This window comes from Chelonoidis abingdonii, chromosome 7, assembly GCF_003597395.2.
Source record: "Chelonoidis abingdonii isolate Lonesome George chromosome 7, CheloAbing_2.0, whole genome shotgun sequence".
Taxonomy (NCBI): domain Eukaryota; kingdom Metazoa; phylum Chordata; order Testudines; family Testudinidae; genus Chelonoidis; species Chelonoidis abingdonii.
This window is the reverse complement of record NC_133775.1, coordinates 104276900-104420366: the sequence shown is the minus strand read 5'-3', so window position 1 is coordinate 104420366 and position 143467 is coordinate 104276900. Positions and strand designations below refer to the sequence as shown.

Below are 143467 nucleotides of genomic sequence, written 5' to 3'. Positions count from 1 at the left end.
GCTAGGCAGGCCACTTGTCTGGCTGGAAGCTGTTTGGGGTGGTTTGTCCCCTGTCCAGTATCTGTATCATGCCGCACTCTTTCAAAATGGCATCCCACTGTGGCATAGCTTTGTGCGCACCAAGCGTGCAAGGGTTCCTGTGGGGGTGAGCCCAAGCCATTCGCAGAAGTACCAGAATGAATGTCTGATCTTCTGGGAGTGCGTGAGGGGCCACCCTACGTGTGGCCTAGCCTGAATCTCTGGTTACAGTTCCCCTCCCACAATTCTGTCATCTTTTAATGCCATTGAAATTAATCTCCAAGGTTTAGGATTATAAATAGTATTTAGCACTAACACAGGAATGTGTTATATATTTTTGTGCTATTTAAGCATTAATGAATGAATCCTCATAGCCCCATCATAACTGATGGATTGAGAAACAAGCAGATTATATGACGTGGCCAATGCAACTACAGGATTCCATACTATAGTGATAGGAATAATAGATGCTATTTATCCCCATATACAATTATCTATCTATCTACCTACCTACCTATCGGTCTCACTGAAGTTGCCTGGATGAAGCAGGAGTCCTAAAGGACCATAAAACCAGTAGTGTTTGTTTTCATCTCAAGCAAAGTGAAACAGGGAAGAGAATGTGTTGTGTTTTTAAATAACATTCCAGCTGTTCTGCCTCTACTTGAAGAGTTGATCCAAGGTTGTGATAACATATCAAAGCAGTTCCACTTCTAGTTCATATATAGTTACAAAGATTTAATGCAGATGGTTTGAAATTACAGTGAAACCCATCTGATTCCACCCTTGATCTTGCCAATTTTATAAGGCAAAACAGTGTCTCTTCCACTTTGGTCTCTGTGGAACTGGCTTCACAGCAGCTATGAGAGTATGTGTTTACAGTGAGGAATGGATAATTCTAAAGAGTTTTGGACAAAACCCATCAGATTTCAGCCTAATTCTCCCTTCTCCATCTTATTCTTTTTTTCCCCAATGCACAATCCTGCTGCCAGAGACGCAATGTGTTTGGTTTTCAGTTTAAAACCTTGGAACCTCCCGAGATGCACAGTCTAAAAAAAGAAAGAAAAACATTCCATTGTCAAGTGGCGCTTGATACTGAAAATCAGCCCCTTAGCAGGAGATGCCTGTGGGACCTAACCAAGAGACTTGGGAAAGTCCCCAGTATATTTTCATATAAGCTCAGATACCTGGGATTGTAGGAGTATCAACGAGATGGGCTAATGAGGAAATAACTCCCACCTTCCATTATATTTAGATTTCATAGTCAATGTTGCCCAGTTTGCACAATTTGGAAAATATATGCAAAGAACATCCCTTCTTTCATTACACTTTTCCTTTGGATGGGTGTATTGAAACAATGGATGATGATATGACAAAATTGTCCCACTTGCCCCTGTAGAGCTCTAAAGCTTACACATATGGAATGTGAACCTGAAAAGACTCCCATGACTAACTTTACCCACACAAATAGTCCTGTTGGCTCAAGCGGACTGTTCATGTGCATAAAGTTACTCCTGGGAATATTGTTTGCAGAATCAAGGCCTTAGTTTGGACCAGGGGTCTCAAACTCCGGCCCGAGAGACTCCCCACTGCGGCAATGTCCTCTGTAGGCGCCACCCTCCATAGCTCCCATTGGCTGGGGGAGAGGGACAGAGATATCATAATTAGTTGCCGGGCAGAGTCAGCCATGCACCATCACATTTTTCCACAATGACTATAAACAAGTCAAAATACCGAACACAACTGTCCGATGCACCCCTTGCTGCAATCCTGAAGGTTTCAACTGCTCAGTCACAGAGGCCAAACATCAACAAACTGACAGAACTGAAGCATTGCCAGGAGTCTGGCAAACACTAAAAACTCTCTGGCAGATGAAGAATTATATAACGTTGTATGACAGTTTTATTATTTCTAAGAAATTCAAAATCAAAAATACAATATAAACGTTTTCTTTTCTGAACACCATCTTCAGTGACATTATGGGCCTGCTGGGAGGATTTGAGGATTTGAGGCCCTCAGGCAAATTAAATTGAGACTCCTTGTTTGGACAGTCCATTAGCCAGATTACTCCCTAAATCTGCTGTGTGTCTCCCCCTGCTGATACCAACAATAATTGACACTTTTTCTTTCTTTGTCTTTTGCACTTCTCAAACTTATACCATCAAATGGGAGGAGACAAACAAGAATTCTCTCTAGTCATTCAAAATGCCTAATTCTGTATATGAAATTTGATTCATTACTTATTAACGAAGTATAAAAAATTATCAAATTATCCATGTACACATCTACACACATTCAGGCAGAGAGTTCATTAATGAGCAGAAGAAGAGGAAAAAACAGATAAAATAAGGATGAGCGATACAAGAGATTATAGTAGAGGCAGAGCTATGTGAAAAGAGCCTCATGTACAGGAAAATTGGTCCCATTCATTGTTTCCACACAGTAGAGTTCCATGAGTGCTGTAGGAAGCTTCTCCTTCCATTCCCTAAGAGAAGGAACTCAGATTTTTCCAGCAGCCAAAGAAAATCTGTTTTTAAAGAGCTGTTTCTGTTAATCTGATTTTCAGAGGCAGTGAGGGATGGGTGAGCCCACATACAGGCCCAGGAGGCATAATTTAACTGAGTATGAAATGAGCGAGAGGAGAGTGCATAGAATTGCAGGTGTCCAGCATTGCTGCATTATTTCATCTAAGGGATGCTGAGCATCTTGCTGTCAAAAGGCCAGATTCAACCCTTGGGTTCCGCCAATGCAAGCCAGCAGAACCTGGCCTGTGGGTCCCCACAGCAGGAAGTCCAGGGACACAGCGCCACAAACCAAAAGATGCCCTGGTAGAGTCTCTGACCAGTTCTGAAAGCTGCTTCCCCCTAACAGGACCCGGCTACTTGCCATGCCACAGAGGTGAATGCTCTCTCTGGAGTCAGTGGAGCTGAACCCACTTGTGCCAGTGGTGAATTTGGCCCAGGACATTTAAAGCATATTTTATTTTGTTCCCATTTATAACTCTCAAGCTGTGGGGAGGGTGGACCAGCCTCTGCGTGGCCCCCATGGAGAGAAGGCTGTACATGTAGATGCCCAGCGCACTGTTCTAGCTGAGCTACAGAACAGACTCATCCCTCTACCTCTAGACACTGGAGGCACAAACCTGCCTGTAACCATGCAGGTACATACATGGGGAAGTGAAGTAGAGACCACAGAGTCAGCACATGAGCTGGGGCGTGCCCTGGGGCAGACAGATAGGGATTCAGAGCTTCAAGGAGGCAAGACTCAGGCCCTCCTGCTCCAAAAGCCCAGGCCTGTACCATTTGAGCTAAAGGAAAATCCCATTTCCTAGCTGCAAGGCTTAGTTCTGACAGCACTCGAGCAGGTCTGATCATATCCCAGCCGGGAGATGCACAGTAATATACTCTGTGTGCATTGTCCTCCTTTGGCACGTGGCGCAGAAATATCCGGGAAATGCAACATGGTACTTTCCCTGAAACCCAGGGGATGGTCCTAAGGAAAAGGGAGGTGGGTCACCCTAAATTCAGCAAGCACATATGCTGCCACCCACAGCCAGTGCAAGATGGCGTCTTTGTTCCTGTGGAAGCAGCACTAACAACTCCCTGCAGCATGTGGAGTCAGGCCTGTGAAAGAAGGAGTTGTATGGCACTGCGTGTACCCAGTAGCATATCTGACTACCTGGGATACATTGTCAGAATCTGCACCAGAGTATCTAGAGCCAGATTTTCAGCTGGTGCAAACTGGTATAACTCAATTAACATCAGTGGAGCTATACTGATTTGCACTAGCTGAGGATCTGGCCCTTGCTTTTAACTTACTCATCTGTGCATTGGGTGAATTCCACCATCTCTTTACAGGGCCACCTGCCTGTGTCCAAGAGCATGACAGAAGCAAGAATCTGCCTTTTCCAGCTTCTTTCTCTCCACATGGCAGGCCTGCAGTTATCCATAGAAAAGGATATGGTTGGGTACAGGCAGGGGCAGCTCTAGACATTTCACCGCCCCAAGCACGGCGGCACACCGCAGAGGGCGCTCTGCCGGTCGCCGGTCCCGCGGCTCCGGTGGACCACCGGAGCCACCTGCTGACCTCCTGGCGACCGGCAGAGTGCCCCCCGTGGCGTGCCGCCCCAAGCACACGCTTGGCGTGCTGGGGCCCAAGCCACCCTGGGTACAGGCTGGGCAGAGGCCAGGAGATGTCACGCTGAGGAGGCTCATTGCTAGGGCCCCACACTGCTTTGCTGTGGCTTGAGGGAGGTAAGTAGTCTGAAGAGCTCTCTGTGCATGCAATAGTCTGTGATTCATGTAGACTGCTCCCAGCTGTGACAGATTGGGCTGCCCAGGGAACACAACCTTTAACAGCACATTCCAAGTCAAACCCGGAACTTTGCTTTATACTTAGAGATGATTATTAATATTTTTTACCTCTGTGCCCTAGCAGTCCTGGGCATGGGAGAGCTGTAGGAATCCCAAGCTGTATTGTCAGGAGCTGTAGTAGATAAGTTAACCAGCATTCTTTGGACTGGGCTAGATCCCTGCTGTAATGCTAATGTGTATATATATCATCTGAGACATCTCATAATGAGACATAAACAGGGACAAAGCCACCTGCTGGCCGACTGGGAGATCAGGGCCTGAACTTGCATTAATAAGTCATTTATCCCTTTTTTTAAAAAGCATTCTGGTCAGATGATTCAACTTTCATTCAAAAATCAATCAGTTCAAAGCCAGCCATTTATCAGGGACCCCTGGTGACTGGCATGGAGGTGAAACACAAATCCAAGTGGCATCCAGCTGAGCATGCTATAATATACCAGATTAAATAGAGCCTAAGGCTTCCAAGCTGGAATCATGCACCCTCTCTCAACAGGCTAGATGGGCTTGTCCTTGGCAAGATCAACATCACCAAAGGTGCAATAGTAGATGTGAGGGGAGAGAGGTTTTCTTTTCTGGAATTTACCACTCAAGGTATGCATTTGCTGTGTTTCTTACAGATTCCTGGTTCCTCCTGCTCCTTCGTTACTCGCACACATCCATCCCTGGTGTCTGATGAATTCAGCCCAATGTCTTTAAAATACCCGTCTTGAAAATCAGAACTGTAATGTTGTAGATCATCTAGCTTAATCTATCTATGTTACTTATATGGCCCTCCTTACCACAGTATTTGAGCATGTCATGGTCTTCAATGCATTTATATTTAGTAGGGAACTGGAGCATAGAGAGACTGAGTGATTTACTCAGGGACATGCAAGAAGTCAATAGCAAAGCAGGGAATTGAACACAGGTCTCCAAGTCCTAGTGCTCTAACCATTGGACAATCCTTCCTTTAAACAGGGCCAAGTTACTGATTGGGACCTTTAAATGCTACCACAATACAAATTAATAATAACAAAAAATGAATATTCCCAAATTGGGATGTTGTTTTGTATGTGGAAAAAGTAATAGGGAATAAATACTCTAATTTGTTCTACTCCAAGATATGCTACATAGGCTTGGAAAGAGATTTTTATTGATAAATGTTGGTAAATATCAGTTTCACCATACACACATAAACTGACAAAAATATTTATATTCATGATAGAAATTTACAGATCGACAAAATAAGAAAAATGCTGCTTGAGAACTTATTAAAGTTTGCTTTAAGGATATTTACTTTGTATATGTTAACACGTGATGTTGACAGGTTGTGTTTTAAAGTTAGAAAGCTTTAACTTTTGGAATCGCAACACCTATTATCATTAAATAACTATTGTCTGACAGACCCTCTCATAATTTCCAACAACTGAAAATTTAAAGTGATAAAAACATTTTTTTAAATCCTTAAAACCCATACTTTCACACAACTGAGAACATGTAAATTGATAAAACTAGAAAAAAAGCTTAAAAATAAACATTGATATCTGTTTAAAATATGAAAAATAAAAATTGAATTCTGGCATGCCTATATATCCATTACTATTACAGCGGCACAACAGGGCAAGTCACTCTGCCCTGGCAAATCATTCATTTTTCGCTGTTATTTTGCATAGTTGTTCCATAGACAGGTTTCCTGCCTCTAAAGCTTCTAGTCCATTAATGGCATCAGGCATCAGATAAAGAAGGCAGGAGGAGAGCAACAAAACAACATGCAGCAGAGGGGTTAAGCTAAACACACATCTTGCAACGCCACAGTATTTGTGCTTGTTTGTTTGAAGTTAACCCAATGGGACACAGCGGGAATGATCAGGGCAAGGCCTGAGTGGTAATAACAGCATTAGAAAAGGATTGCTTTCAGCTGTGTTTTACAAACCCATCTGGAAGGAACTCCAAGAAGTCACTCTGTGACCCACCACGACCCTCAGAGAGGACTTGTTAGTACTGCTTTCCAGACCCACTTCTATGCTCAGTCAAATCTGGGCTCTGCATGGGACTTTTCTCTGAACACATCACTGTCCTCCTCAGTCAAGTCTGGATGATACCCCTGGATTCTCTGAGGACACGGTGTGGAATTTCCGTGCATCTTAAACCCATGCATAGGCCTGAAAAATAACAGCTCCATGATAGCACAGAGCCAGAGCTATCGCTCCACCAACTCCCTTCTTCAGATTCCTCGTTCTACTGGATTAGGAGTCTATAGCCTGGAGGAAAGCAATGAAGGCAGAACAGCCACACTGTGTGGTTAAAAGGAAAAACAGACTGTGCACCATCAGGGGAATCCTAGTCTTTACATGACAGCATACAGCCACTTTTCTTCTGCTGGTCTCTGCAGATTGCTGCTGGCTCGCACAGTGGAGAGGAAAACAACAACTGGGGAAACTGCCCCTGTCCAACAGACACAGGTGCCTCCCTTTTCTACATCCACAGCAACTGATAATCTCTAAGATGAAGGCTTCTTGTTACATTGCCACCTGATGGAGGACTTTGATATCATACATCAGGGATCAGCAACCTTTGGCATGTGGCCCATCAGGGAAAGCCGCTGGCTTGCCAGGATGGTTTGTTTAACTGCAGCATTTGCTGGTTTGGCCGATTGCGGCTCCCACAGGCCATGGTTCACTGCTCCAGGTCAATGCGGGCTGCGGGAAGTGGCGCAGGCCAAGGGACGTGCTGGCCGCCACTTCTCCGCAGCCCCCATTGGCCTGGAGCAGTGAACCGCGACCCGCTGGAGCTGCGATCGGCCCAGGGCCGGCTCTAGGCATTTCGCTGCCCCAAGCACTGCAGGCAGGCTGCGTTCAGCGGCTTGCCTGCAGGAGGTCCACTGGTCCCGCGGCTTCGGCGGACCTCCCGCAGCCGTGCCTGCAGGAGGTCCAGAAGCCGCGGGACCAGCAGACCCTGCCTGCCGCCCCCATGGCGCTGGCAGAACACCCCCCACGGCTTGCTGCCCCAAGCATGCGCTTGCCGCCCCAAGCACGTGCTTGGCGTGCTGGGGCCTGGAGCTGCCCCTGGATTGGCCAGACCTGCGGATGCTGCAGGTAAACACACCGTCCTGGCCCGCCAGCAGATTTCCCTGCCAGGTTGCGTGCCAAAGGTTGCCAATCCCTCTCATACATCTAGCCTCCAGTTACTGTAGTAACCCAACAGCAAGAAGTGAATGTACCTGATGACGTGTTCCCGGGCACTATATTGATTCATTGGACTAACTACATGCAGCAAAGCAGCGTTTACAGACGTCATCCATACACTCTCCTGCATTTCTATAGCTCCCTCCACATGAGGATCTCAAAGCACTTGTGCAAATATGAATGGTCACAATACCCTTGTCATATAGGTAAATACCATCACCCTTTTTTAAGGATGGGAGGACTGAGATGCAGACAGGTGAAGTGACTGTGCCAAGGTTATACAATGTGTAAGCAGAGTCAGGATGAGCTGTACCCTGACATCTGGTGGTGAATTATGGGAAGTGTGGAAAGAATGTCCGGAATGTGAAATCTCAAATATTTGCATAGGCACGCCTACCCCATCCAGACTGCGAGCTGTGGGACTGCTTTGTGACAGAAATGACTCAACCTTCAGTTGGGTGGTATTGCTAGACAAGGGACATGGGTTCCAAAACCCTGTGAAAAGAAGAGAGGTTGGGACAGGTATTTGTGCCTGGTGGTGCAGTCTCCTTGTGGAGCTAGAAGCACCAGTTGCACCCCCTTCTCTCTCCACTGTGGAAATATCAGAGTTGATTTTTTTTTTCCCTTAAGACTCTAGATACAGGTTGCTGACTGAACTCACTTTGGGCTAATGGTGCACTAAGCACTGGGCTCCCCTACTATGTGCTGAAATCATGAGCTGGGAGCACTGAGTGCTGTGGCTAACTAGTGGGGGACCTTAAGCTATACTGGCGAACAGAGTAGCTGGTGGAGTGGGATGACATTTTGCGGGGATGGCTGGAGCGGACCATGGGACAGCTGGTGGAGTGGAGCGGCTGCAGAGTGGAGTAGCTGTGAACGGGTGGAGCAGCCCACAGAGCGAGTGGAGCCGAGCAGTTTGCAGGACAACTGGAGCAGCTCACGAGGCAGCTGGTGGAGCGAAGCAGTTTTATGAGGACGGCCAGAGGAGCAAAGTGGAGCGGCTGGTAAGGCGGAGCAGTTCAATGGAGAAAGGGAAGCAGAACCACAGAGAGGCAGGGCAGTTGGCCCTGGACCACGTAGGTGCCCTTTCACCCGGGCTGGGGGAGGGACCTCTACTGATAGACTCTTGAATTCTGGGTGGCATTGACCAGAGATTTTGGGTTGTTGGACTTTGGAGTGATTGGACTTAAGACCCTAAGGGAAAAGGACATTGCCAAATGTACTTGGGGTGGTTATGTGTTGTGTTATAACTCTGTTGTGGTTGTTTCTCCAATGGGATGCCGCATTGATTCCTTCCTTTATTAAAAAATTTTTGCTACACTCAGATTCCGTGCTTGCGAGTGGGGAAGTATTGCCTCCTAGAGGCGCCCAGGAGGGTGTGGTACGTAAGTGTCCCAGGTCACTGGGTGGGGGCTCGAGCCGGTTATGCATGGTGTTATTGAAATGGAACCCCTGGATACTGAACCCGGCCCTTGTTGCTGCCAACTCAGAGGGGCAGAAGGGTTACAAATGGGTAAGTGACAAAGCCAGGTATAGAATTCAGATTTCCTGACTCCCACCCTAGCGTTTTAACTATCCACTCAGGCTTTAATAAAACTTAGTCATGGTTTCTTAAAGCAAGGAAGCCCATGAATGCCTGCTAGGGTTAAGCAATGGCTCCTGGCACAGCTGTGTTTCTGCTTAGCTGATTGCACAACACCATGCTGAGATGGTGTTTTCATTCATTGATGCTGCGCAGCATGGAGTCAAGCTGCCTCAGCTTGGTGGGGGGCGAGGCTCCTCGTCTTTCCAGAGCACCATCATGAGAACAAAGTACACAGGAGATAGCATGAAAAATCAGTCTCTGCAGTAGCAGAGATTCTTTGGGCAAGCTGATGGTGTCTAGTTCTCCCAGATACCAGGAGAGCATGGGGTGAGACCCACAGGATGGGGGCAAGGGAGAGCGAAGGTCCACTCAATCTTTTCCTCCACATTCAGAGACCAAATCATCCTACTCCCCAACCCCCAAAGAGCTGCTCTTGTCTGGACACCATCCAGCCCCCTCCTTCACTCTCACTGGTGTCTGGCTAATCTAGTACACAGCAATAGAGCTCTTCTCTCTGTTGTAGGATGGCCCTTTATTTCCTGTCCAGAGACTGGGACTGCTTTTGAACTTAAATAATTAAGGGCCAGATTTCCAGCAATCTTTGTTGTCTGCACAAAGAATATTTAGGGGCACATCCCTCCCCATCTACGCATGCAGGATCCTGCTTTGCATGTAAAGAATCCTGCATTTGGCACACAAATGCTGTGGGTTTTACACACAAACAGTTGTACCCACAAGTACTGCAGTTGCAGTTCAAAGTGGTCAGAGCAAAATTTGGATCCTGAAACTTAAGAAAAAGACATGTCTGGTGTGAATAGGAATTAGGGTTTGATTCTGTTTCCTGTTTACGACATTGATTATATAAAGTTGGTAAGAAAATATTATAGATTTGATTTTTATAACTGATTTTTAAATTGAATGTGATAAACTGGACTTTTTCTTTAATAGGTGGTAGGACACCAAAACAAAAATGGATGGTCAGTGTCTCTGGCGCTGAATAGCTCTGTCATAATAACTCTCCCCCTGCTGTCACAGAGCAGAGACAATTACAGTAATCATGTGGCCTTGTCCCCTTTCTTTCAACTTCCTGATGTATTATTGCATCTCACTGCTTTACAGCAGGCGAAAAGGCAAAGATAAAGGCTGCTGCTGAAATAAAATTTTCTAATTTAATGTTCGGTAGAAAGGGCAGGAAAAAACCCAATACTGTTTTGGCTGCAGCTTCACATCTCCCTCTTCCTCCTCATATTGGAGAATGCAAAATTCTCACATTACTTGAGCTGTACATCCTGATTTGACAACATGTACTTATTTTTAAGAGTGACAATATCCCACAGCACCACTGAGTATATGCAGGCTTTGACTGAAGCACAAATCTCATAGGGTCTGGTTCTGCCCTCCATACTTATGTTCGGTAGCACCTTACTCTGCAGGTGTATCTGTGCCTGCTCTGGGTCCAGTGGGAACTTATATTCCACACACTCACATTTAGTATTGTTTAATTGTGATTATTAGCATCAGTTTTATAAAATAAGGAGGGTACAGCATGGAGCCACAATGGAAAACCAAGTTTATGTGGAGCTTCTCTCCAGTATAGCATTTGACTAGGGTGTGAGACAAGCAGAGCTGAGCAAAACATTTGCAACAAGTAATTTCTGAAAGGGATTTTAACCTCTTCTGTTTGCGAGTGGCTGTGAGCAGATGGTGTATGCCATGATGCCTGCAAAATCTTGACAATATTTAGGGTGCTAATGTGCAGAGACCACCACCTGGCATGCTGACAAATATTGTCTCATTGTTTACTTGTATTCCCCTGTCTGTCCCTGTATCTGTCAGTCTCTTGATTTATAAAGATTATAAATCGCTTGTGGCAGGAACCAGCTTTTTGTTCTGTTTCTACAACTCCTCACACAATGGGGTCCTGTTCTATGATTAGTGTCCTGAGGCACCAGGGGAATGCAAATAATAAATAACTCCTCTGATAAAATTATTATCTGAATGTATTCAATTAAAATAGTTCAGAATTTTTTACTCTATGGCCGAGTCATGAATTCGAATTATTTGGTGTCTTTCTGAAAGTCCCAGGTCCTGATATCAGGCAATTACATGAAAATGCCAATTTTTATTTTTTTTCCTTCTTTTTTTAACCAAAGTTTCTAGCCCTTGTGGTTGTGGAGCAAACTTGAAAAGATGACTCTTAAAGGGTTAAAAACCAGCAGGCAAATAAAACTAACTCAGCATGTTTTGTTTGACTCTCAGGACTTTGCGGGTACTGGGACTTGTTTTTGAAAGCTTGGTGCCAGCGATCCTATAGTGGGGAGTGATTTGGGGGATGGAAAGTGCACTGAAAAGGAAATCTCTTGTCCAGTAAGCATATTTCAAGGGGAAAGGCCTTTTTCTCCCCGGATTTACACCACCCTGCAATCCATGCTTTCAACACGACTCTAGGCGTCGTGAGATCAGGCAAAATCTGGCCCTCAGCGAACAGGACCCTGGAGCCAGCCAGGGCTTTGGGACACACACCTTAAACTAGGGCAAGTTTGCAAAATCAAGTCTGCGGCCCGGGAAGGCGCTTTCCAGCAACCTAATTGATGGACGCGCCAGCCCAACCCTCAGGTGTAAGGCTGGGGGGCCCGGGGGTGTCGGCCAGGCTTGGGGGGCGGCACCGGGGGGCAGGATGCCACGCCCCCTTCGGTAACACGGCCGGCCCCGCTGTCCTGCTCCGGGGCAGCCCTGCCTGCAATTGGGCGACGCGTGACCGCACAGCTCTGCTCCGCGTTGGTGCAGCCGTGCACTCGCCGGGAAAGCGGGTCGGCGATAGAGCCGGAGCGCCTTGGGCCGTTGTTCGCTGTGCACCGTTTGCGGAAACGGGAAGCGGTGGAGCCCGCCCACCCGACGTAAGGGGGGAATGAAGGCCGTTGTTGTCGTGGGGTCAGGACCCCGCTGATGGTGGGAAGAAGGTGGTTTCTGCGCCCGTTGGGGTGGGGGGTGTGCAGGGGCAGGTGGGGAAGTGAAGGTGGGGCCAAGATTGGGAAGCGAATGAAAGGCGGGTGGCCAATTGGGGGGGAATCAGGGGGGGCAGATGGGGCAATGAAGGGTTTCCGGGACCAGGGTGGGAATCAAGGGAGGGGCAATGGGGGGGCAATGAAAGGTTTCCGGGGACCAGTGGGAATCAAGGGGGCAGAATGGGGGCAATGAAGGTTCCGGGACCAGGTGGGGGAATCAAGGGGTGGGGCCAGATGGGTGGAAGGGGTTCCGGGGACCAGGTGGGGGGAATCAAGGGGGTGGGGCCAGATGGGGTGGGGGCAATGAAGGGGTTCCGGGGACCAGGTGGGGGGAATTAAGGGGTCAGGGGCTGTTCAGGGGGCAGCTGTGGCAGGGCAGGAGCATGCAAGACTTTAGGCGTGGCGGTGGAAGGTATGCCAGGAGCCAGCTGTGCAAAGTGTGGGGGAGGTGGATGTTTTCTATCCCTGTGGTTTCTGTTGGTGATCACTTTCCTTTCCCCAACTGGAAATAAGAAGTGCACCCTACACAGCTGGCAGAGGGCCTCGCTGGACTCAGGGTTGCGTCTCCCACTCCCAGCTTCTGTTAGGGCCATAGGGTTAATTACCCAGAGAAGCCTCTGAGAATTGTTGCTGAAGTTAGGGGAAGTGAAAGTAACTGATTCAGCTCAGCTTAAAGAAGATCCCTTGCCTGGAGTTCACTGCACTGCAGTAAACTTAAACATGTCTCTTTAGAAACCCATAGAGAGGACAGTGCACAGAGAGTTTGCAAATCACAGGGCCCATTCGTAGTTTCTGGGCACTTGTGCTGTAGCAGAGTTCTGGCAATAAACCCTCTAACCAACTGGCCTGCTTATGTGTGGCCAAAATAATGTGTGGAAAGAGGGTCAGGGTAGGTGCTGGAGAGTGTCAGATGTCCAGAGTATGTGGGCGGTGGAAAAGGGGGCTGGATGTTTATTTCATTCTGACCTCTCTTTGAGATCCAGGAGCGTGCTGTGTGTGTGAATAGGAATGGCTGGCCAGAGTCAGGAGCAGAGTCTGAGGGAAGAGCTGACCTGTGCCATCTGCTATGAGCTTTTCAGTGACCCTGTTATGCTGGAATGCATGCACCATTTCTGCAGGGCATGCATCCAAGGCTACTGGGGCAGGTGCCCCCGTGTGGCTTCCTGCCCCCAGTGCAGAAGGGAGTTCTCCAGCCGCACCTTTCGCCCCCACTATCTGGTATCGGGGGTGGTGGAGAAGGTGCGGAAGTGCAGCTCAGAGGACCACAAGAGAAAAATGCAGGTGAGTGGCTGTTGACATGCTTATTTAGAAGGCAAAAGTCATAGTAAAATCTGAGGCAGAGACACATGCCTTAGCGTAGAACAGATATCCGACATGTCTCTTACCCACCCACTTCTCTGAAGTAGGCTCATTCAACTGTGAAACCACCTGGGCAGAGCACAGTGAAGACACTCTCTACTTCTCTCACTGACTGGTTCCCTATTCCTCTCTCTAGCGTCTGGCGAGTTGCATCTGTAGTTTAGCTTTTGTGCTGTTGCTTCTCTTGCATTGCTCACTTGTTGCTGCCTTGTGACATTGATCACACGTTATTGTTTGTAACATGTAGGGGCCCCGATCCAGGATTAGGGATCCATTGTTAGGTGCTGTACAAACAAGTGATAAGACTCCTTGCCCCAGAGAGTTCAAAACAAACATTAAACCCCATGCAAATTTATATCCCCAGCTCTTATGTATGCTAAGTCTGGAGTTTCTCCAACCCACTAGTTTCAAACGTGTGTAAAAAGTCAGCTTAGTTCATGACCATACACCTCAGGTTGGTTGGTTGATTGTTTTTGCCTTATGGGGAGTCTTGGATTTGAACAGCTGCTACTTGCCCTTCTAGAATCAGTGCCATACATGTAGGCTGATCCACTATAAATCCATAGTATGCCCACGTCTTGAATATCGCATGTAGATGTGGTCACCCCATCTCACAAAGATGCATTGGAATTGGAAAAGGTTCAAAAAAGGGCAATAAAAATGATTAGGGTATGGAACGGCTTCCATATCAGGAGAAATTAATAAAACAGATTTTTCAGCCTGAAAAATTGATGACTAAGTGGGGAGATGATAGAGGTCTATAAAATCATGACTGATGTGGAGAAAGTAAATAAAGAAGTGTTATTTACTCCTTCTCATAATACAAGAACTGAGGGTCACCAAATGAAATTAATAGGCAGCAGGTTTAAAACAAACAAAAGGAAGTATTTTTTTCATATAACGCACAGTCAGCTTGTAGAACTCCTTGCCAGAGGATGTTGTGAAGGCCAAGACTATAACAGGGTTCAAAAAAGATCTAGATAAGTTCATGGAGGATAGGTCCATCAATGGCTATTAGCCAGGATGGGCAGGAATGGTGTCCCTAGCCTCTGTTGGCCAGAAGCTGAGAATGGGGGACGGGATGGATCACTTGATTGCATGTTGTGCTCATTCCCTCTGAAGCACCTGGCATTGGCCTCTGTCGGAAGACAGGATACTGGGCTAGATGGACCTTTGGTCTGACCCAGTATGGCCATTCTTATGTAAAACAGCAGAGTAGTGAAATGGTCTCCTTTTATTTTTCCTTCTTAGAAACATCTTGAAAATGCGCTGCAAGCTCGCCAGAGAGAGATGGAGAACATTGTGCAAATGAAGCACACAGCAGAGGAGGATATTTGCAGTCTGACGGTAATGCCAGTTCTCCCAGCTATACTCGTGTAGGCTCTGTGGCAATGCCTTTCACTTGGATAAGGGAAGACTGGGAGGTTACTGGTAGAGGTGGTACACGCCCAAGAGCCCCCTGTAATAATATACTGGCCCTATCCTTTACACTGCTGCTGCTACAAGCTTGCCTGCAGGATGAGTAAGGATCAGGCAGGATATAATCAGAGCTCTTCTATCTGGAGAAAAGAATAAAAATGGAATATTATCAAAAGCCGAGTTATCTGGGCCCTTGAACAACCTGACCAATAAGCAGGCTCACAGCAGATACCTACCATCACTGTCGTCTTATGCCAAGTATCTTTTTTAGACAATGGGCAAAAGATTAAAACTAGCAAAGTAAAAATGCTGCAGAGACAGCAAAGAATAGCTCCTCAGTCAAGGCAATGATCGATCTGCTGAGATGCCTTTGCAGAAGAGAAGATGAATAATTGTAATCGCAGCGCTTAAAGAGAGAGCCTAGGGTAATTACAGAGGAGTGTACAAAGCCAGGTAAAGGCTCCAGAACCTTAGTAAAATACATCAGAGCTTTTCCTCAGCAGTACTACATCTTGAGCCAATGGATCTGTCAGATTTCTCTAAGCCACGTGATAAACTTTATTCTGGGGCATACTTTTATAGTTGCGTATAATAGCTCATTGGGTGACAATTAACAGTGTCTGTGTGTCTGGCTCTTATGGTTTTAGTCAAGATTGCTGATTTTTATATCTATCTAGATATATCGAGATCTATCTAGATCTATTGTGTGTGTGTGTGTACACACACATGTGTTTTCAGAAGCCAAACGAGAATTACCTAGGGATCCTGAATGAAGTTTGTCATTCACAAACTAGAAAGATATTACCTACTTAACTTTCAGAGACTGTTTCCAGAAAAGAGGCATTAAGTCCTTGTTAACACAGGCAATTACTGGATTCTGATAAATTGGTGCACCAAAGCTTAGACAGGGTTCAGATTGCTCAGTGCATGATAAAAGATGACATCTGGGCTAGGTTGATGAGCAGTTGCTAGTTCTGGAGGGTTGCCAGACTGGGTTTTTTTGTTTTTTTTTAACTGAAAAAGCACTGATGTGACCACAAAATCAGTCAGATCACAGGTCTGTTTCCATGACAGAGCAGTTAGGTTAATAAACAAATGTAAATATTCCTGTCATTGTAGAGATAACATGGTGCCTATAATGCACTATAGTTCATCTTCACTCTTAGAACATTAGGAACCCAAATATCCTTTTCTGAGTTTTCTCAAAGTCAAGTTAAATGTTGTGATACAGGCTGACTCACCAAATTACTATAGATAAACCCCAAAGTAATAGTGGCTGCGATATAATTACACTTAACTTTTGGAAGAGAAAAGGTACCAAAAAATAGCACAGTGACACTAAACTTCAGAAGGGAAAAAATCTGAGGAAGCTGGCTAAGAAAGCCCTTCAGAAGTAAGGAAATTAAAATTCTTGGATTTAGTGTTGAGCCTACCAGAACAAAACTGCAAAGAGCATAAATGCACCAAAACTGAAAATGAAGCAGGAAGGCAAGAAATAAGTTAATATGGCTAAATGGCAGGGCTGAGCCAGTTATCTAGCCCAAACAGGTATCCTTCAGAAAATGGAAATCCATTCCTAGTGAAGCTAATAGAAGGGAGCATAAACCACAGCAGTTGATGATATGTAAGAAAGAAATTAGGAGGGTAAGATGGCACTGCAAGAACAAATGGCCAAAATTATAAGACCAAATAACAAATTCTTTAAGTGTAACAGAAGCAGGCAGTCAGCAGGAGAGTCAGTAGGTTTGTTAAATCAATTAAAGAGGATATGGGCAATGCAGAAACAGAACATTACTTCTTTCCAGCCGTCTTCACTACAGAGGATATTTGGGAGATACTGACTACCTGACAAGAGTAGGTATGAGGTGCTCTCAGAGACTGAGATGTCAAGAGAAGGTGCTGGAACCAATTGAGAAATTAAATGCAAAAGTCTCTAGGAATGGATGGTTGCACCCAAGAGCTCTAAAAGAATATGAGAATGAAATTGCTGAACTGCTAAGAAAACTCTTCAGTCTCTCATTAAAATCAGCTGCTATCCTGGAGGCTAGCAAGTGTATCTGTGTCTTAACTGCATTGATCTTACTCCCAGGGTGAGCTTGGGAGTTACTGTAAACTTCATTTTAATAGCAGGGAAATTATTGGTTGAGACAGTAAATAAAGATAGTTATAAAAATTTGATTTAATATAGTATGATGAGAATAACCCAAATACAGCTTCTAAAAAGGGATGTGTTTCAAGTCAGCTAGAATTTCTTGAGCTTGTCAATAAAATATGAGCCAAGGAGGGCTAATTGATACAAACTTTTGAAAGCCTATGACAAATTCCTTCCCAAAAAGCTAGCGAGAAAACGAAGTGGTTGTGGTTACATAGATTGTAAGCTCTCTGGTGCAGGAACCATCTATTTTGTGTGTTTGTGCAGTGCCTCGTGCAGTGGGAGCCTGGTTAGGGTGACCAGGTGTCCCGATTTTATAGGGACAGTCCTGCTATTTGGGGCTTTGTCTTATATAGGCACCTATCATCCCCTGTCTTGATTTTTCACACTTGCTGTCTGGTCACCCTAATCCTGGTTCGTGACTAGAGATCCTAGATGCTAGAACAATACAAATAATAATGGAGTGAGAGGAAAAGTACTGCTGTGAATAGAAACTGGCTAAGAATCAGACAGCAAAGGAGTAGGAACAAATGATCAATTTGCGTCATGGTGAAAGATGAGCAGTGGGGGTGCCTGAAGGGTCCAGGCTAGGACCAGTGCTGTTTTATATGTTAGCAGTTTGGAAAAGGGGGGTGAGCAGTGAGGTAGCAAAGCCTGTGCTTGACATAAAATTATGTAAATCAGAGGAGATGAAAGAGCTTCAAAGGAACCCAGGCAACCCATGTGAACAAGCCACATTATGGCAGATGATATTCAGTGTTGACAAATGCAAGTTAGCTGTAATTGCACAATGGAAGCAATAATTTGGATTCTGAATTAGCTGTAATTACTCGGGGGAAAAAGCTGCAGGGCTTATTATGGACCTCCCAATGAAAGCTGCCATTCAGTCTGCTGCAGCAGACAAACGAAATAATGGGGACAAGAATAATACTGACTATTGTGATGCTGTTATAAATCACCAGTGAGTTCTCATGTGGAATACTTCATTCAGTTCTGGTCACCTCATCTGAAAAGAGATACAGCAGAACTAGAAGGGCAGGGGAGTTCAGAGACTGGCAAGGAAAACAACTAGGGGCCAGGAGAGATTGAAAACGCAGAGCTGTTTAAAGGAGCTGGGGAATAGCGAGAGATACATACCAAATGCTATAGAGAAGGTAAATAGAATGCATCCATTTACCCCTTCTCATCAGACAAGAACAAGTGCATGTTTGGTGAAGCTCAAAGGTAGTATGTTTAAAACTGACAAAAAACAATAATGTCTTTCTTGACATGTAATTAACCTATAGAATTAATTGCGCACACATCTGTCTCTGAGTTAGCATTTCAAATGCAGAAGCCCAGAGCCACACTGGGGCTCAAGACCTCAGACTAGGGATAAAATTTTCAAAGCCTCCAAAGTGACTTATGAGGCCAGTTCACATTTTTCAAATTTAATTTTGGGACTTAGGCTCCTAAATCACTTATGCCCTCTTGGAAATTTTAACCTAGGTCTAGAATTTAAGACCTGTAAGTTGGCAGCAGGTTTAAAACAAACAGAAGGACATATTTTTTCACACAACGCACGGTCAACCTGTGGAACTCCTTGCCAGAGGATGTTTTGAAGGTCAAGACTATTACAGGGTTCAAAAACGATCTAGATAAGTTCATGGAGGATAGGTCCATCAATGGCTATTAGCCAGGATGGGCAGGGATAGTGTCCCTAGCCTCTGTTGGCCAGAAGCTGGGAATGGGCAATGGGATGGATCACTTGATGATGACCTGTTCTGTTCATTCCCTCTGGGGCACCTGACATTGGACACTATCGGAAGACAGGATACTGGGCTAGATGGACCTTTGGTCTGACCCAGTTCGGCTGTTCTTATTACTCCCAGATTGTTGTCAAAGCAATTCGGACAAGGTCATTGAGTTCAAAGAGGTAATTTGAAAAGTTTAGTTCAGTGACTTTTTACTTCTGACCTTAGTGGCGTCCACGTGGCCCCAAAGCAGGGTTCCAGCAGTGCCTCTAGCAGGGAAGGCTAGGGGAAGACTTCCCTTCTATCCTCTCTCTGTCTATATTACATTGCAAGAGTGTTTAATTAGAGAAATCAAAGGCAGCTGTGTTGTGCCCCTCCCCCCACCACCTACTGCTCGTTTTGAATCTTAATCCAAAGAGCCACTCAGTGTAGAATAAGGCCTGCTGTACGCCTAAAATGAAGGTCAACCTAGCAACATTGCTCAGGGCTATGAAAAAATTTGCACCCTGTGCAATCTAGTTAGGTCAACCTAACCCCTACTGTAGAAGCATCTAGGTTGATGGAATAATCCTTCCATTGATCTAGCTAGAGCCTCTCAAGGGGTGCATTAGCAGGAAAAACCTTCCATCACTGTAGCAGATGTCTACACTACAGTGATGTAGCTGCAGACGCTTGCAGTGTAGACATAGCCTAAATGTCTGCCTGCAGCTAAGCTGTGTGTCCTGCAAGCTAAAATCAGCTGGTGCAGAAAACAAATGCTAATTGGTGGTGCTGTAACAGTGTACTAAATTCCTTTGGAGAAAATGATCTACTTGTTAAATTCTGTAAAGGCAGGGCAGGGGCGGCACTGAGAATACCATCCTTATGGAAGCCACTTACCATTTAGGCTTCAGGCCTACTCTACCTGGACACATTCACTTTAATGCATCTTATCCTCCAGGGCCCAGTGTGCTGATTTCACAGGAGAGTCTGCAGCTTTAGTCGAGCTCTTCTGCGTCCCAAAATGTAAAAATAACAATCTCTACGGGTCTGAGCAAGTCACTGGCTGGGGGCTGCGGATTAGACCTCTGCCACGGAGCCGGCAAAACGCTCGGTAACGGCCTGGTGGTTGGTGTGCCATGACCAGTGCTTATCACACTGACCGTAATTGTCTCACTGTTACCTAGTGCCTGTTTGTATCCACCTGCTATATTTCATCATGTGCTTACATTGTAAGTGTGACGGGTTGCCCCCCTTTAAGGTGCCACCTGATGTACTGGGATACCCCTGAGCGTGCCTGTTCCGCCAGCCTGGGCCCCTTTATTCTGTCTTGTTGAGTCAGGCTCTTAACCCTCCTCTAGCTCGTATGCAGGCAGAGCTAACCCATCTGCAGAAAGACGCAGACACTGAGATCAGCTCTGGGAAGACTCAGCTTAAGAGACTTGCCCCAGGACTCAGGTGTCCACCTCCCTTGGAGTGCAGACCCAAAGGTATATTGTCTTGCACTGTGCAGAAAGATCTGCCCAGTGCGAACTCATAAAAATTCACCCTCTCCCTCAATGTAAAGAGAGAGATGTACAGCTTCTTGCACGACCCCCCCCATTATGAATTGCCCAAACTGGGTTATGTTATAAACCAGAAATAAAGACAGATTGTAAGTAATTATAGGGATAGGAAACAGAGCCAAGTGGATTACTGAGCAAATAAAACAAAAAATGCATATTAAGCTTAAGATCTTAAAGAGACTGGTTTCAAGAAGTAATTTCTCACCCTAAATGTTATTTTAGGCAAGTTGCAGAGTTTCTGTAGCTTAGAGTTCCAGTTATTTCTTCTTACCGTCTGGCCTCACCCCGGCCTTTCCCATCAGGTTAGTTCCTTTGTCCCTCCAGGTACTTTCAGCAGCTTTTCTTCTTGGGTAGGCAGTGTAGGAGAATCTACATCAGGGGTTCTCAGATTGGGGGTCACAAAGTCATTACATGGGGGAGTCGCAAGCTGTCAGCCTCCACCCCAAACCCCGCTTTGCCTCCAGCATTTATAACGGTGTTAAATGAAAAATACTTTTTTATATATGTATAAGGGGAGGTCGCACATAGAGGCTTGCTATGTACAGAAGTTTGAGAACCACTGGTCTAGATTAACCCCTTCCCCAGCCTTAAAAAAGAGTTATCTAAGACAGGAAACCTTTGTTTGATCCCCATCTGCCTACAATGGAAAAATACCAGCAGCGTCCAAGGTGGCATTTCGCATCAGGTGGCAAGACCACCTGACCTGGTAGTGTCACAGCTGCATCCAAGGATGCCTGTCAGGAAGGAGAGAGATTAGTATCTTCAGTGTTATCATTTCTTCCTAATGGCCGATCAAGGCTGTGATGGCCGGTTGTCTGGTGTCTCCCAAAGACACACACAATTGTTTTTGTTGCATAGTCAATATTCCTAACTTTAGATACAGAAATGATGCATGCATACAAATTGGATAATCACATTTAGTAAATCATAATCTTTCCACTGATACCTTACAAGACCCATCTTGCATAAAGTATATCTTAAGCCATATTCATATCATATATATTTATATTTATTTATATATATATATTTATATATTATATATTCATATATTTCTATGAAGAATATTGGGTATAACGTCACAGTAAGTACTTTAGGACAGGGACTGTGTTTGCTACTGCTTGATGGTGGTATACAGTTCTGTGACCGGGGCCGCTCTAGGCATTAACATTTAATATTAGAGATGTAAATAAAATAGCTGGATATGAACTTACTGAAACCGCATTTATCTCTTTTTGTTGTATTTTTAGTCTTGTTATTGGGAATGGCTAAAAACAGCAGTTGCTGGACCAAACAATCCATATAAAAGCAGGGGCATCCTTGAGCCACTCTGTCTAAGCAGGTGAAATTAGCCCCTTTGCTAATGCCTTTTGGATGCTGTTCCACTTTCACTGATCATCAAAGTCCATCCCCAAGTTGCCCAGAAGTGTATAACAGCCACAAAGAGAACTTGGACTCATGAGACGATTTCAGTCAGTAGCTGGTGTGTTACTGTTACCATAGAATCATGTTGCAAACGTTGTTCGTACAGGTAGCAAGCCTTGGCTGTGTGAGCAGAAGCTGTACATCAGTGGGATCACATCAGTATGATGCTCAGAAGTGGTTTTAATTAAATCTGGAGTGACAGACTTAGAGGGAAAAAATCATTAGAAAAGGAATTGACATGAGCCTTCCAGACTCTTCACTGTGTGCGTGTGTGCATATATATAAACCAGGTGTGTGTATCTGCTTAAAAGTATCCCAGTCATTGCTCCCTTGTAGATTAAAAGCCCTTCATTTTTATTTTATCTCTTGTCCTCTGCCTCATAGTTTTGGAGATTTCTAAAACCCTATAGGAACTTGACCTGCAACCCTTTTCACTGTGTCTTCTATGGCATTTGCCTCTGCTTAGAAAGCCTCTGGGGAGCTGAACTCTAAGATTCGGGCAGAATTTGAGCGGCTTCATCAAATACTGGAGGAAAAGGAGAGAGTTGTGTTAATGGAGCTGGCCAAAGAGGAGGAGCAGTTATTGTTGAGGCTGCGTGGGGACATCATGCAGCTGGAGGAGGGGATCTCAGAGCTGAGAGAGAACATTGAGCACATACAGGAAATCCTGAACAAGACAGAAGACTCATTACTGCTGGAGGTGAGATTGTTCGGCCAGCTCTTAACACGTTGAGGCTTGGGGAGGAGGGCGAAGGATGTTAGCAGGATACTGACACATGATGGGGAGAGCTCAAAATCTGAATCGGAAAGTTGGAGAGCAGCAGAAGAAACTATGTGCTATAGGACTGCCCAGGACTCTATGCTTACAAATCTGAAAGGGAAGCAGCAAGGCAGGGCAAGAGTTACAGTCCAAAATTGGGATCCACAGATCCTGGGTGGTCTAGAGCTCTTGCTGTGGTCCCTGCAAAGCTGTCTGGTCAAGGGGTGACCTCCTCCCTCTCTTTCCATCAGCTAAATGACATCATAGGAACATTAAAATACGTTTGAATGCTTCCCTAATTACTTTTCCATGTAAGCAGTTGCAGAGGTTGCCACAAGGATGTTTTGTGATTGTGGATGGGAGGGAAGGAGGTGGTTCATGAGACAAGTTCTCTACTAAGATGTGGTCTGTACTGGGGAGACATGTAGGGACCCTGGGGCTGGCAAAAGGAGCAGTGGTGCAGCACTGAGCATCATTGTGAGATGGAGCTGCCAAGGCTCATGTAAGAAATCATCATCCATCATTGCTCTTGGCAGCTGTGAATAGCTGGCATGCAAGGTGAGTGAGTGAGTGAGCGAGCCACTGCTGGGAAAGTGTGCTTCAATGGTCAAAAGCACACGTGGCATGTCCCCATGGGCAGCCATGCCCCCCACCCCTCCCCATTGTGTGTGGCAAGATCTCCAAGTTAGTAGATGGAAGGGGAAAGGGTAAATCCTTGGCACTGTTGTCTTTGCAGAAGCTCAGGTTGAAAACAGGCTGGCAGGTGCAGGAGAGGGTGTGAAGAGGTTGACTCCTTTACTGGGAGAGGGATGAGGAGCCCCAGATAATGAAGGCAGGCTCTGGTGACTTCAGGTAGCTAAAGGTGCACTCAGTGTATTTAATAATAAAGCACGTGCCTTTACCTACTTCAGGTTCCCAGAGCCAGCTGTGTCCTTTGGAGCCCATCTCAGTAATCATGTTTAATCTTTGAAAAAATCCTCTGAGTAGAAGGAAATCAGTCCCAGACAGGCGAGTGAAAGTATACAGGGGAAGGGGAGAGAGAGAGATTGTTTATGAGTGAGTGAACCCTCTCTTGAGACTGACTGTTAGAGAGACAGCTGCAATTTTGTGTCTCACTTCCACTCTTCTGGATCTTATTCTCAGTCCCTTGGACTGAGGCATCTTAGATGTGTTCAGAGTCGTCCTCCTCAGCCCCTAGCCCTCCAAAACAACCTTGGTTTATATACACAGTGTCCATCCCCTGTTGGGGTCCAGTTGGACAGGTGTGTTTATCTTCTCTGTGTTTGAATGTGGTGGCAGAAAAGAGGATAGTTTAATTTATTTGTGCAGCTGTACGAATTAAGGATGGTGATTGTTAATTTTCTCTGCCTTTCATTGCAGGTGGAGAGCATGGCTATCAGGTACGTGTCTGGAATTAAACAAGCTGTTTCCCTTTTCATGAAGCTTTTATCTCTCCTCCTTGGCTGGGGACAGTGGGAAGAGAGGTGTTATCTTTTTAGTTTTTAAAGCATTGCTAATTGTCTAGCAGGCCATTGGCATGGAGCCAGGCGAGGGGAGAAGGATCCGTCCCCCAGCAAGCACCAGATGCTCTCATGTAGAAGTGCTGGGCTTCTGGGTTAGGTTCAGTGGAAGCGTGGGCTATAATGGAAAAGGGAAAACGGAGTTGCAGGTCCATATCTGGGTGCGTACAATGAGCATGAATTACACATCAGGGAAGAGTGGAGAACTGTTACATCAAATGACGGTGTACAAGCTAAAGAGGAGGGCCGTGTGTGATGAATATGGAAATGTTGGTGATGTTTTTATTTTTATGCACGCCCCTGTTGTCTCTGTGTTTTCTGCTGCTGTACACTGACTGCAAAGGGAAGGGATGAGGTGTTGGACTCGGGTAGCCACTTGGCTGGAGACCAGAGTCATTAACAAACTGAATAGAGGCTACTTGTGTGAATGGAGGATCCGGAACAGACAATGGAGACATTCACACCCAAAGGCCAAGAGGAAGGATGATTTCCCCCCACTTTTCTGCCAAGAAGCAGAGCAAAGACCCCCAAGAGTGGGGCTGAGAATATGGTCAGTGGTGTGTAAGTCGTGCTCATTTTGCATACCTGCCGAATGGTGAACCAGTGCATGTTGCTCTGCTTTACCAGCCACAACACCATGTCCATCTCTGCTGAATTTGGCCCAAGGCTTCTGGGGCCTTACACCTTCCTTCTCCAGGGCATTTCAGCCAGTAGGGGAGCAGGGAGACAGAACAGCAGCCTGTCTCAACTTGGAGGTTACTGTGTATCTACCAATCACTCTGCCCTCAGAGTGACTTCCTGTTTGATCTCCTTGGCAGGATATAACCCACCCCCCTGACCTCTTGTTGTGTATCCTGCTCCGCTCCGCCCATTTGCTCTGGTCCCTTGCCTCCCGCAAAGACCTCACCTCTAAAACACCCCCAGTCCAAATCTTCTTTTCTAGTGGGCTTTTGCTAATGGCTTTGTAAAAACAACAAACTCCATGTCTGGACCCTGCCTCACTCTTGCCCCATCTTGCTCGCCCAGGCCCCCGGTGCGTGTGCGTGCACAGCCCTCCCTGGACATAGAGTGCCACAGAGAGCGGTACAGCGGCCCCCTGCAATACATTTTCTGGAGACAAATGCTACAGTCAATTCACCCTGGTGAGTGTAATACAGTGCAGGACCCTCGGGGTGGAAATGTCCGGGTGGGGAGGTGGCCAGAGGAGAGGCGCCTAGGGAGGGGAAGGCGCTTAGAATGAAAAACATGGAGCAAAGCCCTGGCAAATTCTAACTCTGTTATAGCTCCTGCTCCGCTGACATTTGACCCCGAATCAGCCCACCCTAACCTCATCCTCTCCAAAGACCTGACGGCAGTGACTGAGAGCGACAGGCGCCAACCTGTCTGCAGCAGCCCCAAGCGTTTCCAGCAGTGTGTGAATGTCCTGGGCTCCGAGACCTTTGACAGCGGGAGCCACTACTGGGAGGTCTGGGTGGGCAGCAAGACCAAGTGGGACCTGGGGGTGGCAGCAGAGTCCGTGGACAGGGCAGCTAAGGTCAAGCTGTGCCCTGAGAATGGTTACTGGGCACTTCGTCTGAGGAACGGGACGGAGTATTGGGCCACTGCCACCCCGTGGGTGCGCCTTGCCCCGAGGAGTTGTCTCCGGAAGGTGGGGGTCCTTCTGGACTGCAGAGAGGGGAAGGTGGCGTTCTACAACGCCGAAGACATGACCCACCTCTTCACCTTCCACCAGGCTGCTGCGCGCAGGTTCTGCCCCTTCTTCAGCACTTGCTTCAGCGACGGCAAGCTGAACGTGGAGCCCATGAGAATCTGCCACCTGACTCTGTAAGGGTGAGGTTGGGGGTGGGAGGGGTAGGAAGTCTCCCCGGAAGCCGTGCAGATACCAAAGAGACAACAGGTGGCCCTGGGAGCTGGTTTTGCTTTCTGATTTGGCTGTAATTGCTACTGCTTGGACTGTCCCTAGAATAGGAGTCGCCTGCTAGAACAGCTCAGTTGGCTCCCCCCTGCACTAGTGCTTGGCCATTTACTGTTTGAGCAAATGTAGCAAAGGTGCGTGGACTTTGATCAGTCTAACCTGTAAATCCCAAGCCTCTGGAGCAGAGTCAAGGAGAGTCTCTCTATTTGTGGATTTATCCTGTGGAGAGAGAAGTGACTGAACCTTAGTTCCCAGTATTTTGTCTTCTGTTCCCTGCCTTGGCACAGGGGCGAGGGGGTCCTGGACTCTCACCTCAGCAGCTCAGCTTGAGCCATAGCATACTGTGCACTGAGGTTTCTCCAGCCTTTCTCCAGCAAAGAGATGGTGCATCTCACTGCTTTAAGGGCCTCAGAGCAGCCTTGTGCAGCAACCAGTGACACTGAGCTGAACACAGCCTCTTCTCAGCAGCCGCCTTGGTACAGACTGTAAGAAGATTCTAAGGAAACTAGGCAACCTGAGTGAACAAGCAGGAACTGCACAGTGGAAGCAATGATTTGGATTCTGTATTAGTTGTAATCACTCAGGAAAAGGCCATGAGGCTCATTTGGGACTACTCAAACAGCTGGCTTCAAAGGGCTCCCTCCTTTCTGGGACTAGAACGAGCAGGTAGAAGTCAGGTGGTAAATTCTAGGGAGCTCCTGGTCAGTGGGTAGGCGCTTGTTGCATGGTGGGGATTGCATCTTCATGACACAGTGGACAGTGCTGGCTGTGAGTGGAACAAGCATGGGGACAGGGGATGGATCTTCAATGACTTACTGAGATTTTTCTTCTCTTTATGAATTTGATCTGTGAAGTGGACACTGCTTATTCTAGTGGCAAACATTTAGGTGCCAGCTTGTTGGGGTGTTACAAGCCCTGAGGAACCAATGGAGGGGAAGGAGAGCTGTAGCCTTACTGACCTTCTCTGCCCCCCCACCCCTTCTCTGCACAAACGGTGTGGCCTTTAACAACCATGCACTTCTCCCACTGGAGACAAGGTGGGGGGCTCAGTCCTCCCTTTCCTGCCTGTGAGGAGAGGACTGTCCCACCCAGTGCTGGAAGTGTAACCAGGCAGTCTCAGGGACTCTCTTGACAGCAGGGTAGAGAGTCTGGAACCTCCTGAATGCAAAACTCTTGGGAGGAGGAAGGCAATTCAGGGGCCAGGGGGCGTCTGCTATTGTTACACGTCGAACTCACCTTCCCATGTCATCCGTCTGAGCGGTGTGTGATTTGGTCTCGGATTGTTCGGCGCTACAGCCATTGTCTTTCCCTGCGCCCCTAGCGGAGAGGGGAGTCGAGCCGATGTGGAAGCACCTCTTGTGACCACTGCTGCTCTGAGTGGTTGCCTCCCCCTCACACGCCTCCTGGCAGAAGTCAAGTCTTCTCCAGTGCTGCTGGGGAGACTACTGAGGGAGGCAGTAAGCTCTGTTTAGATTGTAAGCTCTTTGGAGCAGGAGCAGTCTTTTTGTTCTCTGTGTGTACAGCCCCCAGCACCCGCAGCTCTCACGGAAGTCAGTCAGAGGTGAGACCGCAGCAGCTCCCAGGGGGCACTCAGCGCCTTGCAGTATTGAGCTTTATGGCTGCTGGCAGAGAGGTTTGGAGGTTTAGGGAGACAGAGCTGCCCTAGTGCCACAGTGTTGGTGCTGCAAGTCAGGCGCACTGGCAATGATGGGGTGGATGGGGAGGGGCTGGGGCTTGAGTAGCAGGAGTGCGGAAGATCAGACTTGGGCTACGTTGGCACAGATGGAGGAGGGACCCGAGGGCTGGAGTAGCAGGGGTGCTGGAGGTGAAGGTTGGCGTGCATTGGCAGAGCTGCGTGAGAACTTGCACTGTGCCGTGTGACCATCTGTTCAGTGCAGGGATCTTAAAATTCATGTAATCTTAAAATCTTCTGCTACACAATCCTCGGCAGGAATGTCTTCATTCTGCAGCCAGCACTTCTGATCCTCAGCCCGTGCTCCACTCTCACATCAGTGCTTGAGCAGTTGGTAAACTGGCCTTTTATCTAGTGCTGATGCTTGAAGAATTTCTTAATCCCAGCTGTGGAATCTCTTCACTTGAAGTTTGTTTCCTCAGAGGATACGAGGGAGGGGTTCCTGCTCCTGCTCCCTGCATGCCAGCAGAGGGCACTGTCCACTAAGTGAATGTAATGAACAGCTCCATGCTGACAGGCTATTATAGCTGCAGGTGATCATATACTGTACTCTTAGCTGCTGTGCTGCTATTAAAGCTTTTTAGGAAGACAGCTGCACGCTGCCTTAGTCTTACTGTTTTACCATCCATACACTCAAGCGATCCCGCCTCACCTGGCTGCAGCAGAAGAGGGGCGCGTGTAACTCGCCCTGTCTTTTTGTAGTTCTGGCACTAGCTTGTTCCCCTGTCAGCTGGGCTAGATGTGGATTGTGGGTGCTGGGAAAGAATGGAGGGTGGCCTTGAAGAAAAGGCTTGGATGGGGAATCTGAGGCCCCTATCACCAGTGTAGCATTTAGGTTAGGGAAGAACCCGTCCCAGCACTCCTTACACGCAAGATGACGATGCAGTGAGAGGATGCTGGGTAATGTGGTTGTCTGTGGTCTCGCTGGCTGGGACTCTTATGCTGCCTTTATTTTAAGAAAATTCCTTCTGCGGGGATTAGAACAGGGCACTCCGTTCCCCTTCCACTTACCCACTCCCCAGACGTGGAGATCTGAACCCTTTGCCAACTGCTGTCACTCTTTGTAGCCTCAGTGGTCACCTTCTGCTCCATTTGGCAAGTTGCTTGGAAACAAGATGCAACCGTGACTAGGTTGCAATCAGTGAGTGGAGAGAAGTGAGGTATTTTCCGTCAGAACTGTACTGGTGAAACTTAACCCAGGTTCTTCATGGCCTGCCTCCTTCCACCCTGCTCCCTTTCAGGGTACACACATGTTCTGGCTGTGCTGGGCAGCCTACACAGATGAAAGGGGGTTTTCCATCTGTGTAGGATCACCACCTCCCCGAAGGGCGGTAGCTGTGTTCACAGAAGCGTTCTTCCAGCAACAAGCTGCATCTACAGTGGAGGTTAGGGCAGCACACCGACATTGGTGTGGGTGTGGTTTTTCCATCTCTCTTTTTTTGACATAACTTTGTCAGCCTAACTTAAAAGTGTAGACCAAGCCTTAGACAATACAGCTTTACTTTGTGTCTCATCTTTTGTCCCAGCTGTGTCTCTAAACACACTATAGTGTTACCTAATAAACTGGGACAGGGGGAGAGAGAGGATCAGCATAGAGTTCATAGGCATCCTTGTCTTTCACCCCATATGCCAAGCAGTCCCTGCTTGACTGAGATCATCCTTCCTACACACTGCTCTATGGCTGCCTAGATCTTTTAGTTCCTAGTCCTATTGGCTTTAGAGTACCTGAATTTCATGCAGTTCTTTGGGGGAGAGGGGAATCCTGGTCTTCTCCCTCTAGAGCCTAGTTTCAAGTCCCATCTCCAGTCAGATGTGAGAACAAACTGGGTTTGCATTTCTGCCAGTGATGGGGTGTTCACCTCCATGCTAGCTTGACAGGCCACACCTGAGGGAGAATGAGACTTGAGAAGCAATCCTTAATTGAGGATGGAGCCCAGCTGAGCAGGAGCAGGTGAGACTGGTATGCAGCCAAGAAGATAGGACAGAAAAGGGCAGCAGTGCAGAAGCCTGTAGTCACTCTCTGAGCTTAGCAAGGGAAAGGAGGAACCCCAGGAGGACAGAAGCAGCCTGGGATTCTGGCCCTGAAGGAAGGGTTTTACCCAGAAGGTTGGTGGAGCAGAAGCCTGATTGGGGTGGAATAGGAAAAGGCTCAGGGAAATGGCAGCAAGGTTCGGGATAGTGCTGTCTGCTGATTTGAGAGTCTCTGAGCTGGAACCTGGAGTAGTGGGTGGGCCTTGGTTCCCCCACTGCCCACTGGGGAAGTGGTCTAGCTCTGAGGTAGAGGACAGCCAGGAACAATATCTGGACAGGCAGTCTGGTGAGACTTTACCCCAGAAAGGAAAACTAGTGACTTGGCTGGAGTGCCAAGCCGCAGGGAGCGAGCACTCTGACTCCTGAAGCTTGAGAAGGGTGTCAGCGTGAATGAGCCTAAAGGGGGCGTCAGACTGGGCAGAGCTGTTCCTCAGACGTAGCTTCGAGGAGATGCCCAGCGGTGAGTAGAGACCCCTCTAACACTGCCCACCACAAAACCGAGAGGGCCAGACTGGGCCCAACACTGACCATTCCAAGCAGAGCTCTGTGGGGAAGCTTTTGCAGCAACCACCCTCTCGCCAACACTGCACTTCTTAATATAATGATTTCCCATTACTTGGGTAAGAGTGAATACCATTCTGTCCTCATTATAGCACCTGTTGAGAGGCTCCTACCCACTGCTTTGTCAAGTTGTCCTGTTCTGTTAAAGGGCTAGAATCCCCGGCTCCTGCAGGAAAACTGCTCTACTTGTGGGGTCTCTTGCCTGGCCACCTTTGGAGATTCTTCATGGCAGCAAAAGAAATGCAGGTATTCACATTGTCCCCCTTCTTGCCTGTTGCCTGGCCTCCAGCAAGGACCTCCTGGAGTGGCTGCTGTTGCGGTACCTGTACTTCTGGCTTCGGAGGGCGACTCGTGCCTCTCTTGGGAGCAGGTTTGGAGTGATGCTAACCGGAAGATGGTTTTGGCCACCGGAGGGAGAGTTGCAGATATTCTTACTACTGCTGCTCTTGCGTTTGGGAAACTGGCTGCCGCCCTGGCTGGCTCACTATGTCTCGTCTGACAACAGCATTTCCAAAGAGGGCAGGAGTCTCTGATGTGAGTCTCGCAGCCAAGCTGGCAGATCCAGGCCAGGCTGGCAAGAGCGGTGTCTGAATTGGCAAGAGTGAGCAGGCCCGAGGGTCAAGGAGAGAGGAGAATTGTTGTTGTGGAGATGGAGAGTAGATGGGATTGTCATGGTTATCTCACCATAATCCCACTCTGAGCTCAGTGCAGAGGCCAGAGCCGATATAAGATCATATAGCCCCAGGTACTGGATGAAGAGCACAGATTCCTGATCCTCAGAAGCTTGGCTTACTGTAAAGCCCGAAGGCCCATTGAGAGCTATTTTTCAGTGTCGTACGCTCATGATTAAGGGCTGCGGCTAGCTGGGGCTGCCAAGGCTAATGGGTTGTTCAGGAAGCCAGGCTGGTATGGTATGACACCCCTGGTGTATCTAGCTCCTGGTACAAAGAGTGCCCTTCCCTTACCAGCTGCCTCTTCTGTTTCTCTTATTTGTTGAAAGATGGGGAAAGGTTCTTTGCCTGTCAGGGGCCACTTCCATCATGACACCAAGTATTGTGGATTTACCATGGGGATGGATTTCAAGAACAATGGGCCTTTTTGAGGCCTGGCCGCCTGGCACTAAAGGCTCAGCATTGGGAAGGGGCAGATATTACATGGGGTACACGGCTCTAGTGCGACTGTTTCTTTAAGGACTGGTCAGCTAGAAAGGCAGCTCTAACATAGGCTGAGATGGATGGGACCTAGAGGTAGTTACGAGTTGTACTCTAGGAAGGGGCCCACCGCTGCAGGCGAGTGCATTTAATGCGCTGCTGCCTTGTTTTCCCCCTTCCAAGAATCAAAGTGTCCCTCGTTAACAGCTGTGCTGAGCCACGGGCTGCACTCCCTCCCCCTCTGGCTACGTGCACTGCACTGATCCCAAGCACCATGCTCTGCCCTCCCCCTGACAGGCCTGGAACACAACTAGCCCCCTCATCGCCTGCTGGCCACAGATGAAATAAAAACAGCAGCAAAGAGTTGTTTGTTTGAAATCTCCCGCTGTGGGGGATAAATCCAGTTCCTGGGGATGTTTTGGCCATGTGGACTCTGGCGGGGTAGGAGAAAAGGTGAGGACAGTTTAATTGTAGCCGAGACTGGCCGACCATCCATACTGCACTGGCATTAAATCCCCCACGACTGGGACTCCAGTCAAAGTGACATAGCTCCATCCCTGCAGTGAGGTACTGGGAGCATGGCTCTGTCTGCTCGGTACACATCTGTAATAGTTGCACTATGAACCTCTCATCCGACTTGGTATTTGGTAACTGCAATCCACAGCTGTGCATCGCAGAGCACCTCCCAACACACAAGGACTTAGCTCAATATTAGTCTCCATTTTCAGCTGAGGGATCTGAGACATACAGGTTAAGGGGCAAGGGTACAGCCAGTCACTGGCTGAGGTAGATGTAGAGCCTGGGTGTAACGGGCTAGTGCTGGGGGAATGTTGGTGTGGCTGAGCTCAGTTGGGTGGCGGGGGGTGGCTGTTGCCATTAGCACAGCATGTCATGCGCTCTGCGTCCTCAGCCAGCGTTCCAATGACAACATGCGTGACACCGACTGCTTTAGCGCACGCGATCACTAGTTCTTGCCCTGCCTGAGTAACTGACTTTCTCTGAGAATAATCAGGATTCTCAGTGGGAGATGTCTGTGTGATACCCACCCATAACGTCACTGCTGGGATGAAGGCAGCCCTTGGTCGCGTCCTACGTTTGCTATCGCGGCAGCTAGCAATAATGGGCTGTAACTCCACCGAGGGGATTCTGATGCTGTCTCAAACCAGGAGAACTAGCAAAAATTGAGTCACCAGGAGCATAAACACTTAATTCTAAATGCATGTTGGTTTTAGACAGCACTCGGCAAGGGGAGCACAGTCCCTATGCCTTTCCCTCTCTGAGCCTTGCTCCACTACCTGCCTGCCTCTTTAAGATGCTGCTCTTGAAATGAGGTTGCAGCATTGGGTCATGCCTTGTCAGATCACATGAGGCTGGAGGGTGGGGGAGAAGAACCTCAGTCAAGTTCCCCCTACCCGCCCAAATTAACTGCTCTTTGTTATAACAATGATACTTGACAGCAGCTGCACGATGCTACAATATTGTGTTTTTTAAAGGGGTGGGTGTTTTTCCTTTGGAAAAAGGAAAAGCCAGGCAAAGGTTTCACGCTGTCCATGAGGCAGAGGCCAGGGAAACTGGGATGACAAGAGCAGGGTCTGGAAGGTGATCACCAGCTCTGCAGAGAGAGCCTGATTGCCCAGGAAGGTCTCCCTCTGAGTGGCAGCATGCCCCTGACCTATACCCTCTTCTGGGAGGAAGGGACCTGAAATGGCAACAGCCTGCAGTGGGGGCCAGGAGGGGAGGAAGCACATTGAAGACCCTGTGGAATCACTGTCAGGAAATGAGACACAGGCGGAGATACCACCCGAGCATTTGTAACTCTCCATGTAATGATGTGCCTGTCCCAGGTGATGCCATAGTTCAGGAGTATGGCCTCCTTTTCCGGGTGATAGTGTAATCCAGGGCATATCCTCCTGGCAGACAGGCAATGTGGGTGTACCAGGCAGACTCCCGCTGCAGGCCGAGTGCTCTGAAGTGCAGGTTTGTTGTGGTCTGCAGAGAGTGGCAGGTAAATTAAGCACATTCTTATAAGCATGTAAAATGCTCTTCTGTGTTCACTATAGCTTCATGTGCTCCTTCAAATCTGATCCAGCACTGCCTACAATCAGCACTCACTCCCTGCTGCAGGGCTTTATGAAAAATGCATTTTACTAATCAATTCTAACAGTGCAGAATAGGGATAACGCAGACACAACAAGAACAAGCAAATGATAAGACAATGAGCAAGGAGCAAAAAATGGTCCCATGCAGTTATGTGGAAGAACATCATCAAGTGGATGGTGAGAGAGCCTGAGAGGCGCTATGGGCAGTAAGAACAGATTTACCCGCATCTCATCAGGGATCTCACGCAAGCTTCTAGTATTGTTGCCCTCTGCTGAGCAGGAGCAGTTTTCCACTGGAGGAGGAATCAGCACAGTGGAGTTGGGGGATTCACTTAGCATAACTGGTTTATTTATAAATGGCATTGGGCAAACCACTTCAGAAATCTCAACCTCAGCACCAATGCCAGGACGCAACTCTGTGCCAAAAATAGACTCTAGGTTGAGGAGCGGGGTCTGGGGCTTGCCCTTGCCGGGGCACAGGGGTGGGGGCTGTTCCATATGGCTCCCGGAAGTCGTAGAATGGCCCCACTCCAGCTCCTATGGTCTCCAATAGCCCTCTCCGGTGCTCCAATGGGAACTGCAGGGGCGGTGCCTGGGGATGGGGCAGCATGCCTTCACGTAGGAGCTGGAGAAGGGATATGCTGCTTGAAGTAAGTGCCACTCAGAGCCTGCACCCCTGAGCCTCTCCCATGCTGCAACCCCCTGCCCCAGCCCTGATTCCCCCTCCTGCCCTCTGAACCCCTCAATCCTAGCCTGGCGCACCCTCCTGCACCCCAAACCTTTCATCCCCAGCCAGAGCCTGCACCCCTTCCTGCACCCCAACCCTCTGCCACAGCCCGGAGCCCTTTCTGCACTTCTGGCCCCATCCGCAACCAGAGCCCTTACCCCCTCCTGCATCCCAACCCCAATTTTGTGACCATTCATGACCCACCGCACAATTCCCAGATGTGGCCCTTGGGCCAAAAAGTTTGCCCACCCCTGCTCTAGGTAGAGAGAATTGAGCCTGAGAGTAAATATTATCGCTGCTTGCAACAGCTCGCTTGAAGAAGAAACCACATCACTAATAACAATACAACATGGCACTTTGTGGAAGACTATATGCTGCTTACTCACTAAGAAGAATGTATAAGGCTGTAGGTAACTCCAGCATGGTGTTCTGAAACAACTGCCAGGATCGTGCAGACCACCTCTCGTATTGCTCTAGAAGCTAGAGTCTCCAACTCCATTGCACTAAACCCAGTATGAAAACAGAGTGAAAGGCAGTCCCTGCTCCAAAGAGTTTATATTCTCTGTAGACAAGACAGACAATGGGGGGAAGGGGAAGTGGCTTGCAGAAGATCACACAGCAGAGGAGTGTCAAAGAACCCAGGTCCTCTGAGTCTCACTAAAGTATCTTAACTACTGGAAAACATGCCTGCCCGCCCCTCTAACTCCACCCCCCCTCCGCCCATCCTCCAAAGGAGTGTAACTGCATTTGGGTTATATACTCAGTTTCCCACCAGCTATCCCAGAGGCATCTGTTCCTTAGCATTTCACTTGTACGGTGTAATGTCATCACAGGTACCAATGGCAGACGAGGGAGTCTGCTGGGGCAGCAGGCTGACCTGAGGGCAACAACTTGCTGCACCAAACCCTTGGGTGTCCTTTCAGCCCCTACAAAGAAATGCAAGAGAGAATAACTTTGTGAAAAGGGGGAAATCACTCACTCCCAGAGAAACATTATGAAAATGAGACAAGCAGCAGTGTCAACCTAAGGCTGCAGCCAGTGGGACTTAGATGGAAAAATTGGACCTACCCCACATAAGGTAGTTTAAAAGATCACTGGAGTTTAGAAGGTGACAAAAGCAGGTTAAAGTCCCATTGCAGCCAAGGAGATGTCATCTAAGTCCATGAAGTGAGGTTGCATCCACACAGAGAAACACTGCAAAAAGAATCATCTGTAACACCCCCATCCAACATTCACAACCCTGTGTGCTGCAGGCCGTGTTGCTAAAAAGGACAAGTGCCCTGGCCCACCCAGTGGAAGGGTTTGCCACAGGGAGACAGGCCCTTAAGGAGAATGGGTCCAGCCCCTGCTGGGAGGTGCTTCATAGGCCTCTCCAGGTGGAGAAAATGAGCAATGTTGCATGACTGAGTCACAGGACCTGCCCATCAGGCCTCGGGGGTGTAAATAAAAGAAAGGAAGCCCAGGGAGTTGCTGGGCATGATTCAAAGGAGCAGGTCAGCTGCTTTGCTCATAGAAGCCCGCTGTAGCTTCGAGATAGAGGGCTGCGGGTACAGCCTGCTGCAGGGAGCAGGCGCTAGTGAGGAAGGTTGGAGCATGGAGGATAAATCTGCTAGAGGAAACTCTCAGCAGGCCAGGGCATCAGAATCCTGCACTAAGGGCAGTTAGGAAGGCTGGGTGGGAGTTCTTATTTCCTGGTGAACTTTGTTAATAAACCCATATCCCGGAGTGCTGCTGCTTGACCCTGATCATCAATTTCAAATTTATTGGGCAGTCTAAGGCATGAAAGCGGCAGCTAGCCCCAAGCCAGGCCAGGTTCTTAGATCAAACCAATGGGCTGCAGCTGGGGACTCTTTGTCAAGGCCTCCATTTCAAACAGGCCTCTGGCCTTTGTTTACTCTGTACATTATTTAAACCTTTATTTACGTTGGGCCATGTATGAGAGATGCTTAATCACTGACTGTGACATGAATGGGACAGGTCTCTGTTCCATATCTGCTTAGCGTTCTGAGAGACCTGCTGCTACGGAAACCCATTGCACCTGGGGACCCCCACGGGACTGAGAGATGTTTATGAACCATGTTTCTCATGTCACTAAACCTCATGTGCTAATTCATATTAATGAACCCTGGAGCACCACACCTCTTAATCCCTGGTACTGTAGGATGGAAGTACCTATTTCTTCTGCTGTGGAAAGCCCCAGCAGTTCTTTGGAGACAGCGTCTTGACGATCTGCAAAGCCACATCCATTATTTCTTAGGAAGAGGCCATTCTTTTTTGAAGCCCACTAACAATGTGGCCTCTTGTGCCAGCTGAGAGGGACTGCAGCCTACAACCCATGCCATCCTAGCTGAACCAAGGCTGTTGGTAAGAGCTCTGGGTGGGAGCCTCTTTGGATATTGACTCTGAGTGGACCGGACCATGGGAGAGAGGAAGGTGCCACCAAGTCTCATCTCTTGCTTTAGCTAAGTAGAAACATGATTACTTCATCACACTTGTTGGTTTTTTTGGGTATAGGAAGGGTAAGGCTTGAAAATAAAATCCTTTTGTTTCCCAAGAATACAACAATAGAAAGACTCCGTCAATCACCTAGAAACCCTGTGTTTGTGGTGGAAAATTCACCTCACTTCCCACCATTAGATGGCAGTGTGGGAAAGGCTGGGTGACAGACCCTTTTGGAGCACAGGGTGAGACATCCCCTATGTGACCAATTACAGGCTATTCCATCGGCTGTGTCATTGCTTTGGTGACAAACACACCCTTCCCCACCTGTGATTGCTGATTGAGTTCTGTGTTAGCTACCCCACAGCCTGGCATCCTCAGGGGAGCTGTGAATGGGTGAACTAGAAGCCAAGCTTCGTCATTTCTAGCCTAGTACTCCTCTCTTATCAGTTTGACAGCCAGTCCCTCAAAAGAGCAGTGCTGTATTTCCTCCTGGACCTGACTGTCAGAGCCATGTGATTCATCTGTTGCTCTCTGAAGCTAGCTGCCTCTTTGTCACTTGGTCCATGCCCGGGTGTCTGTCTTTGCTTCTCTTGGTTAAAAGAGGTGTTCCCAGAAAGTCTCCACGCAGACATTGATTTCCATAGCCATGAATTAAAAACGTTTTTCCTCTCATAGCCTTTCAGAGGGTGGGAGACCTAAGCTCATACTGTCAAATGTTCTATGAGAATCATCCCAGAGACTCAGGAAAACAATCTTCATGTTCGCTAGTGAAAACCAACACATTCTCTTTCTGTCCAGTTCCCACATCACCAAACCTTACTGCCCCCGCAATTGGCACCCTCACCGGCAGTCTGAATACGAGGTGGGCACAGACTCGCCATTCTAGATGGTCCCTCCCCATTAGGGCTGAATCATGTTAGCAGAGCAGGGAGGAGAAATGTGGACAGCTGCTGCTCACCCTGCGGCCTCTACTCCATCAATAGATACACAGACAGGGTCAGGCTCCAGAGCTTTCACCAGGATCTGATTCCCCTAAGAACTTTAAACATGTTTACAGACACTTTAAGAAAACTTTTCTCTGTCTCTGTCTCACCAATCCCCATTGTCCCTCTGGGGCTGGGGCTACCTACTTGGTTACTTATATGTAATGCATCTACCACAGTGGGCCCAGCTCCTTCACACAGTGTAATAGAGCTATACAGCAATGATCCATGTAACTGTTCCAGAAGGGACTGCCACAGAAATTTGCAGAGTTGCTCCAAAATAGGACATGGGCTGCTGCATAACTGGGGATGTTGCTGCTCTGGATTCTGATATAGACTTACAGATGGTATTTCTGGCATATGATGGGATCTAAAATTGTCCTGACAGGTAGACTGTTATTCCATAATAATTGTTGGCTAAATTAAACTAACAGATTTTTTTCCTACTTGGAAAGTTCCTGAACTGATGAATAGACATTGTGAACCATGAGCAGTGGATATTGGGGTATGAGAACTTGGCAGTTCTGAGCAGGTCAGAAAAGCTTTTTTATGGAAATTTCAGATGAAAATGCGTGAGTCTTTGCCAATTCTGACCTCTAAAGGGGGTTTGAAAGATGGATACTGAGGGTACAATGTGTGTGCGTGTGCAGACATTTTAGGGGTTTGAATCTCCAAAATTGTGTCTTATTGGGGGAGGGGGAGGGAATCTTTTAGCATACCTGTAGCTTCTTAGCTTTCCTTTGATGGCTTTGGGGAAAGGGCGTGGTGCATTTTTTCCACAGGTTTGGGGAGGCAATTAAACACACAATAGAATTCCATGCCATTTTGAAACTCAGAACACATGGTTCTCATTCCAGGCCTCTTTTGTGATGTCTGCAAAGTTGTATCAATCATAAATCTCTAAGGTATAGACCTGAGAGTTTTGTTGTTTTTTTGTTGGGGGGGGGGGGTTTACTATGGAAATATGCAATGTACGTGAGGACTGGTGTCCAGATTGCTGAGTCTTGAATGTAATTAGTAAGGGCTCTACAGTCATTGACATGTACAAGTTCCTATTTTATGGCATTTCTTTATGGCTGTTTTGCTTTGATTTTTTTTTAAATTTATTTTATTTTGCAGCTTTCTTTGGGAGAGGACTCCCCCCACCTCCACAGAGGCTATATTGGAGGTATTTTTGTATCCTCTGTAATATAAGAACCCTCTGGCTGTAGCTGGAGGGGAATGGTGAAAGAGAGTAGCCCCAATGTGTTAGACAGTCCACATAACCAAACTCTCCATTACATGAGTGAAGGGGAAGGTCCAATACTGTACAGTGCAGCACTCTACTTCAGTCACGGATACACACAGGGTGACAGACCACACACACACTCCAGCATGCAGCTCTTCAGGGTTTGTAAAAGGACTTGTAGTAGGCTCCTTATCCTCTCTGCAGGTCAGCCACTAGAGGATATCATCTCTCACTCATTCATACCGCCATCACAGGCTGTCAACACCTCTGAGATGGCAAGGAATCAGTGCTCCCTTGCCAGCTGACTGAGCATACCAGATGGCATGCCCTGGCAGCTCCTGCCATCTCTAAACGAGATGGCTGCATCCTATAACACAGCTGACTAGTGCAGAGAACTGTGACACACTCTACACTGGTGGCTGTGTCATCCCTAGCACCCACACTAAACCAGCATGCTTGTAAAGTCCCCTGGCACACTCTGCCCGCAGCTTAGAAATTCTTTGAAGGATTAGTTCTAGGTTTCCTAATGTGGTTAGCAAAGGAAAGGAGAGGAAACAAATCAACAAACAGCTGGAGGAGGAAATAGCATCCAGTAATCAGCACTCCTGGGCGCCAGGGATGGGCTTGTTGCAGATGGAGAAAGAGCTGCATTCAGTGACTCCCACCCACTTAGTGCCCATACGTGGTGTGCGATTGTGCGTGTGTGTTCCTTTGGGTGGGAGGGAGGTGTAGTGCACTGGTGTGTGAACATGTAGATTTGTGTCTGGGTGCAGACACGTACATAGATGCCTGTGTGAGGAAGTGTTCACTGTGTAAGCATCATGTGCCTCCATGTGTTCCTGTCTGTGTACGGAGGTGGCAATGGGCTTGTGTGTGCCCATGGGTATGTGTGCGTGGGCATAGCAGGTGTGCTCACTGGGGTACGTCTGCCTCTCTGTGAGCCTGGATACGACTCACAGCTCTCACTTTAAAAGTCTTGGTGCTCCCTGGTTGCAACCTCCAGCAAATGTCCCACAGCAGAGACACTAACATGGATCCCTCCAGCCCTGGCCAGCCCTTGAAGGAATGGATACAAAAATAGTGAAAACATCAGTGAGTCCCTCCTTTCCTTCCCTTCCCTGTCCCTCCCCTCCTGCATGACCCCCTTTCTATTCTGCCCATCACCCCCACCTTCCCTTCCCCTCGCCCATGACATGCTCTCCCTTCTGCCCATCACCCCCTGCCCCCCCTCCCCTTCCCTGCGACCCCCTCTCCCTTCTGTCCATCTACCCCACCCTGCCCCTCCCTTCTATAACCGCACCCTTCTCTGCCCCTCCCCTCTGCCCCCCTCTCCCTTCTGCCCATCAACCTCACCCTGTCCCTTCCTTCCCCTCCCCTCTGCCCATCTCCCTCATCCTCCCCCTCCCCTCTGACCCCCTGTCCGGTCTGCCCATCAACCCCACCCTGCCCCTCCCTTCTATAACCCGCACCCTTCTCTGCCCCTCCCCTCTGACCCCCTGTCCCGTCTGCCCATCACCTCTGACCTTCCCTTCCCTGCCCCTCCCCTGCCCTAGCACCCGCTCCCCTCCCTTCTGCCCATCACCCCCGCCCCGTGCACACGCCGCCCCGGCCGCTGGCGGAGCGGTGCAGTGGGAGTGCGCGGGGCTCGCTGGCAGGAGCAGAGGAAGGAAAAGGAAGCGGGGCCCGAGCCTTCCCTGCGCACGGGGCCAGCGTCTCCTGGGCGCTGCGAGCCGGCGGCTGCACAGCTCAGCGCGGGGCTCTGCGCCTGAACCCGCCGCCAGCGCGGACCTGCCCGGGCCAGGGGAGAGGGGACCCAGCTCCCGGCTCGCCTCCAGCCCCGGCCGTTTCCCGACGCCCCCCGGCACGGAGCGCTGGAAATGAAGAGAGTTTGCACTTTGTCCCTCTGGCTCTGGATCGGGATCGTCTCGGAGGCAGGTGAGGCGCCGGGGCAGCCCGGGGCGCGGGCGGGGACCTGAGGGCTGCGGGGCCGGAGGATGCTCTGGGCTCCGGGCTGGCCAGGGCGGACGAGCGGGTGCCGGCGCCGGGACTCCCCCCTGCCCAGCGCGCCCAGCACCCAGCGTCTCCCCGCACTTCTGCCCGGCGCGGGACTTGGCCCTGCCCTGGGGCGCTGCTGCCGGCTCGGGGCGCCCAGCTCCTCGCGTAAATGGGCATGAGCCGGGAGCCCTGCCCCCCCATCACCCCCCCAACGCCTCCTACCTCCCAACTCCCCATCACCCCACCCCAGCGCCTCCTAACCCCTCCCTATCCACCCCACCTCCATCGCTCTATCCCCCTCCCTATGACCCCATCACCCGCCAGCGCCTCCTACCCCGCTCCTATGACCCCTCCTCACCTCCACCCCAGCGCCTTTACCCCCAGTCCCATCACCCCCCCCGGCGCCCGCTACTCCCCTCTCCCCATCACCGCCTCCCATCACCTCCCCCCCGGCGCTTTCTACCCCGCTCCCCACACCCTCCCCACGGCGTCCGCTACCCCGCGCCCCCCATCACCCCCCTCCAGCGTCTGCTACTCCCCTGCCCCGATCCCCATCATCCCCCTGGCATCTGCTACACCAGGTCCCCTCCCGTTCCCCCCGGACCCCAGTCCCACTCCCCATTACCCTCCGGCATCTGTCCCTCTTCTCCCCATCACACCCCTGGAAGTCTGTTGACACCCCGATTGCTCCCCATATCCCCCTGGCTCTCTGTCCCCCCCACCCGCACCCCATCGCTCCCCCCATCACCCTCCGTGTTCTATCCTGCCTCAGACCATCCTCTTGTCTGGCCCCCCCACACCCCATCACCTCCTGGTATCTGCTACCCCCCGGCTCCCCATCACCTCGGGAGATCTGCCCCCCCCCCTCACGCAAGGGCGCCTTTTGCTTTTACCTGGTCCACCTTTGATAGCTGATACAAACCCAGTCAAAGAGGGACTGAGCCTCTCCCTCGGCCTGTCAGCAGAGGGCGCTCCTACATGAAGGCTGCCCCCCCACGCCAGGCTGCACCCAGCCATGGGTCAGCTGGGTGGGGTATGTCCCCCAGCCTGGAGCACTAGGAGCTGGAGGAACACATTGCACTGCCCCCCAGGCTGATGGACTGGGTGGGACCTGGTAGGCCGTTCCCATGGCTGACCCCTGGGGTCCTGCACTGCCCCCCCTTGTGGGATGCGGGTCTCTCACTTCACTGGTCTTTTCAAAAGTTATGCCCCATTCTACACGCCCCCCACCTCCGGCAGGCATGTGGCGAGCGCTATGGGGCAGTGGCTAATCTGTACCCCTCTCTGTGATCGGCATGGGAACATGGCATGCTGTCTCACGGGGGACAGCCCCAGTCCCATTTCCAAAGGAGTTTTCTATCCACCTTGAGCTCTGGGGCCAGGGAATTGGGAGGGAGGAGCAGTTTGATGGCTCATTTATTTACTTTTCCTAGTGTCATTCATTAATTAATGTCTGTGCTGTGCTCTGCTGAAGAAAAATGCTCTGTAAGCGCATTATGAGACCCCTTCCAGTGTGGCCTCCCCAGGGGGCCAGAGCTTGCCTCCCACAGACTGGGCACTAATTCGCTAGGCCGCAGGCTCGGTGGGCTGTGAATCACTTCTCTTTCCAACAGCACTCTGCGGGGGGGCAGCAGGGGTGGTTTGGGCAGAGAGTTGAGTCCCTCTCCGGTCCCATGGCCAGAGTACGAGGTCAGAGTGATACCCAACGTACCAAGAGGCCCAGAGCTGCACAGCCTCTCACTGTATCTTGGGTTGCTTGTCCCTGAGGATGCTCCCAGGCAGTGTGACTGGCCCTATGGGTGCATGGAGGAATGAAGCCCGGTGAGCTCACATAGCCAGAATGGAGTAGGGGCTGGAGTGATAGTGGTGAGCCCAGTGGGGGCATCCAGCAGCGAAATGCTATGGGCCACAGTAGCCATATCCGAGTGCTGGGCAAAGCCCACTCGATTGTTGGGTGTATCTAGGAACAAAACATGCTGGGCCTCTTCTGCCAGTATGGAGTGGTGCTGGACTAGCACTTCAGGGACCAAGCAGGTATCTGGAGCCAGACAGAGCAGGCTCTGGGCTGGCGGTGTCAGGATGGAGTGAGCCCTGGGTCGGGGCGGCCGGGATGGAGCAGGCTCTGGGCTTGTGGTGTCGGGATGGAGTGAGCCCTGGGACGGGGCTGCCGGGATGGAGCAGGCTCTGGGTCAACAGTGTCAGTATGGAGTGAACCCTGGGACAGGGCGGCTGGGATGGAGCAGGCTCTGGGCTGGCGGTGTCGGGATGGAGTGAGCCCTGGGACGGGGTGGCTGGGATGGAGCAGGCTCTGGGTCAACGGTATCAGGATGGAGTGAGCCCTGGGATGGGGCGACCGGGATGGAGCAGGCTCTGGGCTGGCGGTATCAGGATGGAGTGAGCCCTGGGATGGGGCGACCGGGATGGAGCAGGCTCTGGGCTGGTGATATCGGGATGGAGTGAGCCCTGGGACAGGGCGGGTGGAATGGAGCCAGCTCTGGGCTGGCGGTATTGAGATGGAGTGAGCCCTGGGACGGGGCGGCCGGGATGGAGCAGGCTCTGGGCTTGTGGTGTCGGGATGGAGTGAGCCCTGGGACGGGGCGGCCGGGATGGAGCAGGCTCTGGGCTGGCAGTGTCGGGATGGAGTGAGCCCTGGGACAGGGCAGCTGGGATGGAGCCAGCTCTGGGCTGGCGATGTCAAGATGGAGTGAGCCCTGGGACAGGGAGGCTGGGATGGAGTGAGTCCTGGGACATGGCAGCTGGGATGGAGCAGGCTCTGGGCTGGCAGTGTCAGGATGGAGTGAGCTCTGGGATGGGGCGGCGGGGATGGAGCAGGCTCTGAGCTGGTGGTTTCGGGATGGAGTGAGCTCTGGGACGGGGCGGCCGGGATGGAGCAGGCTCTGGGCTGGCGGTGTCGGGATGGAGTGAGCCCTGGGACAGGGTGGCTGGGATGGAGCAGGCTCTGGGCTGGCAGTGTCAGGATGGAGTGAGCTCTGGGATGGGGCGGCGGGGATGGAGCAGGCTCTGAGCTGGTGGTTTCGGGATGGAGTGAGCTCTGGGACGGGGCGGCCGGGATGGAGCAGGCTCTGGGCTGGCGGTGTCGGGATGGAGTGAGCCCTGGGACAGGGTGGCTGGGATGGAGCAGGCTCTGGGCTGGCGGTGTCGGGATGGAGTGAGCCCCTGGATGGGGTGGCTGGGATGGAGCAGGCTCTGGGCTGGCGGTGTCGAGATGGAGTGAGCCCTGGGACGGGGCGGCCGGGATGGAGCAGGCTCTGGGCTGGCGGTGTCGGGATGGAGTGAGCCCTGGGACAGGGCGGCCGGGATGGAGCAGGCTCTGGGCTGGCGGTGTCGAGATGGAGTGAGCCCTGGGACAGGGCGGCCGGGATGGAGAAGGCTGTGGGCTGGTGGTGTCAGGATGGAGTGAGACCTGGGACGGGGCGGCCGGGATGGAGAAGGCTGTGGGCTGGCGGTGTCGGGATGGAGTGAGACCTGGGACTGTGCGGCCAGGATGGAGAAGGCTGTGGGCTGGCGGTGTCGGGATGGAGTGAGCCCTGGGATGGGGCGGCCGGGATGGAGAAGGCTGTGGGCTGGCACTGTCATAGTGAAGTAGGTGCTGGGCCAGTGATTTTATTACACAAATTGCTACAGCTCAAATGTGCAGTGTAACATCAGAGTGAGACCACAAGGTAAATAATAGTGCAGGAAGCTTCAAAAGAGAGAGGATCAATTTCTGTTCATAAATAACCTTTTTTAATAACCTCAGTTTCATGATTCATCATTGCCACATTAGCGCTAATGTCAGGCCTATGGGTCTGACTTGCACTCCGAAATGAGGGGCAGGAAAGACGTATAGAAGAGAATGTGCCACACTAATGCAGAGAGCAGCCTATGGTGGGATGTGCTACCAGGAAAGCTTGTACTGGGCCTAATGTTGCTGGGTTAGAGCACATCAGGTTGATGCAGGGCCGGTGCAACCCATTAGGTGGTCGCCTAGGGTGCTAGCATTTCGGGGGCAGCGTTTCAGGTCCTTCGGCGGCGACCGCGGCGGCTGGATCTCCGGCCACCCTGGTCGTGGTCGGCATTTAGGCTGAGGGAGCTATGGCAAGGGGGTGTGGGAAGGGCCGCCTGCAGCAAGAAGGGAGAGGGGGGCGGCACGCATGGGAACTCCCTGCCCCAGCTTATCTCTGCTCTGCCTCCTCCCATGAGCACGCTGCCCTGCTCTGCTTCTCCCCCGCCCAGGCTTGTGGCGCTAAACAGCTGATTGGCGCCACAAGCCTGGGAGGTAGGAGAAGTGGAGCAGCAATGGCGTGCTCGGGGAGGAGGAGGAGCAGAGGTGAACTGGGGCGGGGAACTGCTGCACAGCTCCCCAGGCCAGGGGGGAGCTGCTGCATGTGGGGCGCTTCAGGGCTGAGCAGGGGGCGGAGAGCTGCCACAGGGCTCGGGGCGGGGTAGGGGGGCACAAGGTGGAAGTTTCGCCTAGGGCACAAAACATCCTTGCACCCTCCCTGGGTTGCTGGTACTGGGACATAGAACCTTTGGGCTGTTGCTGCTGGAATGGAGCTTCCCAGGTGCAATATGTCAGCAGACGTTTGTGGTGCTGCTGCTGGAGCTCCAGCCAAGCTCTTTTGGTGGCATCTTGTAAAGCATCTTATGGCTGTTCCTTAAGTTCTTTCCTCTTGTCCCAGTGCTGAGGGCTTTGATATGATGAGTTTCTGGCCCAATGAAGACCCATGTGATATGTGGCTTTGACTAACTGTTTATACAGAATTTTGAACCTAACAGGTGCTGTATAAGGGCTAAATATTATTGCCAAGAAGCAGGGAAATCTGCATATGAAACATGGGACTTTACCAAGGAACATACAGCTTATTTTTCAGTTCTACCTATGACCAAGGGTATCCTGGGGTGGAGCACAACAATGTGAAGTGTCCACAAACTCCTCACCACATTAGCCCCCGTTAGACAAATATCATCATCTTCCTAATTGTGGGCAAATGCAGAGGTTTCTCCTCCTAGACACTGGAGTGTACCCTGAAGAGGGCACACCACTCCCTTTGGACTTATGCAAGAGCTATTCTGTTCTATCCTGATTGATATCCCACACTCATGGCCAATTATCTGATTGACTGACATGATTTGGTAAATGCAGTAGGTATCTGGGATGGGGATATATGACAATCAGAGTTCATGGATTAGGATTTCTAGACCCTCTTTTTCACTGCAACATTCTCTTGGATCAGAAGCCAGGTTGAGTGTTAAAAGGCGGTTAAATCCAACACGAACCGATCTAAACTGCCACAGAAAAGAACATCAGGGTCAATGCAGCATATTTCCCTTTGGCAATGAATATTGCATGGCTGGAATTGCATAGGACTGTCGCTCCACTGTTCTGAGTGGGTCTGGCCAGTGTAATAAGCTCTATGGGAGTGGAACGTCTGAAAGCATGACCATCCTACTGACTTCTGCGGGGAAGGTCTACCTAGCCAGCCACTTGAGTCGTAGAAGAGGAGTTCCTGGACAGGACAGTCTGGCCAGCTTATTCAATTTTAGGGATTCTCTTCTTAAAATTGGATGTAAGCATCTGACCATCACACTGATGGCCAGGATACATGTGCAGGAATGGAGTTATTCACTTTGACCGAAGTCCCTGACCCAGATTCCAAGAGCACTCAGTCATCCCTTTGTCTGCATGCGATGGGAATACAGCTCTGATGGCTCCAGCCTTGGCATGAGTGTGACGGAGAGATGGTTGCACCACTAGCATCTTGTGCGTGAAGCAGCTACATCCAGACTTATTTATTGTTAGTAATAATACCAGCCATTTGTATAATGTCCTTCATGCAAAGAGCCAAGAACATGCGACCTAAGGTGCAACGTTTAGACACGGATTTATTAACTCTTCTTTAATTAACTACGTGGTGAGTGCCAGCAGTGCACTCAAGATGAAGGAAGGCAGGGAAGAAGGCTACAAAGGGAGCACTGAGGAGACCAGGCTAGGTGGAGCAGGGAAGTATGAGAGCAGTAGTAAAGGACATGAGGGTAGAGATGTGCCTTGGGTCTTGAAGATGATACCGAGATCACATCACCTCTCACTGCAGTGCAGCCCCCTGTAGAGGGGCAGGGGGCAGCCTTTATACCATGCACTCCAACACTACATAATTCATTTCAAAAGGGAAGAGCATTTCTGATGAGTTAACGGCATTACCTAGCTGGGATGTGCCCAGAATACCAGAGCAAACACCTGTGCTCCTGCAAAAACCGCCCCAAGATTTTTAATGCTTGTGGACCTTGATTTGTACATCTCATCTGAAGGCCACACTTCCTGCAGCAGGGTGCCCCCTACCGGCGTGGGACAATACCAGCTTATAGAGAAGAGCCATCTAGGGGGTCACCAGCACCGCTTAGGTTTTTCTTGGAGGTCTCCCAACCACATGCTGACCAAGCTTGGCTCCGCTTAGGATATGAGATCACAGCTCAGGGGGTTAGAATATCTCCCTGTTAGTTTTACATTTTCCACTTCTGACCTCCTTAGCATGGGAAGATACAGGTGTCCCTGTTTTAACAGAAGTGACAGGGGAGAAAGCTTGTGGTTTTACGGCTCCCGGCGGGAATTTCTTGCAGAAGAAGAGGGAGAATTGACTTCCATGGGAACCACAACAAGAGGTGATGTCCTAATGAAGTTGGCTGTTACACTGGAGCTAAGAGCCCAGTGCAGAAGGAACTTTACAGAGAGCATGGTGCAGGCTGTGGATGGGCATCAAGAAGGGGAATGCAGCCTTACCCAGCATCTGTTTAGCCAGAGGATGCTTTGCAGGGATCTGAGATAATGATCATGCTCAGAATGAATGTTCCTTTGCAAAGCCGCTTCTGGGTGAAGGACCCCTTGCAGACTTCTCCTAACCCTGAGATCACAGCTCTGCATGCAGGGGCTGAGGACAGAGCTTTTCTCCAAGGCCCATCCTGCTCTCTTTGTTCACTGTGGCTTGGGGAGTACAACCATTACAAGTGGAGTGTCCACTCCCCAGGCTTCTCACCCAGACACAGCCCAGAGGGGAAGCTTCCAAATGGGTGTTTTACGACAGTGGTTCTCAACCAGGGGTCAGGGCCCCCCTGGGGGGCTGTGAGCAGGTTTCAGGGGCTCCACCAAGCAAGGCTGGCATTAGACTTGCTGGGGCCCAGGGCAGAAAGCCGACGTCCCACTTCATGAGGCTGAAGCCTGGGGTGCTGAGCCCCAGGGCTGAAGCCTGAGCAACGTAGCTTCATGGTGCTCCCTGTGGTGTGGGGCCCTAGGCAGATGTCCTGCTTGCTACCCCTTAACGCTGGTACTGGCTTTTATATGCAGAAAAACAGTTGTGGCAGAAGTGGGCCATGGAGTTTTTATAGCATGTTGGGGGGTCCTCAGAAAGAAAAAGATTGAGAACCCTTGTTTTCCCTGCCATCCCTCTCTCAGTTGTTTAAGAGTTTGGGGTCTTTTCTGTGATCAGAGACTGCACCCATTGCTGTGGGACTCTATAGTCACAGCCCAATGACAGGAACCCTACGGCACATCCCCACTACTGGAGGAATCCTACGTTAAATCCCAGTGATAGGGAAACCCAACAAGAACCCATGGCTGAGGGAATCCTACGATCCCAATGTTGAGGGGGAAACCCTACAGAGTGAGCCAGCTGATGGGTACTCCTACAGCATGAGAAACCTGACAGTAACAACCCAATGATAAAGGAGTAGCACAGTTTGAGCTCACTTACTGGGGTGACCCTACATGGGGTGTCCACTATAATCAACAATAGGAATCTGTGGGCAGGGAGAACCTGACAGCCCAGGCCAGTAGATGTGAGGTTGCTCTTACATCTCGATGCTACTGAAGAGGAGCTTTCCGCACCTCATTTCATTTTGTCTCCGACTTTTTTGAGTGAGATTGTCAGAAGCTGCCTAGGAGAACTAGCTGCCCAACGCCCAGCTCCTAGGCCTCTTTCGAAAATGTCCACCGATGTCACCGGAGGGGTTGGAGGATCCAGTCCAAAGACTTGTTGTGATGGAAGCAGCACACAGGCCATGCAGAAGGTATCGACTGCAGCAGTTCCTTCACACCAGGGACGGTAGCATCTGTCATAGTGTTTAGCAGAAGACAACTGTACACATGAAGTTTGCAAGCTTCACAGCACTGTCTGCTCATTGGGACAAGAGCCTAAGTTTTCTCTGGGTTCTTATCTGGAATCATAATATCTCCTTTATGAGCAAAGAAATACAGCTGCAGCTGCACTGGCATCTAGCGACTGGTTAAATTAATCCCAGGGTTTTATTGCCTCTGGCTATCCCAGACCTTTGTTGCTTATTTCAAGTTGTTAATGTGGAGGGTTAGATTACTCCCAGGAGTGTGTTTCGTCAGTGGTCAGAACTGTTATGATGTTTTCAGCGTAAAGTGTTGTTGCTCATTTGCAGTGTCTCATTGTTAAAGCAACATAACGAGCCTTACTGGAAATGGGAATCCGAGAGATCAAGGGGGCTGGGAGGCAGGAACTCCTGAGATCGGAGCCTGGCTCCACCACGCATTTGCTCTGTGGCCTTGGGCAAGTCACTTAATGCTCAGGGCTAAATTCAGAGGTGACATATATGTGATATAGAAGTAGGTGAAATCCTGGCCCTGCTAATGTCCATGGCAAAACTCCCATTGACTTCAGTGGACTCATGATTTCATTCAGGGAGATGAAACTGAAGAAATCTATATGCTGAAGAACCTAAAGCAGCTGACTGTCCTTTCATGTACACCTTCTTACTCTCAGCTTGGCTGCTTTTCTTGCAGCACTCCTCTCCCCTGACCCCTGGGGGGTGACTTACCCCAGCTCAGACTCCTGTGTTCGTGCCTCGGCTTAGCAGGGCCAGTTCAGAAGTGATGTGTGAGGTAGGATGCAAGTCGCATGTGGATAAATGGACATGACTATAAGGGAGTCTAGAACGAATCCAAGTTGGTGTAACATACAGAAGAGAGCAATACGAGAAGGCCTGGATCAGACCCGACGTAGACACTTAAAATCACCTCTGATTCTGTCTCTTGCTCTGTTCCTCCTTCTGTGTTATGATAATAACAATACTGTTAATCTTCGTTCTCCTCTACCTCTGCATTGTGAACTAGTTGCCAATTTTGTGATGAAAATGTGCTGTCTGATTGATTGGTCAAAAGCCATAACCACCCATGGTGGTTGTTCATGAGAAGGACTAGACAGAAACGGTATCATAGACAAATCCAAGCCTCCTGGGCTTTATGCTGGAGCGTTAGTAGAGCAGTAACTGCAGGGGGTGGGTTTTGCCTTCCTATAGCAGCAACCCTCACGCTGGTGAGAACTCAGATCAGCTTCTGGAAAGACGTAGTCTGGTCCCGGTAGCTTGAAAATGGAATAGACTCAACTAATATCATGGGATTTATGTGCAATCTTAATGCAAACAAGAAGCGGCAGAGCTGCCTCTAAAGAGTTAAAGTAGCTAATGACTTGCACAGGTGTAGAAGACACTGTTCTGATTTCTAGCTGCGTAAATCCACAGCTTGCAGGTGCTGAAGGGTTAAATTTTTGCACGGTGAGATTCCAGTTCACTGAGTGAAGGTCATCTGGTGTGTTGGCATCAAGCTGCATTGGTGTCCAGCTCCCATGGCAGTGCTAAACCAAGCAACATAGTGCCTTGCATACAAACACACCATCCCTCACAGAGTTAAGCCAAGGAATGTGGCAGCAGGTCTGGGATGCCCATTACGTTTGGATTGGCCAGCATGGCTAACCTCCCAAGGGTTAAGTGAAGATGAGTGGTCCTGATGCCAGGCTTGGTGTCCAGGTTCTTGCTGGTGGAGGTCAGCAGAGGTTCATGGGAAAGGAAAAATTGGCAGCTGGGCCGGATGTCCTGCATTTCCCCTCTTCCTGCAGCAGCCTGAGCGATGTTCCTTATTTAGCTTTCCTGACGGACAGGAGGAATCTGATGGCGGAAACTGTCACTGCCTGATAACAGTTCAGGGACCTCTTTATGATGGGCAGCACACAGGGAATGGGCAGCTTTCATTCTATCCAGGATGGGCGAAGAGGGCAACTCGGGTTGCCCCCTTGCGCCATGTTTTCATTGGCTATTTTATAAACGCCGCCTCTGGGTGTGGGGGGGAGGGCATTTTCAGCCCCTCCCTTTGCACACGTGCTTGTTTGTGCCTGAACCACACCAGATTCTGTTTACAAGGCATTCAAGGGTGAGAAACAATGACGTCTTTCTGTGGAGCACCGATGCAGACGTCCAAGCTGGCTGATGGATAGGAGACTGTGGGCGGGGGAGAGGGGAGATCCTGGAGTAAAACCTCCTGGCTGAGATCCAGGGCTGGGCAGACCTTTGCAATTGCTAATGGTGATGATGTGACAGCAAGGCCAGTGATAACACTGATGTGGCTTGGTAACACAGAGTGTGTTTGCTGGGTGGAGAGAGAGGGGTGGAAGGGCAGGGCTGTGCACCAGGGAGCTATGAAACAACACACACACCTGCAGGTGTACTCTCTACGCTTCCCTCGCTCAGTGCACATACAAGCCTCTGCACCTAGACACAGATGTGCCTTATCTACACAAAGATCAGCCAGTCAAGCAGAGAACCATATCAAGGGGAACATCCACCATGTTCTCATCTCTTCCCCATCCTCTCCTGGTGAAAGATGCATCTCACTGGTTCAAAGACTAACAAAATATTCGTATTATATCCCCCTACAATGTATGTGCTCATGTGAATCATCCCATAAACATCAAAGTGCCACAAAGTAGGGTGAAAACATACCTTTTGCTTTTTATCCTGCATTTTGGGATAACATTAAGATCCTCTCGTACCATGGAGATATTTTCCTTTTTTCATCATAATTGATATATTACAAAGAGAAACAATGGGACGAGAGGTTTTTGTGAAGGGCAAACAGCAAGCAATATAAATGGCCTAATAACATTGACAAGATTAATGCTCTCAGTTCCACTATATTTATGTCAGTGGAAGATTCTGGCTTCACATTGGTCTAACTACAGTCAGAATCAGGACCAGCAGGTGATACAATAGGAAGCGGTCAAGTTATTTTCATACTGGTTTTGGATGCTTTCCTCAGCCACTAGGCCCTGAGGAGCCTTCCCATAGTCCACGTGGCTTTACCTTTTAGTAGGTTGGTCACACATACTTTCGTGGAGCTGGGCAAGGCAAGGCGTGGCCTGTTCTGCATTGCACAGTGGGATGGCCCAACAGTTTCCACAGAGTGGTATAATTTTGACAACTTTGATTTCATAAGCTGTGCAGTGGAGATAGAAGGCAGGGGACTAGTACTCTACTTGTAGTAGGTTTCAGAGTAGCCAGGGCCGGTGTAACCATTTAGGCAACCTAGGCGGTCGCCTAGGGTGCTGGGATTTGGGGGGCACCATTTTCTTCGGCAGCAACTGCAGCGGCCGGATCTTTGGCCGCCCCAGTTGCCACAGGCATTTAGGCAGAGGGAGCTTGGGCAGGGGAGCGCAGGGAGGGCCGCCTGCAGCAAGTGAGGGAGGAGGGGGCAGCATGCAGGGGAACTCCCCACCCCAGCTCACCCCTGCCCCGCCTCCTCCCTGAGCACGCCATGGCTGCTTCACTTCTCCCGCCTCCCAGGCTTCCGGCGCCAATCAACTTAGGCGCCACAAGCCTGAGAGGCAGAGAAGTGAAGCAGCCACGGTGTGCTCGGGGTGCTCGTGCTCGTGCGCAGAGCAGGGGTGAGCTGGGGAGGGGGGGGCGCCTCAGGGCAGAGGTTGGGGGTGGGGAGCTGCTGCAAGGGGGGAGCCTCAGGGCGCAGGAGGGAGGGGGTGCCTCGGGGAGGGCGTGGTGGGGGCACAAGGTGGAAGTTTTGCCTAGAGCGCGAAACATGCTTGCACCGGCCCTGAGAGTAGTAGCCGTGTTAGTCTGTATCCGCAAAAAGAACAGGAGTCCTTGTAGCACCTTAGAGACTAACATGTTTATTTGAGCAAACAATGTATTCTGTGTGAGCTGGGCAAATATTACAAAGCTATCTAGAGAGGCAAGGTGGGTGAGACAATATCTTTTATTGGAGCTACTTCTTTTGATGAGAGAGACAAGTTTTCGAGCTACACGGAGCTCTTCCTCTGGTCTGGGAAAGGTCCTAGGGGGCGTCACAGCTAAATACAAAAGCAAACCGATAGTTTAGCATAAGTAGTGCTAAGATCGAACGATCTGTTCAATCTTGTATTTAGCTGTGGCACTCTCAGTACCTTTCCCAGACCCGAGGAAGAACTCTGTGTGGCTCGAAGGCTTGTCTCTCTCACCAACAGAAGTTGATCCAATAGAAGATATTGCCTCCCCCACCTTGTCTCTTGAATATCCTGGGATTGATACTGCTATAACACTGCATAAATCTATCTAGGGCAGACTTCCAGTCATGCTTAACTTCATGTACTGGGTGGTCCTGTTGGCTTCAGTGGGGTTACTCTCATGTTATGTCTATGCTGCAATCAGGAGGTGTGACTGTAGTATGTGTAGACATGCCTGAGCTAGCTTTGATCTAGCTTTGATACTGCAGTCACACCTCCCAGTTGCAGTGTAGAAATATCACCAGTGCATCTAGTTAAGCATGTACAAAAGTCTCTGAAGGATCAGGGCCTAGGCTACAACCATACTGCACTCAATGCCATGGCCTTGGGTTACCTGACCATTTTCTGTGCACATATTCTTGGATAAATGAATTCACTTCAGCTAGGTTCAGATATTTTCTGTATTCACTTTCCAGGAACATTTGTGCATTCAGGTGTCGCTGACACGCAGGTTCATGTAAAGTGAATTTCAAAGTCACATGCATACTCATCCAGTAGGAACTAGAAACAATACCATGTGACTTCCCTTGCCAATTCCACCTAAACATCTGAAATGTCAGTGTTCAAGAATCGAGTCCTTGCGGAAGACTGTGATTATTCCATAGAACAATGTTTTGAAACCATCAGATCCATTCAAATAATAACACCTGGGAAACCACACATTTTGTGGATATTCTGAGAGCAGACAAATAAGCACAAAGCATTGAGTACATTTCTGGTTTCAAATTATTCACACACTGTTTATACTGTCACCTCCTCTAGAGAGGCAAGCCTGTGCTGCTCATTATAATTATGCATAGTCATATCTCCACTGGGATGGTTTAATTCCCACCTATATACATTTACACACCTCATGTGAACAATCCACGTGACCCAACCTTCCACATTCCAGCAGGGTAGTAGTGCCCATCTGATGTGTTGCTATTTACACTGGTCCACACCCTTTTTCTTGCTGATGGTCAAAAGCTTGCCTCACTTCCACTGTGGCAGCTAGCAGCTGCAGGAAGGGATGGGCATCTCATCCAGCAGATGGTACAATGACGAAGAGCAACTTAACCAAAATAACTGGTGGCCCAGGTCTCTGGAGACATGGACAGAAGAGAATAGGGCTTAGCAGTGTCCTGCAGAGTGAGCACTACATGAAAGAAGAAAGTCTTTAGTATCTGACCAAATCCTGAAGTCCTTCATCTTTACTCACGCTAAAGCTTTAATGATTTCAGTGAGAGTTTTGCCTAAGTAAAACTGGAGTAAGGACTTCAGGACTTGCCCTTGTTATTGGAATGATTTATTGCATAATGCATCCACAAGCATATGGTGTCTTTCACAAGAAGCTCAGGTCCTAAGTTAGCCAGAGAGTGCAGTTCAGATACATACACCAGATGCTAGGCCTCCAAACAGTGTCACTATCACTTCTTTTTTAAAGTTGATATGTGTTTATTTCACACGTGGATTAACACTGATAATAGTGATCTAATCAATGAATGACTTTGCTACTGGATGTCCTTCTGGAAGGCATGATACTCTTCTCCTGTGGACCCTGCAGGGCCTATGATAGATGCATGGAGTCATACTCTGAATCAGATGGCTTGTGAGAGGCATATCAAGAGATTCATAAGTCCCCAAAGGCCCTTGAAGGTCTGTCAAGTGTTCACTGGCCTTTGAAAGTTTGTACAAGACACATAGGCTCTACATGGGTCAAATGAGGTCTATCAAAGGCCTTTGAGCCCCCAGACAGCCTGTAGGAGGTACGTAGCTATAGCTTGGGCACCAGGATCTGTAAAAGGTTCCCAGCATATGAAATGTACATAGATACAATATGATCACCCAACGTAGAAGGTGCGCATACTACACTTTGAAGCCCCCACAAGAGTGTGGTTCTATTACTGTAAAAGAGGTTGGAAGTCAGGACTCCTGGGTTCTGTTCCTGGCTCTGCTACCAAGTCTATGACCTTTGTTACTTAGTCTTTCTGTGACGTCTGTAACATATTGACTTCAGGATGTATTGACCTGAAAAGTAAATGTTGGTCAAAGTGAAACTTAAATTAATAGTTTTCTTGAAGGACAATAAATCTCGATATTCACCAAAACAAGAAGTCAATATATGAATTGTAATTTACATTCACTGTTGTTCAAAACAGCCAGTCTGTAATTCCACATTACTGAATAAACTGACAATCGGGATTTTTTTCCCCATTTAAAAATAAGGTTATATAGGGGAAAGGAAGTCAGATGCACAGAAAAATCTATTATTCACTTACTGGAACACAGGTTATATTCAGCAGACTCGATCAGAGTGCATCATTTGCATTGTGCATATGTGCAAATTGTATATGTCCAAATTGCATATGTGATCTGATTGGTCAACATTCCCTTACACCTTAGTATTCATCTCTCAGAAGGTAAATAACAGAAACTTAACAATTCATCTTGAGAAAGTTCTCAGCCAATCATGAGGCAGGCGGTTTCTCTTGTGTGCACAGTAACACCTACCTCCCAGGAGTGCTAAGAGCTGCAGCTCCATTCGTGTTTGTGAAAAGCTCTGCAATCTTTGGATGGAAGGTGGTTATAGAAATGCAGTGGCATCATATTCATATAAAAGACGTATGGGAAGAAGAGGACCTGCCTACCCACAAACTTGCCCCAGCAAAAATGGATGTGTGGATAGATGTCTGATTTAGTTGTCTGTTAAGTACCATGCACATGCATGGTGGTGTATAATTAATAAGGAACCCAGAAAGTAGGCATGTAGAAGTCTCTTGTGGCCTTGGGAGTCAGTCAGAGGGCTCCTGGTGTGTAGAATACACAGGAAGGACCATGAGCATTATTCTAAACAGGCTGTAGAAGTCGATTTTTGTATCTGCTTTCGTTAGAGCCAGTTTTCCGGCAGAAGTGAAGGCTGAAGAGAATGAGCAGGGTCAGGTCGGGGGTTCAGAGCCTAAGATTTCTTTACAAGGGTAGCTCCTTGACTGGAATTCTTGTCCGGTGCTGGGGAGGGGTCATGTGACCTATTTCATTCATGGAAAATAGTCAGTCCTTTACCAATTCAGAAAACGGTCTCTCATGCCAGTCCTTTGTTTACACATGTGCACACACTCACACAGCCTGAATAGAAATTCTATGACCCAGTCTTATGGACTGACATGATCCACCCCAGGATCCACTGGCCTGACAGTTTGTCATGTTGGTCCCTCCATATTCAAGCCCAAGCAAGAGCAGGTTTCAACAAAGCAGGAACAGTTCCTCATGGTATCATCCAAATCTCCATAGAGGGAGAGACAACGCTGTCAGCTCCATTCTCCCCCCCCCCTCCGCCCCCAATCATTTTAGCATCAGGCCCATTAGGAGACTTGGCTTTCAATGAACATTGCAAAGTGATAGTGACTTGCAAATGGCTTGCTCCTGACTTTGCACTTCAATGGCATCAGGACAAGGTCTGTGCTCACAGAATTTGGCTTTTTACAATATTCACAGCCCCTCCTCACCCCCAGCTGCTTAGACAAATAAAGTATAATGCTGACTGAAGGCATTTAATCCTCAGCTCTCCGCCTCTGTAGCAATAACAAGAGCTGGGTGGCATTTCAAAGAATTATCAGTGGGAGAGGACTGGGAAAGGGGGAGCATCAGAAACTATTTTTTTATACACGGGGAAAAGTACAAGCTGCCTATAGTGTAGATAAGAGCCACTGGCTGGGTGGGAACTGCTGCTTAGTGGCTATTGCTGTGAATGGAAGGCAGAAGATTCCACGCAACCCTCACCTCTCAGTCAGCCTCACCGAAAGAAAACACTTTTTAACACAATAGTAGATAAAACACAATAATAAACATGGCCCTGTGTGAACTCTCGAGACCTGTGCAAGTGTAAAAAGATATGTCCGCAATCAGACCTACCAGATGGGAGCTGGAGCAGGCAATGTTCTTCTAGAACCAACTCATTGAAATGGGAGAATTGCAGTTCCTGCTTTCAGCCTCTGGATACCCTGTTAGTGAAATCACTCCCCTTGCCACCTCTCACCAGACCAACTTGCTTCTCCCTTCAGAGTGCAAGGCCAGGCCTGTGTCCCTGATGCTTACTGAGCTTTTCCATTGTATTGCAACCAAGGCCTTGCTGAGATCCCAGTGAAGGAGGTTTGCAGCGTCTCCTGTTCTCAACCACCACCCTGATACCTTGAAAAAAATATTTTTGAGCTGACTCTAGTGGAGGTGAGAGGTGATGGGCTGACAGCCCTGGGGTCAGAAATCCTCTTCTTATGCACAGACTAGGTACAGCACAGACTCCAATAGAGCAAGCTTACTCCAGCCCCAAAATGCATCTCAGCCCTGACCTGAAGGGAAGATCTCTATCATCTCCCCCAGAGAGGGTGCTTCTCTGTCCACATGCACTCAGCCCTTGCTCCCACTGCTGAGACTGCAAGGACACTCTTTGGGATGGTGATGAGATACAAATTAAGGCAGACAAATAAAACAGAGCTCAATGGTACATTCTAATACAAGCTTTTTATAAGCAATCAGAAATAACCTTTCTGTGACCCCAGAGAACCCTCGCTCTGCTCTGATGGCTACCTACTTCCCCCCAGACTCTGTACTCACCTCTCTCCACTACATTTAAGAATTCCTTCTGAGCTGGTTGCCTTTGTTCTGCGCCCCCTTCTGCATCTTTCATGCTTGTGATGCTCTGAGATGCACCCTGTGATAAATAGATCTAGCAGGTGTGAAATTTGCCACTTGTGAAGCCCCACACAAAGGCAGCTGTACTATCTTCAAATTGACCTTCTAACGCCAAAGTGGGTGGAGCAGGGAATTCTGCAGGAGAGGAAGGGCTTGCAAACATACAGGCGTGGTCAAAAGCAGGTGGAGAATTGTTTGCCCAAATCAGGTACTCTACTGAAAAATGTAAGACATCCAGAAATTCTATTTGGATTTGGAGTTTAGGGGTGAAATCCTAGCCCCATTGACATCAGTGGTTTTGCTGTTAACTTCAGTTGGGCCAGGATTTCACCTTAGATTTTTTTCTCCCCTCTCAGTTGTCAAGGCAATCTGCGTCTGATCTTAGAGGAGCAGTTTGTGATGTGGATACTTGTCCACTAGGAACTGAATTGCAACCAGACTTATGATTTCATTGAGGCCACTGCTCAGCCATCAGATGGTAATGACTCTCCGATTAGAAACAGGGAGGTAGAGGTGTAATGAGCCAGACCCCTTTATGTCTCTTCTGAGCTAGGAGGTCCCCAAGCCTTAATCACATCTTTGCAAAAGAAATCTATGGGCATCCATGGTGCTGACTCAGCATTCCTCTGCACCGGCGGCATCCTGCATGTGCACCCACAGCGGCCTTGCTCTTAGCAAGTATGTTTTATGACAATCTGCATTAGACAGGGCTGCTAGAGCCCAGCCTCTCACCTGACACTGGGGCTTGCAGCCCACCTGCACGCGGATAGCCCTGCAGATGATACTCCCACCTGCCCGACCCTGCTGTGGCTTTTGATGAGCAGGCACGAGGCTAGTGGTTCCTCTCTCTCTCCTCTCACTGCTCCCCTGACCAGGGCCGATGGGGGGAGCGGGGTAGGCAGGAAGAAAGCACTGCCCCCCACTGGGACTTCCCAGCCAGCCCTGCCTCTGTGCCTCCACTCACTGCCTCCAGTACTCCCCACCACCACCCCAATACTCCCCACTCACTACCCCCAGTGCCCCTCATTCTCCCATCCACTGCCCCAACACCCACCTAACTGCCCCAGACACCCCCTCACCCACCTGCTTCACAGGTACCCATCCACTGCCCTAGCACCCAGCCAGCTGCCCCAGGCACCCACCCACCCCACCCCAGCCTCCTCACCAGCTGTACTAACACCCAGCCAGTGGCTCCAGACACCCACTCACCCACTTCCATCCAGCTATCCCAGCCCTCCTTCTACCAACCCACTGCCCCATCTCTCCGTTCATTCCCCCCATTGCCCCAGACCTATCCAGCATCTCCAGATGCCCCTCCACCCACTCATCTAACTGCCCCAGCACTCACCCCAGGTACCCATCCACCCCCACACCCAGCTGCCTCAGGCACCACCATGTTACACTTAGCACCCACCCCAGGAACCTCTCTACCTACTAACCCAGCAATTCTAGACACCCCTCTACTCAACCAGCTGCCTCAGACACCCCACTTCCAAGTACCATCCTCCCACCCAACTGCCAAGGCACCATTTTATCCATCTGGCTGTCCTAGTGCCAACCCCAGGCACCCTGCCAACCACCTTCTACTTGGAGCTCGGGGTCCCAGTTGTGCGTATGGAGGGCTGTTCCCAGTGTTTGGGAGGGATTTGTGCCTTCTCTGCTCAGGGAAGGAAAGGGGAAATCAGTGAAATGTCACATATGGAGGGGCACAAAGCTTGGCCACTCCGATTGGCTGTGTTAGACTTTTGATGATTCAGGGAAGTTTAACAGCCTTTCTGAGAAATCGTTTTGAGCAAGCAGTGTGCGCAGTTGTATGCTTGTATCTATTTATTGTTTTGTCTTCAAAGGCTGTGATCAGGGTAAACCGAGCTTTGTCATATCCTCATGTATTTTTGCCACATGGTTATGCTGCAATTATCCAAGGTGACATAAGTAACCAGCTTGTTCTTACTGTGGTTTCCAAAGCATCTTAGCATGCTGTTTCTGTAGGCGATCTCTCAGCTATTAATTATGCTCCTTAAATGGAAGTTATTAGCATATGTAAACACTTCCTTTCTGTTGTTTGGTGGTGTGCTCCCTGGATCAAATTTCTTTGTAAGGGAACTAACCTTAAATATGAAAACAGCCATCAGCCGGTGTGAACAAATGAAGTAATTTGAAGATTTACAATGTTCTACAAACCTTTTGTAAACAAGTTAACAACCATGTTTTCAGTTTGTTTGTCTTCAAATAGCTCCTCAGTATGACAATGCAGTTCACGCTCGATGCTTGAGAGTAGGAATCCTGCTGTGGTAGCCAAATCTTTTCTTCTGAAAGGAATTAAAGGAGTTTAATATCTGCATGGAATTTATTGTTTGGATGTCAACAAAGATACCTGCACAGCTGTTAAACAGTATCCTCATCCTTACCTATAGCAGTGCTACTGCCACACTATCATTCAATCTATCACTCTCAGAGCCGATGATAATATCATGGCTTAATAAAATCATGCCTGGCTGGCTGTCACAGCTGTATACCAAGAGGAATAGAAATAATGTGTGTGATTCTGCAACCTTTATTATTCGCCTTGAAGTCAAGGGGTCTACTCGCAGGAGTAAATTAAAAGCTGCCAGTTTGGTCTCAAATATGGCTAATGGTTCTTACAACAGCATCTGTGTATTAAAGGTTCTTACTAATAGGGAATAGAAAAGATTGTTTACCTCATTTCAAGTAAACCAGGGCTCTTTTCCATACCGTATGTGGTAAGAGTTCCCTGCCATAGATCTGCATTAGCACATTAGACCAGTGGTCTAGATTTGGTCAATGCTGGATGCTTTGGAAGATGACAAGAAGCCAACTGTGCGAAGTTTTCCATGGGGGTTGGAATTCCTTTTTGATTCCTATAGTGCTGCATATCAGATTAGATAAATCCTTGGAGGATAGATCCATCAATGGCTATTAGCCCAGAGGGCTAAGCCTCTGGCTCCCAGATGCTGGGACTGGGAGACAGGAGATGGATCACTCGATAATTGTCCTGTTCTGTTCATTCCCCCTAAACTATCTGGAATTGGCCACTGTTGGAAGACAGGATACTGGACGAGATGGATCATTGGTCTGACCCAGTGTGGCCATTCTTATGTTCATACTCCCGGGATCTATCACTTGGTCCTGCTAATAGTACTTCTAATTCAAACTCAGGAGTCTCCATACCTCAAATGAGTGATTAGAGGCATTCCTGCTGCCAGTTTCATTTGTACATGGACCCGAGCCTCTTGTACCCGAGGTTTTCATCCACCTGATGCCACTCACAGTATTTATTGCTTTTTGCAGATTACTCTTGAGTGACTAATATTCCTGGCTCTGCTCACTTCCCACCCACATTTGAGTGGACAGAACAAGTCGTGCAGGGGTGTGTGTGTGTGTAAATCAGCACCTTGCCTTAGAATGTCTGATTTGACATGCATCTGCACACAATCCCCTATAGTTTGATTTACACAGATTAGATCTCGTGTTTTGAAAAACCTGCCCTTGAGATCCAAGTAGGTTAAAGGCTCCTATTGCTGTCAGCTTGTTCTTTGGAAAACTCTCCTTGCTTCTTGGCATTGTCACCACCTCCCTTAGCGCCTTCACATAAGGTGGTCTCTGTAACAAACCCCTTTACTCTGCCCTTTCTTACCTTTCCTTGTGAGCTACAAGGATTCTTCCTTCCTTGTTTGATTTTTTTCTCCCCTCCAGGGTCTCCTCTCTTATCTGCTTTCAAACTGTCCTCTCCATAAAAAGTTCTCTCATTCTATCTAATCTACTTATATGACTACCACTGCTAACCTATCTGAGCATCTCACAATCTTTTATCCTCCCACACCCCTGTGAAGTAGGGCATTGCTGTTATCCCCTCTAAAGGTGCCTTCCCCACTCTGAACTTTAGGATACAAATGTGGGGACCTGCATGGACACTTCTAAGCTTAATTACTAGCTTAGATCTGGTAACTTTGCCACCGTCCAGAAATTTCAGTGTTTGGAGCACTTCCTGTCCCCCCCAAAACTCTCCCCTCCCTGGGTAGGCTTGAGGGACTTCACCAATTCCCTGGTGAACACAGATCCAAACCTCTTGGATCTTAAAACAAGGAGAAATCAACCATCCCCCCTCCTTTCCCCCACCAATCCCTGGTGAGTCCAGATCCAATCCTCTTGGATCTTAAAACAAGGAAAAATCAATCAGGTTCTTAAAAAGAACGTTTTTAATTAAAGAAGAAAAGTAAAAATCATCTCTGTAAAATCAGGATGGAAAATACTTTACAGGGTAATCAAATTCGTATAGCCCAGAGGAACCCCCTCTAGCCTTAGGTTCAAAGTTACAGCAAACAGAGGTAAAATCCTCTCAGCAAAAAAAAGGACACTTACAAGTTGAGAAACCAAAAATAAAACTAATCCACCTTGCCTGGCTGTTACTTACAATTTTGAAACATGAAAGACAGATTCAGAAAGATTGGGAAAACCTGGGTGTACGCCTGCTCCCTCTTAGCCCCAACAGCGAACAATGAACAACACAAAAAGCACAGACAAAGACTTCCCTCCACCAAGATTTGAAAGTATCTTGTCCCCCTATTGGTCCTCTGGTCAGGTGTCAGCCAGGTTTACTGAGCTTCTTAACCCTTTACAGGTAAAAGAGACATTAACCCTTAACTATCTGTTTATGACATCCCCACTGGGGGCACTGAGGCCTGGAGACTAAATGACTTGTCCAGGGTTACCCAGACACAGCAGGGAATTGAACCAAGGTTTTCCAAGTCCAAGGCTATCACCCTAATTGCTGGTCCATCCTCTCCTCCGTTATCCCAGTCTTTCTGATCCCTTCTAAACACATTTGCACCCTTCCCAGATACCCACCCACTTCTTTACCGCTGCTGCTGCGTATCCCTGGTTGCATTCACCCCGGTGAAGTCACTGAGAGTTGTATTTCTGTAGCTAAGGGCAGAATGTGGCCCAGCCTGACCTCCTCAGTTCTGAAATATCCTATTCTTACCATGCTGAATCATGTCTGGTTTTCTCTTTAAATAGAATGCTAGTGAAAGGCACAGGTCTGTCCAGTCTTCTGTTTAGTCACAAAACAGAATCCTCATGGGCGAAGACCATGCAGGCTTCCCCAAAGCCAGCCCACTAGCGTGGCCCCAACTCACAGAACCATTTGCCTTCAGACTTGACCGGAGGGATCACCATTATGACTAGAGCCGAGTTCAACCTTCCTGGCCCATTCAAATCTTGGTCTCTGCTGAGGAGGCCAAGTAGTTCCAATTGTGATGGTGTCTTCTGGTGACACAGACACTTGTCTGCTAGGAGCTGGGCTTAGCTGACTGATAAGCTGTGTGAATTAGTTAATGGTCTATCTGATCTATTGGTCATGCCCAATATAGGCTGGATCACTATGGCTAACGAGCTGCAAGCAAAATATGCTGTTTGCCATTACCAATTCACTGAGCCGTCTGGGCCCCATGCTTTTTATAATTAATCAGAACTTACTGCTGTGTAAAAGGGTATCACTGCCAGGCTCCCAACAAAGTGGATTTTCACCTACGAAAGCTCATGCTCCAAAATGCCTGTTAGTCTATAAGGTGCCACAGGACTCTTTGCTGCTTTTACAGATCCAGACTAACATGGCTACCCCTCTGATAATTGCCAGGCTATGAGAGAGAAATGACAAGGGACAGGGAGGAAAACTGACAGGCCCTAAGATGCGGACGGGTAATTTTTAGTTGATTTGCAATGGTCTAACTATGCGACCATGGGGAGAAAACCTCTGCTCCATGCTACTAAGAAGTCCTTGAGCCTGTGTCTACAGCACAGCTCTGGAAGTCACTGCAGACAACTTGAAGCCTGTCAGATTTTGAGGAGCTCCTTTCTCGCCCTTTAAGAATGAATCTGGTGATCAAAGAAGGTCCAACTTCACTCATGTTTGAAGGTGCTTGTTCCTCCCCCATTTCCTCCCTCGTCTCCCCAGCTGAGTCCCACTGAAAGCCCGAGCTTTGCTCAGGCTGAGGAAGCAGTCCTGGGCATTTTAGTTTCTATGAGGAAATAAAGCACACAGATGGTTGGAGCATCCTATATCTCAAAGACAGGAAAAAGATTTGCCGGCTAGGAGTGGGAAGCCAACAATCCCAAAGCAATTCAGAGAATCAGGGACCAAACAAAGCGGCGTCAGGCCATCCCCTTGCCAACAAGAGAAGGGTGGGCCAGCAGCTATTGGCTGGCTGGCCTGAAGGGAAACGCGCGCTCTCAGATGTGCAGAGAGCATCCCTCCCCGACCAAGAGCAGCAAACATCCAGCTCCCCTGGGGACCGGAGAGGCTGCTGACAGCACAGATCTGAGAGGAGGTCTGCAGGGTGGCCTCGGCTGACCCACTGCGCTAGGCCGGACATGTGGCTACCTGACAGAGACTAACTTTGGCTCAGGACATCTCTTCTCTGGGAGGATGGAATAGAGAGCGAGTGGGGAAAGGGAGGGGGGTTGAGGGAGGGGAGAAGAAAGGCTGGGGGGAGACAGAAATGCAAACATGGCCTGACAGCCATAGCGTGGGGGTGGGGGAGGAAAAAGCCGGGTAAACCTGGCAGGAGAGTACAGGAAATCAGGCTGGAGCAAGCCAGGGGGATGGTGAGATAGAGCTTCCTGCAGTGGGAGCGGGAGAGAGACAGACAGATAAACACTCAGACAGTCAGTGACCAGAGGAACTGATGCTGTTCCCTGAGCAAAGTAAGGATGCTGGAAGACCTGGAGTTGACTGAACTTTGGCAGTTTACTATATAGGGTTCCCCTCCCTGAGCCCTGTCTCCTCTGTCCCGGAAACAAATCCAGGGCATCAAGGCCCTGCAGACATGGCAAGGCTGTGAAGGCAAGTCCAAACTCTAGAATACCTGGCAGCCTGCCAAGGGCACTGCATGATCAAGGGCAAGGTCCTGTAGGCCCTAATGCCTGGTGGTTCCCTGACACACACATGCCCCCAGATAGGCAGGAATCTTTAATAGGGCTGGAGCTAATAATGCAATGTTAGCCCCTAGCAGTTTCTTTCTGGGGACCCAGAAGCACCTACCCCTCCCCTCTCTGTGAGATAGGTAAGTACCATTCCCGTTTTCGCGTGAGGCACAGAGAGGCCTACGGTCTCAGAGCAAGTCCAGGCTTCAGCACAGGTCTTGCTGCATCCCTTCCTCCAAACAGCTGAGTCACAACGTAGAGCAGGGATTGGCACCCTTTCAGCAGTGCTGTGCCGAGTCTTCATTTATTCACTCTAATTTAAGGTTTCGCATGCCTGTAATACATTTTCACGTTTTTAGAAGGTCTCTTTCTATAAGTCTATAATATATAACTAAACTATTGTTGTATGTAAAGTAAACAAGGTTTTTAAAATGTTTAAGAAGCTTCATTTAAAATTAAATTAAATGCAGAGCCCCCCGGACCAATAGCCATGACCCCGGGCGGTGCGAGTGCCACTGAAAATCAGCTCGTGCGCTGCCTTCGGCACACATGCCATAGGTTGCCTACCCCGATGTAGTGTTCTAGCTGGTCAGAAAAACAGATCTATTTACATTCCTTCTCAAAAGCCCCCAAAAGCAGCCAAGAGCAACCTTGCCTCTCAAGACGGCCCAGATCACATACTCAGGATGCCCCTTCCGGCCTCGCTCTTGCATTCTGTGCCTTCCTGAGGAGTTCTGGACATCCCCAACCAACCTACTGGGAGCCTCTTTGGTTGGGTTCAGTTGCTGGCTCTGCCACAGCCCGACGTCCTATGCAACCCAGGACAATTCTCTAAGGGCCACATTTTCAAAAGGCGCCACTCTCTCGAGTGCCTCTAGTTTTGAGGTCTTAAGATGGGCAGCCAAAAGTGGAGGCACCCAAATTAGTGGAAAATTGTAATATGACTTTTTCCAAGTGTCATTTCACAACCTGGATTGCCTGCTCCTCCCCTATAGGCCTATACGCAGCCCCTCCATGCTATACCTCCCCCTGCCTGGTTCCGGTTGCAGCACTAGTACCAGATATTTAAAGGTATTCAGGCACGTAACTACCATTGAAAGCAATGGGATTATGCACTTAAATACCGTGTAAAATCTGAACCTAGGAGCTGAGAGGACCAGGTTCTTTTAGGCCACTCTTCTCCTCTAGCTGGGTTGGGATTGTTTCCTGTCTCTTATTTCAAAGGACAAGCCCCAATTTTAACAGGAGCTTTTTGCAAGGTTAAAATGGCCCCAAAAGATCTTCTGGGCTGAGGGCTGCTCCTGCCTCCATGATTCCATATGGTCTGTTCTTGCTGGTCCATTCCTTTTCCTCACATTGGCCTACACTCAGACAGATGCTCTGCTGCTGTAGGCTTGCAGTCCCATCAAGATTCCCTCCAGGCTCCTGTGTTTTCTCAGGGTCGTCTTCCGGCATCAACCAGCTTCCCCATTGGCACCACTGCCTTAATAACAATGCCCAGCTCTTACATTGCGCTTTTCATCAGCAGATCTCAAAGCACTTTGCAAAGAAGGTCAGTATCATTATCCCCATTTTGCAAATGGAGAAACTGAGGCACAGAGCGAGGACATGACCTGCCCATAGTCACCTCACATGCAAGTGGCAATGCTGCCAATAGTGTCTTTGCCTCCTGAGTCCTAGTTGAGTACTGTATCCATTAGACCATACATCTTTCTCCACAACCTCTGACAGCCATTATCGAGGTAGGTCCCTCCCTGCAGGCACATGCTGCGTGATGAATTTCTAGGATAGCCCCTCAGAGACATCAAGAATCATCCCTCCATCTCTTCAGTCCCCATGTTGGTACAGAGATGACTTATGGCCTCTCTGCCATAATTTCCTAGTCAGTAGAGCTAACACCTACCTCTCACAGACGTTCTGCAGTTTAATTAATTCACTAATGTATATATATGCAGTGCTTTGAGATTCCTGGATGAAAGGCATGATAAAGCATCATTTATTATAAGCAAGCCCAGAGGACGAGGATAGGAGGATGCTGACTTATGAGCTGAATTAACTCTGGGTAGGACAGGGCATGTCACCCTGTAATTAACGCCATGTGTAGCATGACAGAGAGAGGACATTAAGTAACTGCTAATTTATTTAGGAATGAGATTATGATTAATTCTGTAATGGGTATAACTGCGTGTGGAACAAAGACACTGGCCGCTTATAATGAAGGCATTGGTGGTCATGGACGAGACACCTATGACTGCGATTGGCCCTGCATCTGATAGTGAGAAAGCACTCGCTGAGCCCCTGTAGTTAACTCTTGGTGGGACAGGAACAAGATGCTGAGTGAAGAGCTGCAATTAATGTCCTATGGAGCAAAGACAGGACACTGACTGACTCACTGCAGTGATTATAGAGAACCTCAGAGTTACGGACCCCTCGAATGGAGATTGTCCTTAACTCTGAAATGTTTGTAACTCTGAACAAAGCACAATTCAGGCTCCAGATCCACCAGCTGTCAATCCAGGTTAGGTTTCAGCAGCAACTGAGCACCCTACTCAGCGCCTGCATGAGTTTGCAGGCAGTGAGCATGGTGGTGGAGGGGGGCAGAGAGAACAGGCAGCCCAGATGTGTCTTTAAGATGCAATATAGGCACAACACAGTATTTGCTGCTTTTTTGTTTGTCTTGTCTTGTCTTGTCTCTGCTGCTGTCGGATAGGTTACTCCCAGTTTCATATGGTGTCTGGTTGACCAGTCAGACTGTAACTCTGGTGTTCGGAACTTTGAGGTTCTACTGTAACTTCTTGTGGAACAGGGGAGAGCACGTTGGAATCAGCTCTAATTAGCCCCTTAAGAGAAGCACAAGAAAGGGACCCACTTCCTTGTCCCTCGTGTGAACACACTGCTTTTGGGCATTTTCCTCTTCTTCTTTATTATTTGTAAGGTGGTAGTGTCCTAGCCCCTCTCCTGCCTGCAGGGACCCTTTAAAAAGAAAGCGGATCAGAGCTATTCAAACCCAGCATTGAGCCATGACTCACCTTATCACTGCTCTTGTGCCTAACCTGGCACAGGCTGGTGGTAAGAGACTGTTCCATTCTCCCAGAGTGAATTCCACCCAGCCGTTGGGATTGGTCATCCCAGCTGACAGACTAAGAGAAATCACCTGGGGCCTCTTTGTGATAGTTTTATCCCAGCTGTGGCTATAACTGCGAGAGCAGATTTATTCATTTTTCGGCCTTCTGTGATATCTCACTCCTCCGCAAAGGAGCCTTCCTCATTCCTTCCTCATCCTGAATCCTGACGTGAGTGACCATGAGGGGGAGGAGGAGGTGACAGCTGTGCACTCAAATTCCCCCTATAGACCTGCCAGCTCCCAGGTTCATTATGTGACACCCACACTTTGTTTTTCACAGTGACTCTATAAAGTTGTCCTGGAGAAGAAAGGAAGAGTCACTCTTTTCTGGGAACTCAAGTCCTGGTAGGTGAGAAATGGGGCCAGTTTTGCCTGTGTCACATGCACTTCCTATGCTTATGCCTGTTGTCCTTGTGCAATTGTTGATGCCAGTGCAAAGTGGGTCTGAAATGCTACATGTTCAGAATGGTAATGATTTGCACCTGCTTTACACTGGTGTAAATTACTGCACAAGGTGCAAGACAATGGGGAATCAGGCTCCAGAAATATAGAGTTAAGTGGATTTAATGCTGGGGAAAGGTGCTAGTTCTGACATGCCCTCTCCACACCCTGTCTCCACACCCTGTCCAGTCCTTGGCCTTTCTGCTGATTACACCACGGAGGGTGTCAGTTGTTTTCATTGATAGTGACTCTTGTGCCCTGTCTCCTAGGAACTAGTCTAACAGAACTTGACCACCAACCCATTTCATCTGAGCCACCAAATAATCATCAAACAATACATACTGTTTCCTCCCATCTGGACTAAATAAGCTTTCATGATCCCACCCATCCTGTCTCTGCTACATATGTCTCATGTGGTTTGGATAGGTAGCAGGTGCCCCTCACCTGCTTCTCCCTGCCATGAAAAACAAAGCTGAGAAACAGAGAAGGATTCCTTCCTAGTATTTTCTTGGGACAGAACTCCTTTTACATCTGGGGTCCTTGCTGTCTGGAGAGTCAGTTTCGCTTTTCAAGGTGTCAGGAGTAGTTCGGAACAAGAAGATAAATTTCTAAGGTGCAAACACACAAAAGGCAGTTCTGTCATTTTTCCCAACTCCAGGGAACCCAGGAAGGGATGGAGTGAAGGGTCTTTCTCCTGGGGCTTGCAAACAGATTAAAAAACTAAAGTATCTCACAGCTTCAGATGTTATTCTTATCAGGGGCATCTCTAGCTTTTTTGCCGCCCCAAGCACAGCAGGCAGGCTGTCTTTGGTGGCTTGCCTGCAGGAGGTTCCTGGTCCCATGGCTTCGGCGTACCCGCCGCCAAATCCACAGGACTGGAGGACCTCCCACTGGTGCGCCGCCAAAGGCTGCCTGACTGCCATCCTTGAAAGGACCGGAAGGGCGCACCCCACAGCTTGCCACCCAGGCACATGCTTGAAGCGATGGTGCCTGGAGCCACCGTTGATTCTTATAAAAATGTTGGGGGAAAGAAACAGGAATTACCACTCCCCAACAAGTGGCATGGGAGCCTGCTAGGGCTCAACAGACTCTGCTCATGAACACAAAGGGAGATCGATAAGGGGGTAGTCTGGAGAAGTTCAGGGAGTGCAGACTGCCTCTGAAATGCAACAGCTCCCACCAGCCAGGAGTTCAGGCTCACAAATTCATGACACAAAAGCCAAAGGAAACTGAAGACACTTTAAAGGAGACACCATGTTGTGCTGTCCTGGTGGCTCTGTGGTACCACTGAAGAGAGACAATCTGGATTCCCAGCTCCAGTCTCTGATTGCAGGAGGCTAGGTTCATCGTAGATGTCATATGTTCATCCCCTAGGGCAGGGAGTGCTCCACTTTGTTCTGCACCTCAGATCAGCTTTGGAATGTTCTTGGTGGATTCTGAAGACTATGTCACCCAGTCCAATCCTCCTTGGCTTCAGAAGGCTCTCCAGGATGTAATACTAAGGCCACCCAGGTACACCAACATCTACAGTCAAGTTTCTCCCAATTTACATACTGTAACTGAGAGTGGAGTTAACTCTTAGAGTGCTTGAAATCTTCAAAGCTCTTTACAGACATTGAGTAGTGATTCCTCTCAGCGCCCACAAGGCAGGTCCGTGTTGGCATTTGCAGACAGGGAAGCCGAGGAGTTGAGTGACACGCACGTGACGACTCCGGGTCAGAGCTAGGCTTAGAACCCAAGGTATCCTCCTGACACATGGTGCCCTGCTCAGCCCACTAAACTGCACCATCTTGTATAAGACCCCATGGGAGAGGACTGAAAACTGGGGCAGGAGCCCTGCACCATGATGTGGGAACTGGTTGCCAGATGTTTGCCTGGTGGAGATGCCCTTCATAAACATAGTGGTCCAAAGCCTGAGGCCTTTCCTTGGTTGTTACAAACTCCCACTGACGGGCAGTTTTGCGTGAATCAGATGAGTGTGTGAGGATGTGTCCCTTTGCTGGGTGGGGGAGAAGGAGGCAAGTATGTTTCTTTTGAGCTTTGTCTGTGTAACAATTAAGTGTGTGCCAGGCCTGCGGCAGGGCTGGTGATGAGCCTCAAGTTCAGAGCTGTATCAGGGAAGTGAAGGACCATGCTGTCAGTGTGCCCCCAGCCATGGGGCAGGTGGGCGGAAGGGGAAGGGAAGTGGAAATCTATGGCCTTGTCCTGACATTTCTGGTGCTGACATCCCCCATCAGCAGTAACCTCTGCTGTTGTTGATGCAAGGAACTCACCCAAAAGGCCGTCTAGACATTCCTTTGGCTGCCAGCTTCTCGGCTAATATCTGGAATTGCTCAGAGCTCAACTTGAAGGCAAACAAGGCAGAGAGAGGGGATTGCGGAGGGAAATGTCAATTCCCTTGTTAGAACAAAATAGATTGATTTCATTCCTCTTGCTCAACCTGGTTCCCTGCTCCTCTCTCAGCAAGGAGCCGCTTGGATTTGAAACACACTCTCTCTTGCATAGGGTGACCAGACAGCAAGTGTGAAAAATCAGGACAGAGGGTGGGGGGTAATAGGCGTCTATATAAGAAGACCCAAAAATGGGACTGTGCCTATAAAATCGGGACATGTGGTCACCCTATTCTTTCAGCATTTGCTGGTCACCTTTACTAGTGCTGCCCTGCGTTGTCCCCTCCGAGGTCAGACGACCCTGTCAGCAGGGAGACAAGAAGGGCCAAATAGCCCAAAGCAGCACCCGCAGTGTAGACTAGCTGCAGCCCCAGTGATGAGCCAAGTGAGTTCCCAGTCCAAGGGCAGTTTAGAACATGGGCGGTGTGGAGGTAAGCCATGAAACAGGAAGATGGTCAAGGAAGGGAGAGAGGATGTGGCTGACAAGAGCGTGAAGAGGAGCTGAGAGGAAGACTATATGGGGACTCGGAGGGGGAGGGCCAGGGAGAAGGGAAGAGGAGATGTGGGGAGAGGAGAAGGGAAGAGAGTCTGTGGTGCTAGGATGGGGGTGGAAATAGAGAGCAATGGGTCTAGGGTTAATGACCTCTTTGCCAAATGCTTGCGGCTCCAACTCTGGAAATACTTACTGGGGCCACTGGCGATAAAACAAACAGCCCTTTAAAAGTCCATTTATTAAGCCGCTTTGCGGAGCGAGGGGATATCTCAGTCCTGGGGCCCTGCTGGGGCTGCACGATACTTAGGGGTGACTGCACCCGGTGTGTTTCAGTCCGGCATTGGACAGGAAAGGAAGTCAGCAAGAGGGACAGAGTGTGAACGAAATCCCTCTCCAGAGAGGAATTGTGTTAATCAACAGGTCGGACTCCTCTGAGAGGGAGGGAAAGGGAAACGGAGAAGTGCTGAAGTGGCTTGAAAGGGCTCAGAGAGGGTCCCAACAGGGCTTTCTGCTGGCCTGAGCAGGATGGGAGCTCACAGGTCTGAATGGCACTGACTGCAGCACACTCACATCGGCACCGCGAACAGCTCAGCTTTCCCTGGCCCAGGCAAAGGCTCTTACTCAGTGTCTGGCCGTGGCTGCAGAGCTCCCTCCACAGCACTTCAGGCCAACCCCCGAGTCCTAGCTGATGGTCCAGCTGCAATAGGAAAGGGCAGAGAATGAATTCGCACACACTGGGCCTAATTGTCCTTTCTCAGATGCTGGTGTAAATCAGGAGTAACTCCACTGAAGTCAGCCTGGTTGGTGTAAAACCATTTAAAGGAGAAGGGGATCAGGCTCCCTGGCTGTACCGTTTCCATGTGCTTCCAGCACCCACCTTGTCTTTGCTTTAATCTAATGCCATGGAATTATTACCTGGTTGGACAAAAGACTGAATGCTAGAGAAGTGCAGCAAGAGTTGGTTGGAGGCTCTAGCGTACACCATTGGTTGGCGACTGTTTTAGGGAGATTAGCCTTCCTTCCCTGGCAGTCCAACAATCAGACAAACTCGAAAGCTCCTCTCTCTCACCAATAGAAGTCGGCTCAATAAAAGATACCACCTCACCCACCTTGTGAGTCCAACAGTGGGACAGAAGGATCAGGTTGCAGAGAGGGCGGGTGGCAGGGAGGGCCAGCCATTCCATGTCAGAGACTAGCCCTTATTCCGAGAGAGCTCCACATTGGGCTAATGATTTCAGAGAGCAGAAGAGAGGGGTTTCAAGGAGATGAAGGGATCACAGGCAATAAATCCAGTAAGGATAAGGTCGTTGGGGTGCAGCCTGCCCCTTTAAGAGCCGTATGCTGAAAGATCAAGGATAGGAAAACTGATGGGAAACGCACTTTTCCCGAAATAGACAAGGTGTGAGTGGCTGTGGAATCCTGCTTCCTCTCTCTATGTCCCATCAATCCAGCTCTGTTTATTTTAATGTCCTGCTGCCAACTCACTTGGAAACCATCTTGAAAAAACAAAGATGGCTGGGGCTGCCGCATGCCTTTTTAATTACATTAATTCCTTCTCCACCAAAATGTGTGTGTGATTTTAGATATCGCCCCCTTTCACTGCATGCAGACGTGCACAAAGATTGCACGTCACAGTACATGTAAGAGTTGGGTTCCCTTGGGCTCCCCCCCGTGAGATGAAGTGGCTGAGTGATAACGTGTAGAGTCTCCTGGGGGATGAGGGAGCATTGTATTCGCATGAGACATCTCCCTCACAGTCTGGGATTTGCCAGAGACATGAACCATCTGTATGTCAGTCAGCTGAGGTTTAATAGCAAAACCCAGTGCCAAGATCAACTGTCAAGAGATTCAGGTTGTGTTGTGCGAGCACTGGGGAGAATTCCAGCACAGGGTGTATTACCTTGGGAAATTCCACCACATCAGTGCAGGCAAGAGATCCATGCAGAATGGGTCAGGGGGCGTTTGGTGAAGGAGCACGATGGGGCCGGGGGACGGCGTGGGGAGGAGCTCTCATTCAAACTGTAGAGTGTCAGATGCCTGCGCTGAAGTCTTGGAGGTCAGTACCCCCTCAGACACCACCGGTGACATGTATGCTCCTGCCCATGAATCCACCAAGTTACCCAAGCGACTTATTTAACTCCAGCCCCCATGATTCCCAGTTGCTGAATCACAGCTTGGGGCCTAAGGGTCACAGGTGCTTTTCTAGTTTAACACAAGAAGCTGTATCTAGAGGAATCAGAGAGCCTGGGAAACTCCCACTTGCTGTTACGAAAGGTTGGGAGCTGTGGGGAAGATGAAGGGGGCTGAGCGAGGTGGGATGGATTGATGGGAGGGCCGGCTCCAAGCTGGCTGGTCAGTCACACCGCTGTCCCCTGCTCAGTGCGATGAGCTCAGGCCATGGCGCACTCTGATGGAGCATTTGTTCCTTTTCCTGTTGTACTTGTGGACAGCCATGGACAGGATGCATCTGCAGGAATCCCAGAGCCCAAACCTGCACAGCTAGTACTTTTTCTTTCTTCCTCAGCCTTCCCTCCGCCCCCCAGTGCTGTTTTCTAACAGGTCATAAAGTTGCACATAAAGGGAGTGAGGGTTTTGTTTTTGTGACTGTGGGTGCTCCATTGGGTCGGAGGTGCTCTGCCTTGAGCTCCTGCAGGTACCCAGGCTGACTGCACCTCCCCCCTAGGGAAACAACCCAGAGCACCAATCTCAATCATCTGCTGCTAACATGCCTCACTTTTCCTAGGGAGGCAGCATGGGTGTGGGACTTGGAGGAGTCAGGAGCCCTTGGTTCTATTCCTGGCTCTGCCGCTCACCTGCTGTGCATCCTTGGGCAAGTCACTTCACCTCTGTGCCTCTGATGTTCCCTCCCACCCTTTGTCTGTCTTATCCATTTAGTTTGTGAGCATTCTGGGGCAGCGGCTTTCTCTCACAACGTTTATGTACAGTACCTGCTGTGACGGTGCCCCTATCGCAGCTTGAGCCCCTAGGCACTACCATAATATACATCATAATAATACATAGGGGTGGAGAGGGGTGAAAGTCATAGCAAGTCACAGCTGATTGTTAATGGCAGTGAGCCCCACAGCCCCCCCTGACTCCTGCTGGGGCTTCGGTGCTCAGCCTGAAAACCAGGCCCTTGCAGAGACAGAATTGTATTGCAGTTGAACCCTTCCTCAACATTTCCCCAGTAAAAACAGGGAGCTGGGACCTGCAAATCAGTTTCTGAATCTTTCCTAGCTAATTAATTATTAGGATTATTTAATTTCCTGTCAGTTAAACTCACTAGATCAGGGAACTGATTTATTTTCAGGCCACTGCTGACATCTCATTTCTTCAGATGCATGGAGTGAAAAATACAGATGTGTCATTATATAATCCATGCATATAATCCATGCATCTGAAGAAATGAGGTTTTTTACCCATGAAAGCTTATGTCCAAATAACTCTGTTAGTCTTTAAGGTGCCAGCGGACTCCTTGTTGTTTTTGTGGCGACAGACTAACACGGCTACCTCCTGATGCTGACATCTAGAGCTTCCAGCAGGTCAAGTGGATGAATGCAATCACCTTTCTGCTCTGAAGAACTGGGTTGATAATTTGCCCTGGTCACAAACAAACTGGGTGGAACCAGTTAAAAAATGCCTTTTATATTTTGCAGGGAATTTTTTTAAAAAATATTTTTTTTCAAACTTATTTGTTTTATTCTGTTTTGTGTTTTCAATGAAAAACTGTAACCAAAGCCCAAAGCATTTTTAGTTTTTGAAAACCATTTTCAGTAACAATTTTCAGTTTTGAAAACCTACAATTGAATATTTTTTTAGCAAAGCTCTGACCATTTCAGTTGCCGGTGTCTGGTTTTTCATCTTAAAAACTGGGGGGGAAAAATGTCCCAAATGAAAGATTTCTGTGAACATTTCTGTTGATATAAAAACTCCAACCAGATGTAGAAAGAAGTTTGGTGATCTCAGCCTAGATCTTAGTGGAGCTCTGCCTGGACCAGCAAGGAGTCCATGCAGGACCGGGGAGCATTGCATAGCTGCATGGGCACCCAGAACTGGACTAACAACAGGATTGTAAGTCTGGATTGATCTGCATTCTTGGAGCAGTGCTGGGACCAAAGGGAGGAGTATCAGAAGGGGTAAAGGTCTGGACTTGGTAGAGCTGGGGAGGGATGTTCAGGCGGTGCTTTGGGTCGAGCATGGGGTACATTGATGGAGGTGCATAGGAGAAGCTTAGGCTCTGACCATGCAAATACTTACCCATGTGCTTATCTTCGAGCATGTGAGTCATCCCATCAAGCAGGCATACACTGCATCTGGGAGGAACCCTCCCAGCCTGAGGGCAGGACCAACAGACCTGTCTCAGCGGGGCTCATGCTAGCACTCTGAAAATAGCTGTGTAGACACTGTGGCTCAGGCTGGAGCTTGGCCTGAGGGTGGGGTGGGTCAAAGTAATATCTACACAGCTGACACTGCTCACTTCCGGATGCCTATTGACTCCAATGGGACGCCTCCTGGGAGCGTATTGTTTGTAGGCTCAGATCCTCGCACCCGCGCCATACCTGGCGCACTGCAGAGCTGCTAGCCCACTGCATTCACTCTGAGAGGATGGGAAAATGCCCCCAAACAGACAAACAGGAGAAGCTTCTCGGAGGGTAAATAATAGCATCCTGTGTCTAATTGGTGCTGCTAGAGCTCCTGTGTTTATTTCATGGGTGGGCCACAATGTAATGGCACCTGCAGAGCTTGGTTTGTTTTCTCCATTCGTGTGCTAGGATCCATTCACTGGGCAGGTACTGCAAGGCAGTGAAAAGTCTCTGCCAGACAGACCGGGTGCTCCCTGACCATGTGGACAGCAGTGTCTGCACAAAGATAGACATGTCCAGCATAATAGGAAAGACAGATTTGCATTCAGACCAGGCTTGTAGCAGAGGAGCTGGATTTTTTTAAATAAATGTTGTTATATTTTTTAGGGATTTTATCACAAATGCTTTCATTTATTTTCACAACCATGGGGCACGTTTTTTGGTATGTTGTCCAGAGTCTCTTTCTATTGGTCTCTTTTCTTTTTTTTAACAAACAGTTGTTTTAAGTCTAGGGGTCATAGTGGACCACAAGCTAAATATGAGTCAACAGTGTGATACTGTTGCAAAAAAAGCAAACCTGATTCTGGGATGCATTAACAGGTGTGTTGTAAACAAGACACGAGAAGTCATTCTTCCACTCTACTCAGCACAGGTTAGGCCTCAACTGGAGTATTGTGTCCAGTTCTGAGCACCACATTTCAAGAAAGATGTGGAGAAATTGGAGAGGGTCCAGAGAAGAGCAACAAGAATGATTAAAGGTCTTGAGAACATGACCTATGAAGGATGGCTGAAAGAATTGGGTTTATTTAGTTTGGAAAAGAGAAGACTGAGAGGGGACATGATAGCAGTTTTCAGGTATCTAAAAGGGTGTCATCAGGAGGAGGGAGAAAACTTGTTCACCTTAGCCTCTAATGATAGAACAAGAAGCAATGGGCTTAAACTGCAGCAAAGGAGATTTAGGTTGGACATTAGAAAAAAGTTCCTAACTGTCAGGGTAGTTAAACACTGGAATAAATTGCCTAGGGAGGTTGTGGAATCTCCATCTCTGGAGATATTTAAGAGTAGGTTAGATAAATGTCTATCAGGGATGGTCTAGACAGTATTTGGTCCTGCCATGAGGGCAGGGGACTGGACTTGATGACCTCTTGAGGTCCCTTCCAGTCCTAGAGTCTATGAATCTATAAGTGATGGCCTCGGGTGGAAGAGACACATAACCCCTTCTGTCTATGCCTCTCTCTCCTTGTCTTCCACACTCACTCACTCTTTCCCTTTCTCAGTCTCTCCCTCACTCCCACACTGCCATCTTCTTTCACCCATGCATGGCCTTATCCTCTTTCACTCGCACCCTGTGCCAGAGTTTCACACTGCATAGGCAAGGCCCCCATGTTGGCACACTGCAGTTCTCTTGGGGCCTTTTGCTCATCATGTCTATCTCTGGCAGGTCCTTCACCCCCTACCACTGTCTCTTCAAATCCTTTATATCTTGTTCCCCTCCCAGGTATTTTTTTATAATGAATTATTTGCCGGGAGCTGACAATGTGCTCAGCACAACCCAGGGAACAAAAAGCAGGCAGTGCCTTCCTCAAAGAGCTTTCAGTCCAAATGAGGCAGACTTAGGGCAGGCCAGACCCACTGGGAAGCCTAGAGGAGTAGCTGACTAGATCCGCTTATTTCATTGTAAGTGATGAATGTTGTTGACTCATTGCTTACCGGTTTGTGGAAGAAGTGAGTCTCTTGGAAGGATCTGAATGAGTAGGGAGGGGACAGTGTGGACGTGTGTGTGTGTTTGTGTATGTGTGGGTGGGTGTGCTTAAAGGGCAGTGTGGACAAAGGCACAGATTCATTTAACTCAGATCACCTGATTCTGTACTATGAACAAGTGCCGTCATCTCATCACAGAGCCAACCCAGGAAAATCTGACCCCATCCTAGTCATCGCGTGTCACAGGAACAGGAAAAGAGTGATTGGGAGAACAGTCCATCTGTCAGAGCTAGAGCTGGGCGATTGCTAGCGCTAGCCCTGTTTCCATAGACACAGCCAGTCACGTGGCCACAGGCAGAATGACTTCTAGGCGGGAAGGAAGTGGAAAACAATTAAAAACCCAGGCTGTCTGCGCAGAGCTCCGTTACTGGAGGTCCATTCACACAAGGTGGATGTTACTCTGCACGTCTCACAGCTGACTGCGGGAGTCTGTCTCAGTCTTCATGCGGCCACTTCTCGTTTGCTTTTCCAGATTGGAGCTCAGCCCCAGAGGGAGCCAGTACTTTCACCAGATGCTTTCTTTCTTTAGTCTTTTCCATATCCTCAGTCACCTTCCTATCTAACGTAAAACCAAACTCACCAGCCCAGGAGCAAAACCTAGTTGCCCTCCCTCAGCCAGGATGTTAACACGATTGCCAACCCCAAGAGTTCAAAGATCAGTCTCATAACTTTTGAGGCCTGACTTGTGCTTTAAAAACCAGGAGGCTTTTAATAATACTTTATTTCATTCTTTTTCTTTGCCGCCTTTGCCTTTAGCGTGCACCTGGGTCACATTCTAAACTTTCTTTTGCAATCTTGAGAGCAAGAAGCCCTTTTTTTTTTTTTTAATGAAAGCCATGGGACTTTCCTAATCACATCCCTTCAGAAAAGCTGGGGCTTTAAGATAAGCATCAAATATCACAAGGCTCACAATAAAATCAGGAGAGTTGGCCACACTGGGTTAATTAAAATCTGTGGTTATTTACCTTCCGGTAACTGTGGTTCTTTAAGGTGATTTCTCAGTGTGGATCCCTCTTAGGCTGGACATGTGTATCAGATGCGTGGGTTGTGCCCTAGAAGAGGGATCCACACAAGAGTAGAAGAAGAAATTAATTATATTGTGTTCACCTGTTCAAACAATGACTCTCTCCACATAAGGGTGCATAATTCGTCTCATGGAATTCTACCCCCCCAGCCATGGAAATGGTTCTGCCTGAATCCCAAAAGGTACAACATCCTCCCAGACAGTCTCAGTCTTATCCAAGAGAGTGCATGGTTAGAAAAACATTCAGTGTAAGTGTGAAAAGATGCTGTTGCCTTTTGAGAGCCTTGTGTTGAAAGGTTTTCCCCACGCCATTTGTATGTATGCAAGAGCTCTGCGTTTTTAAATTGGGGGTCTGTAAGCAGATGGGATTCACACCAAACTTCAGACAAAACTACCGGTTTATTACTAAAAGGGATAATTCCAAAACAATAATTCATGTAATCACAGCCTCAACCAGCTCTTGAGGATGGGCTGTTCCTAGATTTCCTTCAACCCAGCCTTAATCCTCTCTCCAGACCTCATCTGCTCCTGTGTTTCCTTCCCTCAGGATCTGTACCAGACCCTTTGCTGGGGAACTGTTCCCTTATAGTTAGAGTCTAATGAACCTCACTTTCCCCAGTGAGTCCGGAGTAAATTAACTGGGGGCAACAGAATCACACTGCTCTGTTAAAGGGTTTTTCCCTCAGTGGGCCTGGTCACCCTCCTGCGTTTACTTAGACTGGGTGTAGAGACCAAACCAAACTGCCACACACCGGAGTGACCAGATTTATTGCATTTCCACATTGCTCCTCCTTCTCTTCTTTCTTTCCCCAGATCTGGTGAGAGGCTATTCTATGACCCCACCCACTCTCAGCATTACCGAGGAGGAACACACCATAAACTCCAAGGATACCCTGACTATTACCTGCAGGTAAGAGACAAATACAAATTGCTTTGAGTAGATTGCCTGTGCCAGCTCTTAAGTGCTCAAAGAAAAGTCCAACAGGAGGTCATCAGTGGATCCCCCAAGCTTCAGGACAGCTGGAAATGGGCAGTTTAACATGGCTTGTTAGAAGTCTATGGCAAATATTCCTTGCTGAAGAAGAATCCCCTGAGATGGTGGTAACCTCCATTGCTCCATTACATGTAGGACCAGCTGGAAGCAGCTAGTAGAAGAACAGGGAGCTGCTTGCATGGTTTTACAGGTTCCATCGTTGGCTCTAGAATAAGATGTTTTCTTTACCATCCTCCTCTTCCTTTTCCGTATGATAGCCTCTTTGGCACTACTCTCCCTGCTGTTCTGGCTAGTTTCTGGCTTCTCTCTGGAGCAAAGGGTGCCAGCCATTTGGCGGTTTTATGCTGTGGAGAAATTGAGACTGGGAGGAGAAAGCCGCTCTCATCGATGACTGTGACTGCGTCCAGAGTCCCTTCTTGTTTTCCAGCGAGCAAGGGCTTAAAGTCTTGCTTAGTCCTCACACACATGGGCAAGATGAGGCTGTTGGGGGTGGAAGGCTGCCGACAGGCTCTCAGGGAGGGATGGGTAATGTTATAAGAGGAGCTTGGCAATCAAAAGGAGAGTATGCCTTTGAGAAGACAGAGCTCTGCACTGACTGGACTGGGTGTTTTTCCGTTTATGCTGTACATACCACCCTGCAGCCCTTAAGGGAAAATAAAACTGAGGGGAGAGAGACTTTGCTGGTTCAAACTGGGTCTTGCTGATGAATCAGTAGTTTCACCCCAACAACTTAAAGTGATCGATGCCAGGATTTGAGAGCATGTCTCCAGTGGTGGCGTGCAGCCCACTGTGCCACTGAAAGCCCTCAGTAATATGGAGTACAGTGGCACGTCCACTCCAAACCCCTCTGGAAGTGCATCAGGCTTGTCCACTCATCTTGACTCATCTTTGTCTAGCCTTTTCTTGAATACCCCTCGTAATTGTGCACCATTGTTACCTGGCAAGTCATTTGTTATCCTGGTTCTGGGGAGCAAACAGAAGGCTAGAAAATACAGATGAAGTCAGTGGAATTCCTCATGGGTGCTGGGATCTGCCTGCCCAGTTCTCTTTGCAGTGTTGGTGCCACACTCTCCCATGGCTTCATTTGGACCTTGGTAGGTAAAGGAGCGAGACAGTGTAATTGATCTCAGTTTAGGGGACCTGTCTTCACATCACAAAACCTACCGTACCTCAGTAGAACCCTTCTTAGCAGAGGCCCAAGAGTGGACGGGCATGCCAGCTGTTGGAGCGTTTCTGCAGAGGCAGAGTGGAATATGCTCATGCTCCCAGTGCCCGTGCTTTGCCTTTTCTTTGAATACATACTCCTTCATTCGCTAGCGATGTCATGTCAGCATCATTCAGCACACTAGGAAAGCTGCTGCAGCATAGGTGGCGCTCCCTTCCCAGCTGCATATCTGGCTTGAGAAGGCTTCCTGCCATGGCTGAGCAGGAAGGGTCCTGCCTGGCATCTAACATATTGCAGGGTGCGTGTTGCTCCACCTCTGAGCGGGTGCAGCATGCATGCCTGACCTTCTGTGAGTCAGCGCTGGCTGCTGATGGCAAGGCTTCCTTCTGCTGTCCTGTACACTCTGGAGAGATGCTGGCTGCCAGCTCAGATTTCACCCATCTTGTTCTTTTGCACGAGACTGAGGAAGCCACACCTTTTGCCCCCATTTGCAGCAACACAAGCTAGAGCGGAACCCCACACGTAAGCATATGTATAGTTATCCATTACCTCTGTGATGTGCACTGCACGAGACATGGAGCAACATGCTCCCTGTGACACGTTAGTTTCCAACCCTGACCCGTCCTGCTCAGCCATGGAAGGAAAACGTCTCAAGCCAGATGTACAGCTGGGAAGGGAAATGATGGATAAATGCATAGAGGCCTGTGTTGCTGGTCGATCTAAGGCAAAGAGGATGTATTCAGGCTAGAAACGGGTGCGTAAATAAAAAATACCCCCTGCCAGTCAGTGTCCCTGGCTGTCCTGTATGCATATGCTTGCCTGTTTAATATGCTGTGTGAGGCCCTTCTTTTTAATTCCACCACTCCAGGCCAGGAAATAGCAGTTATGCTAACATTGTATCTTTAGTTATACCCTTATTATGTATCTATTTACATGAAAGGAAACCATGGGGAGCAGAAAAGAGTCTGATTTCCAGTCTGGACTCTATGCAGAAAGGCCTCCTCTGCCAAAGCAAAATGAGCCAGGCTCTCAGTTAGCATCTGAGAAATAGAAGAAGCTACCCAAATAGCTTACAGCTTCCCCCGTTCCCTGCTGCTGACTTAGGCTCATCTTTCATGCTCTCTTGGGAGACATCCCAACTGCGGGCCAGGGTGGAAATGGTAGAGACAAAAATGGAGCAACTCTATCTTGAGCTCCCAGGGCCAGCCAAAGATCACAAGGGGGGCTTGTGAACAGCACCGAGGAGGAGGGATCCCAGCACCTTCCACAGTATCATGAAAACTCCGCCCACTTGAAGCCCAGCGTCCCCTCAGAGTAGGGTGCGCGCCCTACGTTACCCAGAGAATGATCACTTTCCAGGGACACTCTACAGACGCTGCTGGAGTTCCCTCTCTGCACCTTCAGTGTGGTTCAGACTCTCCTCCAGTGGAGCTCTAGGGCTGGAGTTTCTGTAACACTTGAGGAGATGACTCTGCTGAGAAGGCAGTTACCCTATCATCCTCACCCCCAACCGCTCCTTCATTGGAATGAAAAGCAAATCCTCACTCGTTCATACAGCGTTAATTATGCCCAGCTGTGTCTCCAAGCCTCCTCTGGACCCAGACCACCCTGAAAAGACATGGCTTATATTAATGAGAGCTGAAGGGTTATGGCAGCAAAAATATGCAGCGTGCAGACCACAGAGGTGTGGGGGGAGAGAAGACAAAAGTGGGAGGGTCCCGTGGTGGCAGGGGGAGATCGTTGAACTAAAATGATGTCCTTTCAGATTAGTAACCAGTGACCCTCCTGCTGGGAGTCAAAGTGGAGCTGGCTTTTGTTTGTTCTCATTGTAACTCCTAGGAATCATCCTTTTTAGCTGCCTTCTATCCCTGTAGTACAAGGCTGCTAAGCAGTGTTTAGGCAGAGAACTGCACTCAAGCTGGCTTTTGTTTCCTTGCACAGACAATGCCGGGCCCCATGTAAAAAAACCTCTTTTGTTTCCGGAAAGGTGCATCAGCTCTGGGCCCTTGGAGTGCCTAGCAGCAGAGCTGAGCAACTGAATCTGAGCATATGATGGAGTAGGGACAAAGGGGTGAGAGCCACACTTTTATGAGTTCAAGTCCCAAGAATGGTGAAAACAATATTGGGATGAATCTCAGTGTTCATGGCCTGGCAGCACTTGCCAGAGGGGAAGCAGAGACCGTGCCTTTCCATTTCCTGAATTCTGGAGCAGAGCACATGGGAGCTGCTTGCACAGCAGCAGAAACGTCAGGAGGAAAGAAATGCAAAAAGAGATTGGTATCACACCTCTCACTACCTGCCCTTTACATCCTCCTGCAGGGTTTAGTCACTCAGGTGTGCTGAGTCGGCGTAAGTGGCTTTGAAATTCAGGCCTGATCTAGGCTAGAAAGTATTAATGCCTTAACTGTACTGGTATAACTAAAACTGTACAACCCTCTACTGGGATGCAGTTATAACCTCATAAATATGCTTTATGCTGGTATCGCTGTTCATGTCCAGGAAAAGGGACAGCTGTACCAGTATAAATCCCCATTAGACCACGGTAAGTGCATCCACACTAGGGCTATCACTGGTATAACAATTTTAGTGAACATAAAATCACATCCCAAACTGCCATAATTATTTCAGTAAAACTTTTAAGTGTAGAGCAGGCCTCAGAAAGGGGAGTGGAGGATTGTCATTAACTGCACAATGGTTTAACAGAGCTGTTTAATGGATGCTTGTGGCTGCACAAATATTGCTCTGGGAGAATGGAAGTTTGATCCTGGACCCCTCCTGGCTCATGATGACAAGTATGTGAGCACTGTTGCAGTGCTGGAAGCATAAACCATGTCCTGCATGGAAGCTTTAATGGGAACATTTGGAAGAAGCAGAACTCCTCCTGTTTTGATTCGCTGCTCAGCATGGCAGACCCAGAAAGTCTTACCTGAAGTTTGGTGATCTGTCTCTAACAGTTTAGACCACAAAGCTTCTGCAGTTTTGGCTATGTATGCATCAGTCTGTGTTTGGGAGATACAGAGAGGGCAGGTAAGAAGAGTGCTGTCAGTTCCTCTTTATCTCCCTTGAAGAGCATCCTTTCAGAAAGTATTTCAGCTAATGAAGAAAACAGCTGTTGAGAAGTCTGTACCTCATCTGTTGTTAGCTGGCACCAGCACTGCCTGTCTCCTAACTCTCAGCACAGCAGAATGCTGTCAAGGACCTGACAGATGGGCCAATGCTGGGTCAGTGTGACAAAGACCGTTTTGAAACTAAACTGTGAAGGTGAAGTATAGCTGAGAGAGAGACGCCCAGAAACCATTACTCGGACCTCTTCCAAACACAGCCAGCCAGGTTCAGAGGTGAATCTAAGTGAGTCTAAGCTGGTGTAACTTCCATCTCCTTCTAGCCCACATAACACGCAAATACACTAACTTAGACTCACACCCACTTACCAACATATAACTCACACACATCACCACAGAATTTGGACCAGAAATGTTTGAGGCAAGAGTGCTTCAATTAAGAACAACCCATGGGCCTGTCAACATGTCTGTTTGTATTGGCCCATCTCAGATATATGTTTATATAAATATCCATCACTCATCTACTGCTGGCCCTGATGGTTAATAAAACAATGGATTGGACAACATCTGAAAACTCCGATTGGTAAACAAACAGAAAGCAGAAACTCTGGAGACTTGTAGGATTATTAAGCTTCACTGCAGCCCCAAGAATTCCTGAACAAATGCAAGAAGTTTTGAGGCTCCATAATACTGTCTGCCTTAAAATCTTGAGATCTAGTTAATAAGCACTGCTGACCAGCTAGAGTCTGGCCTCCCAGGCTTTTGAAAAGCAAGTTAAGTGCAGAGGGAGTAGGTGGACTCAGTAGAGAATGACATGTATGACTCTGGATAGGAGGTGAGGAGGGTTTATCATTTGCTTCTGGTTTCGATGTGTGATTGATCGATTGATTTTTTGTATATGCATTGGATGGAAACAATTTAAAAATCCAAATATATTTTAAAAATATAAATAAGAGCCTATGGAAAAGAGTCAAGTTAATCTAGTGTCTTCCCAACGTTGGCTTGTTCTGTCCTAGTGAAACTAGATTCATGCTACGTCGGAGACTTAAAGTGCCACTCTGCTCAGGTGCCATTGTAAAAATAGCCCCTTCTTGCTCAACGGATCTGTCCTTTTGTGTATGCCGGTTCCGCTCATTTTAGCGATAAAGATACCTTTAGAGGACATTTTTATTCCTGTTAGCTCTGTGAGACTGAGTGAATTGCAGTTTCAATTCCATTTCCTGAATCAACAGAATTAAGTAAACAGAAATGTTCCCGTCAGTTACTCCAGTGCGAGCCCACTGAATACAAGGTGGTTGCACGGATGCCATTGAGGGCAAATTTTGAAGATTTAAGGGATGCCCAGATATGACTGAGGGCACAATGTAGCCTGAAGCTCTTGTTATTGGTGATATGTGACCAGGAAAGGACCCAGCTCAGCTCTCCGAGCCCAGGCTGAGTTTGCAGGACAGGCAGCTAGAACATACATAGTCCTACTTGTGCATTCATGGGCACAATGAACACGGAACTCCACAATGCCTTCCTGAGCCACCTTTCACAGCAGAGCCACCTTTTAACAGAGCCCAGGACTCTGTGACAAGCCTACAAAACCCTTTTCAAAAGCCATGGACATTTAGAGCAAAGAGACTTGGAATTCCCCAGTCTGCACCTTTGTTTAGAGAGATGGGGCTAAATGCATCATGTAAATTTCATCTCCCACCACCTCCTGATCCCTCTGAACCCCAGGAGGGAAGCTATAAGTACTGGTCAGGGTTTCATGGTATATCCATCAAGACAGATTGCTCGGTGGATGTGTTAAATCAGCACAGTCCCTGGTTCCCTTGGCCACTCTCTCTTCCCAGCACCACCCACTTTGGAAGCTGCACTGTCCCCATGTGGGCATTCCTGGCACCACAACAGCCTCCCTTCCTCATGCACCTCCTGCTGCTTGGGCTTTCCCCCTGCATCTGCATGGGTATCATTTGGTTTAGACTCGGGAGTGAGTCTGGGCCAAAAAGTACCAAGAGTCTTTGTAAGTAATTAAGCATCTGATTCTGGATCCTGATTGGTGGAGAAGACAGCCAGCTCCTTGGTCCTTTGGTGAGCATGCCACAGTGCCATGGAACACCTAGAACACAGGAACTGCCAGACTGGACCAGAACCAAGGTTCATCTAACCCAGTAGCCTGTCTCTGACAGTGGCCAACACCAGAGACTTCAGAGGGAAGTGTAAGAGTCTCACAGTAGGCAGGTGTAGGATAATCTGCCCCCACATTAGGTCTCATCCTGGTCTCTGATAGTTAGAGATTGGCTTATACCCTGAAGCATGAGGTTTAACATCCCTTCCAAAGAGTTGTTAGCATGAACTATTTTAATATCTGTGGACAATTCCTGAGACTTCTCTTGCTCCCTATATTGTCAGGGACCGGGACAGCTGTGGAGGTAGGAGAGGGGTCTTGCATCATTCAACAGGGACCTCTGTGGCTAACTAGAGGAACTATAAAGTCCTTCCAGCCTTCCTCTGCCAAGCAAGGTCTCTGCAGCACAGAGCTTTCAGGAAGGGAAATCCTCTGCTAAAGACAAATACAAAGAGGAAGGCATGGCATCTCCAATGCCATGGGACAGGAACCCTATCATGAGCTAGCGTCAGCTGATAGCGAATTGTGCCCTCTGAGGGCTCTTTATCTAATTTCTTTTCTTATCTTTATCTAATTTCCTCCTGCTAGTTCCTTGCTTAAAGAATCCAGCTATTGGTGGTAATCGCTCTCTCTCTGAGGCAGGGTCTGATTTCGCAGAGCGAAACCTTCACCGTAGAATACACGATAGTGTTATTTTTAATGAGAGTGCTGTTGTGTCGAGTTGGGTGAGTGGGTTTTTGCACACAGATGAGTGTCTGTGTGTATCCCAGGTTCCATAAATCCTAGACCCTGTATAATTACACACTTGTATTTTGTGCCTGGAGTTTTCTTCATGTTCCCTGGCACTTTCTCCTTGAAGGATAGAGAGCAAACACTGGTGTCCTCCTTGGGTTTGATGAACATTTGCAGTCAGAGCTCTCCACAAGCAGATTAGAGCCGGCTTGTAAGGAGCTCGTTGGGCAGCGCCATATAGAAAAGGTTAGAAGAACTAGCTTTGAGGGACTGCTTGAATAAAAATACATGGTGAGAGCCTCTGCCAGGGTGATTGGCTGCAGGGAATCCCAGCTGGTATGAAAGGGAGGGAAAAAAACCCAGTGGCTGGATTTAAGGAAGTTCAGCTTGAGTTTGTAGCTTTCCCTTTGTTTGATCTCTTTTCCTCTCTCCTCATTTTCTTTCTTCCTTTTTCTTTCCAATACACCATGTTCTCTTTCATTTCTCCTCTCCACTCCATTTATCATATCAGAGCCTGAGTCAGCTTCTGCCCGACATGAGGTAAGGACAGAATATGTCATGACTAAGGGCTTGTAAACACTACCCGCCAGATTGGCGGGCAGTGATCGATCCAGTGGGGATCAATTTATCGCATCTAGTATAGATGTGATAAATTGATAGCTCTCCCGTCGACTCCAGTGCTCCACCAGAATGAGAAGCACAAACAGAGTCAATGGGAGAGCATCAGCTGTCAACTTGCCACAGTGAAGATACCGTGGTAAGTAGATCTAAGTACGTCGACTTCAGCTACGCTATTCATATAGCTGAAGTTGTATATCTTAGCTCGACCCTGCGCGGTAGTGTAGACAAGCCCTTAAATGTTGTCTGTATGGGAAATACTGGAGAAATGGATCCTTTCTTTTTAGCTCCTGGGCTAATCCTCACCCTGGAATCAGTATTAGTGAGATAAAGTCGTGGGAACTAGAGACAGGTAGACTCCCTATTGAAAGTGAACTGATATTTAAGAGCATGAAATTCCCCGTGGAGGTGACCCCATGGCAATGGGATATATCCACCTTCCTGTGTGTCACTGGGGGTGCTAATGGAGCTATATGCTTTCACGATCGCACTGCACCCTTTCCTCCCCACAAGGAGCAAGATGGTTCCTCCAGTGGCGTTCATGGCCTGCACTTCCAGGCATGTGCAGACATGGGATGGGCACACCTTATCTGGCTGTCCTGGGGGAAAACAGGAACAGCTGTCTGGTGCCTGGGGCCCCCTTTTCCCAATCCGCACAGGAGAAATAGGGAAAAAAGATGGCCCTAGCAAGTGAGGGTAGTAGCCACACTCTTGTATGAATGAAGGACAGGCTGAGAAAGGATGAACAGCCCCCCAGGTTCTGCCATTCCTGGTCACTGGCTAACCTTTCCCTTTGTTTCTATAAAGAGGGCAGCACCCCCTGGAGTGGTCGTGGCCTGGGGGCCTGGTGGACCCTGACCAGGGCGAAAAGGAGAACGAGACAGTGATATTGGTGAACCTCAGTGGCGGCCAGACCATCAGGGAGGAGGACTGCGAGGGCTCCGACACAAAGCCCTACTGCAAGGTCTTAGTGCTGACCGGGACCCAGGCTAATGACACAGGCTACTACCGGTGCTACTACAAGTACATCAGTGCCAAAATCGAGGGCACCACTGCGCTCAGCATCTACGTGTTTGTGAGAGGTAAGAAGCCAGTGACTGTGCAGCTTCACCTGCTGTAATCCAGACCCGGCCTGGGTGAGCTCATGGGCTGGCCCACATGCTAGCCTTAAAACCCTTCATGGGAAGTAGCTATCACAGCAGGTGGGGGGGACTAGCCCAAGGCGAAGCGGCTGAGTGGTTAGATTCAGTGTGCATGGGAAAGGGTCATCTGCCTTCTAAAAGGAGACTGACAAGCACAGGTTTAGAACCAGACAACATAGGGATCTGTATAAACTCCCCAGTTCTACCACTTCACCTCTGTCCTGACCTGAAGTACCCTTGCTAGTCCTCTTGTACAGCTCTGCCAGTGCACCTCGCTTCTGTTCGGCAGAGCTCCCTGGTAGGTCAATCCCAAGCATCTCTTCAGCATAGGCTGGCAGCACCCCATGCTGGCATACTCAGGGTACAGCTGCACCGCCAGTGCAGGTAACACTCGTAGACATACCCACACTAGTTTTAACCTAGTTAGCACAGGTAACAGTAGGAGCGTAGACGTGGCAGCACAGACTTCAGCATGAGCCAACAGTCCCAGTACATACCCGGGGCCCCGGCGGGCTTGTGCTGAGGTGGCTATACTGTACTAAAGCCCTAGGCGCTGTGTCTCCAGTATTAGCGTTACCCATGCTAATTGACTAAAGTGAGCACTGATATGCCTGTCCACACTGCATTTGCTGTGTAGACAAGGTTAAGATTACATAGCTCTGTGATAATACAGGGACATGGCAGCATCACTATACCTGAGAAAGTTCTGCGGTGTTAGAGTTTGCCTGGCTACAGGAATACGTACAAGCTGGGATGGAGGGGTGGGTAGTAAGAAATTAGTCTCTGTATGAAAGATCACCATTGGCTGGTGGCATCCCTAGTCATCTGGGTGAAGAGGAGCAATTGTGTTTGCCTACTTGCATCAGGGCTTTCAAACCCTGGATATGATTAATCTAGGGCTGTCATGCAATTAAAAAAAGCAATCATGCTTAATCATGCAATTAAAAAATTAATCATGAGATTAATCGCACTGTTAATAATAGAATGCCATTTATTTACATATTTTTTGATGTTTTCTACATTTTCAAATGTATTGATTTCAATTACAACACAGAATATGAAGTGTACCGTGCTCACTCTATATTTTTTATTACAAATATTTGCACCCAAAAAAAAGAGAAATATATTTTTCAGTTCACCTCATACAAGTACTGTATCATGAAAGTTTAACTTACAAATGTAGAATTATGTAAAAAAAACCCTGCATTCAAAAATAAACAGTGTAAAACTTTAGATCCTGCAAGTCCACTCAGTCCTACTTCAGCCAATCTCTCAGACAAACAAATTTGGTTACAATTTGCAGGAGATAATGCTGCCCGCTTCTTGTTTATAATGTCACTTGAAAATAAGAACAGGCATTTGCATGGCACTATTGTAGACGGCATCGCAAGATATTTACGTGCCAGATGCACTAAAGATTCATATGTCCCTTCATGCTTCAACCACCATTCTAGAGGACATGTGTCCATGCTGATGACAGGTTCTGCTCAATAACAATCCAAAGCAGTGCGGACCAATGTAGGGCTGCCCAGAGGATTCAGGGGGCCTGGGGCAAAGCAACTTCAGGGGCCCCTTCCATAAAAAAAGTTGCAATACTAGAAAATACTATATTCTTGTGGGGGCCCCTGCAGGGCCCAAGGCCTGGGGCAAATTGCCCCACTTGCCCCCCCGGCAGCCCTGGACCGATGCATGTTCATTTTCTTCATCTGAGTCAAATGCCACCAGCAGAAGGTTGGTTTTCTTTTTTGGTGGTTCAGGTTCAGCAGTTTCTGCATCGGAGTGTTGCTCTTTTAAGACTTCTGAAAGCATGCGCCACACCTCATCCCTCTCAGATTTTGGAAGGCTCTTCAGATTCTTAAACCTTGGGTCAAGTGCTGTAGCTATTTTTACAAATCTCACAGTGGTACCTTCTTTGTGTTTTGTCAAATCTGCTGTTAAAATGTTCTTAAAATGAACATGTGCTGGGTCATCACCCGAGACTGTTATGAAATATATGGCAGAATAAGGGAAAACAGAGCAAGAAACATACAATTCTCCCCCAAGGAGTTCAGTCACAAATTTAATTAAGACTTTGGTTTTTTAACAAGCATCATCAGCATGGAAGCATGTCCTCTTGAATGGTGGCCGAAGCATGAAGGCATACAAATATTTAGCATATCTGGCATGTAAATACCTTGCAACATCAGCTACAAAAGTGCCATGTGAACGCCTGTTCTTAATTTCTTAATTGTAAAATAAGAAGCAAGCAGCAGTATCTCCCGTAAATGTAAACAAACTTGTTTCTCTTAGCGATTGGCTGAACAAGAGGGAAGACTGAGTGGACTTCTAAGCTCTAAAGTTTTATATTGTTTTGTTTTTGAGAACAGTCATGTAACAAAAAAAAATCTGTATTTGTAAGTTACACTTTCCCGATAAAGAGATTGCACTACAGTATTTGTATGAGGTGAATTGAAAAATTCTATTTCTTTTGTTTATCATTTTTACAGTGCAAATATTTGTAATACAAAATAATAATATAAAGTAAGCACTGTACACTTTGTATTCTGTGTTGTAATAGAAATCAATACATTTGAAAATGTAGAAAAACATCCAAAAATATTTAATAAACATCAGTTGGCATTCTATTGTTTAACAGTGCAATTAATCGTGATTAATTTTTTTTAATTGCGATTAATTTTTTTGAGTTGATCGCATGAGTTAATCGCATGCAATTAGTCAACAGCCCTGGATTAATCACAAGACACAGACAGTAGTGAAGGTCAGTCTGACTGAGTGAGGGATAAAGACAGAAATTCAAGGAAAGCTTGATAACGATGACAGAAATATGAAAAAAGTCCAACCCTGCTTTCAGGCACAACATGTCTTCCAGCAGCAGCTGGACAGAACTGAGTTCACACCTCCTCTCTTGAAAGGTTCCTCCATAAACATGCTCATCCTCTTGTCTGCAAAAGGCTTTTGGAATCCAGAGGGCTTGGAAAGTGGGGCGAGGGCCATTTCCCCATGCTGAGAGCAAATCAATATCCGTCCACTTCTGGGGGATTGCTGAAGCTCTGCTCCGGCCAGAATTCAATTACATTGGTGCCTGGGGTGATTGTTCCAGTCCGACTGGAATGCAGGAATTTTCAGCTCTGCCGTGCCCTAGAAGCAGATCACTGGGCCTTGGAGAAGCTCTATCTGTAAAATACATAAATAAATAAAACAATTAGCCTCTGGTCTACTTGGGGGCTGTCAAAGAAACAGAGCCAGACTAACTGTAATGCTCAATATAGTGCTGGACCAACAGACTGAAGAGAGCAGGACACAATGCAGCCAGATGGTGTGCAACCCAGCCATACACTGCTCTGCCAGTGTATTTCAGCCCTGACATGTAATACCTCTTTCTGTGCCAGTCCCGGTTCAGGATCCCCCAAAACCTCTGCCAGTTCTATCGGTCTGGATAAGTAGCCCTCTCTTCTCTTCAGGACTGGCGGGCTGTCTCTGTTCAGAGGAGCAGTCTTGACCTCCTCTGAGCAGAGACAGGCTGCCAGTCCTGCAGAATTCTGGGGTGTTTTATGGAGAGGCAGACTGTCCTCCCAGGATGAAATTGAGACTGTCCCACTCAAGCATGAGACCTAATTCAAATCTGAAGGTCTGCAGAGGCGAAAGACTGATGCACATACTCTCTGCATCCTGCCAAGTTCCTCCCCCACTCCCCCACTGCAAGGCTTTAAATGGATGCTGTTAAGATAAAGGTCTGTCCACTGGAAACTGTTGGCTTACTTCAGCTATACAGTTATTTCTCCCTCTTTTAGCCAGTGCCATTATCATAAGACAGGAGTCATGATAATAGGAGACAAAATTTTCAAAAGGCCCAGATCAGTGCCAAAAAGTGGCACACAGCATTCTGGCTGCGTCTGAGCGTGCAGTTACTGCAGTGGCAAAACAGATCAATCTATGCAGCTGACAGTGAGGATGGATGGTCTTGTGGTTAAGACACTAGACAGGAGTCTAGAAACAGAGGTTCAATTCCTGGCTTTGACACACGTTCCCAAAGGTGAATTGCTTGACCTTTCTGTGGCTCAGTTCCTTGTCTGTAAAATATGATATTTTCCCTTGTCAGAGGTGTGCTGGGAGGCTAATGCATAAATGTGGGATGGCAGCTCAGATGATAATAGCAAGGATTGTATAAGTACCTAGCTAGATGGCTGGTTGAGAGTCTAGCTAACAATGTGCATAATTTATACCTGACTTACATGTAAAGTAAATCGGGTGCATTTGCAAGAGCCTTTTTTGCATATGGATTTTGACATCCATTCTTAAAACTTTGGCCTATAATTTTTAAACCCTAAAGAATACTTGGAATTTGACGTGTGACCAGGGAATGTTTCCCCCCTCCCCTCATCATCCCCATTGGTGAGTTGCCAGTTGTAGGATTTCCAGATAAAGTTCTGCTCTTCTCCATCTGAGTTGTTCTGTGTTCTGTAGCTCCATCCCAAGAGCTAGGGAGGGCTGATTTATTTGTTGGAGAAGTCTAGAGAGACGGTGATCAAACCACTAATTTATCACTCAACATAAATTTTCACATTAGAGCTCTCTGTAGAATCAACGGGAGGATGTCTGTGCTGTGATAGAAGCGTGGGACCTTCTATTGCTTTGATCTGACCATCTACACTCAGCACTAAAAATTAACACTCTACAGGTCTTCTCTCTCCCCGTGTGTGTGTGTGTATGTATGGGTTATTATTTTATTATTACACTTTTTTAGTGAGTGCTGTAAACGTACAGAGTGCCTATAACAAACAGAACAGGATGCAGCCCCTAGACTCAGAGGCCTTAGTATCTATGGCTGAGGAAGATGCTAAATGAGTCCCAGCCCACCCATTATGACAGCGTTATACACAACACGTGATGTGGTCAGACAAGAAAATGAGAACATGAATCACAATCTCCTTGGCAGTGATCCACCTAGTAACTGAGATCAATGCTGCCATCTGAGAACTCAAAGGAGATCTCATGGTGTCTCATCTGCTATAGTTATTCCCTTCCCCTTCTCCAAAACTCTGCGAAGGGCCAGTGACAGGAATCAGGGCTGTGTTCAAATTCACAAACAAATCTGCCGCCCTGAGCACAAAGACAGCAGACCTGTAGGGCAAAGAGCCCGTGAAAATGAACCAATAGGTGCTCCATGCAAATTGAATTTTAAAACAGAATACCCCTAAGTCTAAGCTGCGTGATCCTAAATTGGGCGCCGTGGCAACCTTCGTCTTTGATGTTGAGTTGCCATGCCACAGTGTCTGCAGCAGCTGCAGCTACTCCCTCTTTTGAACTGGAGTGAAAGACCACAGTATATCTGATACCACTGTGTGCTGAGGGCTGGCAAACACCCACCTTTTAATGGCAATCGTTGTCACATATTATACCAGCGGCAGTCAATGGAATGGGCTTATTCTGGCTGGGCCCACTCAGACACTGGTGCAGGTCTCAAACTCCTGGCAAGTTGCAAGTGTGGCTCTCAGTTGTGCAATATTTGGGCACTTCTGTTTTAAAAAGACCGCTCTAGTCGTTGGGTAATGAGGAAAAGGGGTCACAGACATCTTAACCCATGGCCCTACATAAGGTGCTATGCCAAGGGGAACCTCATCTCCCTTGGAAGTTATGGTTCTAGTCTCTGTAGGGACCCAGGTAAATATAGTAATAGATTTTAAGGCCAGAAGGGACCATTGTGATAATCTAGTCTGACCCAACAATTCAGTTCACCCAGCAATTCATGCAGCAAACCTAGGTCTTTTTGAAGATCCACCACAACCCTAAGTAAGAAATATTCCCATAGGCCAAATGGGAAGATTGCACAAGTGAAGCCAGACAAGATCAGATACAACACAGACATTTCAAAGGATATTGCCTTCACTTTGGAGCGACACTGGCGTCAATGTAGATTCTAGACACGGGATATGTAGGATCTGGTGTAGCTTTAGAGTGGCCAATTAAGCATATGCGGCTGGTGTCTGCAGAGCACCAAATACCCAGCTGGGCAGCTGATGCTGATATTTCAGAACAGATCCTTCCATAACAAACTCAAAACAACAATAGCCAGCAGCAGAAGAGACTTGGCAGGAATTCCCATCCCAAATATTAGTTGTCTCCTCTTCTAATCTTGCCTTAGTCCTTCATATGAACATCAGTGGCTATTCTTCATGTGCATCCTAAAGGCACTATCATGTAAAGCCACAATGATGAAGTAATCCCTAAAACTGAACCTTTTGGCAGGAGCATTTAACAACAAAGAAATTCATGGGAGAAAAACACTGCAAAGTCCCCGTATTGGCAAGGGCAACAGAAAAACGCTGTGCTTCAGTGCAGGTGAACATGAGCAATACCAGTGCAAACTTCCCACCTTGCCCCTACCAGTGAGCCTGGTAGGAGAACACCTATTAGGGATGAGAAGAGAGTTTGGTCTCTAGGCCTCTTCAGTTCTTGTTAAGGTATCCTGGGATTGACCCTGGGACTTAAAAGCACGAGTCTCTACTGCCCAAACTATAAAACACAGGTTGTGCAGCACAAAAGTTGTAGCATCTGTGTATGTGGACTAGCTGCTCGAGGATGACAGTGGCCACATGGCGTTTGTGTGAGTTACATTGTCTTTGTTATGACTGAGACTGCCCAAAAAAGGCCTAATTGTGGTAATGGATTTTATGTGAACCCATGTCCACTAGAACTTATTGCACACATAGTACAGTGGTTGCCATTTAAAAGTCAACATTCGCCAACGGACACCACACGGTTACATCTGTTATTTCCTATTCTAATTATAGACAGAGGGAAGAGGAAATAATGCATCTTAGACAAGGTTGGGAATCTCTATCTTTTTACTTAGATTGTAAGCACCTAGCATAAAGGGGACCTGGTCCATGACTGGGGCTCCTAGGTGCTACCACAATCCAGATAATAATGGCAACCACTATATGCCAGCAAATATGTGTCAGCTGCTCTCAGCTCTCTCTCACTGTGGCCCTTGGCTGGACTTGAATGGATGATTTAGAAGTGAAAATCTCTGTAGCCCATTCCCAGTCTGCTGGATCATCCAGTTATACAGTCCCGCTGTTTGGAGTGACATCAGAAATGCTGAGTCATGAAACGATGTTTACAGAAAACATTATCAGTGCCACAGAATTGGACACCCCCCCCCCATGTCATTGGAAGCGCCATATGCGCTAGTGGTTAGATGTGTCCCTGACATGTTGGACCTTCTCTCATTTGATCCAAGCAGTATGCTGAGCAGAACAGAGAGAGCAGCCCCTCCATGGGGCGCTTGTTTCTTGGATCTTCCTTTGGAGGCCCTCACTAGGATCCCGTGTGGCTCTGACAGGCCTGGCCTAAGAAACTGCATTTATTAAACAGCTTCAAACATTAATTCTGTGTACTTGGTGTTTTTGCTTTTCCTGTCAATATTTGTGCTTGTGAAAATTGAGAGGAGGTTGGGTGGAAGCCCTGGAAATCTCAGCTCATTTGTTTATCTACCGGGCGGGATCTCCACAGGATGACATCTGCATGCCATTGGGCTGCAGATCACCTCCTCCTCGGGCCGGAAGGTCATGCTGGCTGCCTTTACTCTGGGCCTGCACATCCCGGCTAGCTCTGCCCAGTGACACAGAGCCATTTGGGTGTTAGGGGAAGAGCCAGCCAGGGACTGAACTGAGGCAAAGAAGAGCCTGTTTCACAAAGTCCCCTGAGGTAGATTTGAACCAAGGGCCCAGAAAGAGAGACCTGTAGAGAGCTGGGGAGAGGGGCAATCACTTCCTAAATTTACAAAAATTCAGAAAAACCCACTCAAGTGCCATGGCAATTGGGCTGAGAGGAAACACCCAACATGGACAACCCTGACTGGCTGGATGAAGGGTGGGGTATCCTGTAACTAGGAGGCTCATGGTGATATCAGAAGATGAATTGCAGGCTAGGCCTGAATTTCAGAGATTCCTTGCGTTGCCTCTACCAAGTTCCTTTGCTTTGCCTTTGATTGCTCGCTTGGTGTCTGCTGGATGCTGAGAGGCCATTCAGTGGCAAGTCACCCAAGTCTTAGGTACAAGAAGTCTCTTAAACTTTCCAGCCAGGGGCGGCTCCAGGCCTCAGCACACCAAGCGCGTGCTTGGGGTGGCAAGCCGTGGGGAGCACTTTGCCGGCACCGCAAGGGTGGCAGGCAGGCTGCCTCCTGTGGTTTGCCTACGGAGAGTCCGCTGGTCCCGCAGCTTCAGAGGACCTCCCACAGGCACGCCAAAGCCGCGGGACCAGCGGACCCTCTTCAGGCAAACCACCAGAGGCAGCCTGCCTGCCATGCTTGGGGTAGCAAAATCCCTAGAGCCGCCCCTGTTTCCAGCCCCTGAATAGTCAGGGTGTCTGGCTCAGCAGCGCTACCTCTGGCAAGCTTTTGCTGAGTTAACAAATGCCTGAAATTTACCTTTTTCTTGTTTCTCCACCTTCTGTTCTTCTCCTGCCTCTGTTTATTCTTTCTTTTCTTCACTTCTCTTTCTCAGATTTCGAGCAACCATTTATCAACAGACCCGAAACACTCCTCATCAACAAGAAAGAGAACACCTGGGTACCCTGCTTGGTATCCATCCCAGATCTTAACATCACCCTGATTTTGGTAAGATACCTGCCTGGATGAGGCTCCTGTATAGACAATATCTCCTTTATTATGCATTTTTAATTGGCTGAAAAGGAGCAGGATAGACATTGCAGGAGCAGTTTTTGCACAGGGTGGGTTTTCCATGGAAAATGCAAGCTGCCAGCTTCCTCATTTTCTGTGTTGACCCAAGCTCTGCTGACCAGCTGCTTTGGGCATTCCCTGCAGCGTGGCCTGTGAGTTTCCTGCTAGATCTGCTCCTCTTCCCTGAAGTTGTAAAATCTTTGTTTAGTAGCATTTCCCAATAGCATCCAGACCTGTTCATTGTTGTCTCTGCTACCTTTAGCTCCTTGGTCTTCAAACACCCTTGGTGGTCAGTGTTCCCAAGGGACAGTCGCCTGTACTTGTGGGGACTGCTGATTAAAAACAATTCTATTATCAGCTTGCTCTGTGACTTTTTTACAATGCTAATACATCCTTCCAGGATGAGCGTTACTATTGTGCAAAGGCCTCCTGGGACGCTTTGGGGGCCAGAGGCCTTTCTCTTGCCCGGGAAGGACCCCACACGAGGTCAGCCTTCATCCCATTTGGGCTTATGGTTGGGGAATCAGCAGCAATTTCCTTAGTTATCACTATCTGTTTCCATTCCTGGAAGTTCCAGTCCCATTCTGCAGACTGTGAGCTTAACTGCATGGATACTTTTATGGTCACTTCCCAGGCAGCAGAGGATGCTGGGATTCCTATAGGACAAAGAGGTGGGGGGAAGAGAGGGCAGGAGTCCAGTGTGGTGTGACGTTGCGTTTATTCTGCCCAGCCAACAAAAATGGAATGTGTTAGCCTTGGAAGAACAGGGGATTGGCGAGGGAATGCTGCCACCATGTTCTTCTGCAAACAGTTTGCAAAATGTTGCTTTTTGCAGCCAAGCTCCGTTATCTACCCAGACGGGAGAAGGATTCTCTGGGACAACAAGAAGGGGATGCTGGTCCCCACTCACCTGATCAGGGACTCCTTGTTTGTTCAGTGCGAAACCATCATTGACAAGAAACTCTTCAGGTCCAATTATTTCATTGTGCACGTCACAGGTGAGGCTGGAGCAGGGCAGCAGGTCGCTCTAGAATTTCAGCTACCAATGGAAAAAGAAAACTAGTTTTCTCCTCAAAAACTTGGAGAGAGAAATGATGGGATGTACTGGTGGGGCTGCAAATGGGCAGATGGTGATAAGTTCTTAGCAGGGTGGTGAACTTGCCCATTCATTTTAATGTGGGTGGGTTTCAGAGTCCATTTGGGAACATTTCATTGCGAATTAATTCTTGGTGACCCAAAACACACCACCCAGCCAGGAATCACTGGCGCTTAGAAAAGTGAGGAATTCCTCATGCAATCTAAATGGCTCCTTTTCTAATTTAAGAAGGCATCTTTTCAGTGACCACTTAAGGGGCCAGATCCCGATACCTTTACTCACACTGAGTGGCACCTTACCCCTTAAGCTGTCCCATTGGATTCAGTGGGACTAGTCATAGAGTAAGGTATTACTCAATTGAGGGGTATCAGAATCTGACCCTTAGAGATTTGGTTAAGTGCAAATGGGGCAATTTTAATGGTGCTGCAGTTCTCAAATCTTGTGTTCTAGAGGTGAGTCCTAGCAGAGTATGATGGCACTAGCCTCGTCCAGAAGTCTGTACTATATGACATTATGTTGGATTTATAGTATTCAAGCTGTGCTGTATATATGCAGCACTCCATGCTGTAGCATGCACTCTATGATCCCCTTACAACTGTCTGCATTGGTAACAGTCAGTGACCAGGCAGTGCTGGACGTGGAGAAAGGTCACTTTCTCCTTCCTTTTGGTGTTGCTGCTTTACCCATCACTGTCCCCTTCAGGCGCAGATGTTCATAGAATGAAGCAGGGACAGGGAGGTGAAGGGATGATGGGATGGGCTGAATTGCAAGCCCCAGGGAGCCGAAGTGCATTATATGGAGAGTTCCAGATCCCAGTGTCAAAGAGTTAATGGCATTTCTTTAGTTTAGAGATGTATTTTTCTCACCTTCTTTATATCAGGGAATGAGCTGTATGATATCCAGTTGTTTCCTAAGAAGGCCATGGAGCTACTAGTGGGAGAAAAGCTGGTCCTCAACTGCACAGTGTGGGCAGAGTTTAACGCTGGAGTAAACTTCCAGTGGGATTATCCTGGAAAACAGGTACATGTAACTTTCCCTTGTCCCTCAGCTGCACCCCCCACAAACCTCTTTTATTAAGGAACAATCCGTGCTGGCTGTTTCTACAGGATGTCTGCTCAGACCTGCCTCTCTAGTCAATTCAGTTACTCTTTCTGTGCTGGCTTAAAGAAATCAGTGGCCGATAAGCAGGATATGTGGTCCCCAAGCTTAATGCTCATCCTGTTCCCATCTCAGTTAGTGAGCTGGGAAGGGGTTCACCAGTCAGTAAACTCCTTTCAGAGCTGTCAGTGAGAGTTAAATACCAATTGTGCTGTGACGTCATTGGCTGAGGCAGGGCATCCCATTTTGATGGTGTGACTAGGTTGCTATTCACCAACTTTCCCATTTTGCCACTCTGCAGCAGAAGCTAGTGAACAAAAGAACCTTTGCTCCCTCTCCCCCATCCCAAAAAATAGCTGCTAGCTTGTGGTAACTTTAACTACAGAGGAGCAGGTTTGCAGGGAGAATAGCCACAGACTACATTTCTCTCTGCAGAATGTTATTCAAGGGTGATATCATCTTGTAGGCTGCAAGGAATTACTGTAGTGAGGGGGCTCTGCAAACTGATTACGCTCTGCCCCAGGCAAATGGCCCACAGATTGGAGTGGAGCCTGTGATAACAAAGGACCTGTTACAAGACTACGAAGTGTATTTCTAGGCCCATAGGAATGGCTCTTTGCCAGCCCAATAATGGCTCAAAGGCTGAAGCAGCTCTTGGAGCTGCCCATCTTTTAGACAATGACTCGGGAAGAAGTAACTGAGGAAGACTGAATGCTCCTGGCGGTGAAGAGCCTCACATGTAACCCATCCAAACTGTTCCCTTGATTTATCTTTTAACCCCCTTCCACCTCTTCTTGGCAGATGCACCGGGCTGTCTCTGAGCTGCCTGAGAGGCGCTCCCAGCAGACCCACACTGAGCTCTCCAGCATCCTGATCATCCAAAACGTGAGCCAGCAGGACCTGGGGAAATACATGTGCATGGCCAGCAATGGGGAGCTAACGTTCAAGGAGAGCATCGATGTCATTGTGCACGGTACAATGGGTTTCTGCTTTGTCAAGACAGCAGGAGTGGGGCAGTGGGCAAAGAGACCAAAAACAGACAGCCAAGGAGAAGAGAATTCTAAGAATTATCAGGAGGCTTTTTGTTCACTAATATGCTGGAGAGCTATTTTTGAAGCATTGCCTGTTGCGTGCAATCTAGAGGTTAGAGGATCCCCGTGACCCAGGGACCCTTGAATTCCACTAACAGCTAAGCTACAGACTCAGTGTATGTGACCCTCCCTTCACCCCCATGAAGTAAGTCATTCAACCACTTTGTGCCCATGTCATCACTCTGGAAAGCTGGGTGTGAAATAGCATGAACCTCACTGCAAGGCAAACACTTACTTGAGCTGAGACATCCTTGGCAATAAATTACAAGTACGTCTATGTGCCTGCGCATCACCACACAGTGCCCATGTGATCCTGGGGGTGGGCTCACCCCCATACGAGTGCACGCTGCAGAGATGTATATGTGTAGCCACACACGTGCACAGACAAGCATACACTTGTACAAACGCACTTGGAGACGCAGAGTCACATCACTTTATTGACAAGGCAAGGTAGTGTAGTTTAGTGAATAGCGCATTGGGGTAGAACTCGGAAGACCTGGGTTCTATTCCTGGCTTTCTATTAGTCTGCTGGTGCTATGGGGAGGTCACTTCACCTCTCTGTGACAGTTTGTTTCCCCATCTGTAAAATAAGGATAACGATTCTAACCGTCTTTGAGATCTGCTGATGAAAAGCATGAAAAAAGAGCTGGGTACAGTATTATGAATGTCTCAGAAAGTCTCCTTCTCGGGTTGCTGGGCAAGTGACATCTCTGCCGCTGTGACAGCTCAGCAGCTTGACAGATCTCTTTCTGCTTCCCTCCCCTCTACCCTTTTTTGTCTTGTCACCTGTCTGCATGGCCCTGCTTTTACAGAGAAGCCCTTCATCAACGTGGAGTGGAGGAAGGGCCCAGTGATAGAAGCCACAGCGGGAGACGAAGTCGTGAAACTGCCAGTGAAGGTGGTCGCCTATCCCCCGCCAGAGTTCCAGTGGTAACCGACCTTTCTTAGTCTGTGTCCCCCAGCCTTCATGCCCATCCTTGACAGAGAGGGGTATAGGGAAGGGGTGGGAGGGGGATTGGGGTTAACAAGGGTCTTGCGGAAATTCCTTGCAGGAGGGGAGATATCCCCATGCCACTCTGCAGCAGAAGGAGCTGGCTGATATGGTTGGCCTGAGGACCCCAGCAATTTCTACTTATGGAAAAGCTCTCCCTTAGCTCTTTCCCAGCCAACTGGCAGCCAGCCAAGGAAGAAACCTTCCTAATTGGTCCTCGCATGCAGTCTTCTGGTTTTGGCCACATTCTGCTCTCTCGTCATTTGCTTTTCTCCTCCCACTGCACCTGCACCCACAGGGCTGCCCAGCACTCACTGCTGCTGTGCAACACCTGCCCTCACACACAACAGGGCGGAGGCCTTCCTGGGGTTGGGTGTGGGGCAGTGGGAGAGGGGACGGTAGGTTAGGTCCTGGAACCTGGCACGTAGACAGCAAAGATTCCAGTCTGCACTGAGCAGAGGGGCCGAACTGAACTCCCGTGGGAGCTCCGTTGGTGCTGCCTCTCTCCTGACCACCCAGCTGGGGTCACTGCTGCAGCCTGGAAGAGAAAGGCAGAAGGCCTGATTCTCCACTTGTCACCAATTGCACCGATGCCAAGCAGGTGTAAAAGGCTAACAACCAGAATTCTCCACTCACACCAGTGGTGGTATTTTCCACCCATCCTGACCTGGAGCATTCTTACCTCTAGGACGGCGAGCTGCCCCCTAACTTGTTTTCTTGGGAAACCTGGTAAGTCTCCTCTGAAAGGGCTTCCAGCATTAGTGACCGAAGCCCGCTGAGCACATTTTGCTGCCAGATGGTTCCCAGCATTAACGCCTGCAGGCCTCTGGCTATATTTTAATAGGACCGTACCTCTCTGTCTATGCATTTGCTCTCTATTTCCCCGCAGGTACAAGGACGGCAAGTTAATTCCCAACAAGCAATCTCCCTATTCGATGCAGATCAAAGACGTGTCAGAACAGAACTCCGGGACTTACACCTTAGTTTTATGGAACAGGCTGGCTGGGCTGGAGGAGCGCATTAGCCTCCAGTTAATAGTCAATGGTAAGGAAGGATAAGGCAGAAAACGCCGGGAGGCAACTGGCCAAGAGACCTTCCTGGTGTTCTTAGACCCAGTGGGCCAAACTCATTCCTGGAGTAACTCCCCTGAAATCATTAGCCAGTTGTATTTAATTCACCAGGGGATGTCACTAGTCTGTAGCAGTCCAAGTTTATACCTCTCCTCTTTCCTCATTCCACCAATTGTAGCTAGATAATACACGTGGCCTTTTCAGTGTGAGCTAGTGGACAGAGCACTGGAGTGGAACTCAGGAGACCTGGGTTTTATTTCCATCTCTGCCACTGTTGGGTGACCTTGGGCAAGTCACTTCCCATCTCTGTGTCTCAGTTCCTTCATCTCTAAAATGCTGATCCCCTTTCTAAAGTGCTTTGAGATCTACTGATGAAAAGTGCTAGATAAGAGCTAGGTATTATTATCATCAGAGATTTCTCTGTCACTGAACATGGAGAAATATAGAAAATGAAGGTGACCTCTTTTCCATGAGCAATCATCCTTGTCTTCATGCACGTCTAAATTCTGATGCTGATGTGCTGGGATTTGCAGCTGTCTCCCTGATCTGGTTTAGAAAAGCTCCTGTATGAAGAGCTGATTGAGGATGGTGAGTGACACTGATTCCGACTAGGACTTTGTGTCAGGGCAGAATAGAAACTTGATACCTTGGGTTTATATCCATGTTCCCCAAGGTACTTGTGCCAGATTCACCCCAGTGCAATTCCGTGGAGTTACAACAGGGATGAATGTGATCCCTCGTGCATCCCTGCAATATGGCAGAGCATGGAATTCTGGGATGTGAGGGGTGGGGATGGTCTAACCCTAATTAAAGTATTTTTGGCATCCACTGTAACTGAGAAAGTGAGGCTTAAGAGGTACAGGCAGGAATGGACTGGAGTGCAGGACTGCGAGGAGCTGCTTTGATACATGCAGCAATTAGACAGTGGCACCGGTGAAATCTTGTAGAGGAAGAATTTGCTTTAAATGTTGCTAAGTATAACTTACTCCTGCTTGCACAGCACCTCTACAGTGGGCCCAAGAGCTCCACAGATTAAAAACTGTTGCTTTAATTCATTGCACCACCTGGAGCCTCCCAGCAGGTCACTGCGTCTAGACCCAGTTGCCCTGAAAGCCAGGGTGTTCTGATGACCTGTCTTTTTATAGCCCAGAACAGGAAGGATGGTCTGTCTGGGCGCGACGACTCAGCAAAAGGGACTGCAGTGCTGATGCCAGATTACAAATATTGTCATTCTGCTGATTTCAGTTCCTCCGCACATTCACGAGAAGGAAGCCTCTTCCCCGAGCATCTATTCCCGTAGGAGCCACCAGGCCCTCACCTGCACAGTCTATGGCATCCCAGCACCAGAAGTGATCCAGTGGCAGTGGAGGCCGTGGAGCCCTTGCCGGATGTTCTCACGACGTAGTCTGTAAGTGCTCTTCCTCACCATCTTGGCCCTGGCTTCCTAGCGCTAGGTGCCAAGATCTCAGTCATATCACTCAGGAGAAGGCCTTGGGCCTATTCAGTATACACGGAGCCAGTAGCCACTCAAAACTAAGCTATGCCATTTGGCTGCAGATCTGAGTGGTGCGTGACGCGTGTTGGGTGTGATTTGTTGGTTGGGGGGAGGCAGTGTTGTCTGTCGGTTAACACAGGGAGTCAGGGTTCTAGTCGCAGCTAAGTCACTCAGTGGTTTTGGTTACATCACTTCACCTCCCTATGGCTCAGTTTCACCATCTGCTGGGCGCAAAGCTCCAGCCCAGCATTTGCCTGTGATGCACTGAGGTGAAATCTGCAGGATCCGATTGATATGGATCTGCCTCAGCCTGTTCATTCACATTGGATATGGAAGAAGAGATGCTGAGCTTACCTGAAACAGACATTTGGAGCATTCCTGATGTGTCACGTGTAACCCCTGACAGCCTGTAACACAGAACCTTGGTAACTTTCTCCTGACTCCTCATCCACCTACTTCCAATGCTTCCGGTGAGGTCATGGACCTCTCAACACTCTGACATTTGCCATAATAAGACCTAACACTTTACACCTTAACTGATCCTTACATTATCCCTGTCAGGCAGGTGAGTATTATTATCCCCATTTTACAAATGGGAAACTGAGACAGAGAGCGCAAGTGACTCACTCAAGGCCACACCATAAGCCAGTGGCAGAGCCAATGTCTGGTGAAATCCTCTAGACCATGCTGCTTTTGCAGTCGGCCAGCGAAATACAAAGTACTAGGAAACCAAAGGGTTTTCTCTTGCTTCATTCCTACTCTGGGGGGCAAACACTAACTCAGCGTCTTACAGGTGATAAACATCAGTGACCAATGACTTATGCAGAATCTAGAATCAGATCTGGCTTCCCGCATGTCTCCTATTAGAAAGGTCAAAGTCAGAAGTCTGTGGTGTTTCAGTTTGGCATCTAAGTGGTTAACCTCTGAAGTGGGAAAAGAAACATCCTAAAGAGGAATCAGAAAGCTGCTGTCTCTGCGAGGGCTAGGAAGGGCAGCCCAGAATGTCTCTGGATCCTTACTGCAGAGCTCTGGGTACTGGACAGAGGGGGCTCTGAGTGAGGAAACACCTGTTGCTTAGGTGACCCGTGTCCTATCTGCGCCTAGCAACCCTGATGCTGCATTGCTGGATGTGTTCATTTCAATTCATGTTGCTAGGGGGAGCAGCAGAATTGCATTATTATTCTTGGAGTGCTGGTCCCAATGTCTATTCCATTGTGAGGTACACGCGCGCTCCAGGTGCCTGAGACAGGAAGATTTTTGCTAGCAGTGTCTGTTAGTTTCCGCCTGCACTCTTCCTCTCTTTGTGCTCTGGACCGCCTCTCCAGTTCCTTTCTTCTGCCACATGGTCTGAGACATAACCCTCCCATGTTCACGGAGCTAACCCTCTGACATCGAATCTGTAAATGTTGTAAAACATAAATGTTGTTAGTTAGGTATTCGTTTTAGAGTTAGTTTAGTTAGTTAGAATTCAGGATTCTCCACAGACACACACAGACACACACACTCCCAGTACAGGACACAGATTATGCCTGGGATTCCAGGCTTCAAGAACTGTATGTCCTACCCTCAGTCCTGCCCGGTCACTGACAACCAACGTTAGAGGTGCGTATGCTGCCTCAGAAAAGCTAAAAGCCGTATCTGTCACTCCTTTCCCAGCCAAACCTGGCAAGTGACGGAGTTCAGATTTAGGAAACATCTCATAGAGTAGAGGCAGAAAGAATCCTGTGGCTCCTTATAGACTAACAGATGTATTGGAGCATGAGCTTTCATGAGTGAATACCCACTTCATCAGATGCATGTCATACTTGACATCTCATGGAGTGTGCTATGAGACCCCAGTTTGATCCAGGCCGAGCAGAGCCACCTGTACAGTAGGCAGAGGCGTTGAAGAACACTCCACCTGGCACTACCACTTCTGAGACAGTGGTAGGCAAAGACAGAGCCAAAGACTCCTCTTCTCAGGCTCACCACCATGTCAGGGAGCCCTCTCAAAAGCCTAAAGAGAAATCCCACACCTCTACGAGGAGGGCTGCATCGGCAATGCCTTCTAAGTTGGATGATTCTTCATGCCTGGCTCCAGGAGGCCCAAGGACGCACAGGAGTCGTGATATGAAGAATAAGGGTTCCCTCCACCTTAGCACCATTAACAGGAGTGGGACCATTGTTGCCAAGCAAGGAGAGAAATGAGCCAAGGCCGGGACAATCACCGGTACCTGCCAAGGTCAAACACTAAGAACTTTGTCATGCTGTTTGGAGTGGCTCACAAGTATGTATGCCAGCCTTGGGGCAGACTGTAAAAGAGCAGGGCAGAACTCTCAAAGTGGTTGTATGTTCTATAATTAGGTTTCACCAACCCAGTATCATGTGTGAACTCCTAAAGCAGTGTGACAGTCTTACCCTGGAGCCACAGCCAGTCCCTTTGACCATTCCAGGCTATTTTGCCTCCCAGGCAAGCTGCACTATGTGATAAGTGGTCACTTTCCACCAGAAAGCACACCAATATTCAGGTTACACCCAGTCCCAAAGGACTAGTCACTTACCCCAGGTCATTTGTACTCAGATCTCAAACCAAAGACAGTGCCTGTAGCCAATCCTGTAATAAACTAACTAAACATTTATTAAGTGAGAGCAGAAATAAGAGAATTATGTAAAGATTAAAACAGGAAAAACACACACACAAACGAGTTACAGTCTTCAATTTATAAAAGTAAGAGAAGTGTCTATTATAAGCAGGTCTATGCATCCTTTAGGGCTGACTCATGTCGAGCAGCATGGGGATCTCTTGCTTATGTTTAGGAATCTTCGGCCCTCAGAGTCTAGACAGCATAAAGAGACCAAGTCTCTCCTTGTCAGGGACTTTTTATTCCCCAGATTCCAAGCTGATGGGATGAGTTCATGTTTCCCCTTCCTGGAGAGAGTTAGGAATGCAATCAACAAGGTCTCTGTCCTTTGTTCCACAATGCCTCCTTTGCTGTCAATGGGCCATCTTGTATGCAAAACAAGCACTTTACCTTAATTAATGCTGCTTTTTCCTGTTTGGTGAGTTACACAATTACAGAGGATTACAATGCAAACCCTCAATATACCTTTTTGCCATGGGATACAGAGATTATAAGCAGTATCCTATGAGCATTCCATAAAGTCTAAACATTAAACACATTCTTATTAAGCTAATATCCATTTTAACTTTATTAACACAGAGATAAACCAGAGTGGTTTCCCACTGTGCATTTATCAGTGTACAGTGAGGCCCTGGGCCTTGGCATGAGCTGGCATCTGGTCTGCCAGCGTCACAAAGCCCATGCACCGTCGGTACTGACACGCTCACATAAGGAAATGCTGGCTTCCAAGGGCCGTTCTATGCCAGCTCTAAAGGTGCACAGAGAGAAGACTTCACACCCCAATGACTGGTGATAGGTGCACTACTCCATACAATATCATAACCCTTTCAGATCCAGAATCTTCCCTCCTATCAGACCCAGTCCTTACAAGGGAGATTCTGACACCCTCTCTCCACGAACTCTACAGGACAGGTCAATCCCCAATTCCTTCTAGCAATCGAGATATTTCCATATCAATAGTACCGATAGCACCACCATTGGAGGAGGCCACATTTTCCTCTTTGGGGGAATCTGACATGGGGGAAGGACTGACATCACCTCCAGTGAGAGAAGTGAGCCCAGATAGAGGATCCAGAATCACCTGGGCCTGCAATGACCTTGTAAGAAGGGGTGCCCCCACACCCTGACCATGATACCCTGTGCCTTGGAGACCTCCTCGGCCTATGTTGGATCCCTCTCACTGGCCGTACTGGGGACCATGAGACTCATAAATGCAATATTCTGAATCAGAGTGGTCTCTGCATGAATCACACCACCCCTCCCCCTCCCAGAGATCAACCAGAGCTCTCTCAGGAACCCATGGAGAGGAGGAGGAAGAGCTGGACTGATGGTCCCAATAGGAGTACCATCATCATCTCCTGATGAGGTGATTGCCGTGGCGCCACCACCTCCACCAGATGACCACAGTGTCCAGAGGCTACCTCACAGACTGCAGATATTTGCGGAGCGTGGGACCTAATTAAGTAGTGCTCCTTATTAATCAAGACATCCTAGAGTCTGCCAAAGTTGTGTGGCATATTCCAGCAATATGGTCACCTCCTCCTAAGAGGGCAGACAAGAAGTACAGATAAGAAGTAGGAGCAGAGTTTTAGTTCACACATCCTGCCTCAAACTCTTTTGGTGGTTCAGGCTGTCACTGAAAAGAGTAGGAAACAGTGCCGCTCAGGGAAAGGGACCAGACATTTGGACCACCTCAGAAGGAAGGAGTTTACATCTACCAGCCTGCAGTTCTGAACCAGGCCTTGCTGTCACAGGACAGTATGACTTTGCTAACTCTTCAAAGCTTTCAGAATTCAAAGATAAGTTTCCTCAGGAGAACAGGGCACAATCTCTGGCCCTTATTGACGAGGGTAGATTGGTGGCTAGAACATCTCTACAGGCTGCTGTTGATTCAGCTGACACAGCCTCCAGGTCAATGGTGACTGCTATCATTATGTGTCACAAATCCTGACTGCTCTCTTCAGGTTTCCCCAGGGAAGTTCAATCCACTGTGGAGGATTCACCCTGTTATGAGTATAACTTATTTACTGGAAAGACTAATGCATCTTGAAAGACTCCAGGGCAGCCCTTCTTTCCCCAGGTATATACGTAGGTCAGCACTGAAGAGCAAGCATGATAGACAGCCTTACAAGCCTACATCACTGCCACAAGCCGCCTACTACCAAGGCAGATATGAACCACTACAGAAGCAGCAAAGGATGCAGGAACCAAACACAATACTCCTCCTTCCAACCACAACCTCCCACTAAGAGATACTTTTGATGAGACCCTTGAGAGCTGCGAACCAACTCGGGTGCCATCTCCTACCTGCCCAGACATCCAATTTGATGGCCACCTAGCCCAATTTTCTCAGACTTGGTGAATGATAGGAGACAAATGGTTCTCTGCATCATCCATTTTGGCTACACCATTGAGTCACCTCCTTCCCCCCACAAAAAACCTTCCTCATCTCATATGTACCCCACAGTAAAATATAGATAGGGACCGCGCTTCTCAAAGAAATTCAGTTCCTGTACAAAGTGGTAAGTGATCTGTCTTTACATGAAGGATGTTTGCTTCTGAAGGTGCTGATACTAGGACGACCTCAATCTCCTCCAGCTATTAAGCACAGTGATGATGCAGGCAAGATCCACCGTATGGCTGATCCACCTTACACAATTATCTATAAGGCTAAGATTTCATTGAGACTACACACAAAATTCACCCTCAAAGTAATCTCGGCCTTTCACCTAAATCAGACAATATACCCGCCTGTCTTTTTTCTGAAGCCACACGCTGCTTATGAGCAGCGCAGATGCCATTCCCTGGATGTGCACTGGGTGGTGGCATTTTACTCACAAAGAACAAAGGACTACTGACTTCTGGAGAGAATGCCAAATCTCTGTGGCTTTCCAGTGTTTAAGTGCAGAGAGTTTACTCAGCTGGCACAGAGTAGGTAGGAAGAGATGTCTCTGAGGTTCTGTCTCCCTTCTCCACCTGCCAGCTCTCCCCACCTAAGCTTGCCATTGCCTGGAAAGCCCGAGAGGAGAAGGCCACAGAAAGTTGGTTAGAAAATTATACTGAACCAAACAGACCAACTGTGACTGTTGGGTATGAATGGCCACATCTGGATAGCACTTTGTAGCACAGAGTCATACAGCACCGGGGGTCACTACACCCGGGAAATATGCTCCTCTAGAAGCAGTCTTCCATGTATGGACTCTGCAACCAGAGCAGTAGGGGCTGGGAACCCTGCAGAAGTCATGTGCTCAGGCTGCGGGGTGTAAGAGTGCATCCACTGCAGCATTGACCCACTGGCCGAAGTAGGAGCCATGTGAGGCTCTGAGGAGAATCTCAGCCTTGCTTGGCTGAAAGAAGGTCTCTAGAAAACAGGACCTCCACGGGATGGGTTGTAAAGGTCAAGGATCAGTGAGCGGGCCTCTCTACGTTAGACTTTCTTCTGCAAAGTTTCCTGGTAGAGTTTGCACTAGGGCAGGTGTCCTAGTGAGAGCAGCGGTGGGTGCACTAGTGTAGACAGGGCCCAGGTATGTTTACCCCTGTGGTATCTAACCCTGCTTAGAGCAGATGACATAGTGGTTAAACAGCCAGGGGCCCCAGCTGCCTTTTTGACCTCAGTGCACCTGCTGTTGCTTCCACCAGTGGAACTGCACTAGGAGAGCATTTGAGGGGAATCGACTTAGTGGAGATGCATCTAGTGAGATACACGGAGAAAGGAGTCAACAGCGAGCAGATCATGAGCGAGGCAGAGTCACTGAGCGTGGAGGAAATGGGGCATCGACACAGACACCTAGGCCACAAAGGTTCTGCTGTCACTGGTGAGGAAACCAGTATTTCCAATAGCATGTGAGCACTTGGTGGCCCTGTCAGGAAGCAGAGGGGCTGATGAATTATGAGCACTGTCTCCCAAGGCCGCAATGTTTCTGCTTAGTGCAGCTCCAGAGGATGCAGGAGGCTTCTTCCTGACTTCCTGTTGTTTACACAGATTCCTGATGTTGCACCCGGGCACTCACACTGCAGGGCACTCTGCCATGTGCTACCAGCAGACACACCAGGGAGCACTCTGCAGAACCTCGTCCCCTGCACGGACAATGGATACTCCCTGCTCCTCATTCCTGGCACCCCAGACTCCCACTGCTCACTCTCAGTGCACAGCCCTCTCCTGCATGTGGCGAGCAGACATCTCTGTGCCTAATCCCACGGATGGCCCTGGATCCTGCATTCCCGACCTCGGCTCCCAACACATGCTCAGCTCCACTTCCTGACCCACCAGGTCATCGTCTCCTCACCACATGCCCTAGTGCACATTCATTTCTGAAACACACACAGCTAGTTAGGCCTGGCTGCAGTTTGCATTCAGGTTCCCTATGAGCACTGGGTTCTGCACTCCTGGACGATCAAAGACCGAACACTCCTTTCCCTCCCCTGTACCCCTGGTGTCAGCGGTAATAACCTGGAGGTGAATCTTCAGTCCTGTTTCTTTTAGCTGCCTACAGCAACTGTGTTTGAGACATTTCCCCTGGGTTAACCAGGTGCACTCCAGGCTGCAGGGCTGGGAGATCTGCTAACATTACCCAAGCCATGTGGTTACGTTTACACTCCCAGTGCTGTGAATCAGGCTTAGAAGGAAGACTATGGATCTAGGCCTCGCTACAGAGCAAACCAAACCGGAACAGAGCCAGAAACTGAGCATTGCACAAATGACTGGCCTTTGTTCCACCGCAGCAGAGTTGGCTGCCACCTGAGCGTCCCTCGTGGCTAGCGGTCACTCTGTAGCACTCCGACCCATTGTCTCCTTCATGGGGTCCCTTAACCAAGAAATTAAAACATATCCTGGGATCCCACTTAGTCACTTTCAGTATACACTGTCCCCCCATGCCCCAACCCCAGTTCAGTGTCTCTTTTCCTTTGATGGGGGTCCCCAGCCCTCTTTCCCAGAGCCAGGCACAGTTCAAAGTCTCTGCAGGAGCCAGTCTTGTTCCTTGCAGCTGCTGCTTGTAGTTCTCAGCTGCTACGTGTTCTCAGGTCTCACTTTCCTGAGCATCCCTGCCCTTACTGCACCCACCTGCTGCTCTTCATAGGGAATTTGCTGACTCAAGTGAGACTTTTCCTGTAATCAGGCCTGGCTGAGCCCCAGGTGCCCTAGCTCAAGAGCAAGCCACCATGTTACACCCTCTCCTCCATCATTGGGGGGAAGGATGATTTTGTGGAGAAGGCAGTGGCCTGGGAGCCAGGAGCCTAAGAGCTGCATCCTCTCTCTCTGCCTCAGTTTCTCCATCTAAGGAGGAACTTTCCGCTTACTAGCTCACAGAAGTGTCATGGGCCTTCAGGTGCAAAGCGCCATGGATGTGTGAAGTATTGCTGCCGGGAGAGCTTTCCTCATCCTGGGAAATCCTATTGGTTCCAATGAAAGGAGTGTGCGAGCTCTCAATCCCTGCCCTGCAGAGAGGAGTGCCACCATTTGGCCTCATTCTCAGCGGGCACCCTCTCTCCCCTCCCCTCTTCTTTCCCATGGCTTCCGGGTGAGCAGTAGCAAGCAGCGGGCAGCAAGGCGCCATCAGCGGGACCGGATGCCCGAGTGCAAAGACTGGAAGGACGTGTCCCCGCAGGATGCCGAGAACCCCATCGAGAGCATCGACACCTGGACAGAGTCTGTGGAAGGAAGAAATAAGGTGAGGTTGTTTCTCTGTATCTCCACGGCCTGAGCTCGTCATGTGGGTGCACTGTAACAGCATCAGGTTGTCTAGTGATCACAGAATAATGAGAAGCCATGCCCATGTGTCTGCCAAGAACTCAGCTGTGAGATAAAAGTACCAGCCCTGTCAATGACCAGTAGAGAGGGACTGAGAAACAGAGAGGTGCAGGCAGTATCGTCAACTGGCTGGGGTAGTTCCTGGCTGCCTGACATGCAGTTCCAGCTTGTCTCTGCCAAACCAAGCTGGAGAGAGAATGGTTTCCCTTGGACTTGGACTGAGCCCCAGAGACAGGCCTCTCTCCGGCCTCACTCTGAGTCTCGAACTCCCCTCCCTTCAACCCCACACATGGACATTTCTTCTTAGAAGCAGAATGCCGATATAAAGGCAGGAACAAATCAGTTAATTCGGAGGAGTCAGCCAAATACTGCTGACCAGTCACCAAACCCCCCCAGAAAGAGGGAATGTGGGCCAGGGCTGATGGGGAAACTTCTGAACATCCCAGGAAAATGCCTGCCTTCAGTGGTGCATTTCGCTTGCTTATGTGGGCTGCGGAAAGAGCCAAGAACAAAGGTTGTGTAGAAATCCTGGCCTGAGTCCATTGCCACTTTGTGAATGAAAATGTGTTTGTGCAGGAGGTGCCCTTGGAAGTCCAAGAAATTCCATTGGCTCTTGCAGTGCATTTCCTCTCTAGAAGGGACATCTCTCCCTCTTTCTGATCTGTGGCCCTATAAAAGCATGGCCAGCATTCAAAGCCGTTTCTTTCCATCCCCTGGTAGCCATAAGTGTCAGTGATCTGTGCACTCCTTCATGACTAACTTCCTGTTCAAGGCTAGAGTGTTTGACACCAAACACACACACAGGGATGCAGGCTCGAGAACAAACAAATGGCTCCCAACTTCCTAAAGTCACTTCCTGTTTTCATACACACCTCCAAAGTCACTTCCTGTTCCAAGGCCCCAGCCAGGAATCCGTCACTGCGACTGAAAGGGCGGTGGACGGGAAGATGCTGCCTATGCATCTGATCAGAGCAGTTCTGAGTCAGGGTTAGTGGTGGAGTGTCCACACCAGAAGCAGGAGCGTGAACTGGTGACAAACAGGTGTATCGGGAGATGGTCATGGAACCTGGAACCTCTTAGCACAGTTTTCATCTTTTCTTATACTATCTAGGTCCTTCATTCCCCTGCTCTTCCCCTCCTCCTCCTTTCCTTCTTTCCCCTTCTTCTTTCCTCCTCTATCCCTTGCATTCTTCACCTCTGTCCTGCCCACTCCCCAGCTAGTTAGATGTAACTTTAAATGTAAATATTCCAAAATTCTAAGTCAGACAGTGAAGCCCCACAAGAGTTACCAAAGCTCTAGGAGGAGAGAATTTTGCTGCTTGTGGTGGGAAGTTGTGTCCCCAAAAGTGTCTCCTACAATTTATTCTGCGCACCCCAAAGAGAGAGATATTGTGAAGGACCCACCTCCCTTCTGAAACTCCTAACTCTGACTGATGGATTCACTCTTCATTCTTCAGGAAGGACTCTCAAGTCCAGGGTGGTCCACAGGTCACAGTTTGAGAACCTCCAGTCAGATTTTAGTTATCAGGTCATAGGTGGTGGTGTAAAAATTGGCTAAAAAGGCCAATATGTGCAATGATGGGTTCAGCATAGGATAATCCAGTCTTTACAGAAAGACATATAAGAAATGCAAAAATCCCTACATTCATGCAAAATTATGGTCGCAGAGCAAAAAACACAAGATGTCAGAAAATGCAACACATAAGGTTCCAATAATGTTAACTCAGCCATGTTGCAGACATATAGTATTTTCTATGCCTGTTTATTCTGGTTAATTACCTATCTTAGTATATTATTATTTAAATCACAAAATGAATATTATAAAATGTACAGGACGCACAGCGTGGGCAAATTATTTTTGTTGTCAGAATTTTAATTTTTGCATTTTCATCCTCATTTTAGACACTGCATCATAGTTTTTTGCATTTAATTATCTTGTTGTTTTCAAATAAAGAATGGGGGGAAGGAAATTGCCCAGGCTTCATGCTGCAATGTCTTTTGACTGGGAAGCACTTCATAACACACAGCTTTGAAGTTCACACCTGAGTGAGGTGAATAGGGTGGAGGAAGAGTGAATTCCAACCTTTTGTGTTACTAGCTGTTGTCTTTCTGGAGACATTTCCCTGCCATTACAGGGGCCTCAGCCATTGGTGCACCTCTCTCCCTCCTATTCTCTGCCTGTGGCACATAATAGTTTAATCTCCTGTGGGATGTAATATTTGAGTCTAATTTCAGTTGCTGGCTTAGTGTGTAGGTGCAGGGCAGTGTTGGTGGCCTGTGATGTACGGGAGATCAGCCAGATGATAAGTTGGTCCCTTCTGGCCTTAAATTCTATGACTCTAAGTTTGAACTAACAGAACAGCAGCACACCTGCTTACTTTGCATTGGCTGTACCTTGGCAATGGGGAAAGGAAGAAGAATTTTAAATGAAAGCTTGGAACTTACAGAATGGAGAAAAAATTACAACAGGCTCTAAAATGGTGAGATGCACAATGTTTTCATACCCCTGATTTTCTCCTAATACTAACGAACCCACTTCAGGAAAACACTTTAAGCATATTCTCAAGTCCCATTGTCTTCAACGGGACTTTAAGCACATGCTTTCCTGCTTTCCTTTAGAGGGGTGCTTTCCTGAATGAGGGCCAAAGTACAGTTCTGCTCTAAGACGCACCCATAACGTGATACTGAGGTGCATCATGTTCAGATGTGATCAGTTTACAAACAAAAAGATTTTTTCTTCCCAATTGCAAGTCCTGCCAACTAAACCTGGGATCTGGGAATCAAGCAGAGCTCTTTCCTTCTCACTCTTCATCACCCGGAATAAAGATTCAGCAGGCCATATTGGGCGCTCAGGGACACCTGCTTGTTGCATTATCTCCGTAGCCCTCTGTGGGCTTCCTCTCTGTATGATTGAGTGAAGTTTAGTGTCTGATGCACACGAGAATCCTGCTCACTCTCTGTTAGCCACAGAGGCTTTGCAGTACTAACAGGAGTAGAAAGCAGCAAAAAGGTATTGCTGTCACAAGAGTCAACAGCAGTACGCTGCATAGGAAGGGGCACAATCACTGTTCAGGGTAGAACAGCACTTTAAGGTTTTTTGGGGGGAAGGAGGGAGGATTTTGCTGTTTGTGTTTTGCTGCCTGTCCCATTGTCAGCCTGAGAGCCATGAAGATCCTGTCTCTCCCCTCACCATCATTCATTCTGACATTCACTTCCTTTATCAGACCGTCAGCAAACTGGTGATCCAGGAAGCCAATGTTTCCGTCATGTACAAGTGTGTTGCCTCCAACAAAGTGGGTAGAGATGAACGTCTGATCTACTTCTATGTGACCAGTGAGTACCACCAAATGCCAGGGAGGCCTGCCTGTCTCTCTTGGGTCCCTCCAATAGGCAGATCCCAAAGCCACTTAGGGCTTTATAGGTCAAAACCTCAAATTCCACCTGGAAACCCTAAGGCAGCCAGTGCAGAGCCCAGAGAACTGGTGCCATGTGCTCAGAATCAGAAATTCATCTCAGCAAGCCAGTTGCATTCTTCACTAGCTTCAGCTTCCACGTTAACTGGAGATGTAATCTCACATAAAGAGTCCTAAAGAAGGCTAATATCCAGCTGACAAAGGCATAGATCCTGGTAGCAAACTTAGCATTTAAAGTAAAATGTCTTTATCTTTTAGGCAGGCATAGATGGGGAGAAACTAGCTTGGTCACTGCTGCAGGGTTTTTTTTTAATTCAATACTGAAAAACAGTGCCCATGTCAGCATCTTCTGGGACTCTGCATGTTAGTCACAGATTGTGAATCCGCTCTCCTTACACTATCCTGCCTACCTTGGAGTGGAGAATTCACAACCTGATTCTTTAATAATCATAAAAATCAGAGCCTGCAACAATCAGGTGTGTCTGATGCAACAGCACCCTCTAGTGCTCTGTAGGGTAACTTCACTCTTCCCGGTTTGCGTTCGGATCGTGAGACACTTGGCAGGAGCCTTGGGGAATCCTGAGGGTGCAGAGCAGAGATGGATTTGATCTAGTTGAGTTTTCAAAAGCTGGAGACTGACAGTATTGTCTAAAGCCAGGGATCACACAGTGAAATGCTGTGTAAACTTCCTTTACACAGTCCTGACCTGCAATACGCCCTGCTGTTACAGGCCCATGTCCCTGCTATGTAGAAGTTGAGAGCTGGACAGGATTTCATGGTGATTTTGTGCCTGAGGGCTGTGTGGGTTATATGCTGTTTGGGGGTGGAGCCTGCCTGCAAAGAGCCCAGAAAACTGTTGGTTTCTATCCGAATAATTAATAACAACACTGCAAAAGCAGCAGAGAATCCTGTGGCACCTTGTAGACTAACAGACGTTTTGGAGCGTGAGCTTTCATGGGTGAATCAGGGTCTGTGTCTGATGAAGTGAGTATTCACCCACGAAAGCTCACGCTCCAAAACGTCTGTTAGTCTATAAGGTGCCACAGGATTCTCTGCTGCTTTTACAGATCCAGACTAACATGGCTACCCCTCTGATACTTAACAACACTGCGTGTGCACACAGCCAGTATTTGTGTATGCAGATATGTGTTTGCATAGGCAAATTGGATAATTGCATCCCAAGTAATCTGTGTGTGCACTTGTCTAGCTTGTATGCACAAATGCCTGATTGCATGTGCAACTGGTGGGGTACAAACATGCAGAAGTGGTTTAGAAACCTGGGTTTTAATATCAGACCAGGAAAGTAACCACCAAAAGCTAAATTCAGACCCTGCAACCTTATTTCATTTGTGACCCAATCTTAATTTGAGCCTAGACTTTCAGTGCACCACCTATGACTCCTCTTCACTTTAGCATTTTCTTAGCAGCATCATGCAGGTTATCACTGTGCTTTGGGGAGGGATTTTTTTTATCCCTGTCTATATACAAGATGGACTCAGAGCACTAAGTACAGGGAGACGATTCCACCCAGTAAGGCAGTGATGCCCCATGGAGCCTTAAAATCTCAGTCATGCATCCGTTTCCTTCCCTTGCCTTCCTGGCAGCCATTCCGGATGGATTTGAGATTGAATCCCAGCCCTCAGAGGAGCCCATTGAGGGACAGGACCTGAGGCTGAGCTGCAATGCAGATAACTACACCTATGAGAATCTGCAGTGGTACCGTCTGAACCTCTCAAAGCTGCACCACGAAGAAGGCAACCCACTCGTCCTGGACTGCAAGAATGTCCACCACTACGCAACCAAGATGCAAGGGGAGCTGCACTTCAAACCCGATTCCAACGACGCTGCCCTGCTGCTCACCATCCCAAACATCTCCCTGAGGGAGGAGGGAGACTATGTGTGCGAGGTGCAGAACCGAAAGACCAGAGAGAAACACTGCCACAAAAAATACATCTCTGTACAGGGTGAGGAGCTTGGGAGCAAGCAGAATGACTCTGTGATGGTGGGCATGATGCAGGGAAAGGAGCACACAAGGAAGCACCGGGATGGGGTGCACAGGGCCTGAGCAGCAAGGGGTGCTGGCTATGAGAGAGTTCTCAGCACTGCCTGTCTCAGCCTCACACAGAAGGGGCTAGATACTCAAAATTTACAGTATATTAGGACCTGTAGAGTTCTTTCCCCAGTACCGTATAAGCCGAGATGATCTTCAAAGCAAACTGTCTCCTGCTTGTCTTTAATCTCCTCTTTGTCTGGATGCTGCTGCTCCTTTAGCCCTCGAGATCCCCAGACTGAAGCAGAACCTGACAGACATATGGGTGAACGTCAGCGACTCAATAGAGATGCGTTGTAAGGTGGATGGTGCTCACATTCCTGACATCAGCTGGTATAAAGACGAGAAGCTGGTGGAAGAGGTTTCAGGTACGGTTGGTTCAAGAAGGTGGAGTTGAGGTCAGGGAATCTTCTTCCAAAGGACAGCCAGGCAAACTAGATATGAATCATGGCCCTGGTTTAGAGACGGCTACTAGATAGCTGGGCTGGAATGTTTTTTATCCAGGTTCTGCCACAATTTGACTGTGTCCTCACTGGCCAGCCAGACCGCATTAGGACCTGGCTCAGCCGCAGCTGCATTTATACCATGCTTACACTTATTCAGAGACTTGTGCAGACAGGAGTTGCTGAACTGTGACAAGGTGTAGCAAAGTGAGACTCTGTCCATATTCCATCTGAAACTGCAGGCTGCGTGGGTAACTAGCTGCTAGGGCAGATAAATACTGGTGCTGCTAGGCACCTCTGGCTTATTTTCCCTGAACAGCCTGTAGGTTTTGGTTTGAGAAGTACAGTTTAGTCATGTAATGAAGCCATGTTGCAGGTTACCAAGGGGGCTAGTCTGTGCCATGGTTTAGCTGCACAGCTCTGTGGTAAAAAAAAAAAAATCAAAAAATCCTTGTTCATACCACTCTAGGGAAACTCACAAGAGCCCTGCTAGCAACAGTAACGTTTGCCAGCATGTGTTCGGCCAGGGTGCGGAAGGGCCCAAGGGAGAGGGCACGCTCCAAATGGGATGGCTTCACAGATGGTGCTGTGCACATGTGAGGGCTCGATGAAACTGGAGCCAGTAACGGGAGCGTTCCCTGCTTTCCCTGCAACGGTTCCTTGTGCTCTGAGTCCTGCGTGTTCCTGTGACTGCTTCAGACCACTTCCTTAGACAGGCCCTGAGGGGCTTTTTATAACTAGTTGGAGGCCATGTGTGGATGAGGAAAGAGGCCGTGTTCTGTGACATGTTAGATAACATCTTCTGTTAGACCAGATCCTGTACCTACTGCAGACTGGGCAGGCCATGCTTAAAACCTTGTTAGCTAGTTGAGGGCATGTGCAGGAGCCTAGGCTAATCACCCTGACTGTTAAAAGGCTGCATTTTCTTTCAAGTCTGAATTTGTCTGGCATGAGAATCCCCTCCCTCTGGAGACTGCACCAGCTCACATTGATACCATTAGCCTCTGTACCTTTCAGGGATTGACCTGGCGGATTCGAACCAGAGGCTGAGCATCCAGAGGGTGAGAGAAGAGGATGCTGGGCTCTACCAGTGCAGCGTCTGCAACGCCAAGGGCTGTGTGAACTCCTCAGCCAGCGTCTCTGTGGAAGGTACCGCTAGCATCCCAAACCCGGGGAACAATTCCCTCAGACTCTGGGGGTGCAGACAAAGAAGGAGGGCCCCTCTCTGCTTCTGTGTGCTCTGAGACAGCTGATGCAGAGATGTGAGTGAAGGCCCCTCCATCTTGCTGGAGTGCCAGGACAAGGAGTCCAAGGGCATCTCTAGGCCAAGCTTGGATACTCTCAGGGCAGCATAGCCCTCCTCCCAGAGAGGGAACAGGGCTCTCACAACAGTCTCTTACTCTCCTGTGCTCAGCCCTGTGCGAGAGGGAAGGCACAGACGCACTGTCTCCAACACCTGCCTCACAGTACGCTCTGGGATGCATGATAAGGATGGGGCAGGCTGGAACAGGAGGTGGAGAATGAGCATCTCTCTGACTTGGCAATTTCCCTTCCTGTTCTGCAGGCTCCGATGACCGGACTAACGTGGAGATCGTGATCCTCATTGGGACCGGGGTCATCGCTGTCTTCTTCTGGATCCTCCTCATCCTCATCTTCTGCAACATCAAAAGGGTACACAACCTGCTTTTGTCCCCGCAGTGTGGCACCAGGGAGGGAGGGTGGAGAGCAGAGGGGAGATGGAGATGTGAGTTCACAGGGCTCTTGCTTCTCCGGGTGGGAGGTGTAGCTGCAAAGATGATCCTCAAAGCCACTGCAGCGTGTCCCTAGTTGTAGCATTGTTGGCAGGACAATCACTGAATGGTGCTCTGGACTGGCTCCCTTCCAAGTACAGGGCTCACAGCAGCCACACAGAAGGAGGCAGAATGGTGCTTGGCATTGGAGAAGAGGACCCAAAACAAAGGGGGTGAGGGAAAATCAGGGGGAGCCCCAAATCCCCCATTCAGAATAATTAAACTTACTCTGTGGTGCCAGAAAACAAGGGAGTCAGGTCACAGCACAAGGGAGTAGGACAGAACCGGAGCCGTGTAAGCGTCTCCCCACTGGAACTGGTGCTGAACTGCCTAATCACACCCCCTCTTTGCTGATTCCTGCAGCCTGCCCACGCTGACATCAAAACCGGTTACCTGTCCATCATCATGGACCCCGGAGAGGTTCCCCTGGAGGAGCAGTGCGAATACCTGCCCTATGACTCCAGCAAGTGGGAATTCCCACGGGAGCGACTCCGGTTAGGTGAGAGCTCTTTGCTGGCCACAGGACAGACAGAACCTTGCTATGCACTTACCACCAGGCAGCTGCGAGCTTCTTGGCTGCGTCTGATGGTTGGGCTCCAGCTTTCTCGCTCTCTCCTTCTCTGTGTCCACTACTTCCTTGGCTTCAGGACCACTGCCTTCTACCTTCAAATGTGTCCTGGGTCAGCTATGCTTGGCAGATTTCTTTGCCTCTCCTTGGCTACCATCCTGGGATCTACTGTGGATTTCTGGATTGTATTCCCTTTCTTTCTGTGGCCCCTGTTTTGCTGGGATTCAGGAGTCACTCTTTTATCGTGGCCAGATCCCCAAATCCAGGCCTCTGTAGAACCCTGCTCTCTCTCTGTGAACAGTGTGTGCTGTCATCTCTCTGAGAGCTCCTGTATCTCACTGTGAAAGCTTTCAGAGCTATGTAGCTCTCCCTGTGAGGCCCTGCTCCTGTCCACACTGGGTGATGAGTTAGGAGGATGAGGAGCTTGGAAAACTTGTATGAAATCGTTCCCCAGTGGTGGCTCTGGTAACACTTTGGAAGGCCACCACCAATGCTGCTGAGTCTCCCAGTGCTCCATCTTTCAGCTAGGGTCAGAAGTTGGTCCAATAAAAGATATTACCTCACCCACCTTGTCCCTCTAGTATCCTGGAACCCATGTGGCTACAACAACACTGCATAGGGTCAGGAATGTAATTTTGCCATTACAGTCAGGATGCCTGGGTTCTAACCCCACTCTGTGACCTTTGGCTAGTCACTTGGGGCCAGATTTGCATCCCCAACTCACCCTGTGTATTATCTTACTGGACTAGTAGCCCCATTGATTTCAGTGTGGCTACTTGTGGAGTAAGGTGTTACTGTGCAGGAGCACGAGTATAAGAACCTGGCCCTTAATCTCTTTGTGTCTCCTTCTGTAAAATAGGTATAATAATACTAATGTACCAGCCAGGGGTGTGATTAAGAGCTGATTATTATTTGGGATCCAGTGAGGGAGTTTACTATCGCAGAGCTGTGTTACTATTCGTGTCCTGTCTGATGTGGTGTTTGCTTTATGAAAAACTTCCCCGTCTGGAATTGATCACACTCCTTCACTCCATTCATCACCTCGATCCAGGGAAACCACAGAGCTCATAACTCTGCCACCCCATCGCTAGAGTCCATCTCCTGCTCAGGAGTACCCCTCTGCTGGACATGGCTTGCAACTCAGAAGGGCTAACAGAAGAGCAGCCAGTGCACTTGAAGCCTGGGGTTTCTGGCTTGCCCGGGGCATGCATCTCCTTTCAGCTGTCCTGAGGGAACATGCAGCTGCATGGGCAGAACTGTGCCAGCCTGAGGGTACTTCAGAGCTCCGGTCTAAAAACCAGCCCTAGGAATGCCTCCACCACCCTGAGACATGCGCGCGCACACACACACACACACACACACACACACACACACACACACACACCACCACCCCCACCACCACCACCACCACCACCACCACCACCACTCCACTCCTTATGTAGCCTACAAAGGGTTACACGGAGCGCTGTGCATGAGAACGCCAAGGACTGGAATAATGACATCAGCCCTGGCAGTTCTGCTCCAAGGTGTCACGCACACCTTTCCCATGCACTCCGCTCCAGGGCAACAAATGGCACCTCACCTCCGCAAGCTGTTTCCTTCCTCTGCTTTGACAATGCTGGGTCTGTCTCAGTTCCCCCCCTTGCCCTTTCTCTCATTATAACCATCTGAACAGGCAGCCACCTGGGAAGGGTGCACACGGCACTTCTTCCTCTTCCTTTGTCACTCCTTTTCTCCTTCTCGTGGTTTCCTGTTTTGTTTTTGTCCCATTTCCCCAGGCCCCGCACCAGTCGTCCATGATGCTCCGTTTTACCCTGTGTTTCCCTCCTTGGCAGGTAAAGTCCTGGGCCATGGCGCTTTCGGGAAGGTAGTGGAAGCCTCTGCCTTTGGGATTAATAAGAGTAACAGCTGTGAAACTGTGGCAGTTAAAATGCTGAAAGGTAAGAAGATGAGGAGGCAGGATGAATGGCTTTTGTGGACAGCAGGGATGAGTCATCTGCCTAGGAACGTCCATCTGGTTAATATTATCTGTCTTTCACAGAAACATCTTGAGTGTTTTAAACTAATCCCTTGTCATCACTAGAGCGCATACCTGTGCTCATGGCATTAAAGAGTCCAAGGGCCCAATCCTTGGTGAGGTGAATGGGGGTTGGATTATGCCCTAAAGGAACAACCTTCCTTTTTAACGTTTAGCTCCATGGCCTTTGTTTACCTCTGATAAGTGATGTCCTGTCCCCATGCAGGTCCATTGGAAGGAACATGGCAGAGCAGACAGGGGAAGGAAGGACAAAGGGCCAGGTTTTCAAAGGTATTTAGGTGCCTAACAGGATTTTCAGAAGTTCCCAGGAAGGTCAGGCACCTCACTCCCATTGGAATCAGCTCTGGTTCTGACGCACCTGACCTGCTTAAGCACTTTTGAAAACCCCACCAGGCGCCCATCTGCATCTTTAGGCACCTACATACTTTTGAAAACCTGACCCTAATTGTGTAGAACTGTTTAAGGTCCCAAACTGGTAACATAGTCTCTAGATCACTGCACGTCTGACACAAAGTACAATAACATTGGGAATCAAAATATTTAAAAATCAGTTCTTTCATATAGCTGCCAAGACTCAAGTTCAGGGTTCTAATAACACCAATATTAGACACCTAAGAGGCTGTGCATAGAGCAGGAAAACACTCCTTTCCTGCTTCATTTCAAGAGCTTGGGTGATATCAGTGACTCTTAAAGGAGAGATACAGAAGCCTGAACCCCACTCTCGGCTGGTCAGTGGAGGAGGAGCTGCTTTTCAAATCATTTGCTTTTCAAATGTGGTTGTAATTCATCTTTAAGGGCCACATTCAGATCACAACTCTGTTGAAGTCAGGAGAGTTGAGCCTGCCTTAGGGCTAGTTTCAGAGCTGGAGTAAGATTGCATGCTACAGATTTGAGATCTTAAACTTATGTGGCCACATTTTCAAGCAGACTTCTAACATGGTACCCTCCTATTCTGCATGTTGCCCATTTGGATAAAAAAAATCACTTTTGTTTGCACATATTGGTTACCAGGCATATATGCAACTTCCTGACATGTAAGCAAAAGGGGAAAGCAAATAGAGAGGACTAGTTGCATGTGGAAACCAAGTAACTAGAGCTGACAAACAATTAAAAAAATTTATCACGATTAATCATGTGATTAATCGTGCTGTCAAACAATATTAGAATACCATTTATTTAAATATTTTTGGATGTTCTCTACATTTTCAGATATATTGATTTCAATTACAACACAGAATACAAAATGTACAGTGCTCACTTTATATTTATTTTTTATTACAAATATTTGCACTGTAAAAAACAAAAGAAATCTTATTGTTCAATTCTCCTAATACAAGTACTGTAGTGCAATCTCTTTGTCATTAAAGTTGAACGTACAAATGTAGAATTATGTATCAAAAAATGACTGCATTCAAAAATAAAACAATGTAAAGCTTTAAAGCCTACAACTCTACTCAGTCCTACTTCAGCCAATCGCTCAGACAAAGAAATCTGATTACGATTTGCAGGAGATAATGCTGCCCGCTTCTTGTTTATAAAGTCACCTGAAAGCAAGAAGAGGCATTCGCGTAGCACTGTTGTAGCCGGCGTCGCAAGATATTTACGTGCCAGATGCGCTAAAGATTCATATGTCCCTTCATGCTTCAGCCACCATTCCAGGGGACATGCATCCATGCTCATGAAAGGTTCTGCTCAATAACAATCCAAAACAGTGCGGCTGGACACAAGTTCATTTTCATCATCTGAGTCAGATGCCATCAGCAGAAGGTTGATTTTCTTTTTTGGTGGTTTGGATTTTGCAGTTTCCACATCGGTATGTTGTTCTTTTAAGACTTCTGAAAGCGTGCTCCACACCTCGTCCCTCTCAGATTTTGGATGGCACTTCAGATTCTTAAACCTTGGATCAAGTGCTGTAGCTATTTTTAGAAATCTCACATTAGTACCTTCTTTGCATTTTGTCAAATCTGCTGTGAAAAGTGTTTTTAAAACAAACAAATGCTGGGTCATCATCCGATATTGCTGTAACAGGAAATATATGGCAGAATGCAGGTAAAACAGAACAAGAGACATACAATTCTCCCCCAAGGAGTTCAGTCACAAATTTAATTAATGCTTTTTTTTTAATGAGTATCATCAGCATGGAAGCATGTCCTCTGGAATGGTGGCCAAAGCCTGAAGGGGCATACAAATGTTTAGCATATCTAGCATGTAAATACCTTGCAACACCAGCTACAAAAGTGCCATGTGAATGCCTGTTCTTACTTTCAGGTGACATTGTAAATAAGAAGCAGGCAGCAGTATCTCCCATAAATGTAAACAAACTTGTTTGTCTTGGCAACTGGCTGAACAAGAAGTAGGACTGAGTGGACTTGTCTGCTCTAAAGTTTTACATTGTTCTGTTTTTGAGTGCAATTTATGTAACAAAAAAAATCTACATTTGTAAGTTACACTTTCACAATAAAGAAATTGCACTGCACTACTTGTATGAGGTGAATGGAAAAATACTATTTCTTTTGTTTATCATTTTTATAGTATAAATATTTGTAATACAAAATAATAATATAAAGTCAGCACTGAACACTTTGTATTCTGTGTTATAATAGAAATCAATACATTTGAAAATGTAGAAAAACATCCAAAAATATTAAATAAATTTCAATTGGTATTCTATTTAACAGTGCAATTAATTGTGATTAATTTTTTGCGTTAATTGCATGAGTTAACTGCGATTAATCTACAGCCCTACAAGTAACTGTTCATCTGAGTGCCCATTTGTACATATGGATGCACATGTAAAATCTGTGGAAACAACTTCAGAAGCCTGTTTGAAAATGTGGCTATTTGTGACTACATTTTTCCACAAGTTTTGCAGATCCCCTTTAGGTGCTGCAGTTTTCTGACTTTGAGGCCTGGCAGATTTGGTTTAAGAAGGAGCTCCTTCCACACAAGTTAGGAAAATCTCCACAGTGAAGCAGCCAAAAATTGAAAATCCCAGAGGTGGTGAGATTAGGATGGAGGAACGTAGCAGAGAAAATGCTCATGATAAAGGAAAATACAAATTGTGAGTGAAATTGAGTCATGGAGCAATAACGAAGTATCTTGCTGCCTAAATTACTACCAAGACACAATGCCTGATGCTGTTCGTGTTCTCTGGGGAAAATGACACGTAGAATGAGCTATTCAAAGAGTACCTTTGGGTGTTTAGAATAGTAAATGGACTAGAAAATGAACTTCTGGGTTAAAATCAAGCTGGGGACTCTGAACCTGTACGTTCCTATCTTCAGTCAGGATCAGGAAACCCCAGATTCCTTTTGTTTCCCAGAAATGGGTTTGTAGCTCATCACATCAGCTCGAAGTCAAATGGCCAAGTTACAAGTGTGTGTGTGTGTGTGTGTGCGTGTGTGTATGTCTGCCTTTGTCTCTATAACCCTTGTGTGGTCATTTGTCCCTGGATATAAACCACTTCCAACTACCTCTGGCCTAAGTGTGTCAGGCCCAACCTGTGTTCGCTTTTACTTTAGTGCTCTACATTAATAGTCCAACCCACCTCGCCTTCTAACAGTGATTCTGCAGGGCTGGGGTTATCACTTGATAAGCTAATATTCAAAAGTCCTAAAGCCATATCTACACTAGTGCCATAACCATGTTGACAAGAACTGTTTTAACTCAGTTATGGATCATGCTGCCATGGTTTGGAGGCTACTGGGGATAAAGCCTCAGTAAAAAGAAGGGAGGAGGAAGGGGCTGTAATTAAGGGGGAACCATAATTCGGTTTATTTGTTTCCAGAGGGAGCTACTGCAAGTGAGCACAAGGCACTGATGTCAGAGCTGAAGATCCTCATTCACATTGGAAATCACCTCAATGTTGTTAACCTGCTGGGTGCCTGCACCAAGCCCAATGGTAAATATGCAAGACCACCAAGGCAGCTGGCTGTGAAGCAAAAAGCTCTTTCACCTCCATGCTGGGCATCATTCCCTCTGCCTCACTGCCATTTCCTCTGTTGTGTGTTTGACTGTGTAGGTGTGTGTTAGTGTAAGGATGCAACTGTTTGTATTTATGTGTGTGTGATTGTGTATGTACTGAGCACAATGGGATTGCATGTTGTGTAAATCAAGACAGATTTTAGCCCCATATCCTTAACTCTGCTCCAGGAACTCCTTTGTTTCTTCTCTTCCAGGCCCACTCATGGTTATTGTTGAGTTCTGTAAATATGGAAACCTCTCCAACTACCTGCGGACCAAACGGGAAGGATTCAGTCCTTACAGGGTATGTAGCCTCCTTCATCTTGTGTCATCTTTAAGGGCCTTTCCCATGATTAGTGAACAAAGAAGAATATCTCTGGCTTGGAATGAGCTTAACCCTGACAATGAGATACAAAGACATCATGTCCCTAGAAATGTGTCAGTTCCATGTAACAGTGTGTTTGACACGTGAAAGCAGAGAGTAAATTACTTTCTGTCCAATGGGAGATTGGTGCTTCTAGACCAGGATTGGGCTGCATTGGTGGACCAGAGTTCAGAAGCCTAGGATACAATAAATGTGTCAGCTGAATTACTGCTGCAGTGGTTAGACGATGTGTCCCATGATTACCTTTTGGGCCTGGCCTGCTTCTCAGGAGAAATCACCCAGACTGCGCATCCAGGTCCGGTCCTTAGTAGAAGCAGTGAGAGCAGACAGAAGGAGTCGCTTTGGTACCAGCGACAGCGCAATCTTCAACAGGCTTCTAATGAACAAGAGCCAGACAGCACAGCCTATACAGGAAGGTAATGAGCCCCAGTTTTCATGAGCTGCTTCTCACTTCATCCTGTTAAACTACTGCCAAACTTAATTAACATTGAATAATTAGAGCATCTGACAATGTACAGTAGGGAACTCTGACTCAATTGTCTTGCATTAGTTGGAATCGTGATATTATGTGATCCTAGTTACATAAGCCAGTATGATGAAGATTAATACTGTCTATGGAGAACACTAGCAGTTTATAACAGATAATAATCCTTAGCTCTTACAAAGAGCTTTTTGTCTGGAGCCTCAAAAAGCTTCACAGAGGCAGGTAAGTATCACCCCATTTTACAGATGGGGGAACCAAGACACAGACTGGTTAAATGCCTTGCCTTAGGGCACAGTGCAAGTTTTTGGCAGAGGTGGGGGTAGAACCTTTGTCTCCTAACTAGATATTTTATTCAGTTTTCCAGATGGGTTGACTAAGTCACATGGAAGACTAGTGGGGCTACACAGTGAGTTTCTCTCCCCGTGTGCTGTAGGAGATGCATCTTCCTCTTTATGTGAAGACAGATAAAGGGAGATCCCTGAGAGGAGAGAGAGGGAGCCTTCTTCCCCTCTGATGCTGAGGCAGACTATTAATTAATCTAATCACTTCGCTGTTGCCTTGTCGTTCCCCCCCACCACCACCACCATCCATCTCTTGTCTCTTGTAATAAACTTAGACTGTAAATTCTCTGGGTCCAGGACCAACTTCTCACTCTGTATATGTTTAGTATCAGGGTAATGGGCTCTGATACCTTAGGGCCTTTAGTTTCTACCACAATATAAATAATAAATATTAATAGTGGTGAATATGGTTCTTCTGGAAGTATCCGCTGCTTGCCTGGTTCTGCAATTGACACAGACTCCGTAGGTCTGGGATTTCTCTGTGACTGTCCTAATTGAAGAGCATTAGCTGCAGGAATAGTCTTCCTCAAACTTACACAGATGCCTTGATTGAATATTTAATCACCTGCAATGGTCACAGGGAAACTCTATGGTGGATCTGGTACTTTTAGGAAACAGGCTCCATTAAACATCCCTGTAGTTTGCCTTGATGCTGGCCTAGTCCAGCAGTTGTGGAGGTAGGCTGCAGGTGAGAGAGGGTAAATTCCACTAGCTAGGTGAGATAACATTTTTTCTTTCTCTCTGGACAGTGGATGATTTGTGGCAAAGTCCATTGACTATGGAAGACCTAATCTGCTATAGCTTCCAGGTGGCACGTGGAATGGAGTTCCTGGCATCCAGAAAGGTAAATTTGCCTTACTGTTTTACATCTGTCTGTCTATGAATGATCTTACATGGTGCCCACATCATACTTACTTAATCCCTCATATGTAGGTGTGTGTATTATATATATGTACGCATATATTTAATCTCTGTGTCTCTGTTCCCCATCTGTAAAAAGGCAATGAGGTGGATATCAGTATATCCACCAAACCCCCCGTGGAGGTAGGAACCTATTCTTAGTTCCCTTGTTACAGGTGGAGAACTGAAACACAGAGAGATTGAACCACTAGGTCTCAAGAAGTCTGAGGCAGAGGTACAAATAGAACTCAGATCTCCTGAGTTCCAGTTCAGGTCCTTAGCTACCACACCAACCTTCCTTTTGATTTTTAACTTCAGCCTCTTTCAAAAGAAAAAAAAAGGTAACAGCTCCCATAAGGAAGCAAAATGTGACTTGTTTTATTCTGTTTGTTTCCACCACCCAAAACTCTGTGAGGCAGTCATTTGTGTGGGTGTTATTTATTCTTTGGGAGCTAATGGGATTTGATCCCAGGTCTCCAGAGGTGGAAGGCTAGTGCACCGAAGTGCTGGGTTCCTATTTTAATTGCTACGAGGGAACTGAATGAGAGGCACTTCAGTTTCCTTCTCTACCCCTTCTGATCCCCCACTAGTCCTGCTCTTTGTGATTTTGCCATTGTTTTTCCCCATAGTGTATCCACAGAGATCTGGCAGCTCGGAACATCTTGCTGTCAGAGAACAATGTGGTGAAGATCTGTGACTTTGGGCTGGCCCGAGACATCTACAAGGATCCTGACTACGTCAGGAAGGGCAGTGTGAGTATAGAATCTCAGCTAACTCACATCTGGATTAGGACTGGGACTTGAAGTATAAAAACCATCCTGTGGCTAGTGTATGCAGGGAAACAGGAATGAATGAGTGGTCTAACGCCATCTGTGACAGGAGAACATTCAGACTGTAACCCCTCGCTGGGTTTAGCCAGGAATGTGATATTTACTTATCTGTGCATATACTGCTATAATCACTAATGAGCTCTAAACAGAGCATGGCAGATCTGTGTACATCTCTCTTTCTTTCCCAGACATCAATCCTTATCCCTCCTGCCCATCAGTCCATCCTTATCTCACCTTTCTTAGCTTCCTAACTTTCCTTATTCCTCCTTTCTTCCCTGCCCGTTTGTCCCTAATCCCCTTCTATATCTACCAGACTTCAATGTTTCCTTACTTTTGACTGAAGAACTTCCTGACTGCACATTTATATCTTCATCTGTCTATAAAATTGGCCAGGGAAGAGCAGTTGCAGGATGCCTGGCTTTGTTTCCCTGTTGGTATCCAAAGCCTTGTTCCAGGCTGTGATAGTGACTGAATTCCAACAGCATGCCTCTGTCCCACAGGCTCGCCTTCCTCTGAAATGGATGGCTCCAGAAAGCATCTTTGACAAGGTCTACACTACCCAGAGTGATGTCTGGTCTTTTGGAGTCCTCCTCTGGGAGATATTTTCACTAGGTAAGTGGTAGTGGTCATGATGATGATGTTACCATGCCTTGCTGTGCAGGAAGAATGTTCTCTTCTGCAATATGTCTGAGGCAGAAGTGGGAAGAAAATGACATCTCTTCCCAATGTGGGGCATTCTGGTGATCACTTCCTCTCAGTGCAAGATAAAGGTGGTAGGTGAGACTAGAGGTCTGGAGACAGCCTACTCCTAACGTGAGGGTTTCTGGCTCAGAAGGAAGATCCACTTCATGAATGGGAGTGGAACAGAACAGTGACTGTATCTCTCGGTTTGGTTTGAGAGGAAAGGTAGAATGAGGAGAAAGTTTGGTTGTTGTCCTGTAGACTTCATTTTCCAACTCTCGGACCATCTTTGGATTTTTCTTCTAGGTGCCTCACCCTACCCTGGAGTGCAGATCAATGAGGAGTTCTGCCAGAGACTGAAAGATGGTACCAGGATGAGAGCTCCAGAATACACAACCGCAGAAATGTGAGTCGGAGATTTCAGACCTGAACCCCCGCCAAGGAAATACTATAGAAAACACAAGAAAACGTTGGGCCAAGGAGGCCAGGGGAAAGTCCCCCAGGCAGGATGGATAGCCTCTCTCTTTCAACCAGTGTGGTGGGCAGGCCCAATTACTCTTTAGTCTCCTACCAAGCTCCAGGAAGGAGCCTGAAACAAGTAAAAATAATCACAAGAACTAGAGGGATGTTTCAGAGCTATTTAAAATAATTCAACTTTAAACTTCCTTCTGTACAGGGTAACCAAATTGGGATGTTGCTATAGGAGGCCAAGTGGTGACATGGGGGATCACATTCCCCTCCATCACAGGGGTGTCACAGTAGTCCATGTGTTCAATCAGGAGTTGCAGCTTGAACAAGAAGGATGAACTTGATGAATAGTGCACGTTGTTTCCTCTTGGCAGTTATCGTATAATGCTGAGCTGCTGGCATGGGGACCCCAAGGAGAGACCAACTTTCTCAGACCTGGTAGAGATCCTGGGGGACCTTCTTCAGGAAAATGTCCAGCAGGTGAGGTTCTCATGCACTGTCGTAATCCAGCACCAAACTGCACTGGGCCAGTTTTCTTCAGACAACTCGCTCTTCCTTTCATTGCTGGCCATCCCGCTGGCCAGCTATGCCCACATCTCACTCTGTATGTGTTTGTGCATGTGTGTGCAGGCACAGGGGTTAGAGCCTACATTGGTGCAAATCAGCATAGCACCATTGGAGATACAATATATATGTTGGCTGGTATAAATTAGTGTAAGTTTCACTTTGTAAAATATATACTTCACAGTATCAAACATGTCACTATTGTCTAGCTATTGGACAGATCTTTTTCATTATTTCTCGGTTGCCTTTTTAGTATTTTTATCCTTATCTGTAAATTATGACTTTTTCATTTTTAAACTGATTCAAACTCCTGGCAGACTCCTGCCTCTGGCAGGCACAATTAACAAACAGCAGGAATTCTTGAAACTCTCCGGATCTGAGTTTCGAGGACATTTGAATGAAATAGTTATTTTTTTACACAAACACATGCAAACTGTGCCATATAGATTTACTTTAACGTATTACTAACTGTTACTACACAGTAACTTATCAGCACTTTTATCTGGCATGGGCACGCCACTGTGGTTTTAACGTCTCCTTTGCACACTAAAAGATAGGCTGGATGCTTAAATATGACTAACCTTCTCAATTATAAACCAAAATTAACCATTTTATGTATACAGACGTCTTGTCGGCAGCTGTGTGCATTTGGAACGCTGACATTTCGTGGGTACATTACATAACAGGTGTGTGATGTGAAACACACTGCAGGTGCCGCTCAGTAGTTGATAAGAGAAGCACTATACCAAGGCAGCGCCCGATGTAGTGTTTATTCTGTATCGTACGTACAGGACAGCCCCGGGGCAGTTAAATGGCTAACAGAGAGCCTAGGGATGGAGATCAGCAGAACAAGTACCATGCATACCTGTTATAAACACCTCAAGAAGAGGAAAGCCTAAGGAACTATATGCATTATCAAGCTATGGATATAGAGTTATTTTCTTTCCCTATTCCCCCCATACATACACATCAGCACACACTGTACACACCTGTATGCACAAAGACACTTAACTCATTGTACTCAAAGGACATGGAAATCTCCAGGGGGCTGTTGTGTTCCAGAAAAGCAGAAGACCTAAAATGGGACTAGAGAGACAGGGTGGGTGAAGTGATCATGGGAAGGAATATTTCCATTTTATGCAGTGTAGTTGTAGCCGTGTTGGTCTCAGAATGTTAGAGAAACAAAGTGGGTGTGGTAATATCTTTTTATTGGACCAACTTCTGTTCTTTTGAGTTTACACAGAGCTTGTCTCTCTCACCAATAGAAGTTGGTCTCATATAAGATATTACCTCATCCACTTTGTCTTTCTAATATCCTGGGACCAACACTGCATACAATGGGAACACTCCATATAATGGGAACACTGCATACAAGAACACTGCATACAATGGGAACACTCCCTCCCATTATTGAGTGTGTCTATGTACAAAGTTCTCTCCTGTTTGCAGAATCCTCTTCTCTCTATAAGCACATTCGCTTTCCTTCCCTTCAGGAGGGGAAGGATTACATCCCACTGAATGACTCTCAGAGCTCCGAAGATGACGGCTTCTCCCAAGTGCCTTCCTCTGCCCAGCAGAACTCTGATGAAGAGGAATTTGACATGAGGCTACGCTGCCACAGCTTAGCAGCAAGGTGAGTCCCTGCTCTCTGGGAAACACTGTGAGAGGAAAAGAGAGAGCCAAGCAGGGATCCAGACTTCTAACGATGCCTTTTGGAAGTGCTAAGATCACAGTAGTGCTAGGCTGGTAGGTCACATTCTAGGCAGATCCGTCTCCAACACTTAAAGATGTTGCATCTGGGTTTTGTTCATGTTCTTTTCGGTGACTGGGGAGAGACCTTGATGTCTGAGCATACGACCTGCCTCTTCCACCCACCTCCAGCTACACTAACAGGACAGTCACACTTCCAAGACCATGGTTATAGATTTCAGTGTCCTGTGCATTAGCAAGGGAAGAGACCTGTTAGTCTGTCCAATCTGTCTCTCTTCCAACGCAGGTAGATCCTAGCTGTGCTTTGTCTTGTCCCTTTCTAAATGATGCAAGTGACAGGCCTGCGCCTCTTTCTTTGGAGGCCGTTCCACAATCTAATGTTGGGACATGAGGACATCTGCATGTTGAGCTTTCATCATGTCTCCGTTCAGTGTAACTGGCTCTGTCCCTCTCAACCTTGTCCCCTACAGCAATACATCAGCAGCTACCCCTGCTGCTAAGCACTGTAACCCTACCCCTGCTCAGGTGAACAGCTCCTCTGTTTGGGTAGGTGGGAACCTTTGGTGGACTGGGGCTAGATTGGAAAGGCTGCCTTGCTGCCACTCTCACTGAAGTGTGCTTTCTGCTGCAGGAGGGACAGGGAACACAATATTCCACTCCACGAGTGTAAGAACGGGAGGCTACCTCACAGCACCAGAGTCTTGAGGTGTATGAATCCCTCCAGTCCCCTTAAATGCCCCATTGTGGTTGCCTGCTCCCTAGAATAAGCTCTATATTGAGAGGGTAGCATAGGGCAAGTGGCTTGTTGTGGAGCACCGATCCAGATATCGGCTTATTTAGTTTACTGTGTGCTGTATACTTCTCTCACCAGATATTATAACTGTGTGTCATTCCCCGGTTGTTTGACTGGAGGAAATCAGATAAGGTGTCCATCCAGAATAAAAACTTTTGAAGAGTTTCCCATGACTCACACAACGTATAAAACACACCCGGTGAGTAGAGTCTGGGTGGAGACGGGCAGGGGGGGATGAGGGGATTGTTTGTTTTCTGGCCCATTTACTGATGATGGAGGAAGGGCGGTTCTCTATCTGTTCATCCCAATACTATCTCATCCCATCCCATGCACACTCATCTATCTGTCATGTAAGGATTCTCTGTAGCGCCAATCACTGTATGAGCTGAGTGTTGAACAAGTAAATTAGATCTGCCAGCGAGGTCCAGAGAGGATTCAACGCTTCACCCTTTCCAGGTTTGTAAGAACAAGGCCAGTAGGTCAAGCACACTGTAATCCACGACAGGACCAGTCATATGCTAATAACCTTGTGCCAGACTTTAACAATCCCTGGTCATTATATAACACCTGGGAATGCTTCCCAGGCAGCCACACGCAAACTCGGCATTTGCACATGTCATTTTTAGGAGGCTACATTTGAAAAGTGAGCCCCAGTGAAACTATGGCACTTGCAGATAAAATTGTCCCGCGATCCCCTCAGGGCTACTTTCTCACCCTTCCCAGCTGCCTCCTGTATTTGATTTAATGAAGGATTGAGTCTGAGCTTGATGAGCAAATGGATCACTTAACAGGGATGGTACTCATAATGCATGTTGCTTCCTTGTTTCCTCCCAGGACAATCAAACGGACAGTGGGATGGTCCTGGCATCAGAGGAATTTGAGAGGATAGAAAACAGACACAGAAAAGAAGGTGGATTCAGGTACCTCCTTAACTCACTCCCATGGACCACTCTTGTTGTCCGCAGCAGTGCTTGCTGTGAGGCACCCTGAGGCAAGATACACTGAGATCACTGAAGTATCTGCAGTTGCCTACTCACAGAATCTGCTACTGGAGGCAGCATTCCTAGAGCCCTCTGCAATAAAGGGCTTGATTGGTCTTATGGCTTTTGCATAGTGCAGTTGGGCTGAGTCATCTGAGGCTACGTCTTCACTACCCGCTGTATCGGCGGGTAGCAATCGATTTCTCGGGGATTGATATATCGCGTCTCATCTAGATGCAATATATCGATCCCCAAACGAGCTCCTATCGATTCCGGAACTCCACCAACCCGAACGGCAGTAGCGGAGTCGACATGGGGAGCCGCGGGCATCGATCCCATGCCGTGAGGACGGTGAGTAATTCGACCTAAGATACTTCGACTTCAGCTACATTATTCACGTAGCTGAAGTTGCGTATCTTAGATCGATTTCCCCCCATAGTGTAGACCAGCCCTGAGTGAAATGTATAAGCGTTAACAAGTGGTAAAATACCTCAGCAAAGCGACCCGTGAAAGCTGTTGTTAAATAAAAACAACCCCTTGTCGACAGCCCAAAACACATTCCATAAGGCAAAGGAGTAATGGCTCTGGTGAGATAACAAGGCACACGGAAGTATTTGTTCACTTCTTCAGGCACCTCCATGCTTTTTTCCCACACAACCCACGGCACCTGGGAAAATCTCCCTGGCAAATTTCATAAAGCCACCATGTCTATTAAAATCCTTCCTTACATCTTTCCTCTATCGTAATGCCTACAAATCATTGCCCAGTGGCGTTAGTTAGGCAGGTGGTAAGTTGAAATTTCTGCTTTCTTGCTGAACTCTGTTCATGTTGTTACCTTGTTCTCCTGCACTCTCCCACCTGGTTTGTTCTGCCACCTGTTGCATCCTGTCTGACACCTAGACTTGAAACTGCCTGGGGCAGGATCTGTCTTAATTGTTACTTGCCTCTAGAGTGCCTGACACAATGGGGTCCTGAAACTTGATTGGGGTTCCCAGCTGCAAGCCAAAAACAATATAATAATAATCATGCAGCTGCAAAAGGCTACTTTGCAGCAGAGCCAGTAGGGAACTGGATGCAGGAATGTGTGCGGTAGGCTTGGGTCTCCCTGCTTGGCAGTGCACACTGAGGAGAAGGGGGAGGAGGAGGCTGGTCAGGGAGTGGGACCCGGGGATCCTCCTCTGGACATAAAGGCCCCACAAAGACTAGTTCAGTCATTGAGTTGAAATAGCTTCCACAGAGCAGCCTGTGTGGGAAGATTCTAACACATGCACACCTGCCCAGTTTCAGGCCCGGGGCCTGAGTGTGCTGCATATCAGTGTGGTGGGTGCCCCGGATGTTAGAGTGCTGGGCGTCAGAGTGCTGGCTGTTAGCTTATTGGCTGTTTGTTAGCATGCAGGGTGTCCCCCTGAATGACTGCCTTGCCTCCATGCTTTACCAGCTCTTTAACGGGGTTCTTTCTGATGCTGGGAAGCCTCTCTGAGAGGTGCTGGGTTTCTCCAGTACTGCTCTGAACTGATTCTCTGCATCTCTCTTTGCTAACAGCAGTAAAGGGCCCAGTCGAAATGCAGAGTTGGCAGTGGAACAGTTGGCAGGTGTCGACCTGAGAGACAGGTGTCGACCGTTGTATCAGTCCCAGGTCGGAGGCCAGACTTTTTACAACAGTGAATATGGGGAACTGTCAGAACACTCAGAGGATGGCAGCTACACCCCACCTGGAGAGGGGGCCAGTCCCTCCGCTGTCCATGCGTCCTTCTTCTCAGAGCAGTATTAACTGGAACAGGCTGCGGAGACATCATGTGAAGACACCACCTTCCACCCTTCATGCTGCATTGCCACTGCCATATGGAGCTTCCCCTCCAACCCAGAACAAACCACAGCAGGAAATCCCCACAAAACAGATGGAGAAAGGGAGCAAGAACACCTCGGAATTACAGACTGACTCAGGATCCAGCTTCTGATCCACTCAGACACGGAAGAGAGCACGTCACTGATTGGGATGTTTTGTTTTATTTGTATGGGTGAGATGGACTAATTCCACTGGTTAGCATGCATCTGTGCTCAGTGCTGCAACCGCCTCTATTCAGATAGGCTTCCACTCAATAAGCCCCATTTCAGGTCAGATATAAATAGATCTGTCTGAGTCAAGGTTCTTCCTGATGTGCAGCCTCAAATTTTTTTCCTTGGATTGTTTTTTCTACTCTCTTAGTCTTCATGACTTCAGCCACTGAGGAGAGGTTCAGAACCAAACGGAAGACTTACGAAGTGGTACCAGCAACAAGAGCAGGACATTTCCGAGCGGTGGATGGGAGGATCCCAGTGGATTCAGATATTCCCCGTAAACATACCAATGTGTGTGTAACCCACGAAAGCGCTCCTGGCCCCTTAAAACCACTTCATCCAGTCCTACCAATATTCCTTTGTGATTGATCCCCAGGCATTTAGCATCCCTAGCAATGGAGACCTGCCTTTATATCTAATCAGATGGAATATTTTTGCCATTTTAAGCAACAAGCCCTGAAACAGTTATCAGCTAATAGCTAAAGTCACCCCAGCGAGATAGAGAAATAGCCACTGTTTTTGTAGACCCTGTGAAAAAGTCAAGTTTTATACACTCTGTGCTGGCAGCAGGTAACTAACCATCCCTCTCCTCAGAGCCCTGCTACAGTTTGTTGCCCCAATTAAAAAGTAAACAAAAAGAAGTCATGTTAATTTCAGCTGGATTCTAAACACAACATTTTTATTTGCAATGAGCTGTAAGGATTTTACAAACAATGGAGAATACAAAGCACAAAGATAAGGTCTCTTTAATTGCATCACTTTGTTTGCTGGTGTCACTGCAGTGGAGGAGAGAACCCTGCATTGTGGGTCTGGTAAGTGCTATTAACTTGGATAGACTATATTGGCTTCACATATATTTGCATACACTTGCAGCAGCCAGTGAGCCATTGCCCCAGCAGGATCTCCAAAGGGGAGACCACACCTCAGACAGACTCCTCTTCAGCATCTATCACAGCACTTTGCCAGACTCTCCAGCATAGTGAAGCTGTCTTTCATTCTAATGGGCTTTCTTAGCTGTGGAATCAAGAAGTATTGGTTTCTACAGAAGCAGCTTCAGTAGCTTTTTTATGTGAAATCACTTGAGCTCAGAAGCTCTGGGGACTCTCTGGGCAGCTCATCTGAACACATTTCTGTTCTGATTCCTTGCCATTTCCCACCTGCTTTTCCTCTCACTGCCACAGAGTATCTTCACACAAGCGTCAGAGGAATCTTTGTGAAAAGGCTCATTTGAGCAGCTTGTGAGTTTCCTTTTAGCATCTCATCCCACACACCTTTCAGAGGCAGAAGCTCCCTATACCTTTGACATCTCAGCACCAGAGGAATTCTGCTTGCAAGCCAGGCTTCGATGTACAGAACTAAGGGTTTTGTTTTGAGTTTATTATTATTTTTTTGTATCAGATATATTTTTCCCGATTCTATTTTTCCCCCATAAGAGGGTTTTGTGCATTTACAAAGTTAGCACTATCGTTCTCTGTACCTTACCCACATTGAGTTGTATGTCGTGGGTGCACTCAATGTCTTCACTGTTTGATTACAATACTCTGCACAAGTGTGAGGCTGTGAGTTTACATGTTGAATGGGAATGTGGGTGGTTTTGTTTTTAAGTGGAATTATAGTATGATGTGCATATCAGAGAGCTGGAGGAGATTCCCCAAAACTCAGACCTCCCTGTGCCTGCTAATCCCACTGCACCCCGTGGGAATTCACCCCACAGTTGTCAGCTGCTAGAGTAGCTTTAAGTTGTGGTCATGACTCAACTAAGGAACCCTACTGATGGAGGCTGCTAGGAGAGACACTGAATCAGTGCATCCTCTAGGTGCCAAGGCCATGCCTATACTGTCACCCATTTTTCAGCTGTAGCAGCCCCTGAGCTCTGGGGAGGTTGATTCTATGCCAGGCTCATTGTGGCAGAAGCTGGCATAAACCCCGGCTGAATTTAGCCCAGTCTCTTGATGCATCATTTAGACTCAACCTTTTTTGTCCTCACTATACTCATCACATGTGGTAGCCTTCAATGGGGGAGGGATAGCTCAGTGGTTTGAGCATTGGCCTGCTAAACGCAGGGTTGTGAGTTCAATCCTTGAGGGGGCCATGTGGGGATTGGTCCTGCTTTGAGCAGGGGGTGGGACTAGATGATCTCCTGAGGTCCCTTCCAACCCTAATAATCTATGATTCTATGATGTTCCATAGAAAAGAGTTCACCTGGAAATACACTTCAGCTGCAAAAAAGCCCTAACAAATAAAACATCACTCTACAAAAGACCTTCTCAATCCCAATGGTTGAAAATGTACCAGCAAACCCCACATTTAACACAGTCGCAGAGCAGTGTGTCCAGGGCCTTTTGAAATAGCCTTGTTATCATCACAAGCAATGACCCACACTGCTGTCTGTGCTTCTGTAGTCAGAATACAGAGTGGATGGAGATTCCATATACATGTGAACAAGCATCAGTCTATGGAAAAGTTATTGCACTAAAATCCATTGTTTAAAGGCAGCCTGGGTGAGTCCATCTGCAGGTCAAGGGCAAGGAGCTGGAATGACATTTTATTTTTAATGTTGCAGTCGTACTTCAGCAGAGATTTGCTTTGCTTTCTATATTTTGTATCCTATTTTAGGGTGGAGGGGCAGGAGGGATCGGGGAATCAAATCCTATTATATGTGCAACAACATTAATACATGCATAACATACACATAATATGAGTAAAACTGTCTACTCTGCAGACACTCCCTCTGATGTAGTATCAATGTAATGTGTCACCATGCACAGTTGTATGACACTTGTATTTTCGGTCATTTAAAAGCACACTATCAAGATTAAAATGATAGTGGAAAAAGTTGATGTTCTTTCCTATGTTATTGCCACCATCCATGATTATTAAAATTGAAAGTTTTAAAAATCAATGTTTTCATCATTTCTGCCATATTTTTACATTCTGCAACTTAGGTTGAGCAATAAAATGAAGTTGATCTGTTTCATTTTTGGTTCTGATGCACTAGCCCCACGCTGCAATGTTTGGACTTCCACAATTCCAGTAGACAATTTCAACTTTTAAAACCCCTGGTTTAATTTCTGTACCTATTAGGTTTAGCAGCACCCTCACTGTTTTTATTTTTAATTGAACCTAATTTTTGAGGCTAAGAGATTTGTTATTATGCCATAAAAAATGACCAATATACTTACTGCTGATTTCATTTTCTTTACCACTCATTACAGATCATTGCTCTCTCATGAAGAGACACAGAGCACTGGCATGTATTCTCTACTTGCTCATATGTATGCACACACCCAGTCAAAACCATTGTCATACATGTGAATCAAGTCATGCTTCCTTTACATGCCAGTATTTTAAGCTGGTACCAGTGTTGCCACAGCAGCATTGAACATTTTGGTGAAGTGGCCTTTGATGCAAGTAGGATAGTAAGGGTTGCATGTGAATGGCTAAGTGTGTTTGTGTGTGAATGTAAGTGGATGTTGTGTGTGTGTCTCTGTTACACAGGAGTGTTTGTGGGTTTTTTTAAATCACTTTATTAGAGTCCTGTCTCTGACAGTTCACAGTTATATATCAAAACAGTTAGAACACTGATTTTTCCCCCTCTCCTCCTATAGTACTTGTTAAACTTTGTCATTAAGAGTTTTGTTGTAATATCTAAATGTGAAATTAAATAAAGTCGTAACTTGCACCTGCTTTCTGTCATTTCTGAAGTTATATAGCTTTGGCAGCTACAGAGATGCTGGTCCTTGCTAAGTCGCAATGACTGTGATCTTCACACAAAACTCAAGCTTGAATCCAAACCTTGTTTGAAATCTAACTCAGATCAATTAACATATTTTGGTTTTATTATTTCACGTTGTGTCTCTTTGCATTTCCTCCTTTCAGGCAGGAAACAGCTGCTCTTGTGGCATTTCCAGGATGAAAGTTAGTCTTTTCTCATGAGATCCTTGGATAAAGCCGGATACACTTTGGATAAGTATGTTTATCTGAACCAATGACCTGAAAACTAAGAGCTTCACTCAGCAAGACCCTTAAAATACTGACCAGATACCTTGGGGTTTCATTAATGTTTTTATTGTCTAGCCAAAGTCTACCCAAATGGGACACACTTTCTAATTTAGCGACTAAGAATCCTGTGGCATCTTATAGACTAACAGAAGTATTGGAGCATGAGCTTTCGTGGGTGAATACCCACTTCTGCTAGTCTATAAGGTGCCACAGGATTCTTTGTCACTTTTTACAGCTCCAGACTAAAACAGCTACCCCCTGATACTTGACACTTTCTAATTTACCCTCTTTAATGTTGCCGCACCTCTGATGGCTGTCTCTTGCACATGGTATCCAGCTACTTTTATAGCATTTCTCAAACTGTGGGTCAGGACCCCAAAGTGAGTTGCAACCTCATTTTAATAGGGTCATCAGAGCTGGCATTGGACTTGCTGGGGATCAGACTGAAGCCAAAGCCTGAGCCCCAGCACCAGGGGCCGAAACAGGGCTCAGACTATGGATTCAGCCTTGGGCAGCAGGGCTCCGGTTACAGACCTCCCATCAGGCTTCGGCTTTGGCCCCCCACCCTGGGGCTGTAGGGCTTGGATGGGCTTAAACTTCAGTCCCCCTTCCTGGGGTTATGTAGTAATTTTTGTTGTCGGAAGGGGATGGCGGTGCAATGAAGTTTGAGAACCACTGAGCCAGTGGCATTGGAACCAGGGGTGCCAGGGCCCTCCCACTTTTTGAAAGTGTGTTGGCCCGGCCTGTCCACTTTTCACTGGGGTGGACCCTGACCCTTCCCTACCTCCTTGCCCCACCCCCGAACCAGGCCAGTGTGGAGACCAGCCAAGGAGCCTGAGCAGCTGTGAGGAGCTATGGCGCAAACCCTCCACCTGCCCAGGTTATGGGGCCTGAGCAGCCCCCAGCCAGTGTCCCTGCTCCCCAGGCCCTCTGCCCAGGGCAGGTGGAGGGTCTACACTGTAGTTACCCACAGCTGCCCGCCCAGCTCTTATCATAGCCAGGCTGTGGCTCTGAGGCATACACACACACACATACCCCGGGCTGGAGGTGGGTTAGGGAGAGCCATGGAGGCAGCTGCGGGAAGCCTGGATCCCTCCGCCTGCCTTGAGCAGGGGATCCGGAAGGGGCAGGCAGGGAGCTGCTTTTGGCCCCACCACAGGCGGGAAAGGGGTGTGCTCTCCCCAGCCCTGCTCTGGCTTACGGCTTGGCTGGGGTTGAGGCCTTCAGGGGGGGAGGGGGCACCACTTTTGGGAAGGCTCCTGCATCCTTGCACTGAGCTAGAAGGATGTGTGAATGGCCTCCTCCAAATATGGTGATGCTCTGAGATTGGCTGGCAAAAGTCAAAGCAAGCCCCAAAGCACCCTGTCAGAAACACCCTACTGTAGACGACCTCTCCTGACCTCATGATCAAGAGTCTCAAGACCCCTCCAGATCCATTTTTGCTCCCTGTGAATGCCATCCACTGTCATACCCCTTTTCGCTGTGCGCCACTGCCTGTTGTCTGAGCTCCACTTAGCTGCCCTCAGAAGTAGGTGAGAATTTTTTTCTTCTCCAATACTCCCCTAGGTGGTGCTGTCGCTCTAACCGTACCTTCTACAGGATGGGAAATGGCTCAGGGGCAGGTGAGGCACAGCTCTGCAGGTGGGAAGCCAGTTTTGTGGAGGGATGCACAGGAGACAGAGAAAGAAAGGGGAGGAGGTGGAGGAAACTTTTGACAAAGAACATTTGTACCAAAGAAAGGTAAAGACCTTTCCTGTAAAGGTCCTGTAAAGACCAGGATGGAATTTAGGCCTCTTGTGCTTGGGTTGAGGAAGCATGTGCTTTTACAGACATTTTCAGCAGCTCTTTCACTGGGGAAATTTGTGGAGTTAAGAAAAAATATGAACATTTCCTGAAAATACACAAACTTTAATGCCAGCTAAACCCCAGCAGCCTCCTCTGTTTAACCACAAGAGGGTGAGCTTGCAAAATCTCTGAATCTCTGGGAAAAAACAGGCCCTCAGGGTACATCTACACTGCAAAAAAAAAATAAACAAACAAAAAATAAATGTGTGGCATGAAGTCTGACAGTCTGACTCTGGCTTGCACTGTGGGGCTAAAAACAACAATATAGACATTCGAAATCAGGCTGGAGCCCAGGCTCTGAGACCCCACCCCTTTCAGTCTGAGCCAGAATGTCTACACTGCAGTTTTTAGTCCCACAAACCAAGCCCTGTGAGCCTGAGTCAGCTGACCCAGACCAGTCATGGCCATGCTGCAGGTCTTTTACTGCAGCGTAGACAAACCCTCAGATGCTGGACAGCAGATAAAGATGATGTTGTGACAGCCCCAGTCCAGCAAAACTCTCTGCAGCCCTTCAAGTAGCTGCATCTCCTGGGGAGTGAGAGGAAAAGTACACTCACCAGTGCTGACTCTCCAGGCATAGAATGGGTACAATTCACAACTGACATGCCTTCTGGGTTTAATGCTTTGTTGCAGCTGTGCTATCCTTGGCACAAAAACAGGGTGTAAGAGAATAAATATGGCTTTAAACTACTTTTCCCCATTTCTCAGGTTGGCCAGGGGCCTGCTCATTTCCCTTTGTAATTAGAGCCTTCAGACTGCTCTACTTTACATTTGACTACCTAGAGCCATAAGGTC

General features: G+C 48.0%; 2 protein-coding genes across 6 annotated transcripts; both read left to right on the top strand.

Annotated features, from left to right (window-relative positions):
- The first annotated feature begins 12473 nt into the window (after positions 1-12473).
- Positions 12474-28250, top strand: LOC116820011 (nuclear factor 7, brain-like). Of its 4 annotated transcripts, none has more exons than XM_032772207.2 (7): positions 12474-12622; positions 13126-13423; positions 14753-14848; positions 22238-22471; positions 23912-23931; positions 25078-25193; positions 25335-28250. In XM_032772207.2, exons 2-7 carry the CDS (start codon positions 13151-13153, stop codon positions 25877-25879), a joined length of 1284 nt encoding a protein of 427 aa, XP_032628098.1. In that variant the 5' UTR covers positions 12474-12622; positions 13126-13150; the 3' UTR covers positions 25880-28250. The 4 variants fall into 4 exon arrangements, with proteins under 4 accessions (XP_032628098.1, XP_032628089.1, XP_032628106.1 ...); XM_032772198.2 differs by having other exon boundaries at positions 13120-13423; XM_032772215.2 differs by having other exon boundaries at positions 12476-12579; positions 13120-13423.
- A 12389-nt stretch (positions 28251-40639) lies between these two features.
- On the top strand, positions 40640-138211 carry FLT4 (fms related receptor tyrosine kinase 4). 2 transcript variants are annotated; one of them, XM_032772240.2, is made up of 30 exons: positions 40640-40816; positions 79457-79553; positions 88138-88412; positions 96980-97092; positions 97991-98153; positions 99132-99271; positions 100151-100322; positions 101253-101370; positions 102321-102475; positions 103747-103909; positions 112145-112286; positions 115591-115699; positions 117384-117743; positions 118051-118197; positions 119290-119421; positions 119837-119943; positions 120426-120561; positions 122466-122570; positions 126456-126569; positions 126847-126935; positions 127285-127432; positions 128591-128685; positions 129371-129493; positions 130072-130183; positions 130559-130658; positions 131095-131200; positions 132778-132917; positions 133866-133986; positions 134622-134707; positions 136313-138211. In XM_032772240.2, exons 1-30 carry the CDS (start codon positions 40759-40761, stop codon positions 136536-136538), a joined length of 4152 nt encoding a protein of 1383 aa, XP_032628131.1. In that variant the 5' UTR covers positions 40640-40758; the 3' UTR covers positions 136539-138211. The 2 variants fall into 2 exon arrangements, with proteins under 2 accessions (XP_032628131.1, XP_032628123.1); XM_032772232.2 differs by having other exon boundaries at positions 136310-138211.
- Positions 138212-143467: the final 5256 nt, after the last annotated feature.

Excerpts from the sequence above, each read along its gene's own strand:
- LOC116820011 (XM_032772207.2), top strand. The coding sequence starts at position 13,151 with ATGGCTGGCCAGAGTCAGGAGCAGAGTCTGAGGGAAGAGCTGACCTGT. Across the intron at positions 13,424-14,752 it reads ACCACAAGAGAAAAATGCAG|AAACATCTTGAAAATGCGCT; the intron begins GTGAGTGGCTGT and ends TTTCCTTCTTAG. Across the intron at positions 22,472-23,911 it reads AAGACTCATTACTGCTGGAG|GTGGAGAGCATGGCTATCAG; the intron begins GTGAGATTGTTC and ends CTTTCATTGCAG.
- FLT4 (XM_032772232.2), top strand. The coding sequence starts at position 40,759 with ATGAAGAGAGTTTGCACTTTGTCCCTCTGGCTCTGGATCGGGATCGTC. Across the intron at positions 112,287-115,590 it reads CTGTGGAAGGAAGAAATAAG|ACCGTCAGCAAACTGGTGAT; the intron begins GTGAGGTTGTTT and ends TTCCTTTATCAG. Across the intron at positions 126,936-127,284 it reads AAGGATTCAGTCCTTACAGG|GAGAAATCACCCAGACTGCG; the intron begins GTATGTAGCCTC and ends CCTGCTTCTCAG.